Source organism: Orcinus orca, chromosome 2 (assembly GCF_937001465.1).
Source record: "Orcinus orca chromosome 2, mOrcOrc1.1, whole genome shotgun sequence".
NCBI lineage: Eukaryota > Metazoa > Chordata > Mammalia > Artiodactyla > Delphinidae > Orcinus > Orcinus orca.
Window position 1 is genome coordinate 7,075,725 of NC_064560.1, and position 144,179 is coordinate 7,219,903.

Here is a 144,179-nt window from a genome sequence, read left to right on the forward strand (position 1 = left end):
AACCAAGATCACATAAATAGTAGTGGCTCAGATGCAGCGCTATCCAGAGCCTGTATTTTTTATGAAAGAATAGCATAAGATACAGTAAATTTATAATGCAAGTTGTTTATATTGTCAACTGAAAAAAAGAAAGCACAACCTAAAAGTTGAGACTTATGTTTTATTTGGCAGACTGAGGACTTAAGCCTGGGATACAGCCTCTCAGATAGCTCTCAGGGTCTGTTTCAAAGAGGTAAGGGAGGAGCTAGGATATATAGGAGTTTCTGCAAAAAACAAAACAACAACAAATCAGGCAGTCAAACATCAAAAAATTATGGCTAATTAAAGAAAAACCAGACATCTCCTGAGTGCGTTTCTATGTATGGGAGGATGCAAGAGTCTGGGCTTACTGAAATTATTCCCTTGATCTGCACCTTAACTATCTAGGGCTGGTATCCTATTTTTCTCCATCCTGAATCCCCTCAGGGTGCATTGTTGGGGGGGGGGGGTAACTGCAGTGGCTGATTTCTCGATGGCTGAAACATCCTCTGCTGACTGATATGGCAAGTGACATTCTTCCTCCACACTATGGACAACGATTTATAAGTACATAAAATTAAGAAAAAGATATTCTGTACTGAGTTCCTAACAAAAACTTGTATCTACCTCAATAAGTAGTTTTTAGGTATTTAACATAAACTTAATAGCAGTTTTCTGTCCTTCTGGGACAGAATAAATTGAGGACTTGGAAGTCCAAAGAGCTTTGAGATTGCAGAAGGATAGAAATTCCCAGCTGGGGAAGGAGGACATAGCAATGACTAATCATGTTTCACTCTTTTCTTTACGAGCAACCACAAGAGGCATTTCTCCTGGGACTTAGTATCCAGGTAATTGGGCTTCTTCCGAAAGTCCATTTCATCTGTATTGTGAGGATGCCAAAGTCTAGTAAGTGACTGAATCTTCCTCTACAAGAGCCAATATTACATGTGCTTGGGCTATGCTTACCCATCTTTACTATTTTATACCCTATCTTTTAATCCTGACTCTCTGTTTGCCTTTATTCTCTTGTCCTGTATCCATTGTTTAGAGGAGGGAATCAACACGGGGACAAATAAATAAGAATACGAGCCTCATCTTGACCTGTATGGCCAGGAGCTTCATTGTCAGAGGTAGACACACTGGATTCTGCAAATACCAGGCTCAGTGCAAGATTTGGTTTTAGGTATAGACAGCCTAGTCACAGCGACAGCCTTCTTTTATCCTATGACAAACCATCTTATGCCAAATCAAAGGTGTTGGCAATGTACACTAGCAGGGTGTTTTACTCAGATTCGTGACAATGTGTCCACACCTCCTCCCTTTTCTTCCCCCCCATCCTCCTTAGCATTTCACCAGACTCTGTATTTGAATAGAACTGTCTGCCGTGGCTGCAGGGAACACGCTGATATTCTCTGAGGGTGGCATTCTGATTCTTGTTTTCCCTGGCTAGAACGCATTGTTACTGAATTTATTCCTACATTACCTTGTGTCTCTGTGGAAAGTTCTGCAAAGTTCTTGTCTCCAAATAGATTGAAAATGACTCGTAGGCGCATCTTAGTCGTCTCTGTCATCACGGCAGGGCTTGTTCGGTGCTGTGCACAAAGTAGGACTTCAAGTATTGGAGTTGTGATTAATAATACTGTGGTGTCTAAGGAGACTTGCTGCTAAGGGGCGCGGGTAATGCCATTGTGACTATTCGGTGAATGTTAATACTTTAGCAAACCTTTTCATAAAGTTGCTTTGGTGGTGAAAAAATTCCAGACCTTTCGCCCATTACCCTATCAATCTTTTTTCTTTTATACATCTAACTTCCAAAAGAAAAAAAAAGTTAGAAAAAAGAAAAAGGTCAAAAGGGGTGGAGGTAGGGGAGACTAGCAGCTCAGCTCTCCTTGGGATCTTTACTTATCTACCTTAAGATCATGCATCTGAGCTGTGATCATCAGGGATCGTGGATTTACTCCGTTTGTAGATTACGTATAAAGGGAAGCAGGGACTAAGAGTTTTCGAATCTACCACAAGCCTGATACCGTTTTCTCACACAATTCTGACATTTATCCTATAAGGTAGACATTGGGAAGGGACAAGAAAGAGGAAGAGAAGCAAAAGAAGGCTTGCAGGATCGCAGCTGACAAGCAGGAAGTGGAATGCATCCGATTTCAAAGCCAAGCGCCGCATCCCTGGGTGGAGCCGCCTGTTCTGGGTGTTGTCTCCCTTGGTGTTCTCGATCCTGCACAGACACGGGCAACTCTTCACCAGAGTGACACCGTGTTGTGTCAAGGTATCCGGGAGGAGCCTCACTTCTCGCGCTGCACCCTAGATTCCTCCACCCGGCCTCCCAGCTCTGAGCGCAGGGTAGCCCAATTAGTTGGTTTCACCCCGCAGGTCGCGGGCTGCGGGAACTGACTGGAAGCTCCTTGGCGCTGCCCCCCTCCCGCCCCCCGGGCCGAGGGGCTGCTATGATTGGACGTGGCTGCGCCCGGCCGGCCAATGGTGAGGCGGCGGCAGCTTCCCGGAAGTGGCGGCGCGGCCGGCGGCGGCTAGGGCTTCCGTTGCTTTCTAGGCTGGGGGCCAGTCGGGCCGGGTTGGCGGACGCAATGAGCTGCTTCGAGGGGCAGATGGCCGAGTATCCAACCATCTCCATAGACCGCTTCGACCGGGAGAACCTGAGGGCCCGCGCCTACTTCCTGTCCCACTGCCACAAAGGTGAGCGAGCGCAGCGCGCCGCCCAGTCCCGGGGAGCCGGGTTGCGCGGGTTCGGGCCCCGCAGCGAGGTCGCCCAGGGGCTGGAGGGAGGGAAGGCGGGGGTCGGGGTCCTTCAGGAGGGAGTTCAGGCTTTGGGAGGCCAGGGGAGAGACTAGCGACTCGCCTTGTCCCGGCGGGCTCTTCAGCCCGTCTGACGCTTTAATTCCTCATCGGTACCGCGGGACAGAACAGCGACTCCCAGTTGTCACTGACCCAAGCCACTTTGATCAGGCACAACTATTCGATTTTGGGGGAAGTTCTCCCAAGGCCCAATAGTCAGAGGTTGGCAAGGATTACTTAGTTCTTCCCCCATATCCTCGCGATCATGTTATAAAGACAAGTTTAGATGAAATTGTGCCATACCCGCAGACATTGATTAGCAAGCATGCACGCACTCAAATTAAACATCCTGTCTGTAAGCTCGGCGAAGTGCAAGCTCCGCCTCCTTATAGATGTTCTTTTCCCCTATGAAAGGTTCATTTTGGTCTAGAGGCAGGATGCGGTTTACTTTACAGACGGCCAGGTCAGGCAACCAGAATGCCAAGATTTCACAGCTGGAGGCGGTTAGGACTTAAGCTTGGAGCATCACCCCCTAATGATATGGTCCCGAGGCTAGATGCTCCAGGCAAGACTGGAGCGTCTCTAAAACATTTTAGCCGGTCTCCAGAGCTGGAGCAACACTAACTTCACAACCACTGTCCATTTTTAACGTCTGGTATGCTGACTGACACGTCACTAACTTTACCTATGAAAACAGGTTTAATATTCATTGTGCTAATTAGCATGGCCTTGGGCATTGACCAGAGATGAAGCTTAACTGAAGCGTTCTAGAAGCTTACTCTTGGAGTGTGGACTCCCAGAGTAGCTTAAGCAGGATGCCCCCAACCCCTCTTCTGAGGAGTGACTCAGATACATATTCACATATATATCACACGGTGTGATTTTAAAGTAAATTACAGATATCAAAACATGCCCTTCATCACACAGTTGGTGTGAAGATCAGCTGTTGTGTGTGGAATCACTCACTTTAACCTGGTGTAAATCATTGAAATTTCTGCTTTTGGGGAATGGCTCTGCTTTCTGGTTCTAAGTCCCTAATTCTCTCTCTTTAATGACGAAAATCTGGACCTCCTCTATCAATTTGCTAAAAAAGCACATGAGCCTCTGTGAGGGTCTTTCTGCTTCTTTTTGAGGACAATATTTTTGTTTTTGTCTTGTTTTTCATTGAGAAGCCACTGGTGGAGGAGGATATTTTTACCTTTTGTGTTGAGTCTGCCAGCATTTCTGAACTCACATGTGGTGGCCACAATTAAAGAATGGATTTGGGTTTGGCCTTCATGTTTTGGAGTAGTGAGTTTGGAGAATGAGTTCATCTAGAGGAATTTGTTCGTTTGTTTTTCTATTTGTGTATTTATATTATTTATTGATTTTACTTTTTAAATTGAAGCGTAGTTGTGAAGGCAGCATCATTAGTTTGTACATTAAGCAAGACTCTCTCCTGTCCAGCAGTGTATACTAACTTTTCCTGTGCTCTAATCCCACGTGGGTCTGTTTTCCCAATGAGGAGGTAAACTGATCAAGGGCAAGAACTCAACTTCTGCTTTCTGAGGTTTGCCACATTACCTACTGGTGGTTTTTAACCTTTTTGGGAAACAAGACTTCTTTGGATGTGCCATGGACTGAATTGTGTCCCCCCCCAATTCATATATTGAATCCCTAACCCCCAGTGTGACTGTATTTGGAGAAAGGGCTTTTAGGAGGTGATTAAGGTTAAATGAGGTCATAGGGGTGGGGTCCTAATTTGATAGGCTTGGTGGCCTTCGAAGAAAAGGAAGAGAGATCTCACACTGAGGAGAGGCCATGTGAGCACACAGCAAGAAGGGGGCTCTTTATAAGGCAGGAGAGGCCTTGCCAGAAACCAACCTTGGCACCTTGATCTTGGACTTTAGCTTCCAGAACTGTTAGAAATACATTCTGTTTAAGCTACCCTGCCTGAGCTGAGTAATATAGAATATCTGACAAGGTCCATGGACTCTTGTTAAAAAAAAATGCACATGAACATGTTAACATCACAGTTTGATAGAAGTTGAGGTGGGCCATGGACCCGCTTGATGCCTCTTTATGGCCCATCTGGAACCCAGCGCTGTGCTCAGGGCAGAATTGACTAAGCACCAGTGAGGCCTGGAGGACACGAGAGGACCCGTGGCCTGAGATAGTGGCCCAGCGTGGGGGAGGACCCCTTCCGGAGACCACTTAAGATGATTTATTCTGGTCGAGGAAAAGGAAAGAGGCCCTGGAAGGGAGATGCTGGGTGCAGTCCTAGCATCACAAAGTAAACTCCCCAGATTCCCTTGACTGGGGTGGTGGGCTGGGTTGTCTTGATAGGACGGGTTGCTGCGCACTGAGGTAGTTTGGAAGCCTGGAGCAGAGTCCTGAGTCAGCCTTGTGTTTGCCGTGACTCAGACTCTCTGGAAACCCCCATAAGGGAGAGTCCTGCCCTGGCATGCACTCATTGGCCCTAAAAGCATGGACCAGGAGTGACCTGAGGAGATGCACACTGTGAGGGGGCAGGTGGACTGTCCTGTGGCGGCACGTGTTTGGTCAACGTCGCCCACTTGAGGTGTGGTGACGGCCTTGTTTTCAAGAGTTAAGGATTGTCACATACAAATTTGAGGGCACATGTGTTGGTGGTAATTAGGATAATTAGATTTTTTTCTTGTGGTTTATCGTTAGGCTGTTTAACATTGTCTCCCCATCAACCCAGCTGGACTGCCTTTGCCGTTTGCCTTCATCAAGGGTGGTAACAGGCAGTGTTTACATAAATTAATCAAAATGCAGATGAAAGTCATTTTTGGTAAATGATTTGAGGAGGAAAAGACTTTCAAAATAATCTACTTGGTTATAGTTTTTTTTTTAAGTAAAATTAACTTTCCAGCAGCATTTATGTATTAATCTTAAAAGAGCTGGAAAAAAGTTATATAGAGAAAATAATTTTGTATAATTAGCTTTAAACTTATCAGTTTTTAGAAAACTTATAATGAAGATTGTTAATTCGTGGTGAGACAGCAGTTTTCATGGCTGAATAATATTTCATTGTGCATATATACCACATCTTCTTTATGCATTCATTCACTGATGGACACTTAGGTTGTTTCCATGTCTTGGCTATTGTAAATAATGCTTCAGTGAACCTGGGGCTGCAGATATCTTTTTGAGTTAGTGTTTTTGTTTTCTTTAGTTAAGTACCCAGACGTGGAATTGCTGGATCATATGATAGTTCTGTTTTTAATTTTTTGAGGAACCTCCATACTGTTTCCCATAGTGGCTGCACCAATTTACATTCCTACCAACAGTGCACAAGGGTTCCCATTTCTCCACATCCTTTTCAACATTTGTTATTTTTCTTTTTGATAATAGCCAGTCTAATGGGTGTGAGGTGGTATCTCATTGTGGTTTTGATTTGCATTTTCCTGATGATTAATGATGTGGAACATCTTTTCATGTGCCCGTTGGCCATCTGTATGTCTTGGGGAAAATGTCTATTCAGATCTGCCCATTAAAAAAATCAGATTGTTTTTTTGCTGTTGAGTTATGAGTTCTTCATATATTTTGGATATTAGTCCCTTATCAGATACATGATTTGCAAATGTTTTCTCCTATTCAGTAGGTTTTTTCATTGCGTTGATGCTTTCCTTTGCTGTGCAAAAACTTTTTAATTTGATGTCGTTTGCTTAGTTTTGCTTTTGGTGTCAGATTCAAAAGATCACCACCAAGACCTATGTCAAGGAGCTTACGGCCTATGTTTTCTTCTAGAAATTTTATGGTTTCAGATCTTCGATTCAAGTCTTTAATCTATTTTGAGTTAATTTTTGTGTGTGGTATATAAGATAATGGTTAGGTTTCATTCTTTTGCATGTGGCTGTCCAGTTTTCCTACCACCATTTATTGAAGAGACTGTCCTTTCCCCATCATATATTCTTGGTTTCTTTATCATATATTCTCAGTAATTGACACTATATGTGTGGCTTTATTTCTGGGCTTGCTATTCTGTTCTGTTGATCTATGTGTTTTTATGCCAGTACCATACTGTTTTAATTACTATACATTTGAAACAATACATTTTGTAACCAGGGAGCATGTCTCCAGTTTTGTTTTTTTTCAAGATTGCTTTGGCTATTTGGGGTTCTTTTGTGGTTCTATACAAATTTTATGATTATTTGTTCTGTTCCTATGAAAAATGCCATTGGAATTTTGATATGGGTTGCACTGAACCTGTTGATTGCTTTGGGTAGTATGGGCAATTTAACAGTATTGATTCTTTCAGTCTATGAGCATGGAATAGCTTTACATTTATTTGTGTCATCAATTTCTTTTATTAATGCATGTAGTTTTCAATATACTGGTCTTTACTTCCTTGGTTAAATTTATTCCTACATATTTTATTCTTTTTGATGTAGCTGTGAATGGGATCATTTTCTTAATTTCTCTTTCTGATGGTTATTTGTGTGTAGAAATGCAGCAGACTTCTGTATGTTGATATCCTGCAACTTTACTGAATTCCTTTATTCTAACAGTTTTTTGTTTTTAATAGATCTTTATTGGAGTATAATTGCTTCACAATATTGTGTTAGTTTCTGTTGCACAACAAAGCGAATCAGCCATATGCATACACATGTCCCCATATCTCCTCCCTCTTGCGTCTCCCTCCCACCCTCCCTATCCCACCCCTCTAGGTGGTCACAAAGCACCAAGCTGATCCCCCTGTGCTATGCTGCTGCTTCCCACTAGCTAACTATTTTACATTCGGTAGTGTATATATGTTTTTTTTTTAACTTTCGAATTTTATTTTTTTACACAGGTTCTTATTAGTTATCCATTTTATACATATTAGTGTATGTATGTCAATCCCAATCTCCCAATTCGGTAGTACATATATGTTGATGCTACTCTCACTTTGCCCCAGCTTCACCCTCCCACCCCATGTCCTCAAGTTCATTCTCTATGTCTACATCTTTATTGCTGCCCTGCCACTAGGTTCATCAGTACCGGTTTTTTAGATTCCACATATATGCGTTAGCATGTGGTATTTGTTTTTCTCTTTCTGACTTACTTCACTCTGTATGACAGACTTAGGTCCATCCACCTCACCACAAATAACTCAATTTCGTTTCTTTTTATGGCTGAGTGAGATTCCATTGTATATATGTACCACATCTTCTTTATCCATTCGTCTGTCAATGGACACCTAGGTTGCTTCCTAGTCCTGGCTATTGTAAATAGTGCTGCAGTGTGGTACATGACTGTTTTTGAATTATGGTTTTCTCAGGGTATATACCCAATAGTGGGATTGCTGGGTCATTTGGTAGTTCTATTTTTAGTTTTTTAAGGAACCTCCATACTGTTTTCCATAGTGGTTGTATCAATTTACATTCCCACCAACAGTGCAGGAGGGTTCCCTTTTCACCACACCCTCTCCAGCATTTATTGTTTCTAGATTTTTTGATAATGGCCATTCTGACCAGCATGAGGGGATACCTCACTGTAGTTTTGATTTACGTTTCTCTGATAATTAGAGATGCTGAACATCTTTTCACGTGCCTGTTGGCCATCTGTATGTCTTCTTTGCTGAAATGTCTATTTAGGTCTTCTGCCCATTTTTTAACTGGGTTGTTTTTTGTTTTGATATTGAGCTCCATGAGCTGTTTGTATATTCTGGAGATTAATCCTTTGTCTGTTGTTTTCATTTGCAAATATTTTCTCCCATTCTGAGGGTTGTCTTTATGTCTTGTTTATGGTTTTCTTTGCTGTGCAAAAGCTTTTAAGTTTAATTAAGTCCTATTTGTTTATTTCTGTTTTTATTTCCATTACTCAAGAGGTGGGTCAAAAAAGATCTGGCTGTGGTTTATGTCAAAGAGTGTTTTTCCTATGGCTTCCTCTAAGAGTTTTGTAGTGTCTGGTCTTACATTTAGGTCTTTAATCCATTTGGAATTTATTTTTGTCTATGGTGTTAGGTAGTGTTCTAATTTCACTCTTTTACATGTAGCTGTCCAGTTTTCCCAGCACCACTTATTGAAGAGGCTGTCTTTTCTCCATTGTATGTTCTTGCTTCCTTTGTCGTAAATTAGGTGACCATATGTGTGTGGGTTTATCTCTGTGCATTCTATCCTGTACCATTGATCTATATTTCTGTTTTTGTGCCAGTACCAAACTGTCTTGATTACTGTAGCTTTGTAGTATAGTTTGAAGTCGGGGAGCCTGATTCCTCCAACTCCATTTTTCTTTCTCAAGATTGCTTTGGCTATTTGGGGTCTTTTGTGTTTCCATACGAACTGTAAATTTTTTTTTTATAATTCTGTGAAGAATGCCATTGGTAGTTTGATGGGGATTGCATTGAATCTGTAGATTGCTTTGGGTCGTGTAGTCATTTTCACAACATTGATTCTTCCAATCCAAGAACATGGTATCTTTCTCCATCTGTTTTATGTCATCTTTGATTTCTTTCATCAGTGGTTTATAGTTTTCTGAGTACAAGTCTTTTGCCTCCTTAGGCAGGTTTATTCCTAAGTATTTTATTTTTTTGTTGCAATGGTAAATGGGAGTGTTTCCTTAATTTCTCTTTCTGATTTTTCATTGTTGATGTATAGGAATGCAAGAGATTTCTGTGCATTAATTTTGTATCCTGCAACCTTGCCAAATTCATTGATTAGTTCTAGTAGTTTTCTGGTGGCATCTTGAGGATTTTCTATGTATAGTATCATGTCATTGGCAAACAGTGACAGTTTTACTTCCTTTCCAATTTGTATTCCTTTTATTTCTTTTTCTTCTCTGATTGCTGTGGCTAGGAATTCCAATAGTATGTTGAATAAGAGTGGTGAGAGTGGACATCCTTGTCTTGTTCCTGATCTTAGTGGAAATGCTTTCAGTTTTTCACCATCGAGGATGATGTTGGCTGTGGGTTTGTCATATGTGGCGTTTATTATGTTGAGGTAGGTTCCCTCTATGCCCACTTTCTGGAGAGTTTTTATCATAAATTGGTGTTGAATTTTGTCAAAAACTTTTTCTGCATCTATTGAGATGATCATATGGTTTTTATTCCTTAATTTGTTAATGTGGTGTATCACATTGATTGATTTGCGTACATCGAAGAATTCTTGCATCCCTGGGATAAATCCCACTTGATCATGGTGTATGATCCTCTTAATGTGCTGTTGGATTCTCTTTGCTAGTATTTTGTTCAGGATTTTTGCATCTATGTTCATCAGGGATATTGGTCTATAATTTTCTTTTTTTGTGATATCTTCTTCTGGTTTTGGTATCAAGGTGATGGTGGCCTCGTACAATGTATGTGGGAGTGTCCCTCCCTCTGCAACTTTTTGGAAGAGTTTAAGAAGGATTGGTGTTAGCTCTTCACTAAATGTTTGATAGAATTCGCCTGTGAAGCCATCTGGTCCTGGACTTTTGTTTGTTAGAAGATTTTTAATTACAGTTTCAATTTCATTGCTTGTGATAGGTCTGTATATATTTTCTAATTCGTCCTTTTTCAGCCTTGGAAAGTTGTACCTTTCCAAGAATTTGTCCATTTCTTTGTGTTTGTCCATTTTATTGGCATATAGTTGTTTGTAGTAGTCTCTTATATTCCTTTGTATTTCTGCAGTGTCACTTGTGATTTCTCCTTTTTCATTTCTAATTTTATTGATTTGCGTCCTCTGCCTTTTTTTCCTTGATGAGTCCGGCCAAGGGTTTCTCAATTTTTTTTATCTTCTCAAAGAACCAGCTTTTAGTTTTATTGATCTTTGCTATTGTTTTCTTCGTTTCTATTTCATTATTTCTGCTCTGATCTTTATGATTTCTTTCCTTATACTGACTTTGAGTTTTCCTTGTTCTTCTTTCTCTAGTTGTTTTAAGTGTAGGGTTAGATTATTTATTTGAGAGTTTTCTTGTTTCTTGAGGTGAGATTGAACTGCTCTCAACTTCCCTCTTAGAACTTCTTTTGCTGCGTCCCATAGGTTTTGGGTCATTGTGTTTTCGCTGTCATTTGTTTCTATGTATTTTTAAATTTCTTCTTTGATTTCTTCTGTGATGTCTTAGTTATTTAGTAGTGCACTGTTTAGCCTCCATGTATTTGTGTTTTTTACAGTTTTTTTCCTGTAATTGATTTCCAATCTCATAGTGTTGTGGTCAGAAAAGATGCTTGAACTATTTCAATTTTCTTAAGTTTTCCGAGGCTTGATTTGTCACCCAAGATGTGATCCATCCTGGAGAATGTTCCATGTGCACTTGAGAAGAAAGTGTATTCTGCCACTTTTGGGTGGAATGTTCTATAAATATCAATTAGATCTATCTGATATATTGTGTCATTTAAAGCTTGTGTTTTCTTACTTATTTTCTGTTTGGATGATCTGTCCATTGGTGTAAGTGGGGTGTTAAAGTCCCCTACTGTTAACGTGTTACTGTCTATTTCTCCTTTCATGGTTGTTAGCATTTGCCTTATGTATTGAGGTGCTCCTGTGTTGTGTGCATATACATTTATAATTGTTATGTCTTCTTCTTGGATTGATCCTTTGATCAGTATGTAGTGTCCCTCCTTATCTCTTGTAACAGTCTTTATTTTAAAGTCTATCTTATCTGATATAAGTATTGCTACCCTAGCTTTCTTTTGATTTCCATTTGCATGCAATATCTTTTTCCATCCCTTCACTTTCAGTCCATATGTGTCCCTAGGTCTGAACTGGGTCTCTTGTAGACAGCATATATATGGATCTTGTTTTTGTATCCATTCAGCCAGTCTGTGTCTTTTGGTTGGGGCATTTAATCCATTTACATTCAAGGTTATTATCAATATGTATGTTCCTATTACCATTTTCTTAATTGTTTTGGATTTGTTTTTGTGGGTCTTTTTCTTCTTTTGTGTTTCCTGCTTAGAGAAGTTTCTTTAGCATTTATTGTAAAGCTGGTTTGGTGGTGCTGAATTCTCTTAGCTTTTGCCTGTCTGAAAACCTTTTCACTTCTCCATCGAATCTGAATGAGATCCTTGCTGGATAGAGTAATCTTGGTTGTAGGTTTTTCTCTTTCATCACTTTAAGTATATCCTGCCACTGCCTTCTGGCTGCAGAGTTTCTGCTGAAAAATCAGCTGATAACCTCATGGGGATTCCTTTGTATGTTATTTTTTGTTTTTCCATTGCTGCTTTTAATATTTTTTCTTTGAATTTAATTTTTGTTAGTTTGATTAATATGTGTCTTGGTGTGTTTCTCCTAGGGTTTATCCTGTATGGGACTCCCTGTGCTTCCTGGACTTGGGTGACTATTTCCTTTCCCTGTTAGAGAAGTTTTCAACTATAATCTGTTCAAATATTTTCTCAGACCCTTTCTTTTTCTCTTCTTCTTCTGGGACCCCTATAATTTGAATGTTGGTGCGTTTAGTGTTGTCCCAGAGGTCTCTGAGATTGTCCTCAATTCTTTTCATTCTTTTTTCTTTATTCTGCTCCTCAGCAGTTATTTCCACCATTTTGTCTTCCAGCTCACCTATTCGTTCTTCTGCCTCCGTTATTCTGTTATTGATTCCTTCTAGTGTATTTTTCATTTCAGTTATTGTGTTGTTCATCTCTGTTTGTTTGTTCCTTAGTTCTTCTAGATCTTTGTTAAACATTTCTTGTATTTTCTCGATCCGTGCCTCCATTCTATTTCTGAGATTCTGGATCATCTTTACTGTCATTACTCTGAATTCTTGTTCTGGTAGGTTGCCTATTTCCTCTTCATTTATTTGGTTTCGTAGGTTTTTACCTTTCTCCTTCATCTGTGACATATTTGTGTGCTGTCTCATTTTTTTTTTTTTTTTTTTTTTTTTTACGAGTGGGATTGTGTTCTTGTCTTACTGGTTGTTTGGCCTGCGGCTTCCAACACTGGAGTCTGTAGGCTATTGGGTGGAGCTGGATCTTGGTGCTGAGATGAGGAACGCCATGAGCCCTCACTCTGATGAATATTCCCTGGGGTCTGAGGTTCTCTGTTAGTCCAGTGGTTCAGACTTGAAGCTCCCACTGCAGGAGCTTCGGCCCGACCCTGGGCTTGTGATCCAAGATCCTGCAAGCTGCATGGGGCGGCAAAAAAAAAAAAAAAAAAAGAACAATAACAAAGTAAAAAATAAAATTAGACTAGGAAACTAACAGATATGTTAGAAAGAATATAAAAATAAAAATATAGATGAATCAACAACTGGAAGGTACATCAGTACCACAATAGTAAAAAAAGAGGAGGAGGGAAAAGAAGAAAAAGGGGGGAAGGCCTTGGCTGTGGAGGGCGGGGCCTAAGCAAGGGCAAGGTTTGGGTGGTGGGCGGGGCCTATGCTCAGGACCCACAGGGCTGGAAAAGGTCCTGGGGGCTCTGTGGGGTGGGGCTTAGGCTCAAGGAACAGAAGGGGCCCAGGCGTGCCCCCCACCCCTGGTCTCAGAGGGCAGGGGACCTCACCTGGGAGCCCATCAGGCTTCCTGGGCTCTAGTGGGTGGAGCAATCACCCTCCGCTCCTCTCCCGCTCCTCCTGGATGACCCCTCCCACCTGCCTCTCCTGATCTCCCCAGCCTCCCTCTTATGCCTCCAGGACCCATGTGGCCTGGATCAGGCTTTGGGGGGGTGGGTACTGGTTTGGGAGCTCAGCAGGCTCCCTGGCCCAAGTGGGCTGGGAGATTGCCCTCCACTCCTCTCCTGCTCTTCCCAGAGGGCCCCTCCCTCCTGCCTCTCCTGATCTCCCTGGCCTCAGGGGCACTGATCCTGTCTGGCACCCACTTCTCCTCCCCTCTCAGTCCCCCTACATCCTACCGGTTCACTTTGGAGTTCCTCCTGTCTCCTTGGGTGTCAGAGTTCCCCACCCGCGGCCTTCAGGCACCCTAGTTGTGGGGAGATGCTAACTCTGCGTCTTCCCACACTGCCATCTTGACCAATATTCCTCTAACAGTTTTTTGATGGAGTCTTTAGTATTTTCTATATATGTATCATGTTGTCTGTAAATAGTGCCAGTTTTACTTCTTCCTTTCAACTTTGCATGCTTTTTATTTCTTTTTCTTGCCTAATTCCTATGGCTGGAATTTATAATATTATGTTGAATAAAAGGGCAAGAATGGGTGTTCTTGTCTTATTTCTGATCTTAGAGAAATAGCTTTCAGCTTTTCACCACTGATTATGATGTTTGCTGAGAGCTTGTCACATATGGTCTTTATTATATTGAAGTTTGTTCCCTCTATACCTGATTTATTGAGAGTTTTTATCATAAATGGATGTCAAGTTTTGTCCAGTGCTTTTTGTGCATCTGTTGAGATGATTATATGGTTTTTTGTCCTTCATTTTGTTCATGTGATTATAACATTGACTGATTTGTGGATGTTGAACCAAATTTGCATCCCTGGAATAAATCCCACTAAATCATGGTGTATGATCCTTTTAATGTGTTGTTGAATTCTGTTTGCTAATATCTTGTTGAGGATTTTTTTCATCTATGTTCATCAGGGATATTGGTCTGTAATTTGTGTGATGTCCTTGTCTGGTTTTGGTATCAGGGTAATGCTAGCCTCATAAATTGAGTTCTTTGAATGTTTGTAGAATTCACTAGCAAAGCCATCTGGTCCGGGAATTTTGTTTGTTGGATTTTTAAAGTTGCTGATATTAGTAGAGATATTTAGTATCCTTACTAGTTATCAGTCTATTCCGATTTTCTGTTTCACCATGATTCAGTCTTGGTAGGTTGTATGTTTCTAAGAATTTATCCATTTCTTCTAGGTTGTCCACTTTGTTGGTGTATAATTGTTCATAGTAGTCTCTTACCCTTTCTTTTCCGTTTTAAGAGTTGTAATAGCTCCTGTTTCATTTCTGATTTTATTTATTTGAGTCCTATCTCTCCCTCCCTCCCTCCCTCCCTCCCTCCCTCTCTCTCTCTCTCTCTCTCTCTCTCTCTCTCTCTCTCGCTCTCTCTCCCCCCCCCCTTCTCCTTTGTTGCTTAGTCTAGCAAAGGCTTGTCAATTTTGTTTACCTTTTCAAAGAACCAGCTCTTAGTTTCACAACTTAGTTTCTCTGTTGCCTTTTTAGTCTGTTTTTTATTTATTTTTGTTCTAATCTTGGTTATTTCCTTCCTTCTGCTAATTTTGGGCTTTGTTTGTTCTTCTTTTTCTAGTTTCTTGGGTTGTAAAGTTAGGTTGGTTATTTGAGATTTTTCTTGTTTCTTGAGGTAGGCATTTGTCTCTTGACCTTCCCCCTTAGAACTGCTTTTGCTGCAACTCACAAATTTTGGTATGTTTTATTTCCATTCTCAGTCGTCTCAAGGTATTTTAAAATTTCTCTTTTGATTTATTCTTTGACCCATTGGTTGTTCAGTAGCATGTTGTTTAATCTCCACTTATTTGTGAATTTTCCAGTTTTCTTCTTGTAATTAATTTTAGTTTCATACCATTGTAGTTGGAAAAGATGCTTGATATGATTTTAATCATCTTAAATTTATTGAGACTCATTTTGTGGTCTAATATATGGTCTATCCTGGAAAATGTTCCATGTGCACTTGAGAAGATTGTGTGTTCTGTTGCCTTTGCATGAAGCGTTCTTTATATATTTGTGAAGTTCATCTGATCTTATGTGTTGTTTAGGTCCAATGTTTTGTTACTGATTTTCTGACTGAATGATCCATCCATTGACTTAAGTGCAGTATTAAAGTCCCCTGCTCTTACTGTATTGCTGTCTATTTCTCCTTTTAAGTCTGTTAATATTTGCTTTATGTATTTAGATGTTCCTCTGTTGGGTGCATAAATGTTTACAAACGTTATATCCTCTTGTTGGATGGACCCAACAAGAGGATATAACATTTGTAAATATTACATTATCATATGTAATATGATAATGTCTCTTATTAGAGTCTTTGTTTTAAAGTCTGTTTTGTCTAAGTATAGTTACTCCAGCTTTCTTTTGGTTTTTATTTGGAATTAGGATAATTAGAATTGGTTTGATTTAACTAAGCAATTTCAAAATGTTTGGTTCTTGTTATCTGGGCTTTTGCATGCTAAAGATTCAAAATGTAATATTATAATGCACTATATATTTAATGTACCATTTGGTTTAAATGTTACCTTTCTTTAAAGGTCACCTTTCTGTGTTTGTTAATTTGGCAAGCTGTGGAGCAAGCCTCTGTGGGTAGCAATAACCCACCTTTCAACACAGCAGTCACAGTAGGCTGAGAAGATAATGAAACTCTTCTTATTCTGGCCTAAGCCTGAATGGTTTTCTCAAGGATTCCATGGAAGCAAACTTGAATTTCTAGATGGACTAACTTTAGTGACTGGAATTGAAGAGGTCACAGAGAGCATGTGGTTGGATTGAAATGAAAGAAGAGAGTAAAGGAAAGTGATGGAAGCAGTTCTGAATGAGGTCATGCATTCTCCTGTGGCTACTCTGAGTGATTTAGACTCTGCCCTAAGATGCGGAGGATCATTCTCCTTTTAAATGGCTTCTGTTGGCTCAGAGATGGTCAACTTTTAGTGGTTCTTTTCCTATTTTCAGTGGATTCTTCATCTGCAGAAGCAAGAGCCAGTAGCTCATACAAATCAGTGCTCCTATCAAAGTGAACCTCTCATTTATTTTCTCTTAAAAGGAAGCCTAAAAAGAACAGACAGCTCAGTTTCCTTGGGCCAAGGAATCCTCTGAAAAAGATAATGTATTTATGATTTCTGATTCTTTTGTTTTCAGATCACATGAAAGGATTAAGAGCCCCTACCTTGAAAAGAAGGTTGGAGTGCAGGTAATTTCTTTTCTTTTCTTTTTTAAAATTATTTACTGGGCTGAGCTGGGGCTTAGTTGTGGCATGTGGGATCTTCGTTGTGGCATGTGGATCTTTAGTTGTGGCATGTGGGAACTTTAGTTGCAGCATACAGACTCTTAGTTGTGGCATGTGGGATCTAGTTCCCTGGCCAGGGATTGAACCCAGGTCCCCTGCATTGGGAGCGCGGAGCCTTAGCCACTGGACCACCAGGGAGGTCCCCAGGTAATTTCCTTTGCTATTTATTTGTGTGTTCTATTTTTTTAAGTAAAAATTTTAATTGAGCTGTAACATCTACATAGAAAAGTACTCACATCATATGGGAATAGTCTGATGAACTTTTACAAGTGAACACATGTGTAGTGTCTGCCCAGTCCAAGAAATAGAACAGCATCAATATCCTGGGACAGAACCCTGTCCCTCCCCCAGTCAGTCTTCCCCACCCACAGGTAACCTCTCTTCTGACTTTTGTCATCATCGTTTAGCTTTGGTTGTTTTTGAACTTTATTTAAATAGAATCATACTGAATAGACTCTTCTACTTGTTTTCTTTTACTTAACATTATATTTGAATGATTCATCCATGCTATTGGGTGCAGTAATAGTCTGTTCATTTTTATTTCTGTAAGAGTGTGTCTGTGTGTGTGCGTAAATGATTGTTCCTTTATAAAGAGTCATATAATATTGTTGGATCCTTTCTTAAAGCTGAGTCATTGCATTCTTTTCCTGCAGTCATTGCCTAAGTCAGATTCCAAATTCTCAAGATGTATGCAGTTGACCCTTGAACAACACAGTGGTTAGGGGCACCGACCTTCTATGAGGTCAAAAATCCACATATAACTTTATAGTTGGCCCTCCCTATCCTGGTTCCGCATCTATGGGTTCAACTAACTGCAGATTGTGTAGTACTATGGTACTTATTTAGTGAAGAAAAAAATTCCGTGCGTAAGTGGACCCTCCCAGTTGAAATCCATGTTGTTCAAGGGTCAACTGTATATAGAAAGGACCCTATTGACTTTTTGACTATTTGATCTTTGACTTAGCAGGCTTCTTTGCTAAGTGATATCAATAGTCTGTGTTTTTGATAATGGTAGCTAATATTTATTAAAAATATATATTCATGGGCTTCCCTGGTGGTGCAGTGGTTGAGAGTCCGCCTGCCGATGCAGGGGACACGGGTTTGTGCCCCAGTCCAGGAAGATCCCACATGCCGCAGGGTAGCTGGGCCCGTGAGCCATGGCCACTGAGCCTGCGCTCCACAACGAGAGAGGCCACAACAGTGAGAGGCCCGCGTATTGCAAAAAAAAAAAAAAAAAAAAAGAGGAAAAAATATATATATTCATACTAGATGTTGAAGATACAATAGTGAGGAAAATAGGCAAAAATCCCTCTCTTCTTGGAGCTGACATTCTCCTTAGAGCCTCTTGATAATATTTTGAATAGATACTATTATTATTTCTATCTTACAGATGAGGAAACTGAGGAACCAGAAGGGTTAAATTAGTTGCCCAAGGTCACGCAGCCAGTAAGTGGCAGGACCAGGATTCCCACCAGGTCTGTCTGATTTTAGAGCCTATGTATTAGTTATCTATTGCTGCGTAACAAACTACCCCCAAACTCAGTGACTTAAACAACACTAATCATGTATTCTCTCTGTCTGTTTCTATGGGTCAGGAGTTCTGACAGGGTACAGTGGGGATGGCTGGTTTCTGCCTGACTGGGTGTCGTATGGGTGCTGACATTACCTGAAGGCTCATTCATTCAATGTCTGACATCTGGGTTGGGGAGACTCAAACAGTTGGGGCACTTTGGGCATCTCTGTCTCTAAAAAATAGCTCTTCAGCATAGTGGTTTCAGAATAGCAGGACTTCTTAAATCGAAACTAAAAAAAAAAGTGTATGTCCCAAGAGAGGGCCAGCGGCAGCCACACTGCCTGAAGATCTAGCCTCGAAAGGCCTGCTGTATTATGTCCATCACGTTCTGTTGGCTAAGGCAGTTACAAAGCTCTGCCCAGGTTCAAGGGGAGGTTAACACAGACGCCTCCTGTCAGTGGGGGAATTTCCATGACCACTTTGTAAGAAGACGGTGTGTGGTTAGGGTGTATACGTCAGTGTGGGCATCTCTGGAAAGTATGATCCGCTGTAGACTGTATTCCTAACCTCTGAACTGGAGTGTTGAATTTTTAAAGTTTGTCATGAAGTTGATTTCTGCCCACTAAACATAAACACAATAGATTTATATGAAGTAAAAGGCAGCCGTCTCCTGTCCCACTTCCCGTTCTGCAGAGGTAGTTTACCATTGGGTGGTATCTCTCCAGACATACCTGATTGTCTAAAACCTGTGTCTTTAAGATGAGAATGGTGAGGACCAGCCTTTGAGGAGGTCAGAGGACACAGTATTTTCCCTCCTCTGCTTCTTGCCCGTCCCTTTATAGTCTCGATGGGACTGAGGTGAGCACTGGAGTATTGGCCTGCCAGCTCAGTTTCTGAATTATTCGAGGCAACTGACATACTTTGAAACATATTTCCTAGTCACCCAGATGTCTCATTCTCGACTTTTTTGGTCTCTTGTTTTCAGCTTGAAGGTGTACTTATACTGTTCGCCTGTTACTAAAGAGCTGTTGTTAACGAGCCCGAGGTACAGATTTTGGGAGAAACGAATTGTAAGTTTTATTTTTTGAATGACACTAATTCTTCTTTTCAAGTGGGAAATATGTTTCGAGGTGTATTGAGCAAAGCAGCGGCATTATTCACAGCCCGCTTCCGTCACACTGTATCTACCCACAGTGATTACAGTGTTGCTGGTTAGCCTTTGTAATTCATTAGTTTGGAAGAGGTTGGCATTTTATCGCTGCTGATTTTTCTTTCTTGTCCCTCAACATGTTGACCTAGATTCTTAGTTTTGTCTAATCTCACAGACTCTCTTGCTGAGTTACGTTTTATTACTTTAAAGTATAAAACATTCATTAACATAATTGATAAATCCTTTTATTTAGATCATGGGATAGATTAGGAAAAATAAAATTTATGGGTTATAATAAGAAAGGGATAACAATCAGAATAAAAATAGAATGGATAATTTTGAATGTGGCAGAATAAAATGGATCTATCCAACAGAAGGTAAAGGGGAGAAAAAAGCATGGCACGTTGAGAATGCGAAGATGGTGGCAAAAGTTCTATTATAACAGTAATTGCTATGAATATGAATGGATTTACTTCAACCCTGGATCAAAAGACAAATTCTTGGTTTGGGCTAAAAAAAAAAAAAAAAGATCCACCAGTCTTGGTCTACAAGAGACATAAATTGCTCTAAAGGAAAAATGCAGGTTAAAGGGGAAAAAATAAAAAGGAAAAAATATAATGAACAATTAGGAGCTAAACATGCCAGAGTGGCAACTTTTATATCATACAGAGATTGAAGGCAAAAAAAAATATCATAAGCGTCAAAGAAGATGTTATTTACTATTAAAAGGAGCAAACTTTTAATAGTATCAAGAAGATATGAACATAAATGCAATTGACAAAGTAGCCTCAACCTGGATACAGTAGTACCTGACCACCCAGTGCTTGAGCACAGGAAGAACCACGAGGAGTAGATAGCATCAGGGTTTGTGATATGGATTAAACCGTCAGTAACTGGGGGTGCTGGCAGAGAAGTCTGAACAAGCATCACCAAGAATGTTTGATGTCTGATTGCTGGCAGCTTTCAGCTCCCACCTCCACTTGCCCCACATCTGGCCAAACTGATTAAAAAAAAAAAAAGCCTGCCCCTTCCTTGGTGCCTACATGGATTTCAAACATGCAAGCCCAGGCCCACCCTGTAACCACGATAAAAACCAGGGCCACCTGCTCCCATTTTCTCAGGTCACACAAACCACTTCCTCCCAGCCTGCTCTCCCCAGAAAGTCCCACAGTGAACATACCGCAGTGTTTTCACACTCTCTTCATTCATGTGTGGCATCTTCAGTCTTAGCCTCTGATCTGTCAGCTGGGGGGGATCTGTCCCCCATCTGCAGAGGGACACAACAGCAAGGCTGTAACCTTGGCCTTGGTATTAGGCCTGAAGTTACTGTGGGTCCATCTGGCCAGCAGTCAGGAAGGAAAGCTGAAAAAGAAGGAGAGAAGAGCAGAGATAGGCTGGAGTCCACAGGGACAAATGGGGACCCATGTCTGCCTCCCACTCCTTGGTCACTGAGTTCCACACACGTGGCCCAGGGCTCCAAGAAGCTCGGGAGGATACCCAGCGGAAGACGGAGCTGCCGCCGTACTGCCCATGTCGGTGAGGTAAGCCAACAGGTCAACAGCGTACCTGGGCTGTTATAATTTCTGGTGCCTTTCAGAGCATTGAAAAATGGCTGCTGGTTCACGTCTGCCTTCCAAATCTCACACAGGTGTTTCTTGTGGCCACTGCTAACCTGGAAGTGTACGTGGAAGGGGCTTGTAGGATCATTCCAGGTCAGCTGAGTGGATGTAGTTCAAGGCCACCTCATAATCTAAGGGAGAAAGGGGTAGCTGGAGAGCTGCCCAGACCACTCTCAGAAGCTGAGAGATGAAGGAGACAGGAAGTAAGTGAATATACAGAAGATTTAAATGGCGTAATTAATACATGCGAACCAATCGAAACACAGAGCTTTAAATCGAACAGAGAAGAGATCTTTGGGTAAACTTGGAACGTTTATCAAAACTGAGCATGTACTACGTCACTAAAGAAGTTTCAAGAAATCCTAGTGATCTGTTCTTTTACCATAATACAATGGTAAAAGATGGTAATACAATGGTAATACAATGATGTTGGAAATCAGACATACAAGGAGAGTTAAAATCATCCCATACCTATGGGAGCTAAATGCATACCACAAGCAACTCTAGGTTAAAGAGAAAATTGTAAAGAAAAGCATACAATACTTAGGACTGATGGGCAATGAAAGTGTGACATGTCAAAGTGTGTGGAGCACAGCTAAGTTAGTACTTGAAGGGAAATTGAGAGCATTAAATGCATTTCTTAGAAGACAGACTGGAACTAAATGGAATAAGTCTTTGACTCAAGAAGAATGAAAAGCAGCAACAAAGCAAACCTAAGGATACGTGAAAGAAGGAAATAATAGAGAGAAAAGGACAGGTTAGTGATATAGAGACTAACTACCACAGAAAATAAAAGGGAAGATTAACAAAAGTAAAAGCTGGTTTCTAGAGAAATAGAGGTAAATTTAGGGACTTCCTGGTGGTCCAGCAGTTAAGACTCTGTGCTTCCAATGCAGGGGATGCGGGTTTGATTTCTGGTTGGGGAACTAAGATCCCACGTGCCGCACAGTGTGGCCAAAGCAAAGAAACACAACAAACAAAACAAAACGAAATAGAGATAAATCTTGCCAAGATCGATTAAAAGAACAAAGATGCATATAAAAATACAGAATGATAAAAAGGAAGATACCTATTAACAATAGCAGTGCCTTGTCTTGGAAATTAATATGATAGTATATTCAATAATTTAGACACAGTGGATAAATACTGGAAAAGTAGGAAAATACCAAATTGAGGGAAGAAAAGTAGACCACTTGAATAAAGAAGTAGGCGTCAAAGACATTAAAACAGTTTTCAAAGATCTCTTCTTCAAAAAAGCCCCACACCCAGATGGTTTTATAGGTGCGTTTTGCCAAATGTTCAAAGAACAAATGATCCCTGTTGTAGGAGAGACTAAAAAGATAAGCTGCTCAACCTCACTGGCGAATGGATAGTGATAGTAAGTGGGGGAAAAAGGGCCATTTCACGTGTGAATATCCTAATTAAGGTCATAGCTGACTGAATCCCGCAGTATTAAAAAATAGTGTATCATGAATACAGTGTGTTTATTCCAGAAATGCAAGGCTATTTTCACACCTGAATTTCAGTCACTGTAAATCTTATGACATCAGTGGGCTAAGAAGGTGGGAAATTCTGTTTATTCATCAGCTACTTACTGGATGCCTCTCTGTGCTCCTCGCTCTTCTAGTAAAATGTGCACGTACGCTCCGACCTTTTCATAGCAGCTCAAATCTGTGAATTAGGCCAACGCACCATGGACTGATGGCAGACTGTGTTCTGCAGCAGAAAACCTAAACACATAGATACATGGGGAGGTGAAGGGAGGAAAATTGAATCCATAGATGTAGGATTGCTGTGTCTGAGGATGTGTAAGTTTATAAGGCATTCAATCCGTATTGCCACATCAACTTCAGGAAAGGTACTATATTAGCTTTATCATGTTTTGGGGCTGTTAAACCATTATTATAGTGAAATCAGAAATTGTTCCACAGAGTGTCTATAACGTCTCTTAGTTCCCTTTCTGTGTTTGAGATGGCAAAGGCATATAAAGCCATGAAAACCCATGAAAATGTATAATGCAATGTATACATGACCTCTTATTTTATTTTAATAGATATCCATTGAAATTGAAACTCCTACCCAGATATCTTTAGTCGATGAAGCGTCAGGCGAGGTAACTAAATATTAAATACTGTGTGTTTAAAAATTATTATTATACTCAGCACTAAGTGATCGTTTATCTTTCTCCTTGATTTGATTGTTCATGTAACCAGAAATAACATTTATAGTAAATGAGTGAGTTTGTAGGGAAAAAACGTTTGTGATGTATTTATTTTCTACATCCGAAGGACTGGACCATGTGGGAACTGCTTCTGTTTAGTGTCACATGCTAACTATAGGAGCTCCATAGAAATGATGTTACCATACAGTGTGATTGTCACATTCATTAAGTTTATTATAATGTTCGGGATATAAAACCGTGCTTAATGTTTTTGCAGCAAATTTATGTATATTGTGATTTTTTTTTTCTGAATCATTTTCGTATTCAAGAAAAAGACATTGTCCAAGTGGATCCAATTTATTTTTTTGTCCTTAAATTTAGAGGCAGGTACTTTTGTGTTGTGCATTTATCTTTTTTAATAGTAAGTAGGAGTGCCAACCCACCTTTTCTGTATTTATTTATTTTTATCTCAAATTATACCTAAGGCTAGGTGGTGTTTTCCTATCTTATGGCAAATCTAGTTAATATTTGTTCCGTAGCCCGATTAGAACCTGCTCTGTGGACACGTTTAACTCTGAAGGGTGTCCTTGGTGGTGTGACTGTGATGGGACAGGGGCCGACATTTCACATGTCCTCCCTGGAGGAGATCAGGCATTGGAGTACTTCTAGACTTACTGTCCTGAGGGAGGGGAAGGGGATGGCCTGAACCTTCCTAAATGCCATCCTGAGCTCAGTTAGCTGACACTTTTGGGGATATGCTGTCAGTGCCCGGTGGCCTGTAATGTGTGTTGGTGAAAGGCTTTCTCAGAATCGGGCACCGGGCAGCAGGTGGCTCTTGGTGAGCTGAGTCCAGCCGCCCCGCTCTTGTCCTTTCCATTTCTCCTCTCCCACTGAGACTTGTGTGTCTCCAGCTCCAACCAGCGAGAAAGCCCCTTATAAAGGGCCTTTGGAACGAACGATGTCAGACATCCAGGGGGAGTTACCATGGTCGAGTGGAGAGCTGACGCATCCAGAGCTCTGCCCCACCACGTACTGAGCCCCGAGAGGCTGTAGTGCCCATGAGGCTCCGCCTAACAGGACAGTACAGCGTGCTGCCTGGTGACTTGGGACCAGGCTGCATCAGACTTTTTTTTTTTTAACTGTCCGTGCGGCTTGCAGGAACCTAGTTCCCTGACCAGGGATTGAACCCGTGCTCCTTGCAGTGGAAGCGTGGAGTTCTAACCACTTGACTGCCAGGGAATTCCTTTTTATTTTTATTTTTTTAAATAACAGCTTTATTGAGACATAATTCACATACCGTACCATTCACCCCAGTTAAAGTACACTATTCAATGGCTTTTAGTGTATTCACAGAGTTGTGTATCCATCACCACCATCAATTTCAGAATATTTTCATTGCCCAGAAAGAAGTACGGGACCCTGTTTCTCCCTCCCCCCAGCTCCTGGCCGCTGCTAGTCTAGTGTAAGTCTCTGTGGATTTGCCCATTCTGGACATCGTATTTAAATGGACTCATACAGTGTGCGGTCTTTCGTGACTTCTTTCACTTTGCATAATGCTTTCAGTGTTTATCCATGGTGTAGGATGTATCAGTTCTTCATTTCCTTTATTGGCCAAAGAATATTCCATCGTGTGGCTAGACCACATTTTGCCGGTTCAGTCGTCAGCCGATAGACATTTTGGCTGCTTCTCCTCTGGCTAGTGTGAATAACGCTGCGGTGAACATTCACGTTTTGTGTGGACCTGAGTTTTCGCGTCTCTCGCGTGTATACCCAAGAGTGGAATTGCTGTGTCACACTGTAACTCTCCGTTTAACCATTTGTTTGTGGGTGAGGATTCCACTTGTTTCCAGGGTTTGGAGAGTGGGGAAATGAGGAGAAAGGCACACCACGTTCTTGGGAAGTAGTTGTGTGTGTTGTATTCAGGAGGGCTTTGTTTAGCTGGGTCCTAATGATAACTTGTATGATTATTATTTTCTTCTTTTATTTTCTTTTTAGAAGGAAGAGATTGTTGTGACTCTCTTACCAGCTGGTCATTGCCCAGGATCAGTTATGTAAGGGGGCTCATCTATTTTGCCCATTTATTTTGTGTAGATTTGTATTATATTTGTAGAAATAAACTTGTAGGGTCTAGAAAATAACCTGTACAGGGAGGTTCGAGTCTTATGATGGCAATTCCTGTAATCTTTGCTTCCCAATTGAACTTGGGGGACTGAGGTGCAGGTCACGTTCGAAACGTGGCTTTCTTACAATGGAAGTCTTCAGTAGCAGTCTTTCCACTGGCTTTGCATTTTCCCATCACATGGATTTTTCTCTCCATGAGCAGGGATGATCTCAGTACACAGTGGAAGGTGCTGATGTATTTCAGAGGACATTTCTTGCAAACTCAGTGATATCTCCATCATGTTATTATTTTCCCCCTTTGGGAAGAGGTGCAGCTGAGTGCCTGGTGTGGTTTAGTGCTGTGGAAGTTCCATTATCATAGTGGCTGTGCTTGGCAGGCAACATGGGCTGTGGATTTAGTGTATATTTGCTTTATTAGGATTTTGTCTGAGACTTAGAAGTCACTGAGGTCTGTACCCTTTTCAGGTTTTTATTTCAGGGCAACAATGGGACCGTCTTGTACACGGGAGACTTCAGATTGGCAAAAGGAGAAGCTGCCCGAATGGAGCTCCTGCACTCCGGGGGCAGGTACTCTGGGCTTTACGTAATTCTTGAATGTTAAGGCTGCACTGTTTTAAAGGTTTTATCGTTCTCCCCCCCTCCACCCAAATATGAGCCTTTGTTTCTATTAGAAATCTAACTCGATTATAATAATATTTGTAACAGTAAAGCAAACTTTTCCTCTTGAAACGAGGTAATGGTAACATTCCGTGTGCTGACTGCGGTAGTAGTTACGTGAATTGGTCACAATTCACTGAACCACATATGCAAAATCTGTGTTATTTTGTTATATGGAAATCATTTCCTGACAAAGTTGTTAATAAAAAAAAAATCCAAATGGAACATCCATTTGGATATCTTAGATTTTCTCTCTCTAACAAAGAGTTTAGATTTTATCCATATTTTATTTCCCGTGAGGTGAGTCACACCCCTTGTTTCATTTTTGTTTTCAGAGTGAAAGACATCCAGAGTGTGTACTTAGACACGACTTTCTGCGATCCGAAATATTACCAAATTCCTAGTCGGGTACGTCTCCCTGGAGCACGGCCCGCATTTCTTAGAGGGAAGCTTGTGGGATTACAGATCGCATGGTGATTGTCTCCATTTGCGTGAATATCTGGGAATCCTGAGAATGGAACAGCGTTAACTGCCTTTGAACCTTCCTGCCCAGGAGGAGTGTCTGCACGGGATCCTGGAGCTGGTTCGCAGCTGGATCACGCGGAGTCCATACCACGTAGTGTGGCTGAGCTGCAAGGCCGCCTACGGGTACGAGTATCTCTTCACCAACCTCAGCGAGGAGTTCGGAGTCCAGGTGCCTGACGGCTCTTTCTTTCCTCTTGGTCCTGTCCATCCTCCCAACTCTGCCTTTCCCCTCCTTCCCCCTTTCCCCCCAAAGCCCCCCCGCCCCAGACTGGAAACCGTGACAGCCTTTGTCGTCTTTGTTTATTCGCTTCCTCTTGGGAGGAATTGACAGTGGGAAGAGCCCTTTGGTGAAAAGTCCCCTAAAGGAAGTAGTTTTTCAAAACTGTGGGTCATGAAATAAATTCAGTGTTTGTGACCAGCAATGAGAATAAAATTGAACTAGGAAATATCTGAGTGTATTGCTTACAGTCAGAATAAACATTGTCTTGTGAAAATTTATGTGGGGAATCAGACACGTACATATCTAGATCTTCCTCGACTTAACCACAGGGCTACGGCCCAATAAATGCATCGTAAGTTGAAAATCTCATTGAGTCAAAATGTATTTAAATACCCCTGACCCACTGAACACCATAGCTTAGCCTCAGCTACCTTAAACCTGCTCAGACTTGAGGACACGGGGAGGGGGAAGGGGAAGCTGGGACAAAGTGAGAGAGTGGCATGGACATATATACACTACCAAATGTAAAATAGATAGCTAGTGGGAAGCAGCCGCATAGCACAGGGAGATCAGCTCGGTGCTTTGTGACCACCTAGAGGGGTGGGATAGGGAGGGAGGGAGGGAGACGCAAGAGGGAGGGGATATGGGGATATATGTATACATAGAGCTGATTCACTTTGTTGTACAGCAGAAACTAACGTGACATTGTAACGTAATTACACTCCAATAAAGATGTAAAAAAAAAAAGCGCTCACAACACTTGGATTAGCCTACAGCTGGGCAAAATCACGTAACGCAAAGCCTATCTTACAATAAAGTGGGGAGTGTCTCGCGTAATTTATTGAGTGCTGTAGTGAAAGTGAAAACCAGAATGGTTGCCTGGGTCCAGAACGGTGGTCGGCGTGTGGACGGTGGCCGTTCACCCGCGGGATCGCGTGGCTCACTGGGGCGGCAGCTGGCTGCGGTGCTGACCAGCATCATGAGAGAGGATCGTACCGCCAGCTCAGGAAAAGATCGTAACTCAGAATCCGAAGTCCGTTTTCTACTGGATGCATATTGGTTTCTCACCATCGCAAAGCTGAATAATCCTGGGTCGAACATCCCAAGTTGGGACCGTCTGTACATACATGCTGCGTATGCATCCTCGGTTGCCGTGGAAACATATTTCTTACTGGGGGTCATGGTCAGAAGTGTGTGAAGAACGCTGTCCTGAGGCACTGAGCCCCCTCCCCATGGACGATTCACATCAGGTCAGGCTGGGAGCCAGTGTTCACCCGTCCCTTCCAGGTGGCTCGATGCTGGGCTCTCGGGATCCCGGGCAGCCGGGTGAGCATGCCAAGTGCTTCCTGCAGCGCCCACCTCCCATGAGAGGAGATGGCGTTTTGGTGGCGACTCTGGACAAAACGAAACGCTGGAACGAGTCGGACATTTAAATTCTTCATTCGTCAACTTTTACTATCTATCCCCCAGCTAACAGACTTGTGCTAAGAACTTAGCACTTATATACAACGTAATTTAGTAAAACTGAAAAGATTTAGTGCTTCTGCATTTGCAATTTAAAAAATTCCTCCCTCCCTCCCTAAGCCCTTACTTCCTAAGCCCTTTCCTTAATTTCTTCCTTCCTTAAGTTTTTGTGTCCAAATGTTTTTGGTGAAGAGCTGCCAATTCTCCATTTGGGGAAGGGCTTGCTTTCATTCTGAGATTGTCGTTCTTATGTTCTTTGGTGTTCAGATGGTCCTTTAAATTAAAATCGCAGGGGTAATAGGTTGTATGTTGCACACATTTTACTATTTGCTTTTTGATTTTTCTCTCACGTCCTCTCTTGGCAAAATATAAAGGTAGCAGCCACTTACCAGTCCCAAATTTGTCTTGTGAATCTTAGTGGTGTGTGAAATCGAAAAGACTGGAAGCTCCTCCAGCTCTGAGGCCTCATAGGGAGAAACCCTGGGCCGAGGAGGGGTCCAGGGATGGAGGTGGGGGAAGAGAAAGCAGGCCTTAGGAAGGTGACCCCGGAAGCACCCCAGAGTGAGCCCTCTTTCAAGTCTCTTAATCCCTCTGTAGGGGTTAGAAACAATTCTAGAGAAGGAATTTTAAAAGGGAGAACAGTGAGGTTTTTTAATTTAAAAATTTATTTATTTATTTATGTCCATGCTGGGCGGCATGCGGGATCTTTGTTCCCCGACCAGGGATCGAACCTGCGCCCCCTTGCAGTGGAAGCGTGGAGTCTTAACCACTGGACCACCAGGGAAGGCCCTGGTGAGGTCTTTTGATAGAGGGACCTAAGAGATGATTTATGGCAACCTTTTCAAGCATCTTCATTTTTGTGAGGATGAAAGTTTCTCCCTGTCTCTGTACATCTCAGAATTTGCCTCTTTTATATCCTTCTTAGGCCAGAAAAGTCAATTCCTTGTTACTTCTTGTTACTCATTAGTAAACAGGTAGTGAGAGGAATAAGGATAAGTTACAGGATTTCACAGGATAAGTAAGAAGTCATGCTCGGGTTCTTTTTTAATTTATTTATTTATTTTTGGATCTGTTGGGTCTTCGTTGCTGCGCGCGGGCTTCCTCTAGTTGCGGCGAGCGGGAGCTGCTCTTTGTTGCAGTGCACAGGCTTCTCATTGCGGTGGTTTCTCTTGTTGCAGAGCACAGGCTCTAGGTGCGTGGGCTTCAGTAGTTGCAGTACGCAGGCTCAGTAGTTGTGGCTCACGGGCTCTAGGTGCGCGGGCTTCAGTAGTTGTGGCGCATGGGCTTAGTTGCTCCGCGGCATGTGGCATCTTCCAGGACCAGGGCTCGAACCTGTGTCCCCTGCATTGGCAGGCGGATTCTTAACCACTGCACCACCAGGGAAGTCTCATGCTCGGGTTCTTGCTATAGCTGTCTTGGTATTAATTACCACAGCGATTTAGCATTATTCTAAAGTGTTTTGTTATTCAGACTTCAAAATGAGCATACTTTTTTGAGGAGTGCTATTTCATTATCCTTGTATTAATCTAAGTATTTGCTATTTACTCAAAACTACCCAGAAAACGATTCAAGTAAAACCGACATGTGGGTTTTAACAATTTAAAACATATTCGCTTTAAAATTCTAAAGGTGGCTGAGGTTTGTTTTGTTTTGTTTTGCTTTTTTGCATCTGCCCTCCTCCTTTTCATCCAATAAAAAGTGTGTGGAAAGGGAGGACCTGGGTCTCCACTTCCTCGTCCCACTGGCCTCCCTCTCCCCCAGCTGCCCGTATGCAGCGTGTTGTGTGTGTCTTCATGAGCAAGTGATTCATTTGTTTAGTATTTTATTTATTTTTTGGCTGTGCCTCATGGCTTGTGGGATCTTAGTTCCCTGACCAGGGATCAAACCCGGGCCCCGGCAGTGAAAGTGCCAAGTCCTAACCACTGGACCGCCAGGGAATTCCATGAGCAAGTGATTCTTGATTGTTCTCTGCAGTACACCCCATATTTAGAATAAAGCTTGACATAGAGCAGGTGCACAATAAATATGAATCGAATGACTCTTGATGGATCGATCCAATGAAATCCACCAGCCGAGTCGCCAGACATTTCATTACCACCCACAACGGGTGGTAACGCAGACTGCTGGAAATGGGATCTCAGCGTCCTGCGTTGAAATAACTGAAAACTAGGCTTCGAGGAAGAAGAAAGACTTAGTTTTAACTGGATGATTTGCCCTTGCCTAATTACCCTTGAACACTTTATTTACAGGAAATACAGTTCCAATAATGTGCTTTATTTGTGTTGTTTTCCTCAGGTTCACGTGAATAAACTAGACATGTTTCGAAACATGCCTGACATTCTTCATCATCTCACAACAGACCGTGACACTCAGATCCATGCGTGTCGGCATCCAAAGGTATGAGGTGAAGTGTTTCTCTTATTGTTTGTGTGATCCATGAAAAACAGAATTTTAGGTCCAGAAGGAATCTCAAATTCCATTTTGTTGGCTCTTCAATTTACAAACGTAAAAACTGAGGCTGAGATCTTGTTCGTAGATGAAGGTCATGCAACTACACATCACTGTATTCCATTACCGTAAACTTCCTAATTAGGAAACAGACACAGATATTCAGTACTTTTAATTTTTTTTTACATCTTTATTGGAGTATAATTGCTTTACAATGGTATGTTAGTTTCTGCTTTATAACGAAGTGAATCAGTTATACATATACATATGTTCCCATATCTCTTCCCTCTTGCGTCTCCCTCCCTCCCACCCTCCCTATCCCACCCCTCTAGGTGGTTACAAAGCACTGAGCTGATCTCCCTGTGCTAAGTACCTGCTTCCCACTAGCTATCTACCTTACGTTTGGTAGTGTATATATGTCCATGCCATTCTCTTGCTTTGTCACAGCTTACCCTCCCCCCTCCCCATATCCTCAAGTCCATTCTCTAGTAGGTCTGTGTCTTTATTCCTGTTTTACCCCTAGGTTCTTCATGACATTTTTTTTTCTTAAATTCCATATATATGTGTTAGCATACGGTATTTGTCTTTCTCTTTCTGACTTACTTCACTCTGTATGACAGACTCTAGGTCCATCCACCTCATTACAAATAGCTCAATTTCGTTTCTTTTTATGCCTGAGTAATATTCCATTGTATATATGTGCCACATCTTCTTTATCCATTCATCCGATAATGGACACTTAGGTTGTTTCCATCTCTGGGCTATTGTAAATAGAGCTGCAATGAACATTTTGGTACATGACTCTTTTTGAATTATGGTTTTCTCAGGGTATATGCCCAGTAGTGGGATTGCTGGGTCATATGGTAGTTCTATTTGTAGTTTTTTAAGGAACCTCCATACTGTTCTCCATAGTGGCTGTACCAATTCACATTCCCACCAGCAGTGCAAGAGTGTTCCCTTTTCTCCGCACCCTCTCCAGCATTTATTGTTTCTAGATTTTTTTGATGATGGCCATTCTGACTGGTGTGAGATGATATCTCATTGTACTTTTGATTTGCATTTCTCTAATTATTAATGATGTTGAGCATTCTTTCATGTGTTTGTTGGCAGTCTGTAAATCTTCTTTGGAGGAATGTCTATTTAGGTCTTCTGCCCATTTTTGGATTGGGTTGTTTGTTTTTTTGTTATTGAGCTGCATGAGCTGCTTATAAATTTTGGAGATTAATCCTTTGTCAGTTGCTTCATTTGCAAATATTTTCTCCCATTCTGAGGGTTGTCTTTTGGTCTTGTTTATGGTTTCCTTTGCTGTGCAAAAGCTTTGAAGTTTCATTAGGTCCCATTTGTTTATTTTTGTTTTTATTTCCATTACTCTAGGAGGTGGGTCAAAAAGGATCTTGCTGTGATATATGTCATAGAGTGTTCTGCCTATGTTTTCCTCTAAGAGTTTGATAGTTTCTAGCCTTACATTTAGGTCTTTTTTTTTGAGCTTATTTTTGTGTATGGTGTTAGGGAGTGATCTAATCTCATACTTTTACATGTACCTGTCCAGTTTTCCCAGCACCACTTATTCAAGAGGCTGTCCTTTCTCCACTGTACATTCCTGCCTCCTTTATCAAAGATAAGGTGACCATATGTGTGTGGGTTTATCTCTGGGCTTTCTATCCTGTTCCATTGATCTATATTTCTGTTATTGTGCCAGTACCATACTGTCTTGATTACTGTAGCTTTGTGGTATAGTCTGAAGTCAGGGAGCCTGATTCCTCCAGCTCCGTTTTTCTTTCTCAAGATTGCTTTGGCTATTCGGGGTCTTTTGTGTTTCCATACAAATTGTGAAATTTTTTGTTCTAGTTCTGTGAAAAATGCCAGTGGTAGTTTGATAGGGATTGCATTGAATCTGTAGATTGCTTTGGGTAGTAGAGTCATTTTCACAATGTTGATTCTTCCAATCCAAGAAAATGGTATATCTCTCCATCTATTTGTATCATCTTTAATTTCTTTCATCAGTGTCTTATAATTTTCTGCATACAGGTCTTTTGTCTCCTTAGGTAGGTTTATTCCTAGGTATTTTATTCTTTTTGTTGCAGTGGTAAATGGGAGTGTTTTCTTGATTTTACTTTCAGATTTTTCATCATTAGTGTATAGGAATGCCAGAGATTTCTGTGCATTAATTTTGTATCCTGCTACTTTACCAAATTCATTGATTAGCTCTAGTAGTTTTCTGGTAGCATCTTTAGGATTCTCTATGTATAGTATCATGTCATCTGTAAACAGTGACAGCTTTACTTCTTCTTTTCCAATTTGGATTCCTTTTATTTCCTTTTCTTCTCTGATTGCTGTGGCTAAAACTTCCAAAACTGTTGAATAAGAGTGGTGCGAGTGGGCAGCCTTGTCTTGTTCCTCATCTTAGTGGAAATGCTTTCAGTTTTTCACCATTGAGGATGATGTTGGCTGTGGGTTTGTCATATATGGCCTTTATTCTGTTGCGGTAAGTTCCCTCTATGCCTACTTTCTGGAGGGTTTTTATCATAAATGGGTGTTGAATTTTGTTGAAAGCTTTCTCTGCATCTATTGAGATGATCATATGGTTTTTCTCCTTCACTTTGTTAATATGGTGTATCACGTTGATTGATTTGCGTATATTGAAGAATCCTTGCATTCCTGGAATAAACCCCACTTGATCATGGTGTATGATCCATTTAATGTGCTGTTGGATTCTGTTTGCTAGTATTTTGTTGAGGATTTTTGCATCTATGTTCATCAGTGATATTGGCCTGTAGTTTTCTTTCTTTGTGACATCCTTGTCTGGTTTTGGTATCAGGGTGATGGTGGCATTGTAGAATGAGTTTGGGAGTGTTCCTCGCTCTGCTATATTTTGGAAGAGTTTGAGAAGGATAGGTGTTAGCTCTTCTCTAAATGTTTAATGGAATTCTCCTGTGAAGCCATCTGGTCCTGGGCTTTTGTTTGTTGGAAGATTTTTAATCACAGTTTCAATTTCCGTGCTTGTGATTGGTCTGTTCATATTTTCTATTTCTTCCTGATTCAGTCTTGGCAGGTTGTGCATTTCTAAGAATTTGTCCGTTTCTTCCATGTTGTCCATTTTATTGGCATAGAGTTGCTTGTAGTAATCTCTCATGATCTTTTGTATTTCTGCAATGTCAGTTGTTACTTCTCCTTTTTCATTTCTAATTCTATTGATTTGAGTCTTCTCCCTTTTTTTGTTGCTGAGTCTGGCTAATGGTTTATCAATTTTGTTTATCTTCTCAAAGAACCTGCTTTTAGTTTTATTGATCTTTGCTATTGTTTCCTTCATTTCTTTTCCATTTATTTCTGATCTGATTTTTATGATTTCTTTCCTTCTGCTAACTTTGGGGTTTTTTGTTCTTCTTTCTCTAATTGCTTTAGGTGCAAGGTTAGGTTGTTTATTCGAGATGTTTCCTGTTTCTTAAGGTAGGATTATATTGCTATAAACTTCCCTCTTAGAACTGCTTTTGCTGCCTCCCATAGATTTTGGGTCATCGTGTCTCCATTGTCATTTGTTTCTAGGTATTTTTTGATTTCCTCTTTGATTTCTTCAGTGATCACTTCGTTATTAAGGAGTGTATTGTTTAGCCTCCATGTGTTTGCATTTTTTACAGATCTTTTCCTGTAATTGATATCTAGTCTCATAGCGTTGTGGTCAGAAAAGATACTTGATACAATTTCAATTTTCTTAAATTTACCAAGGCTTGATTTGTGACCCAAGATATGATCTATTCTGGAGAATTTTCCATGAGCACTTGAGAAAAATGTGTATTCTGTTGTTTTTGGATGGAATGTCCTGTAAATATCAATTAAGTCCATCTTGTTTAATGTATCATTTAAAGCTTGTGTTTCCTTATTTATTTTCATTTTGGATGATCTGTCCATTGGTGAAAGTGGGGTGTTAAAGTCCCCTACTATGAATGTGTTACTGTCGATTTCCCCTTTTATGGCTGTTAGTATTTGCCTTATGTATTGAGGTGCTCCTATGTTGGGTGCATAAATATTTACAATTGTTATATCTTCTTCTTGGATTGATCCCTTGATCATTATGTAGTGTCCTTCTTTGTCTCTTCTAATAGTCTTTATTTTAAAGGCTATTTTGTCTGATATGAGAATTGCTACTCCAGCTTTCTTTTGGTTTCCATTTGCATGGAATATCTTTTTCCATCCCCTTACTTTCAGTCTGTATGTGTCTCTAGGTCTGAAGTGGGTCTCTTGTAGACAGCATATATATGGGTCTAGTTTTTGTATCCATTCAGCCAATCTGTGTCTTTTGGTGGGAGCATTTAGTCCATTTACATTTAAGGTAATTATCGATACGTATGTTCCTATTCCCATTTTCTTAATTGTTTTGGGATCGTTATTGTAGGTCTTTATTTTCTCTTGTGTTTCTTGCCTAGAGAAGTTCCTTTAGCATTTGTTGTAAAGCTGGTTTGGTGGTGCTGAACTCTCTCAGCTTTTGCTTGTCTGTAAAGGTTTTGATTTCTCCATCAAATCTGAATGAGATCCTTGCTGGGTAGGGTAATCTTGGTTGCAGGTTTTTCTCCTTCATTACTTTCAATATGTCCTGCCACTCCCTTCTGGCTTGCAGAGTTTCTGCTGAAAGATCAGCTGTTAACCTTATGGGGATTCCCTTGTGTGTTATTTGTTGTTTTTCCCTTGCTGCTTTTAACATGTTTTCTTTGTATTTAATTTTTGACAGTTTGATTAATATGTGTCTTGGCGTATTTCTCCTTGGATTTATCCTGTATGGGACTCTCTGTGCTTCCTGGACTTGATTAACTATTTCCTTTCCCATATTAGGGAAGTTTTCAAATATAGTCTCTTCAAATATTTTCTCAGTCCCTTTCTTTTTCTCTTCTTCTTCTGGAACCCCTATAATTCGAATGTTGGTGCATTTAATGTTGTTCCAGAGGCCTCTGAGACTGTCCTCAGTTCTTTTCATTGTTTTTTCTTTATTCTGCTCTGCAGTAGTTATTTCCACTATTTTATCTTCCAGGTCACTTATCCGTTCTTCTGCCTCAGTTATTCTGCTATCGATCCCATCTAGAGTATTTTAAATTTCATTTATTGTGTTGTTCATCATTGCTTGTTTCATCTTTAGTTTTTCTAGGTCCTTGTTAAATGTTTCTTGCATTTTGTCTATTCTGTTTCCAAGATTTCGGATCAACCTTACTATCATTATTCTGAACTCTTTTTCAGGTAGACTGCCTATTTCCTCTTCATTTGTTAGGTCTGGTGGGTTTTTATCTTGCTCCTTCATCTGCGGTGTGTTTTTCTGTCTTCTCATTTTGCTTATCTTACTGTGTTTGGGGTCTCCTTTTTTGCAGGCTGCAGCTTTGTAGTTCCTGTTGTTTTTGGTGTCTGTCCCCAGTAGCTAAAGTTGGTTCAGTGGGTTGTGTAGGCTTCCTGGTGGAGGGGACTAGTGCCTGTGTTTTGGTGGATGAGGCTGGATCTTGTCTTTCTGGTGGGCAGGTGCACACCTGGTGGTGTGTTTTGGGGTGTCTGTGGACTTATTATGATTTTAGGCAGCCTCTCTGCTAATGGGTGGGGTTGTGTTCCTGTCTTGCTAGTTGTTTGGCATAGCGTGTCCAGCACTGTAGCTTGCTGGTTGTTGAGTGAAGCTGGGTGCTGGTGTTGAGATGGAGATCTCTGGGAGATTTTTGCCATTTGATGTTATGTGGTGCTGGGAGGTCTCTTGTGGACCAGTATTCTGAAGTTGGCTCTCCCACCTCAGAGGCACAGCACTGACTCCTGGCTGCAGCACCAAGAGCCTTTCATCCACATGGCTCAGAATAAAAGGGGAAAGAAAGAAAGAGAGAGGGGGGGGGGGGAGGGAGGGAGGGAGGAAGGAAGGAGATAAAATAATATAATATAAAGATAAAATCAAATACAGTTATTAAAAAAAATAATTATTAAGAAAAAAAATTTTTTTAAAGAAAAAAAAAACATGGACGGATAGAACCCAAGGACAAATGTTGGAAGCAAAGCTATACAGACAAAGTCTCACACAGAAGCATACACATACACACTCACAAAAAGAGGAAAAGGGGAAGAAATCATAAATCTTGCTCTCAAAGCCCACCTCCTCAATTTGGGATGATTCGTTTTCTATTCAGGTATTCCACAGATGCAGGTACATCAAAGTGATTGTGGAGCTTTAATCCGCTGCTCCTGAGGCTGCTGGGAGAGATTTCCCTTTCTCTTCTTTGTTCTCACAGCTCCCGGGGTTCAGGTTTGGATTTGGCCCCACCTCTGCGTGTAGGTCGCAGGAGGGCGTCTGTTCTTTGCTCAGAAAGGACGGGGTTAAAGGAGCAGCTGCTTCGGGGGCTCTAGCTCACTCAGGCCGGGGGGTGGGGGGTGGGGGGGGAGGGAGGAGCACGGAGCGCGGGGCTGCGGCGGCAGAGGCCGGCGTGACGTTGCACCAGCCTGAGGCGTGCCGTGCGTTCTTCCGGGTGAGTTGTCCCTGGATCCCGGGAACCTGGCAGTGGCGGGATGCACAGGCTCCCCGGAAGAGGGGTGTGGAGAGTGACCTGTGCTCGCACACAGGCTTCTTGGTGGCGGCAGCAGCAGCCTTAGCATCTCAGGCCTGTCTCTGGGGTCCGTGCTTTTAGCCGCGGCTCGCGCCTGTCTCTGGAGCTCCTTTAAGCAGCGCTCTTAATCCCCTCTCCTCGCGCACCAGGAAACAAAGAGGGAAGAAAAAGTCTCTTGCCTCTTCGGCAGCTCCAGACTTTTCCCGGGCTCCCTCCCGGCTAGCCGTGGCGCACTAACCCCCTTCAGGCTGTGTTCACGCCGCCAACCCTAGTCCTCTCCCTGCGCTCGGACCGAAGCCCGAGCCTCAGCTCCCAGCCCCGCCCGCCCCAGCGGGGGAGCAGACAAGCCTTTCGGGCTGGTGAGTGCCGATTGGCACCGATCCTCTGTGCGGGAATCTCTCCGCTTTGCCCCCACACCCCCATTGCTGCGCTCTCCTCCGTGGCTCCGAAGCTTGTCCCCTCCGCCACCCGCAGTCTCCGCCCGCAAAGGGGCTCCTAGTGTGTGGAAACCTTTCCTCCTTCACGGCTCCCTCCCACTGGTGCAGGTCCCATCCCTATCCTTTTGTCTCTTTATTCTTTTGCCTTACCCAAGTACGTGGGGGGTTTCTTGCCTTTTGGGAGGTCTGAGGTCTCCTGCCAGCGTTCAGTAGGTGTTCTGTAGGAGTTGTTCCCGTGTAGATGTATTTCTGGTGTATCTCTATTACAAAGGGTAGGTTTTTTGGGTTTTTTTTCTGTTCCATTTCCTGAGACACAGTGGGTCTTCAGCTGTGGCATGAGGATCACAGGGTTTGGTGTCCTTTCTTTCTTGGCTTAAGGCTTTTGTTCCTGCTAGTGTTGGAGGGTCTCCTGCAGAGGTGGTGGGGGGTGGGGGCTGTGGCTCACCGTGGGGCAAGGACACTGGCAGCAGAAGTTGTGGGAAGTACCCCTTGGCATGAGCCCTCCCAGAGTCTCAGTACTTTTAATTATTAATGAAATATATTTACACAATTGATACGTGTTTATTTGTAATGACTTATGTAATGAACAGTTTATTTGTAAGGAAATTGGTAACATGTTAGAGCTTATAATTTAAGAAAACAATCACAACCCATTGTGATTTACTTTTTTAAAAAATAAATTTGTTTATTTATTTATGTTTGGCTGCCTTAGGTCTTTGTTGCTGCGCAGGCGTTCTCTAGTTGCGGCGAGTGGGGGGCTTCTCTTCCTTGCGAGGCGCAGGCTTCTCATTGCAGTGGCTTCTCTTGTTGTGGAGCACAGGCTCTAGGTGTGTGGGCTTCAGTAGTTGTGGCACATGGGCTCAGTAGTTGTGGCTCGCAGGCTCCAGAGCACAGGCTCAGTATTTGTGGCTCACAGGCTTAGTTGTTCCGCGGCATGTGGGATCTTCCCGGACCAGGGCTTGAACCTGTGTCCCCTGCATTGGCAGGCAGATTCTCAACCACTGCGCCACCAGGAAAGCCCATGATTTACTTCTGAGACTCATGACACGTGCGCATTTATAAACTTTATTTTCCTTCTCCTCATTTGAGATAAATATCTAGATATAACTTTGCTTTGAATTTTGAAATAGTTACATGTATTGCTGGTCCAATTTCAAATGAATGTTTTTAGTGTCTTTGAAACTCACTGGTAATTGGTTTTCTGATGCCACCATAGAACTCCCTTCTCTTATTACCTGCCAGGTGTTAAATTTTAAATTGGCCTTTAACATTTCCATTTTAATTTATATTGTCATTCAATGTCACTGCTACTAATTAGTCATCTTACATGTAGGGGTATGTGTGATCCTAATTGTTCTCTAAATCTTTAATCTTTGCATTCATATGCTGAGTAATTTTTATTTTAGTAAACAGTGCATTTATACATTTAGATAATCATTGTAACAGTAATATTAGGGCTTCCCTGGTGGCACAGTGGTTGGGAATCCGCCTGCCAATGCAGGGGACACGGGTTTGAGCCCTGGTCCAGGAAGATCTCACATGCCGTGGAGCACCTAAACCCGTGCGCCACTACTGAGCCCGTGCGCCCCAACTATTGAGGCTTGCATGCCTAGAGCCCATGCTCTGCAACAAGAGAGGCCGCCGCAATGAGAAGCCCGTGCACCGCAACGAAGAGTAGCCCCCGCTTGACACAACTGGAGAAAGCCCACGCACAGCAACAAAGACCCAACACTGCCAAAAATAAAAATAAATAAAATAAATAAATTAAAAAAAAACAGTGATATTAGCTCCATCAGCCAAAATCCTAAAGTAAACTTGCTCAGCACTAAAGTAAAGCAAAATTTAAAAACAACAACAACAAAAAACGATTCTTATCCATAGCATGGAAGATTGTATTTCAGACCACTGCAGGAGAGCTACTAGGTAAGAAATTACTTTTGATGATTGGTCAGCTGCATACTATAACTTGCATCATGAATTTATTTCATCATTCTGTTTGTATATGTACACACACACATACACATGCAATGAATTAATGGATGGATAAAAACAGTGTAGATACAAAGTAGAAACTGTTTTGTCCTTTTTCTTTTGGACTTGTAGTCTTTGCCCCTACCATGCCCCATAAATATTTTAATTGGCAGATTTCTTTTTGGTCTAAATTTTCTCACAAACCACAAAGTAGCTTAACTCACCCCCTGTAATTTCCCACATGGCTACTCGCCTTGAAACACTACTTCTAGCAGCTTAAGGTATGTGTCTCAGGTCACATAGCCTTAAAAATATTCAACAGAGCAGCCTGCACAGCCCTGGAGCACTCTCATCCACAGCCTCGTGAGAAACAGCACCAAAAGTGCTCCAGTGATGTTTGATTTGGATGGAGTGTTCATGGTTTCGAAGGATTCCTATCTAAATGTAATGTCTTTGGGAAAATAGTCGCATTGGTTTTCAACCTTTTAAAAACACATGTTACTTTCCTCTCCAACTTTATTTTGATAAATTTTAAAGCAGGGCTTCCCTGGTGGCGCAGTGGTTGAGAGTCCGCCTGCCGATGCAGGGGACACGGGTTCGTGCCCCGGTCTGGGAAGATCCCACATGCCGCGGAGCGGCTGGGGCCGTGAGCCATGGCCGCTGAGCCTGCGCGTCTGGAGCCTGTGCTTCGCAACGGGAGAGGCCACGACAGTGAGAGGTCCGCGTGCCGCAAAAAAAAAAAAATAATAAAATAAAATAAAAAATTAAAGCAGTAAATTTGTTAGACTAGTACAAAGAACACCATGTACTCTTTTATTTTAAATTGAAATGTAGTTGATGTACAATGTTATATGTTACAGTTGTACAATGTAGTGATTCAGTTTTTAAAGGTTGTGTTCCATTTATAGCTACTATAAAATATTGGCTCTATTCCGTGTGTTGTACCATATATCCTTGTAGCTCATTTTAAACCTAAGAGTTTGTACCTCTTAGTCCCATGCCCTTATTTGCCCCTCCCCCTTCCCTCTCCCCACTGATAACCACTAGTTTATTCTCTATATCTGTGAGTTTTGTTATATTCACTAGTTTGTTGTATTTTTTAGATTCTACATACATCACACAGTGTCTGTCTTTCTCTGTCTGACTTATTTCACTTAGCATAATACCCTACAAGTCCATCCATGTTGTTGCAGATGGCAAAATTTTATTCTTTTTTATGGCTGAGTAGTAGTTCATTGTATATATTTTTATACACCACATCTTCTTTATTCATTCATTTGTTGATGGACACTTAAGTTGATTCCATATCTTGGCAGTTGTAAATAATGCTGCTATGAACATTGGGGTGCATGTATCTTTTCAAATTAGTGTTTTTGGTTTTTTTTCTGGATATATACCTGGGTGTGGAATCACTGGGTCATACAAACACTGCGTCTTCTTCCTCTGGCTTCCCGTGTGTTAACACCATCACGTCTGCTCCCTGACGTACTCTGTGTCTGTCTCTGTGTAACTAGCACCCCCACCCCCAATCCACTTGAGAGTCAGTTGCAGATGCCGTGACACTTTGCCGTAAACAAGGACGTTCTCCTGCACGACCACAGTACAGTTCCCACACTCAGGAAGTTTAGCATTGATACGACCCTACTGGATGTGATGGAGTCCATATTCAAATTTCCCTAGTTGTCCCGATCATGTCCTTTATGGCTTGTGGAGGGAAGAGCAGGGCCTCCTGTTCTTAATACAGTCATCCAGGATTTTATTAAGAATCATCTTTTGCGTTTGCTCAGGCCTCTTCAGTTTCTTTTCATGTAGATCAAGTCTCAAACCTTTTGCTTTTCTTTCATCACACTGACATATTTGAAGAGTTCAGGTCAGTTGTTTTGTGGAACATTCCTCAATTTGGGCTTACCTGTTTCCTCATGTCTATATATATATATATATATTTTTTTTTCATGTCTGAAAACTCATCTACATTTGTTTTTGAGGCCCTGCCTACAAACAGATTTGTTGAAAATATTAAACTGCTTTACTATATTTTGAAAATCTTTTTTAGGCAGAGGAATATTTTCAGTGGAATAAGTTACCCTGTGGTGTTACCTCCAAAAATAGAATTCCACTCCACACAATCAGCATTAAGCCATCCACTATGTGGTTTGGAGAAAGAGCCAGAAAAACCAATGTCATTGTGAGGTAAGCAAGCAGTGTCTTTCGAGAGAAACCTTGCCTTGAGGTAAATCGATAGTTGAAATGCAATCTAGCCTAAGCCTAAGAAGAGGATATATTATAATTGTGGAAAATAACTTCTGAAATTTAAACTCTATTTAAACTAAAGAGATGCGGCTTTCAAAGCTGTCTATTGGCTAATACCATTAGCCAGTATTTCCTGGGGTCTACTTGAGTTAGACAGATGAGAGGGTTAGAGACAGGGCCTCTTGCCTGGCAGAGAGTTAGGAACTGACGTTGTATGAAGTAGAGCCTTTGGTGGAGTAGAGGAGTCCCATACTGATCACCACGTTTTAGCAAATTTCCTTAACGTTGGCCATTCAGAATGTCTACAAAAATTTACATTTCTGGAAAGAGTTCCCCCTTGTCCCAGGAAGAAATTCTTTTTGGTAAGGTGATTTCATACTGCAGGAGCCTGAATAAGAAGACTTGAAATTTAGAACTTAGCTTAGTTTTGATAAGTGACCTTTAATTTTGTGTTTTCATCTCACTTTAGGACTGGAGCGAGTTCGTACAGAGCCTGCTTTTCTTTTCACTCCTCCTACAGTGAGGTAAGAGGACCTCATATACTCCCCTTTGTGGCTTCTGCGGGCATCTCTTTTTCTACCGCTTAAGACAGGTTGTGGCTTTTCCTAAAGAAATTTAGGGAAGACATCTCAGTGGATGAGCTGTGTTACTAAGTTTAAAGGAAATTGCTATCATCACTTGTTTTCAGCCTAAACATTGAAGAAAACATATGATTAAGGTTTTCTTTCCAACTTGCTTTCTAAATGTATTTTAAATTCCCCACTTCAGTTCTGTTCATGTGTCATAAAAAATCGTAAATCTGACTGTTTAGCACTTGGAACTGTATTCAGTGTCTTGTGATGACCTATAATGGAAAAGAATCTGAAGCTGTACACCTGAAACTAACATAATATTGTAAATCAACTATAGTTTAATAAATAAAATTAAAAAGCAAACAAGCAAAACATAAAAAGCTTCCCCAAGGAAGTAATAGTTAAGAAGATAAAAGAAGATACTCCAACATTATACAAGCCAGGGAATATGGCCAGTATTCTATAATAACTATATGTGGAGTATAACCTTTCAAAGTTGTAAATCACTGCATTGTGTACCTGTAACTTACATATAATATTGTACATCAACTATACTTCAGTTAAGAAAAAAAGAAGGTTGAAAAAAAATAATCGTAAATCTTATTTGAAGGAGTACTACAGATAAAATCTCATTATTGGTAGCCTTAGGGTACTGTGCAGATTCTTGGCCTCTTCCAAAATTTGATTGTACTGAAAAGCCGTTTAAAAAATTGTCCTGAATATTCAGCAATGAGGAAGAACAAAGGTGACTGAGGTGTAGACCCTGTCCTTAGGACATAGTACAGTAGAATTATTCAGTTGAAGAGGGCTTAAAATGGTATTGTTATGGTACTTTTTTTTTGGCTGTGCCACACGAAATGCGGGATCTTAGTTCCCCGACCAGGGACCGAACCCGTGACCCCTGCAGTGGAAGCTGAGAGTCCTAACCACTGGACTGCCAGGAAAGTCCCCGTTATGGTACTTTTTATATAGGAAATTGACATACTAGAATGGGAACCTGACATATGTAATTTATTTGCAGAATCCTCATGCATTTCCAAAGTAAATGCTAGCATCTTACAAGTGCAGGGATTCAGTAATTTCATGTATTGGAGAAAAAGCAATATAAAAGCTGGCTTTTTATGACACTTTAAGTCATACATAATTTTAGTTTTGCCCTTTCTGCACTTAACGCATTTCCCTGATAGTGATTTTTTTTGTATTGGGGGTACATGGATATAGCTCTGCAGCAGTGAGCATGGGCATGGTGATGATTTGAACAGGTGGATTCTTGCAGAGCTCCAGGTAGCAGCATTTTTTTAAAATTTTTTATTGAAGTATGGTTGGTTTACAATGTTGTTAGTTTCTAGTGTACAGTAAAGTGACTCAGTTATTTATATATATAAATATATATATTTATCTACATTCTTTTTCAGATTCTTTTCTCTTATAGGTTATTACAAAATATTGAATATAGTTCCCTGTGCCATACAGTAGGTCCTTGTTGTTTATCTATTTTATATATAGTAGTGTGTGTATCTGTTAATCCCAAACTCCTAACTTATCCCTCCCCTGTCCCCTTTCCCCTTTGGTAACCATAAGTTTGTTTTCTATGTCTGTAAATAAGTTCATTTGTATCACTTTTTAGATTTCACATATAAGTGATATAATACTTGGCTTTTTCTGACTTTCTTCACTTAGTATGATAATCTCTGGGTCCGCCCATGTTGCTGCAAATGGCATTATTTCATTCTTTTTTATGGCTGAGTAATATCCCATTGTATATATGTACGACATCTTCTTTATCCATTCATCTGTCGATGGACACTTAGGTTGCTTCCATGTCTTGGCGATTGTAAATTGTGCTGCTATGAACATTGGGGTCAGGTAGCAGCATTCTTTTCAAGTCAGCCAGAAAACTGTAAACGATTATTTGGTATCAAAGTATCCCAGTGACATCTCTCTTCAATAGCTGGGCTTAGCTTCCAGGTACAAATGGATTATTTGAGAGTAGCCTGGAAGTAATTCATCTGGATGGTATAATTTAGTTAATGTTTTCTTTATCAGTTTATCCTGACTTTTAGGTTGTTGTCAAAGCCCCTTCCTGGTGATTCGTCCTGGGCTAGGCATCTGGCCCAGCATCACTGTTGCTCAACCTTCCTCTTACCCCTCAGCATCCTTTTCTGTCTCAGCCACAGGGAGGGCTTCTAATTGGGGAAAACTTTTCAGTCAAAACTGCTCTTATTTCTCTTCTTCAGTATAGTTAGCAGCCAAGTTGGGAAGCACAGCCTTCCTGGGATTCTATAAAGTTAGCTCCCAATGGGGAGGCATCTCCCTGCTGCTTGGGTAGAGGGGTGGAGCGGCTGACCTGCTTCCTCTCTTCCCTCTCTCCTCGGATGACAGCAGTTATCCTGCTTGTGGCGGGCTTACCCTGAGCTCTGGTTACTCATCTTCTCTGTGTCCAGTGAGAAGAGAGAGGCTTTCCGGAAAACTGCTTTAATTAATACGCCTATATCCTGTGTATAGAACACGCTGAACTATATTTAAAAATGTAAATAGTAGGGGGCATTCCCCAGCGGTCCAGTAGTTAGAACTCCGCGCATCCACTGCAGGGGGCACGGGTTCCATCCCTGGTCAGGGAAGGAAGATCCCGCATGCCGCGTGGCGAGACCCAAAAAAAAAAGGAAAACAAATGTGAATAGATTTAAAGATCATTTCCTTTTTTTTTTTTTTCCCCAAGTACGGTTGATCCTCATTATTTGCGGATTCCTCATTTACAAATCTGCCTGCTCACTGACATTTGTTTGAATCCCCACATCAGCGCGAGTGGCGCTCTGTGGTCATTTGCAGACGTGCACAGCAGGGCCGCAAAAGATTTGAGTTGCCCGACACGCACATTCCCGACTCAGGTCGCACATGGTGGCCTCCTGCCTTCTTGTTTCAGCTCCCGGGCTGTAAACGAGTGTCCTCTTTGCCGTCTCTTTACTGCTGCGTTTTCCATATTTGTGTGCTTTTTGGGGTGATTTTGCCGTTTGAAACAGCCTCCAAGTGTAGCGCTGAAGTGCTCTCAAGTGTTCCTAAGCTCCAGGAAGGCCGAGATGTGCCCTGCTGAGGCGGTGCCTGTGTCGGATAAGTTCTCTTCAGGCGTGAGCTGCAGCGCCACTGGCTATGAGCTCAGTGTTCATGGATCAACAGTGTATTCTACGGACGATATCTTTAAAGAGAAGCACACATAAAAGAAGGTTGTGTACTTGATCGGTTGACAAAGCGCTGTGACTGGAGGTTCAGGGATACACTGTATTTATTTCCCCCAGAACAGTGGTCTACTGTCTGCAGTGGCTTATGGAGTGGAACTACTGCACAGAACCAGAACGGACTGTGTTAATGGGTAGTTTTAAGGCAGGCATCTGAAGAAAGGGCATCGGTGTGGACCAGTGGGAGAGGATGCCCTCTCCTGGGTATCTATTGTCTCCTTGTGGCCACTTCATCTCTGAGTAGATAGGGGCCATTTCTGGTGTGGGTCTGACCAGACTCTCTTCATTCTTATTCCCTTCAAAAGCCTCAGATTTCTACCAGCCTCGACTCTGGATTGATTATGCAAATCATATAGGTTGTGGGCAAGGTAAATAATGGCTTCTTTTTGCATGCCTACTCTGAAAGTACAAAGGAAATTGTTTATGAGAAGTATCCAAAGAATGTATCTGTTCCTGTCTTTCCCCTTTGTCTTAAGGTTCCCATTTTATTTGAATATAGAGTTATTAATAATTCCTGGGTTCCCTACCTCTTTTGACTTGGTGCTTTATTTGAAAAAGTTGGGTGCTAATAACTACTTTGTGTCTCTGTCTCCCCATTTGCAGAAGGGAATAAAAATCTTTGTGTTGTCATTACCAACTTTGTAATAGACAGTTTTATTGAATGTTCAACTATGTGCCAGGTACCAGGGCTAAGCACTTTACCCACATTATCTCATTTATACTTTTAGATGAAGACTCTAAGACTCAGAGACGTTAGGTAACTTAACCAAGACCACAAGCTCACCAAGATCTAATAAGTGGCAAAGCAGAAGCTCTTCTGGGTTGTTAGAGGTGTTTTGAGGAATAGTGACAGAAGCCCTCCTGTTTAGCACTCTGAGCTTTGCAGAAAATCAAGGTATTCACGACATTTTGGCATGTCCTTGTTTAGATTAGAGTAAACCCTGAGAACAAATCAAGCAGTCTCAAAGATGTGGTTCCCCTTGGTACTGCTAACGATTATGTCGGAGGAAAGAAATGCAACTCTAAGACCTTGTTTCCTTGTGCGTCTTAAATACTCAGATGAATTCTCACTTCCTTGAAGGGGACTGGTTAACTACGGGTGAGTGACCCTAGATAAGGGAACTAATGTCATCTGAAGAAACGGAGCCTCTGCATCCCATTCATCAGTGATCCTCACTCCTTACTGGAGAACAGAATCACCTGAACAACGTCCAAACCTACTGACCTCCAGGCCCCATCATAGCTCAGTTAGGGGACTTTTGGGGTTGGGCCTGTCTTCTTCTAGGAGGTCCCCAGGTGCTCCCCACGTGCAGCTGGCATTGGGACCACAGTCTTGAGAGACTTCGACTTCTCTTTCCCCGCATCCCTTTATCTGCTGCTCTAACGCCGGGGCTCTTCACCGTGGAGATAACTGATGCATTTTATTTTCCTTCTTCCAGATTAAAGATTTCTTGAGCTACATCTATCCTGTGAATGTATATCCAAATGTCATTCCGTTAGGCACAACTATGGGTAAAGTTCAAGAAATGTGAGTAGTCACTACTTGTGGGACTTGTGTTTTTGGGCGGGATGGATCCAGAGAATAGTTTTGGGCCAGAAACCAGGGGCAAGGATGTAAAATGGGTGTGGCTGTAAATGTGGTACTGGTTGGGAGTATATGGGCTTTCCTCACGTGAGTGTGTTAACATAAAATCCTAAACGCTTCTGGGAATCTGGCATAAGGAAGCCGTTGCGATACTGAATTCCCTGAATGCCAGAACGTGTTCCTCTATTGCTTAATAGGTTATTAGAATAGGACCTGCTTTTCTGCAGCATAAGAACAAAGATAAAAGTTTTGCTTTCCCCCCAATCCTACAATTAGATGAATATCTACCAGGTTGTTTTAAGTGCTTGTATTTACCACTTTATTATACTGAATTTTTTTAAAAAATAAATTTATTTATTTATTTATTTTTGTGGTATGCGGGCCTCTCACTGTTGTGGCCTCTCCCGTCGCGGAGCACAGGCTCCGGACACGCAGGCTCAGCGGCCATGGCTCACGGGCCCAGCCGCTCCGCGGCATGTGGGATCTTCCCAGACCGGGGCACGAACCCATGTCCCCTGCATCGGCAGGCGGACTCTCAACCACTGCGCCACCAGGGAAGCCCCTAATTTTATTTTATTTATTTTTGGCTGCGTTGGGTGTTCGTTGCTGCACGCACGCAGGCTTTCTCTAGTTGCGGCAAGAGGGAGCTACTCTGTCGCTGGGTGTGGGCTTCTCATTGTGGTGGCTTCTTTTTTGCGGAGCACAGGCTGTAGGCACGCGGGCTTCAGTTGTGGCACGCGGGCTCAGTAGTTGTGGCTCACAGGCTGTAGAGCGCAGGCTCAGTAGTTGTGGCACACAGGCTTAGTTGCTCCGCGGCATGTGGGATCTTCCTGGACCAGGGCTCGTACCGTGCCCCCTGCATTGGCAGGCGGATTCTTAACCACTGTGCCACCAGGGAAGTCCCTGAAGTAATTTTTAATTATTAAACAATGCTTTTCAGTTTTGAAAAGTAGTGGTATGGTTTCCCCCATAGTTAGGTTTTTATAATCTCTAAAAGTGATGCTTACATTCCAGCAACTTCCCAACAGGAAAAATAAAATATTCGTATTCATTTCAGCTTAAAGCCTTTATGCCGATCTTCCCAAAGTACTGAGCCAAAGTATAAACCACTTGGAAAATTGAAGAGAGCAAGAACAATCCACCTAGACTCAGGTGAGAAGAATGACCTGGAGTCACAGGTGTGGGTTTCCCTGCAAGACCGCTTTTCAGGGTGCTCTGGTCTGTGAAAGCTGTCTTTTTTACTTTCTTCATGATGTCTTTGGAAGTGTAAAATTTTAAATTTTTGATGAAGTCCAATTTAATTTCTTTTATAGCTTGTGCTTTTTTTGCTTTTGGTGTCATATCTAAGAAACTCTTGCTTAACCCAAGGTAATGAAGATTTACTCTCATATTTTATCATTTCTGGGTAGTTTTGACTTTTTTCCTTATTATATAGGGTATTTTCCCACCTTTCTACACGTCTGTGGTAATTTTTTGAATGCCGTGACTATATAATGGTATATTTAATCTGTCGTACATGTTAGGTTATTTTGAACTTTTCACTTTTATAAATATTGTGATGAGCGACGTTATATGTAAGTCTGTTTCACAGCTCTCATTATTGGGTTAAATTGTAGATATTATGGTGCCTGACACATACATATTGCCCAATTGTTTTCCAGTAGATTATACCAGTTTATACAGACATCAGCAGTACACGATGGTGGAAAGTACCTATGAATTATGACATTTGTCTTTTTTTATTAGGTTTAGGTGTGTTATCAGTTTGTGTAAATGTTAAGGATCTCAACACTTTATTGTGTTTTCTGTTATATGCCTTCCCATTTTCATAGAGAGAAATTGCAAAATTTTATATTGTCATAACAGAAAGAATACATAATGTCAGAATAAACTTCTAATAGTATAGAAACTTTACTTTTTTTTTCCAGATACATACAGGTGAGTTAATGTGAAAATGTTTTGACAGATTATTTTTACAGTTGAAACATACCACGATACTGGTATAGTCACTGATCCAGAAGAACATGAAACTGTCCAACTTAGAGGTGATACAAAAAAGTTCCACAGAAAGGTAACTGGCACATTAGTGGAGGAGCTATAACAAATTAATCCGTGGCTCAAAATGAAGCCATAATTTGGAGACCAGGGTGACTCCGAGTATAGACCCTAGACATCTTAGTCACCTTAAGTCCTTTAGAAAAGAAGATAAATAGCTGTTTGTTTAAACAACTGTAGTTGTAATACAGAACACTGGACTTCGGTCTCCTGACTGCGCACTGTCACACATCTTCTCCGGGCCTCCTTCCTCACTGGTAAAATGGGAGCTGGATGACGGTTTCTATTCCCCCTCCGCCTCCCTTGAAAAGCAGCTTTTAAAAATGCAGTTTTAAGCTACATCCTTTATCAGTGGGAAAATAGTTAACTTATAATTACCTGCTTCTTAACAGGAGGTTCTGCACTAGAACATAAGCTGCCCTCTACAGTAAGTAGCCTCATGAGCATTTTATTTCCTTCTTCGAGGTTAGGTTAGGTGCCATTAGGGCGCAGGAAAGTATCTGTCTTCCCCCCAGTTCCGTGCCATGTCATTTTAATTTATGTAAATTTCATCCTCCACGTAAGGTCCTCATTTTCAGAATGTAAGTGGACGGGGCTCACTCCAGGCTAGTGCAGCATGCTTAAGACAGTAAAATGACACTAGATGTGGCTTATTCAGTGTCTTGGTTAAAGCTGACTCCATCTGTGTGTCCCCCAGTGTCTCTCATGGCCTGTGCTCTGGGCATAGGGCTGCATAACAATCACCAGAGACTGGGTGGCTACTTCTCACAGTTCTGGCGGCTGTTGGGATGTCCAAGCCCAAGGTGCTGGCAGATGTGGTTCCTGGTAGGGGCCCACTTCCTGGCTCTCAGCCACCTTCTCACTGTGCACTCACATGGCCTTTCCTCTGTGCATGGGCATGGAGAAGGTGAGAAATCTGCTTCCTCTTCTCACAGGGACACTAAAATCCCATCACACGGGTCCCCCCCTCATGAGCTAATTATCGTCTAAAGGCCCCACCTTCACATACCACCATCACACTGTAGTCAGAAATTCAAATTATGAATTTTGGGAGGACACAAGACATTCAGCCTATAACATGCATAAAGTAGGTATCAGAAAATGTTCACAGAAGGAAAATGTTAGGAAAAAATTGTCTCTGTTAGGTCAATCAGCCAACTCCTTGAGCATCTACTATCTGCAGAGCACAGCGAGTTTGCAAACGTCTCTCTTAGTCTGGGTGGTTCAAAAACCTAGCTGATGCACAGAATCGGCTGTAGAACTCAACTTGAAAAGTGAATTATTCGGTCCTACTTTCAGGGACTCAGTAGGTGTGAAATGAAATGTAGAAAGCTGTTTTATTTAAAAAGCTCTCCAGAGGAGAACCACTGATTAAGGCTCTGTGGCCTTATTTGGGGAGCACAGATCTTTAGTCTCAACGCACAGTCTGGCTTTATGACAAGTTGAAGGCTGGTAGATAAATTGTTCAGAATAGCCCAAGAATACAGGGCCTTTTAACTTCTCTTGGAAGAAGAGTGAACACCCACTAATTGCAATTCCATGAATTAAAAAATGTAGCTAAGAGCTACAAATTGGATTTTTAATTAGAAGCACAAATTGGTTCCTTTTGCATTGTGTTACCTACACACCTGTTCTGTTTATCCCACAGAGGAGGACGATGACAGTGACCTCTTTGATGATCCTCTGCCAGTACCTTTAAGGCACAAGATTCCAAACCAGCAAACTCTTCACCCTGAGGTATTTCCCACAACTGCGATATCACAAAACCAGCCTGAAAAACAGAGAGAAAGCACAGGATGCTTCAGAGCAGAGAGTATGCCAACTTTTCTTTGGGCAGACTTTATAGATTGTGAGGAATCCAACAGTGAAAGTGAAGAATCAGAAATCCCAGCTTCAGCTCAAGGAGACATGGGTCCTGTCCCACAGCTCCAGAAGAAGGCTGACGGGGAAGTACCACAGTGGGAAGTGTTCTTTAAAAGAAGTGCTGACCTCACTGATGACTGTTTGGAAAACCTCCCGTCCTCCACAGAGGCAGGGGGCTCTCAGTCTCCGAAGCTTTTCAGTGACTCCTCTGATGGGGACTCAACTCACATCTCTTCCCAGACGTCTTCCCAGTCAACACACATATCAGAACAAGGAAGTCAAGGCTGGGACAGCCAGTCTGACACTGTTCTGTTATCCTCCCAAGAGAGAAATGGGGGTATGACCTCCTCGAGCAGACGCGTCTATAGGCCAGGAATCAACGACAATACTCTTGCCCCTCAGAGCGAACAAAATGTACTTTGCCCAAAGGACACATATTCTGATTTGAAAAGCAGAGATCAAGATGTAAGTATAGCCTCTAGTGTTGGAGAAAGAACTACTCTAAGCAGTGGGAAGCACATGCCTCAGGAGAAAAGGCCACTAAATCTTAGCAGCAGCGCAGATTCACAAAGCTCCTCTGATTTTGAAATTCCCGCCACTCCAGAAGCCGAGCTACCTACACGAGAGCATTTACAATATTTCTATGAGAAGTTGGCAACAGGGGAGACGATAGTAGTTGAAAAAAGAAAACGCTCACTTCATTCTAGAGCAACCACTAAAAAACCTATACCAAGAGATAACAGTCAAAATCCTAACAGATAAATTAAAATGGAATACTTAAAAATGTTCCTGTAACCTAAAAGGTGGCAGTAAAGGGGAAACGGAGGACCAAAAAATAGAGGGAAAACACAGGAAACAAGATATGGGAGAACTAAATCCAAACCTATCAATAATTACATCAAAACAGGAAAAACCATAAACCAACTATATACTGTCTATAGGAAGCTGACTTCAAAAGACTTGGGTAGGTTTACCAGTGAAAGGATGGAAACCTTTACCATGTAAACATTACTTAAAAGAAAGATGGAGTGGCTATGTTACTAGTGATAAAGCATCCAGTTCACTGAGACAGAAGCCTAAAAGTACCGTACAACTTTGGAATATACAAAGCAAAAACAACTGAAAGGAGAAAGACACACTAATGCACAATTACAGCTGTAACAATTAGTCTACAGACTATCAGCAAGGATACAGAAGAACTGAACAGCACCGTCAACCAACTGGATTTAACTGACACTAAGAACACTTCACTTCATCCAACAGCAGAAGACACGCTTCTCAAGTTTACAAAGGACGACGTTCACCAAGACAGACCATATCCTGGGTTGTAAAAATACTTCAGATTTAAAGAATAAACTTGGATCTATTACCATAAACTGATGGCGATAGAAGAAAGCCAGCCCCTTACCTATCTCAGGTGTTCCATCACTTAAGAGTATTGATGTGAATACCGTGGTAAAATCAAAACCTAAAAGAAAATACTTACTTAAAAGGCATTCAGCTTCCTTAAAGTCCATCGATAGGTTATGTTTTTGCATAGTTATGTATGTGGATTTAATAAAGTTATTAGCAAATATTCATAAACCCTTTGGTTTGCTGATATTTCATAGATTAAGAAAGCAAAAGCAGAGATTTCACTTCAAACAAGTTTAAGCAGAGTCTCTAAAAAACAATTTTCAGATCAATTAAACAATGAAATGCAGTATCACCATGCTACATTGTAATTAAACCAAAAATCAGTACTGGAGCCACAAAACTAATTAAGGTTGCAAGACTTAGAGTCAGCGGGAAAGGAAGATAAACTGGGTGTTCAGGGGAACCAATGTCAAGTGGACCCAGGAAGCCAGCCCTCTCACTTGTCCAGAAGGGAATTTTCCATTCCCAAATATTGGCAGAAGGATAAATTAGCCCTTGTCCATTGACATGGGAGAAAAACTGGACAGTGGCGACTACACTTCAAATTTCGGCTAAGAAACTGGCACCAGAGAGGGGTGAGGGGAAGGAACCGACACGATTATTAAGGGTCAGGGCTGAGAGTAAGGGTGCAACTCCTTTCTGACTGTCCTCTGAGGAATATGTTGGATCACAATTTATAGCACGTGTCTCTGCCCTAAATTACTCAACAGTAAGTTTTATTAATATGTACACCAACACAGACTGGTCTGAGCATAGTAAGGTAGCTGAGGGCAGAGGTGTGTAAGCAAGCATGTGAAGTTTAAAGGGAACACTGACCCCTTTCTTTCTAGCTCAGATGCTACCCTGAGCTTCTGATGAAATACACTCTACAGACTCAGTATGATTGGGGCAGGATTATATATTACTCCATTTTGCCCAGCTCCCCGATGAGTACCATTACCTAAATTCAAGGTGATGAATATATAAGTCACTGGAGAGAACCGGTAGGGACTGCACAACGTTCAATACTCATAACTACAACAGGCCTATTACAGGAACCCAGAGACTTCATTTTTAATCTTAGGCTCTAAAAACTAGTTACACTTCATAATTACACATCACATAATCAAATGTTACTACTACATACATTTGTATATATTCACTGACATTTAAGACTTCATTTTAATAGTATAGCTTATGATCCAAGGTGGGTGTTTAAAACATGCCTGTAAACATTCTTCTGAATATATTCTTAGCATTTTATAATCTCACCATGAATTTAATATTCCATACTGCCACATTTTCATTGTTGCTTCATAGGCAAGCCTGGCATAATAAACGCTGGCTGAACGAATTTAAGCGCTAAGCACTAGAACAGACGTCGAACAAAAAACTTGTAGTGACCACCAAATATTTTAAAGTACAGGTTTATAGTACAGAGTAATTACAGCTAATTCTTATATATGGTACTTACTCTGTGACAATGCTCGATTCTCTTACACACTCTCTCCTCCTCACAACCGCCCTTTGAGGTAGGTACACTTACTATCCCCACTCACAGATGAGGAGGTGAAGGCACAGGGAGGTCAGTCCGTGTAGTTCGTAAGGGGTGAAGCCACGACTCAAACAAGGCACTTCAGGCCCCCAAGTCCATGCTCTTAACCACTCTGCACTAATGCCTCTCAAAAAGAGCATAGAAGTGGGCAGGGTTAATTACAGTGGCTACTTGATTTTTACTTCAAGAACTGTGACGTATGAAGAAGTGAAAAACAAGTTTCAAGATACCAAGATACGTCACAAAGGAAACCCAGTGGCTAGCTACATTTGCCTTAGAGAGGAATCCAGGACTTGGAAGTTTGTTTAAACTAACAAACAGTAGAAATGGATTTTTTAAAACAGTCTGCCTGAAGTTGGTCAAATATTTTAAAAGTAGTCAAGTTTAGTTTATGATCCTGGGGATGTTAACGTTCCCTAGCCGGTCTAAGCCTGTTTTTTCAGTATGCTGCTATAAGGAGGACGGCACCAACCTCACAGACTCATAAGAAGCACAGGAGTACGGATAAAGGGCTTAAGACTTGCTCAGAGATTATTAGCTCTAATTCTAAAATTCCTCTGTACTTCCAGGCAGTACTTAGCACAATATGTTTAAGTACCTGGTGACTAATAGTAATGCTCAAAACTTTTAAAAAGTATCCGTCTACCTTATGCTAAGTGTAAAATTCTACTTTGATATTCAAATGCATGAATCATGACAATAATAGACTTTCTTAAAAGTAACATTTAAAGGAATGGTATATAAACCTTTGGTTAATCTCAATAACAGGTAGTCATGAATACATCAATATTTTTCTGCCCTTTTTGTAGCCTTACTGGAAATGACAGTAAAATATTCAGAAATAAAGCTAAGCCATGATAAATAGAAAGTCAAATGCCAAACTAAAGTTATTTTGCTAAAGAGAAACTGTTGAACTATAAGAAAAATAAGTGCAGTCTAGATTTTGTGCATATGTGGGGAAAAAACCCTGAGATTACCAATTGTGTATCACAATCCTCTTCTGGAGATACCGAGAACAACGGTACCGATACAACTTGAACAGTGGATTAATTTACAGTTTAAACTTGATCTAAATATTGCCCTTGAATATTTGCTTTATATTGAGAGAACAAATTCTGACAACTTAGGGAACTAAAGAAGCTAAATGTTGACTTAAAACAGTTAAAGCTCCGAACAGCTTCGTTTAAATAGTTTCTATCATTTTACTGCTTAAGTTCAGCTTTTCAACAACTTAAGGGTAATGCAGGTTTTTAAAAATTTCAAAGGTTCATTACGTTTCTATTAATAAGGACAAGACAAAACGGGTTTACCGAAAACAGTCAACCTCCCTTTGTCCTCCAGCTTTACATTTCTTTAACAGAGAGTAGACAAGATCAAATAACTAGACAGTAAAACACTGACCTTTTAAAAAGAATGGTACAATTACATCTTTGAACCTGTGAGAATTATAATTCAAAGCAAGTTTGGCCTGTAAACCTGTGACGCTTTTTTACCACTGACGCCATGTGACTATTTTTTCATAAAGAAAAAAATGGCACTAAAAATATATATTTTTCCTTGACACCTTCGGCAAATTTTGGTGAGCAGACAGAATATACTCTGAGACTCCAAACATGTAAACAATTTACCCTATGTTATGAAAGAGCAAAATCCCGTGATAGCAATATAACAAAGTGTAGCTTCTCCCAAAAAAGAGGTTAAGGATGAAGATGTGAAGTGCTGCTTTCTTAAAGTCAGCTCAGCTTTACCCAAGCTTACTGTAGGTCATTAAAGCCTCAGGCAGGGACCTCTGGCAGAACTTAATTAAGAATACCAAGATTTAGACTTATCTGCTGCATTCGCCTTCATGTTGGACACCGTGATTAGAAGTCCCAGGATCAGAAAGAGATGAAAATATAGTTTTTCTGGACTGAGGTTTCACTACATAGGAAAAAACAAAAACAACAAAAAAACCCCAAACAATGAATAGATTCCATTTCAGTCTTCATAGTTCAAGTAATAAATGGTCATAATTCAGACACGCACTTTGGCCAAGCCAAGTTTAGCTTTATCACATTAAAAAAATTCATGTATAAAATAAGTATCAGTTCAAAATATAGATCACTTCTTAAAAAGGGCCTGCAGGCCCTTTATTTATTATAAAAATAATTAAATTTGGTGGAAAGGAAATGTTAAAATTACCTGAAAATTCAGAAAATGTAATGTTAATTATAGTGAGGAACATTATCGTTACATACAGCCGCTCTCAGGGGGCATCTCGTTTTACTGTGGAGGCCAGAGCTACTCAGCATGGACCGCCTACTTCATGTTATCAAGTGCTGCATCCCCCCTGCCTGGCACTCCAAAAAACCCCCCTGGTCCCAACCGCCCCATCCTTTCAAAGAAGCATAACAGCTAGCCATTCTAGAATTTTAGGGAGAACATTTTGGGTATTTTTCTTCTACAGGATTAAAAAATATTTTAGAATTACTGGTTCAGACATCCACCGCTCCTAGTGGTCTAGATTGCTTCAAAATATTAAATCAAGCTGTAATTAAACTTTTTTACATTTAATTTTAGACCTTAAATTTCTATATCATTAAGACCTCAATGTTTTAATGAAAGTAGAAAATAGAGTATAATTCAGTATCACCTATTTGTCTCAAATACAAGTACAATGAGTAGTAAGTAGGTAAACAGGAATGACAATAACAAAAATAGAACTTGTGTATTTGTCCAATAAGAATTAACTCTATTTCTCTAAATTCAAGGTGTATGGCAAGTCGAATATTTGATCTTAGTGACTATTACATCATTAGTTTAACACTTAAACACTGAAGGAGGCAGTTCTCTATTCACACAGACTTCTTTCTACACAGATCTGTAAACAGTCTGAATATGTATATTTCAAATTAGTCTATGTGACCCTGTGTTCCTCTCTTCAGAAGCATCAGTAATGCATTTGGCCAATAGTCTGAAACACGAATTGTAAATTAGCATAGTGTATAATCTTGATAATATGAAAAGAGTCCCAAATACTTATTTTTTAAAAATGGTAACATTAGGAAAAAAACTATAATCATCATCAGTTCTATTTCCTGAAAATTCAGTTGAGGTAACCTCTGCAAGTCACAGCTCCACATTTGCACACAGTTCTGGCCCTCTTTTTGGCTGGGCTGTGGTCAACAGAATCTGAAGATATATCTCCAGAACCTGAATACGTAGAAAAAGAAATACAGAAGAGTTAAGACAATTCATAATGAGTTTCAAATTTTCTTTCAGTTGTAAATTGACAGAATCTTTACAAACTGTCTTGAAAGGATGCTGTGGGCTAGTAAGAGGTAAAGTGTATGTTATTAGTCCATATTTATGAGAATGGATTTGTGAAATGATGAAACTTACTAGTAAAATCCAGTATACACGCATTCATTTCATAAATTGCTTAAGAGCCATAAAGCAAGGTCAAGTAGTAACAATACGTAAAGGGCATCATACTTAGAAAAACAAAGAAAAGAAAACACATGTTGTCACAGTAAAGCAAACAGAATTAAATGTTCTCTTTAAAAGCCAGATTCAGTTAGGAATGGAATAAGCTCATATGTGATTTAAATCATATTTTCAATCTTACGAATATACATCTTTCAGTAAATATTCAGAAATGTAGGCTTAAAATTTTTTAAATACAAGTAATATTGAGAAAAGATGTTATAATAAATAAGCTTCTGTATGGAAGTTCTGAAAAAAGCAGGCAGCAACATGCTGTAGAAGAAAGAGCATTACTCAGCCCAAGATCAGGCAGACCTGGATTCTAGTATTAGCTCTGTCAGATTAGCTTTGTGCCCTCAGCAAAAAGACAAACTCTTATAGCCTCATTTTTTAAAACCTTAACATGAGTTTGGTTCAGATACTCTAAGGTCTTCTCCTATTCTGATTAGATTCTTCACACTGAAACTCCACCAAAGAAACTGTATTTGAAAATCATACCTTTCATTTGATAATCAAAAGTGAGCTCTTCTCCAGCATTTATAGTTCTCGTGGAAAATAATGCTATTCGGGGAAGACGGGTGTCGAGGTTATCAATGAAAACGTTGAACACCTGAAGATTCGGGTCACACTAAAAAGGAACATGAGAACCCACTGAAGTAAAATTGACATGAACGAGCTCTTCTACATGCTATATAAAATCTTTAATTTCCCAAAGTATTAGTTTTAAGTTCTACTAGAAATTAACTTGCTTATTGTTTAGAGGTCTTTGAGGCATGCACATTTAAAAATACTGTGTTCCCTTACAGAAAATGTCAGACATACATAAAACTAGAGAAAATAATATAGTAAGTCCACATATATCCACTATGCAACTTCAAAGCTTATTAACATTTTTGTCAATCTTGTTTCATCTAGTCCCAACTTCTTAATTGTTTTTGGGGAATTTTAATGCAAATGTTAGGTAACATTATCAATTCACCTGTAAATATTTTAGTAAGGTATATATATATATTTTTTGTTGTTGTTGTTTTTTGCTTGTTTCTGAAATTTTTAATTTAATATTTTTGGAGCATGTTTCACAGCCGGTAACTAAAACCACAGAAGGTGCAACTGCAGATAAGGAGGGACTACTGTATCAAAAGTTTATTGAAGAGCCTAGAAAGATTCAAAAAATGCCCAAGTAGAACATCTAGACATAGAAATAGAACTATTGAAATTAAAAGTAAAACATGCTCTAGTAAGGCATATTTAAAGAACTTGAGTAACTTTTAAAAAAATCAAATCAGCACTGTAGAGCTCAAATTTCATGTTGCATGGGGTTTCATTTCTTAAACTTCTGTTTGGAATTGCTCAGCATTTCCAGAACTCGGCACTACATTCTAGCATATGCAAGAAAGATCTGGTGAATCATACTGAGAAATCAAAGTAACTATTTAATTGTCCTTGAATAGAATACATCTATTTGGAGAGTATCTCAATTTTATCGTTAAGAAAAAATTCAACATGTAAGTAAACCAGGAAACAAAGGAGTCAGAAGGTCCCTGACATTTCGTTACTAATCATAAACTAGTTTTTTGGTATAAAATCCATCAAAAGATTAACATGGTCTACCTCCTTATATGATCAGCTATAGAACTTATGCTCCAAGAAACATTTTCCTTGTAATCTATGAAATGGAGATAATGTCATCTAATCTATAGAATAGAGATAATGTCAGTCTCACAAGCCTAATACTATGTTATCCATCTAGCACTTAGGAGGTGTCCAGTAACTCCTAACCTCCCTTACTTTTGGAAATAGTTTTTATAGAGTATAAGATTCTGGAGTTAAGGGTCCAAGTGTATTCTAAGTTCTTTTCAAACAAGAATTAAGAATACTAATTCATAATTTAGAAAAGTAGCCCTAAATACTTCCTCTAGAAATTCTTAAATTTTATAAAAATGTTAACATGTTTACATTTTAAGAGAACACGGCAAATCTACCCTTCTTTAGTTGTGTATCCTAAATTTAGCTGTGTTTACTTCTGTAACCCATATAGTTATGTGTTAATTCTTAAACTTTTTACCTCTTAACTCCTCTGCTCATTAATTTCCTCCTCTATACGAGGACAATACCTATCTCATAAAGTTGTTGGAAAGTGTAAATGAAGTAACATATGTAAAGAGTCCTGCAAAATGGATGTTATTTGGTAGGCACCTCGATGAATTTTCCTAAAACAGTAATAATACCAGGAATTAACAGAAGACGCCCTTGTATTAAAATACTTTGGAGATAATAAAAGAGTATATAATTTAAAGACAATTATTCCTCAAGTATGGAAAATCTTTTAAAACAGTACTAATTAGTCCTGTCTATACTTTCTCTCTTACACTGTGATTCACAAAATGAGACACATTTCCATATCGAGCTGCATCCACTGTGAATTCATCAGATTCATAGTCCAGATCAAAGAGATATGTGATTCCTTTGTTGTCATATAACTGCCCCCGTCTTTCAGCTTCTTCACTTGTGATAACCTAAAAAGAAAAAACTATAGTATATTATATAGCTATTGCTGAAGAAACACCCATCCATAAATCTATTAGTTAACATATTAATGCCTTCAGGTGCATAAAAAGAAGTAAAAGTGCCATCAAAGTAAACATTCACATAAACTAAAAGAGCTAGATGAACAGAGGAGGGCAATCAGAGAGGAGAACGGGTGGCGCAAACGAAGTATGACTGTTCAAATGAGAGTGAGGACAACCTAACAATCAGCAAGCGGAAACAGTACCCACCTTCGATTCTCATTTATTTGATATGTTCAAAAAAGCTACACAACTACAGCTCTGTGTAAGACATAACAGAGTGTAAAGGACTAAATTTAGAAGTAGGTATGCTGTAAATAGGCTCTGAAGGCATATTTTTCCTATAACGAATCTGTGTACAGTTACAAATGGAAATTTGTTACAAATACAGGAGAGAAGGTACGTTAAATTTGCGGTCAACTGTTTGGAAAGTTTAGTTTTGTAGAATACGTGGTTTTCATGAAATTCTGTAGCTCACAACCATCATCTATACAGTTCTGCTCTGAAGAACACAGCCTGACCACACGCTCAGCTCAAGAAACCAAAAATGGCTCAAGTGATTCATGGTGTCAACCAAATTTAGCTGCCACATTCAGTAAACCAAAAGAAGAGAACAATTTGATTATACAAGGTCTAGTATTCTGAATAGTGATTTATAATAATCTGCCATTATCTAAAAATTTCAGGATCAAAATAGGGATGCAGTTTAACCTCAGAATTCTGGATGAATACAGATAATTAAAGGGGATCTAATTCCAAACAACTTTTAAAATACCTGGTTTGACAACCCCAGACATGCAGTCACACTCATTGTTCTAGCCACAGCTTAGCCCACCACTCAGTTTGAGGAAGTGTGGTGTACGGGTGAAGTGCAGCGATTCTGCAGCCTTGGTTTTGAACCTCGGCTCTTCTTTACTACTAACTAAGTGACCTTGGGCGAGCTGCTTAATTTCTCTGTGCCTCAGTTTCCTGCTGTACAATAATGGAGGAAATACTACCACCTCACAGAGTTGTTGAGAGAATTTAGTAAGAGTTGAAACACAAGGTGCTTAGAATAGTATGCCTAAAATAGTATGTGGTAAACACTATTTTTTGTATATAAGCATTATATGTATAAAAATAAATGTGCTCAGTAGTTGGTATTTTAGAGAATGGTCTTTGTAGCTGAGTTACAGATGCAAAGAGTTTGGATTTTTCTTATCGGTGGCTGCAATAAATGTTTTTTTTTTTTTGCGGTACGCGGGCCTCTCACTGCTGTGGCCTCTCCCGTTGCGGAGCACAGGCTCCGGACGCGCAGGCTCAGCGGCCATGGCTCACGGGCCCAGCCGCTCCGCGGCATGTGGGATTTTCCCGGACCGGGGCACGAACCCATGTCCCCTGCATCGGCAGGCGGACTCTCAACCACTGCGCCACCAGGGAAGCCCAATAAATGTTTTTATGTGTACTTTACAATACTTGCTCATAAAACATTCATGTACTCTACAGTATCATTCATGCTGATGCAAAATTGAGTTTTGCCAACTACACTTAACCATATTTGGTCAAATGGGTGAAGTAAATTACAATTTAAAAGTTTCTAAGTCAGGATGTATTTAGATCTGATATTCCTCTTAGGACTTTTGTGTAAAAATACTGGTCATATTTTCAAAGTTGCAAACGCCAGTTTCAATGACTATGAGTGGGTGTTTGTTGAAAGGCGACTCTACTTCATTTGTCACTGCGTATAATTTTTTTTGTTCACATTCAAGTTTGTATTTCTCATGATGCCAGTGAACCCTTCCCTCAAACCTGAAGTCTGTACATATCTGCAAACGGTAACAGCAAAACGTACCAAGCGTGTTTGTTACTGAGGTAAAAGGCGGCGCCTCAAGAGCACGAGCCTCCCGCACACTGTGCGCTATGAGAGAAGCGAGCGTACCTCTCCGACATACTCCATGACAAAGCTCCTTCTCCTAATCTTCACGAGGGTCTTTACGCCCCAGCCACAGCCATTGCTGGTCCGAAAGATGCAAAGTGAATACTGCGTGCCTTTTTGGACAATCCTGTTGGGACAATCGGGTCCACACTGACACCTTGAGTTGCATTCGTAAATGGGGGTGCCAGGTGGGATTTTAATTTGCTGATTTTTATTATAAGCCAAAAGAACTCCAGCTTCAGCAGGACAACATTTCTCAAAGAAGCAATCTGTGCATGAACAACCAAAGGTGGCTTCATTCACTAAGCTGATTCCAGGAGCTGGTTTGTATTCATTAATGTAGTAGAAGTCTGAAGGGGGGCCCTCTAAGTCCACAGTATTTTCAACAAAAATCATTCCTTTGTGATTCTTCCTTCTGTTGAGTTCATCCTGCCATCTCTGCAGAGCTATCCTTTGTTTAGCCTTCTTTACAATGTATTCAGCAATGGCAGGTTTCAAAGCTCTGTGATTTTCTTTTAGAGTTATTGCTTTGCCTTTCTTTACCTGAGATAAATAATTATGCTTGTCATTAGAGAACTGCTGAAGCAGTAATGGGCACTTGAGATTTTGCAAAGGTTCCCAAGTATTTGTAGAATCTGGCCATCCTTTCCATTTTACAAGATAATATTCCATATCCTTAAAATATAAAAGAAAATGCAAATCAGATTATGACAGGCCCAATTACTGAAAAGAATTTAATATCTTAAAGAGTAAGGTATTATCATTTTTCTTAATAAAGTTCAGAATACACAGTCACAAGTTACTAGCAGATGAAATACAAATCATAAAAATAAAACTATTTTTCTTTATATTACATAAACTATGCATAGAATTTAGATGTGGCATGACGTTTGACCAGAGACAAAAGAGTCGCACCTGGAGAAAGATAAAAGTACTGAAAGTCATGAATATGTTACCAAACAGTGATCAAGTGACACAAAATATATTGATCTTGATCATGGAAATAAGTTGTCCCAAAATAAATAATTTATGACCCAGCTCAGTGGCTAGCTTGGCCAGCACAGATGTAGGCATCCTCTAAGGTCCGTAATTTCATATTTTACACTGGCTGTGAGGGAAGTTCTTTTTCTCAATGTCCTGGGCACACATCCCCTAGATTTTCTAGAGTGAACTGTTCCATACAGTCATTCCTGGCTGCATGTGGCTATGGAGCACAGGAAATGTGGCTAGTCTGAATTGAGATGTGCTCTAAGTGTAATACACACTGCACTTCAACAACTCAGCACAAAAAAATAACGCACAATATTTGTTAATTTTTAAAAAATATTTCTTAATGTGTAAATATCGATTACACGTTGAAATAATATTTGGGGTTAAATTAAATGTATTACTCAAAGCAATTTCACCTGTTTCTTTCCATTTTGTTTAACACGGTTACAAGGAAATTTAAAATCATAGTCGTCCTTCGGTATTCACCAGAGGATTGGTTCCAGGACCCCTCTCGGAACCCAAAATCCACAGATGCTCAAGTCTCATATGTAAAATGGCACAGTATTTGCATATAACCTACTCATATACTTTAAATCATCTCTAGATTACTTACAATATCTAATATAATGTGAATGCTATATAAATCGTTGCCAACACATGGCAAATTCAAGTTCTGCTTTGGAACTTTCTGGAATGTTTTTCTTTTGCAAGTATTTTCGACCCGGGGTTAGTTGAATCCTGGGGTGCAGAACCGGAGGACACATAGGGCCGACTGTATACATATGTAGCTTGTACTATATTTCTATTGAACAGCACAATTCCAGAGAGTTCTTACCTTAGACTCACCCGCGGCTGGATTAGGTGGCAGGCCCTCAAGGCACCAAAGATCAAATACTTTGACTTATCCCTCAGACTGCTGCTGGCCACCATGGTACCTGAAATCTTGCCTTCCCACCCCAGTGACTAGCTACGGTTTCTTCCCTTAAAGCCAGGCAATGCTATGTTAAGTTTCTCTTAAAAAAGGTAGTCTAGTGTACGTAAGAAAAAAATTTTTCAAGTAAAGTCTCTCAATTTTGTCTTTGTTCTCTGGAATAGTGAACATATATCCACGAGTGCTAGGGTAAAAGGCCTTCTGAAATATGAAAGTGATTAAACTGCATTTTACGGTTTTTAGTTATTTTAATTCATAGATATTGATAAAAACTTGACTGGGATACATTTGCTTTTTCCTGAAATTTTTAATAAAGGTTTTATTATAAAGTAAGGATGTTTTACTAGTCATAGTTTATTAACGCCAAGTGGCCTGGCAGGTCTAGGCAATGTGGTATAAGCCGCACTGTGGAGGCACCACTGGGGGAGGGGCACTGAGGCAGCTTTGCAGGAGGTCACCTGACAAGTGAGAGGGCTTATCTTCATCTCGAGGTTTTATTATATTCTACCCAATAAGCAGTAATGCTTGTTAATTAAAAGACCTTTGCTTCTTTGTGAAAACGGTCAAAATATGTTTTGTTAAAAAAAGTGGCTCAATTATGGTGTGCGCATATGCACAAAAACTGTACTTCTATGAAAATATATACTATGATTCCAGGAAAAAAAAAAGCCTAGACATATACTGAAGTGTCAGTCATACTGGCTCACTAAAACGTAACATGGATTTCTCCCTCCTGAGGTGACTACTACAATTCGGGATTGCTGTTGGCAGATATATGCTCAATAATAATGAGATCCACTTGGCAGTATCTAACATTACCGATTCCCCTTAATGATGAAAGTTAAAAATGTTTCTGATTCCAAAATAAAGCAATGCAACCCTGGTCCTCTTTTTTTTTTTTTTCCTGCTGTAGTTTTTCCTACCATAGCCCTGGGTTATACCAAAGTTACCAGCAAACAATGAAAGAAACAGAAATGGTGGCTTCAAGTCAGATGATTAAGCTAAATTATCATTCAGCAAAACTAAAAACACTATGCCACTGTAGTCAACTTCCAAAATAATGTTTTATGATGAGTCGCTTGCAAGTTTGGTATGTTAATCACATTGTACCTACCTAATTTACGGATGGTAAAGATGCTTCAAAAACCTGAGTGCTACAGAAATATTAGTAACGTTTTATTTCTACTTTGTAGACTCCTTTTATTTTATAAGCCTTGTTTTACTTTTAAAATCAAAAAAAGATCTTTCCATTTTGAAAAATAAGATAATTTTATACAGAAAAATCAGTTTGACTTAACAAATTCAATTACTTCAATACCCTAAAATTTCAAATAAAAGTCAAAAATTTCTTAAGTCTCATAGGATATCAGTATCTTATTCAGATATGCAATCAACTCTTGATTACCTATAGAAATGGAGTGGAGTCATAAAAATGGTCTGCTAATCATTCCTGTATAATTTGGAATGCATCTTATTAATTTTTTTCTTCAAGACATTTTCCCCACTATGTTTAGCTTAGGTTAAATTCATTCAAATATTTTAGTATCTATTATGAGCATATGAAAGTTTGGTCACTAGAGGGTGTGATGAGATGCAAGGTAATACTAGCCTTTAGGAGCAAAATCTCGCTGGGAAAGGAAGGCAATAGTATGTAAAATAAGTAGCAGTGCAAGGTGGTACAATTTTAAATGCCAAAACAAATAAGACAATAGATACCACTAAAATACACAGAGGGAAATCAATATAGGTCAATGAGAAAAAGGTACAGAGGAAGTAGAACAAACTACACTGTGAAAGATTGATAGCATTTGTTGGGTAGGGCACAGGGCAGGCAGGATGAGAAACACAAGCAGAAGCCTGGAGCTAAGATTTGCGTGAAGTATCCAGAAAACAGTGAAGAGATGGACTTAGCCAGCTTTACAGTTTAGAACACTGAAGCGAGACAGAGAACGGTAACGGCAAGGCAAGAGCAAATTCCAGACAGCTCTGAACACCTGACTTTATCGTAGGCCAATGGTTTTTACAATTCTTAGAAACCATGGTGTTTCTGTGGGGAGCTTCATTCCATGTAAATACATTTAATTCCATCTTGTCTACTAGGAACTGCACTTACACAATGCAAACACTCAGGGCTCTGTCTTTGGCTCCTTTTCACACTAAACAAGGGTTCATCTCTTTTGAGAATCTGAAGAAAGCTACAGACCTTCCCCTATCAAAAGTCACATGTATGATACAATGGGTAAATTCAGGATATGTGGATTCCAGACTAAGAATTCTTGCTCCAAATGTTCTCTCTGGGCAACCTCTTCACTCCAATGGTTTTAACTGTATGCTGATTCTCCCAAAATTTTAGCTGCAACCCCATATAGTCAATAGCCTACTGGATGTCTGTCCCACAGGTTCTTAATCAATCTATCTACATGGAACTCGCCACTGTTGTTCCTGAATGGTTTCTCTCTGTATTCGCCATCAATGGCAGCCTTACCCCCATCTACCTAGTCACACAAGTCGCAAACCACGTCAATCTCACCTCTTCCTTCCTCTCAACCCAACCCATCACCAAGTTTCTCCACATGCTTCTTCTGGCCCACCTCTTTCGCCAGAATGCCCGTTCCTGCAAGCCTTCAGCTTTGCCTGGATTAGGACACTGATCTCCTACCGGTTTCCCTGCCACCAGACTGATAACACTCCACTCTGTCCTTCTCTACTAACGTGTAGTTTTCTTATAAAAACAAAACATCCACAGTGCCAGCCATTCTGTTATTTTCTTGCTTAAAAATTTTAATGGCTCGCCCACTGCCTAAAGAATTAAGCTCAAACTTCCTATTATAACAAAGATCATTCTTGACTGGGTCCCTGATGCCTCCCTGACTCAACGTTCCAATGTGGCCCCATTCACACACCACCCTCCAGCCACACTGAACTGCTGTTAGTAACTGAACATGCCAGGCCTTTTCATACTTTTCTGTTGCTTTGTTCACACAGTTATTTCTAATTAGAATGTCTTCTTCCATTTGCCTACTGAACACTTATTTCAGTCTCATCTTTTATATGCAGAAAAACCTACTCATCTTTAAAACTCAGCTCAAATGTCATCTCTCCCGTGAAGTCTTCCCTCCCTCTGATTACTGCCAACTCGTGTTCCCATTTCTAATCTAAACTATAAGCCATTTGTGGGGAAGGAAAGAATCTTATTCTTTGCAGCCCCAGAACCAAGCACAATTCCCTACTATATCCTAGGCTTTGACTAAATGTTTTTGAATGTATAACGAAAAATACAACTACCAACACGTATGCAATATAAAAATCACAACAGTAACGATATGAATCCTTAAAAGAAATACAGGCTGCTCAACTTAACCTGGAGATAGCAATTCATGGTTTTTCAATATTTGTTCTGTCATTTGCTGTCTGTAGCCAGTAAGTGGTAGCCAGCACAAACACTTTAAAATACATATATATATGGGGGCACAAAAAAGAACAACAACAAAAATCTGCCTTCCCATTAGCTATTTTTCCCCTGCAAGTTTTGAAGTAATCACAGTATTCACTATTAGTGGTAGAACAGCCTTAATCTGATTATGAAAATCCCAGTGTTCCATGAGAACACAGTTCGAGAACTATTACAGTCAATGGAAAGTCACTAGATTTCCATACCAGTAACCGACAGAGGGTAGGAGTTTGGGGGCCTGGGTTAGAGGCCCAAGGCTGACACAAATGAACAACATGACCTTGGAGAAGTCCCTCTTGGAGCTCTGCTTTCCTGGTCTCTAAAATTCAGGTTTTAGTCTAATGATTTCTGTTATTCCAGTTCTTAACAAATCACTCTTAAGTGGAATCAGTCTTTTAGGAGTATGACTCTATTGTTAAATGTGGCTATTTTGTTAGTATGTGGTAGTACGTGTTAGTATGTGGTAGTATGTGGCCGTGCAGTATAGTGGTAGTCCTAGAGACATAGAATGATCTGAATACGTTAAGAAATCAAAGCTTTGGGTAGTATTTCTTTAATATTTGATTCCTAAGGGAGAAGCCCCACTGATGTGCATGGGTGTTCTTCACTGATGAGATGAGGATGTTAATAAAGAGAACCCAGTTTTGTCAGAAATTTTTCTGTATGAAGGGGTGACATGGCAAGAACATGGCACAGGAAAATCACACAGCAGTGAGACTACCACAGTTTACATCCTTTGAGTTCCACTGGACCTGACATGAGCTCATCACGGTAACCACCTGCTTGTTCCCCCAGCTAGCATTCTTTCCACTTCCCGAGCTGGCTATTTCAGACCTCCTCCACTTCCCTCAGGAGTCCCTATCCCACCGCCTCCCCCGTTATTTTCAGTAGCACGTGACCCTAGCGTGGAGCTAGACAAGAAGGGGACCACAGACACAACAGGAGAGAGGCCCTTCCTCCGTCAACTACCCCCAACTCCTGTCCCTTCAGTCTCTTGCTCTCTCCTGATCCTCTCTAGCATCTGAATCTCCCTTATTATTATTTTTTTTTTTTTGCTGTACGCGGGCCTCTCACTGTTGTGGCCTCTCCCGTTGCGGAGCACAGGCTCCGGACGCGCAGGCTCAGCGGCCATGGCTCACGGGCCCAGCCGCTCCGCGGCATGTGGGATCTTCCTGGACCGGGGCACGAACCCATGTCCCCTGCATCGGCAGGCGGACTCTCAACCGCTGCGCCACCAGGGAAGCCCTCCCTTATTTTTTAAAGGCAAAATTAAACTAAACCTCCTTTGAGATATAAATGCTTGAATAAGTAAGGGATCTTGAAAAGATATGATAAATTACTAAAAGGTCAGAGATCGGAGACTAAGGTATAGTCTCAGTATAAGATGCTTTATAACATGCAATTTTTAAAATCATATTATCTACTCAGATTTTTTTTTAAATTAAAAATTATAAACACCCTTAGACCCTACATAGCCCTTCTTCAAAGCTAGAGTTCTGGAAAGAGTCGCCCATACCACTTGACCCTACTTTCTCACCTCCAACTAATTCTTTAATTCATTCTATTTCGGCTTCTTCTATCCATACCACAGAAATGCTCTAAGGGTGTCAATGACCCGTCCATTGCTCAATCCAGAGGGAGCTTTATACTTCTTTGACCCACTGGGTATGACTCTATTTTACTGACATTATCTCCTCCTCAGGCTGCCGTGTTTACTCTTCTGATTTTCTTCCTACCTTTCCTGCCAGTGTTTCTCCGTTGCTTTGACAGTTCTTCCTGGGAGTACCACTTACTGTTCCTCAGTCCTGGCTCTTCACCCGTTTTCTTTACTTGCATCACTGCAATGGCCTCTTACCCTTTCAATCCACTCATGGCACAACAGCCAGAGTGATATTTTCAACACTCCTCTCTCCCCAGGTCACTCCCCTGCTCAAAACTACAAAATATTTCCCTATTGCCCTTAAGATTAAGTCCAAAATTCCTTTCTTGGCCTACAAGAAAATGCACTTTCTGGGGCCTGCCCCGTCCTTCCAGCCTCATTTCAATCCCTCTATGTTCCACTCACACTGCAAATTCCTTGAAGGAGTCAGGCTCTCTTCTGACTCAATACCCTCCCCCATTATCTTTTCACCCTTTAGTACTAAGTTTAAACATCCGTCCTTACGGACACCTGCCTACTCTCTCCAGGATGAGCTAGAGCCTTCTGTTACATTAGCCTTACCTCAACTATAATTAAGTCCTTCGTACAATGATATTTAAGGTTTTTCTACTCTCACTGAAAGATAGACCCCATGGTATCAGGGACCACGCCTCTGTGTCCTTCTCTGCTGAGATTGCTAGTGCCCAGTGCGTGACGTGGTAGATGGTAGAAGACTGGAGAAATATCTGCAGAGTTAATGAAGGCGTAACTGTGCCAGTCCTGGGGCTCCAGCCCCGTCTTCTTGCCAATCGCTCCGAGGGCAATGCTTCCACTTAGTGCTCACTCTTGATTTGGAGCCACATTTCCAACTATCTACTGGTCGTCTTACACTTAAATGCTCTCAACCTTCTTCTCCAACTTCAATCTAGTCTTCCTATCCTAATCCTCCTTAAGCCTCATCTTCCTATATTCCTGGGTCTTGGTGAACAGTATTACTCTCCACGCCATGGCAAGCTTTCCTAGATGTGGATCCCTCACTGCTGGATCCCCAGCCAACCCCCTGACCACTAAACCACAGACTTAAATTTTACATCCGCTATAATTCAAAATATCACCAACTTATCTTCATCTTTATTGTTACTACTTTAGTTCAAGCACCATCTCTTCTTGCCCAGATTACTGCAACAGCCTTTCAGAATGTGTAAGTTATACATATGTCATTCCCCTTCCTGCCAATCCACGTTCCTCACTGCAGAGAGAAAACTCTCTGAATTGCACATCTGATAGTGTCACTCTTTTCAGAACCGTTCAGGTGACTCCCCACTGCTGCAGGACGGCTGGAGTTCCTCTACTCGTCTCTCACTGTCTCCCACTTCCAGATCCTACCACCCCATTCTCTATGTTAAAGCCTTAAGGAAAGACTCTACTCATCTTATCAGGCCCCAGCTGGATATTATCTTTTCTGGGAAGCCTTCTCTGACCAGCCCAGGCATACCTCTCACAGATCACATCATGATGTCTGCCCTAGCACTTATTATACTATTGCATTGGGTGATTTACTTGTCAATCTTTTTCACTGGGCTGTGAGTTCCTTAAGGTTAGGGACAGTTTCTCATGAACCTTTATTTTCCCACTGCCTAATGTAGTACCTGACACACAGAAGAAACTCAAATGTTTACTGAGTGAGACAACAGAAAGGTGAAACCAGAGATATCAGGCAATAAATTGCTGCTGTAATTTAAGCGTGACGCTATGGAGGTCTAGTCTAACAGTGACGGTGAGGACTGGAGAAATCACTGACGCAAAACCCAATTCAATTCATCAACCATGAACTAAATATCCATTACGTACTAGGGGCTATAGTAAGACACAGTCCTGGCCCTCAAATTGTTGCCAGTTCAGCAGGTATGAAACAAAGCTACAAAATGTGAACAGCTCTAGAATAATGACAAGAACAGTGCTTTATAAGTCCTGAATATAAAGCAATTAATTTTGCTAGAGGTGGGGAAGGGAAGAAGGCTCTATGGTTGGTGGTAACCTTTCAGTTGAACTTTGCAGGCCATGCAGATTTTGCAAGGAGAGAAGGGAAACAATATTTCAAAGAGGGAAGTGGATGAGAAAAGCAAAAGGGCACAAAGGTGCATGATGTGTTCAGATATTGGAATATAAGCTATGTTTGTTTTTTAGCTAGATTCTCAATGCTTAGAAGAGTGCTCAGCTCTTAGTAGATACTCAGTAAACCTTAGCTACATGGAAGAATTTACAAGTATATCAATGCGGTAAGGAAGTAGGAAATGTTACAAGAGAACATACAAGTAGGGTATGTTACAAGTAGGGTATGTTACAAGTAGGGTATGTTACAAGCTGGAAAGGGGGCTGGTGGCCAGATGATAACAGCCTTAGTCCAAAGGGTCTCAGCTTAGACTGGCAGACACCAGGGAGCCATTTAAAGGACTAAAGGAAGGTCCTAATGCAATCAGAGCTGTGTTTCAGAAACAACTGTAATGGCTTTGAAGAATATGGTACTGAGACAGTGTCTTTCATGAGCTAAATGGAGGGGAACACAGAAGAAAAGGATAGGGTGTTAAGATCTTTCACCTGCCCTGAACATGAGAGACAGACAGACAGAAAAGGTAGAGGTACGTTCAAGTAATACTGGCTTACAGATTCAGTTATCTGTGCTAGGCAGGATAAGAAGTGAGGAATAGGGATCCCCTGGTGGCACAGTGGTTGAGGGTCCGCCTGCCGATGCAGGGGACATGGGTTCGTGCCCCGGTCCGGGAAGATCCCACATGCCGCGGAGCAGCTGGGCCCGTGAGCCATGGCTGCTGAGCCTGTGCGTCCGGAGCCTGTGCTCCGCAGCAGGAGAGGCCACAACAGTGAGAGGCCCGTGTACCGCAAAAAAAAAAAAAAAAAGAAGTGAGGAATATAAGTGGGCTGTAGGAGGACATAAGTGTGCAAAGCGCAAAGCAAGGAACCAAAAGGAGAAGGATGAAGGAGAAACTAGCAGCAAAAGTTACCCAAACTGAACTATAATACTCAGAATTCTGTAGCATAAGAAAGAAAACTGGCAGCTCCTTCAATGTAAGCACAGACTCCTTGGTAACTTACTCTGTCTGTCAAAGTATAACAGGAATGAACAGGAAAAGACAGAGAGGTAGAGACTACACAATCTGATGACCTATTAGATTTAGAGGGTAGGGAGGAAGGAAGAATTAAAAAAGTATGAAATTACAAGGTTAGGTAACGGGGAGTATTATGATTCTATCAAACTAGGTAGGGAACACTAGATCAGGACACAGATTTGAGGGAGGAAAATGGGTACAGTTTTGAATACGCTGAATGTGGTACCTGTAGGGTGTCCAGCTTAAAATGAAGCTCAGAAAGAAGTCAATGCCTCACAAAGATCTGAGGGTCATGAGCCAAATAGACAGAAGTAGAAACCACTGGGAAAGAGGTCATCTGCAGAGCAGCTTCGAGGTGAGAAGGGGGCCAAGGACAGAGCCTTGGAGATTATGTATGAACACTTCAGAAGGACAGGTAAGAGCCTGTAAAGGAGATTCAGAAAGAACAGTAAGAAAAACTGGTGGCGAAAAGAAGTGGAGATAGAGGTGAGTAACAATGATGAGAGTACACCCCTCTACGGCATGACCGCCGCAGGTCAGTCTCCGCTCACAGTAACCCCACGAGCCGCTGCCGTAAAGATCCTCATCCCGTACGGGAAGCAGCGAAGGAGAGACCCTACGCAATGTGCTGAAGGTCACGCAGCTAGTACATGGTAGAAGCAGAATGTGAACCAGAACCTAGGCAGTCTCTCCAAGACACGAGTTTCAGAGAAGAAAAGAGTAGCCAACAGTGTTAGGTGTTGCAAAGTGGCACAGTAAGATCTGAGGTCCTCGAGTTTGGCCTTGAGGAGGCCACTGACAGCCGTCAATCAGACAGAGAGGGTTAAAAAGTCAGTAACAAGTGGAAAGGCAAGCTACAGCAGAAATTTTTTGCAAACTGTGTATCTGATAAGGGACTATCTAGAATACACAAAGAACTGTTACAACTCAATATAAAAAGACAAACAGCCCAATTTAAGAAAACAGGTAAAGGATCTGAATAGACAGTTCTCCGGAGAAGATACACAAATGGCTACAAGCAGCAGTCCCCAACCTTTTTGGCACCAGGGACCGGTTTCGTGCAAGACAATGTTTCCGTGGATCGGGGTGGGGGAGGCGGGGGGAGGATGGTTCAGGCGGTGACGTGAGCGACGGGGAGCGGCAGGTGAAGCCTTGCTCACTCCCCGGCTGCTCACCTCCTGCTGTGCGGCCTGGTTCCTAACAGGCTGCGGACCGAGAGCTATAAGCACTTGAGAAGATGCTCAGCATCATTAGCCATCAGAGAAATGCAGATCAAAACCATGAGACACTCCACACCCACAAGGACAACTATAATCCAAAAGTCAGATAATAGCAAGTATTGGTGAACATGTAGAAACTGAAACCCTCATACGCTGCTGGGGGGAATGTAAAATGGGGCGGTCACTTTGCAAAACAGTTTGACAGCTGCTCAAATGGTTAAACACAGAGGTACCATATAACCCAGCAATTCAACTCCTAGGTATATATCCAGGAGAAATGAAAACACGCCCACACAAAGGCTTGTACATGAATGTTCATAACAGCATTACTTATAATAGCCCCCAAACAGGAACAACCCAAATGTCCATCAAGCAATGAATGGATAAATTAAATGTGATATATCCATACAATGGAATATTTGGCAATAAAAAAAATGAAGTATTGATACGTGCTACAGCATGAATGAACCTTGAAAACATTACATTAAATGCAGGAAGCCAATCATAAAGGATCACATAAATATTGTACAATTCCATTTATATGAAATGTCCAAATAGGCAAATCTATTGAGACAGAAAGTAGATTAGTGGTCGCCTAGGGTTAGCGGGGCAAAGAGATGGGGAGGTTTGGGGGGTGATGGCTAAGCAGTATGGGGTTCTTTTTAGGGTAATGAAAATGTGCTACCATCTCCACAAAAAGTTTTAGAATAATTCTGAGAGGGTACAAAAACCTTTGAATTGTACAGTTTAAATTGGTGAATTGTAGGGTATGTGAATTATATGTCAATAAAGCCGTTTTTAAAAAGTTAATGGGAAATGAAGTAGAAGGAAAAGACAGGAAATGCTTGAGTGGGGATGGAAGACGTAAGAAAGATTTCGGAAGGTTAAGGAAGATCTGAATAGGTTTATTGATTAAGATAAAGCAGTGGAAAAACAGTGCTTGATACAAAAACGACATCAGAGAGCTTCCCTGGTGGCGCAGTGGTTGAGAGTCTGCCTGCCGATGCAGGGGACACAGGTTCGTGCCCCGGTCCGGGAAGATCCCACGTGCCACGGAGCGGCTGGGTCCGTGAGCCATGGCCACTGAGCCTGCGCGTCCGGAGCCTGTGTTCCGCAACGGGAGAGGCCACAACAGTGAGAGGCCCGCGTACCGCAAAAAAAAAAAGGACATCAGAGATTAAGCAAAGTCCTAAAGGGGTTGGGTAGGAAGAAAAAAGAAAAATGGTGACACTCTGAAAGAATGAACAAAGATACAGATAACTGGTGTGAAGGTAAGTTGAAAGTTCATCCTTGAAGGATCCAGTGAGGCAGAAGTCTGCAGCTGAATATGAGAGGGTGAGGGATACAGTCAGAAGTCCAGAAAAGTAATAAAATTTGGGGAGACTGATGACAAAAATGGAAGGAGCAAGCAAAAGATAAAAAGCTTGTCAAGTAGAACTGAGCAGTGCAAGAATAGAAATAATATGTAACGGAACCAAGAAGTGTGATTATATGACACCTGTGGCTAGACTGGTCAGGCCAGGGTTTATAAAGTGAATTGGCAGATGACAGGGTTGTTTTGGGGTTAAAGGCTGCTGAGAGTGTAGGTGAAATGCTTCATCATAAAATCCCACTGAGTGGGGAAGTCAGTGATACCAAAAAGAAGATGGATGTTTCAAAGGAAGAATGGGATTTAATGACTGAATCCATATGGAGGATGAAAAAGAAGGAAAACAAAGAATTAAACAGGATTCCTGATTCATTCATCTGCAAGAATGGACAGATTAATTAATTGAAACAGAGTTCTTGTAGAGGAAGTAGGCTACAGAAAGGTGAATTACTCAAAAATACATTGTAAGGTTTAGATTGAAAGAGCTTCTTGAAGAACAACCCTGTAGAGGAACAGAAACAAAGTGAGGCCCAGAGAAGTTAAATGACTTTACTGAAGTCATGAGGTTCTAGACGAAGCCTAGAAATGACTGTGAACTCCAGGCCATTTTATTGCACAACAGAACCTCACTGCTAGCAGGAGTTTGACAGGATGGCAGGAAATACAAACGGTGATGCTTCTTGAGGAGATTCAGTACCACTAAAATTGGCTTGAATTTCTAGGTTCATCTCAGGTGATAGTGGGGAAACATGATTCAGGAACAAAATGAATGACAGGAGAAGCCAATCTCAGATAAAACATTTGCTCTGGTAATCCACCTGGAGATAATCAAGAGTTGGATGTAGAATGATATTGATATAAGCACCTTGAAATATTCTAATATAAGAACATTTTATGCTTCAAAATCCTCTCAATGTTATTTGGCAAAACAGATGATAGGACACAACTTTATTATGGCCAAGAATTTTAACCATTAAGAAGAGTTCTGCTTACTTTTAAGGTTCTTTTTATGTCACAGAAATATGAAATACTGAATTGAAGTCTGATTAGGTCTCTTTTAAGGGTCTAGATATTTGCCTTACCTTTTCTACCTTGTAGTCACACAAGTATTCCACCTCATAATTGTTTAGATTCCTTTTGGTGATTCCAATCGATTTACATGTGAGCTTTTCTTTTCTACATAATTCCTGAAGAGTATCAAGTGAAACTAGGCAAGGCACACACCAAGCTACAATAAGAAAATAGAATTCTTTACTAGTGAAATAGCTACTCAATTAAAATAAAACAAAACAAAAAACCAAAAGAAAAAAAGGGGAAAACTCAAGACCTCTATATCCCCACCCTTCAAGTGGCAATTTTATAAGACTAAAAATTCATATGACAAGAAACCATATACACGTCTTTAAGAAAAAGTTAACCATTAAAGAACTCTCTTGGTAAATTGGTCTTCCTGGATTTTCTCATGGGTCTCTATCCTACATGTTTAACTGATGTCAATTTCTACTAGGCTCCCTGAACAAAATGTTTCATGTCTATAAGCTTGCATTAGATTACATATAGATGCAAAAGTCGAGATAATATTTTTCACTTTTTCATTGTATTCTACACAGAATTGCTCATTTAATAAAATGTAGATCTCAAGGACACGCTCATTATTGTTAGAAATACATCTTAAATATATTTTAAAATAATCTTACATTGTTAAAAAGTAACAATGTAAGATTCTTAGTTGAACAATAAGAACTGAAATCTAATTGAAATCTAATTCTATAGTTACATACTCATACATCACATGGCCTACTTTTCCCATTTTGGAAGGTTGCATAAAATTTTAACTCCGATTTTGCCCATGCTGCAATGTATTATTATCAAGGTCAATAAACCCAGGAGTTAAAATAAAACAACGGAGAGTATATTGAGTTTTGTTACTACTCATTTCCTATATTGCTTCCAAAGCCAAGAATGACAATACAGAGAGTATTCAATTTACATAATCCACACACCAAGGTTGAAGAAAGTCAGCCGTCCTCATGATCAACCTTGTAGAAGCCAATAACTAACTTAACTAACTCTCCTGTGGAAGATTTTACCCTCAAATTCCCGTAAACAGTATGCTACCATACTGCATTTAAAGTATGTTAACACAAACTGATATTTAGAAAACAGGTAATGAACCTGGCTTTATGGCTAGCGCTAGTAGAAGCACCAGGGAGGATCAAGAGGTCCTCTGCCCCAGCCTCCGCCAGGCCACCGAGCTGCATGATTTTAGGGAGGTTTCCATCTTTCTGGGTTTCAGCTTCGCTGAAAAAAATGGCAGGGTTGGAGTAAACTGGGATTACCGAACAAAATTTATCAGTAAACGCTGGCTTTACTTGGTAGCTCTCCAAGGTAGTGGTGATAACCTTTTGGGTTAGAGGTAATTTCCAGAGAGGAGAGAACAGCTGGTCTTTCTATAATCTCCCCTCGCCCTCCCCATCTCACACCGGGATTTCACGGTCAGAAACCCTCAAGTACGATTTCCACACGTGCCCCCAACCCCTTCCAAAAAAGGATGCATGATTCTAGACCAAGAAAGCGAAAAGGATTTTCCCCCAAAATATCTGGGGGGCGAGTCTGCTGGTTTTGGAGTGGTGGTTTGGGGGGAGGGGAGTGGCAGAATAGAAACGACCCCTTAAGACCCCTGTATTGACATAACCTCAGGATGTTTTGTGTAAAAGGTAACCTCATTATGCTGATCACATGCATAGGAGGTTCCTCTGGGCTATCTACCCAGCGTGGATTTGTCTGCCGTTCCTACCATTTTCACCCAGTCCGAGTTACACGAGGATTCAAGACGCGACCCTCCACGGAAATGCTGTTTTGGGGAATAAGAAAACTTGGAACATAAAAAAACTGCAAACCCCCTGCCCCCACGGCAGAAAAATAATTCGTTGGTAAGATTAAACATTTCATGACCACCACGAAAACTTGACACTAGTTCCACACTAACCCCTAGCGGAGGAAAAGTTGGGGGGTAATGAATCCATAATCCACGCAGAGAGGCGCAGCGCTGGAAAATACCTTTCAATTCTATAAGGCAGTGAAAGTTCCCGTCCTTCAGCGCGCGCACAAACACACGTTAGGCACCGAATTCTTCGGCGTCCACATAAATACCTCGCAAGTTACCGGGGTGGGTGGGGGGGGGGAACCGATTCCCGTAAGCCAGGGGCTGCCGCCGCCAGTACCCACTTACTGGGGTTCTCTGCAACGGGGAACCGCCCCTCCCGGTGCGTCCGCATCGGGGTGCATCCTCACTCAGCCTTCACACCTCTGCCCCGACCTCTCTCCGCTCCTCTGACACTGTGGTCACACTCACCCCACGGGGTCCTCCCGCTCCCCAGTTCCGAAGCCAGCCCGACCGCAAACGTCCCGCTCAAACCACCACAAAGGAGTCGCGCCCCCAGCGTGCCCACGGACCTCGAGCCGCGCCGGGCTCCGCCGGGGCCGCCCGGACGCCACCGCACGGCTGCCCCGCGGGGAGGGGGCTCGGGCGCGGCGGGCGGCGGGGGCCGGGCCGCCGGGTCGGCGGGCCGGCAGCGGTGCGCGCGGGCCGGGCCTCGCGGGGGTCGGGCGCGGGAGGGGACTGAGGGCAGCGCGCGGGCCGAGCCGCGAGGAGGGTCAGGGGCCGGGGGCAGGGAGGAGCCCGAGGCGCGCGTCTGGGGGCCGCGGTGTCAGTGGCGCGGGAGGCGGCGTCTCGCCGCGTCGCGCTCCGGCCGGCCCGCGCGTCCCGGGCCCGCTTCCCGGGCCTCGGGAGTTTGCCCGGCGGACGGGGGACAGTGCGGGGCGCCGCTCTCCAGCCCTCACCTCCTCGCGCCTCGGCCCCGGCCGCCGCCATCTTGAGGAGCTTTCATTCAAACTGGCGCGGTCTGACCGGATAGCTCAGCTGGCCTGACGCCCCGCCCCAGCCCGGCCCGCGCGGAACTCGGGGGCCGGGGCGGGGGACTAACCCGCGAGGCGTCCTGACGTCAGCGGAGGCCGACACAGCCGCGGCGGCGAGTGCGCCTGCGCCCCAAGTCTCCTCCGGGCGCTCGGAGGGGCGGGGCGCGGGGGTGGGGAGCGCTACCCTAGGTGAAGGGCCACCTGCCCTGGCCTGGCTGGCTTAGCGCCTGATTCAGGGTACCGACATTAGGCCTTCCCACGCTTGTTAGTTCTTCTACACGGGCGCTACGTGTACGTTGTGCAAAATTGCAAACGCAGAGCGGAGCTATGCGGTGCAGAGTACGTTTCGCTCTCACACCTGCTCCTCAGCCACCTGAGCCCAACTGGCCATTGTTAACGTTTCCGTCCACCCTACGCACCTAGATCACAGGTTCTCAAAATTGGCTGCACGTTGGGATCACTTACAGGTTTTGTATTTTGGTTTCACTCTCGGAGATTTGATAGGAATGGGGTGCAACCGGGACGTTGGAATTTTTTAAAGCTCCCCAGGTGATTCTAAGTGTGCAATTTGAAACCACTGTTCTAGATCAGTGCTTCTCACACTTGAATGGGCAGAGGAGTCTGGGCATCTGGTTAACATGCAGGTTCGAATTAGGTAGGTCTGGACTGGGACCTGAGGTTCTGCGTTTCTGACGAGCTCCCAGGCTACGTCCCACACCAGTAGCCGGGCTGAGGGATGCCCAGGTCCTCTCACCGGGCCCACACCGGTCTCCACCCCCCAGCCCGCCCCCATCCAGCCGTAGCACCGCATCCATGGTGATTGTTCTAAACAATCTGAGGCAGAAGCCTGCCAAGAGTAAATTGCGAGAAAGTTCGGTAGAAAGCCGTTTGACGTCTACCAAGGATTTTTAAAAGAAATTTGTGTAAAATAAAAAAATATTTTAAAGCATCCTGTGTAAGTTTGACATGTTGGAAATAAACACAGAACATTAAAGGAATTAATTTGTTTTGATTACGTTATGAAATAGTGTCTAGTCATTTAAACAGATATTTATGAAGCCTTTGGTGTCATGGAGAAGTGTTTAACAGAACTTCTTAAGGAAAACATAAAAACAAAAAGCTGTAAACATACAGAGTTTCAACTATGTAAGGAAATGTATAGGAAGATAGATAATAAGATCTCTGGGAAGTAGTTTCCTTTTTGACTTCTTGTTTTTACATATTTTCTATAATGAGCATCTTATTACCTTGATAATAAGGAATAAAAAGTCCTCCAACCTTATTACATGGAAGGCCCTTTGTGATATGGGGATTCCTGCCCACTTCTCAAGCCTCATTGCTCATCATCTCCTCCTGTTCTAATTCGTAACTTCCTCGAATATTCATTTCCCTGCTCCTTGTCTGCAGGACTGTTCTCTCTGCCTAGAAAATGCCTACTTTCCCCGTCTGTGCTAGGATTACTCCTACAGACCCTTTAAGACTTGGACAGAGGCTCACCTCCAGCCAAGCCTCTTTCTGGGGCTTCTCCCCCGCCCCCGAATGTACTCTCTGCTCTTCATATGTGTTCTTACACCTAGGAAGGAGGAGAGCATCCATCCTCACCAACTGCCCTCCTGGTTTCCCCCCCCCTCATTGGCCACTCTTCACTCCCCCTTCTGGCTCCCTTTCCTCTATCCAACCTAAATGCTGGGGTTCCTCAAGGCTTGGCCTTGAGACATTTCTCTTATGCTTTTTCCCTAAGTGACTGCCTCAATTCCCATGAACTTAAATATCTTTATGGTTAAGATTCCCAACTTTTTGTCTCCAGCCCTGACCTCTACTCCGAATTCCAGACTTGAATATCCACGGTGTCTAGCTGACACATCCACTTAGGTGTTAAACAAACATCTCAAATTGAACATACCCCTTATTTACCTGGGATAAGTTCCAAGACCCCCAGTGGATGCCTGAAACCACAGATAGTACTGAACCCTATATATACTATGGTTTTTCCTATACATACATGCCTATGATCAAGTTTATTTTACCAATTAAGGGATTAACAACAATAATAGAACAGTTATACTGTAATGAAAGTTATGTGAATGTGGTCTCTCTCAAAATATCTTGTATGACTACTCACTGTGTTCGTAACTATTGCAGTTTGAGGTGCGACAGCAAAACTAGCACAAATTTCTTTTTCCTATTTGTTTTTACTGAAGATGGTGGCAACCTCAGCATATGACTTTTTCCCCTTTCCTTGCTAAGTCGAGAACTTTCACCCTTTCACTTAAAGCAAGTACTTTATGGATTCTCTTTGGCATATATGAATTGCCAGCATCACTCCTCGTGTGCTCTGGGGTCATTGTTAAGTAAGATAAGGGTGACCTGAACACAAGCACTGTGATACTGTGACACTCAATCTGATAACCCTACGGCTACTAAATGACTAAGGGGCGAGATACGCTGGACAAAGGGATGATTCATGTCCCAGGTCGGCCAAGATGTCATCACGCTACTCAGAACAGTGTGCAATTGAAAACTTATTGATCATTTCTGGAATTTTCCATCTTGTATTTACAGACCAAGGTTGACTGTGGGTGACTGAAACCTCGGAAGCCTTGGGCGAGGGGACTAACTGTACTCATAAGAGTCCCCTTGGTTTTTGCCTCCTGACCTGGCCTTCTCCACGCTAGGCCCATGAACCATCTCATCTCCCTACACTGGTACCACCTGCTCAGGTGTTCAAGAAGTAAATCTAGTCGTCACTTCCTATCCTCATTCTCCAAATTAATTCCATTAGCGAGTCGTGTCAGTGCCAGGTCCAAAATACACCTTGATTCTGCCCCTTTTCTCTATCACTACTGCTCTTAGTACAGGCTGTCATTTCTCAACTGGAGTCCTGCAAAAGCCTACGTGGTGTCACTCCACTATTGCTCCCCTCCCGCCCATCTTCCATACAGCTGAAGAAGTAGCCTTAAACCAAAGTGGGACATGTCCTCCTTCTGCTCTAAATTCCCAGTGTGCCTGGAATACAACCCTAACCTCTGATGGCCTACACAGCCTCGTGGGACTGCTCCCTGAGCCTTACTTTGTGCCCCTCTCCCTCTGCTTGCTGCTCTCTAGGACTTGTTTCACTGATTCAGAAATCTGCACTGTGCATCTATGTGCCAGGTACTGTACGAGGTGCTGGGAATATAACAATGGACAACCAAGAAACAGACCCTCTCCTCAGAGAGCTTATATCCTTGTGGGAGGAGCAGATAATAAACAAGGAAATAAATAACTTAAGGCAGCTCTAAATTACTTCCTAGTTCAGAGGACTCTCTCTCCCCACGTGGCTGGGTCTCAGCTTAAGTGTCACTTCTTCAGAGGCCTCTCCTGGTCACCCTGTCTAAAGGAGATATCTTTGGTCTTCTATTCTTTCTCCTTTGCACTCTTAAGTGCACTTATTGAAACTTGCAGTTATCTTGTCTGTTTTTTGGGTCTTGATCAGTTTCACTACAAATTTATAGAATGAATGTATTAGACTCTTTTGTAAATCAGTTGTTTCCTTTGTTTTTCTGGTTTTGGATCCCATTAATTCCAGAGGACAGATTAGGCCTTGTGTCTTCAACACGCATCACTGTGCCTACTGTCTAGAGCAGCAACTCTCAATGTATGGTACAGGGACCCTAAGACCCTTCCAGGGGCTCTTAAGTTCAAAACTATTTCACAATAATACCAAAATGATGTTATCTGCCTTCTTCACTCTCCTCTCACGAGTATATGAAGTTTTCCAGAGGTTACACAACTTAGATATTGAAACAGATTGAATGAAGAAGCAGATAGCAGAAAAGAGCAATCTTCTTAAGCCAGACATTAGAGAGATTTGAAAAATGTAAAACAATACCACTCTTACCACTAAATTTTTTTGAAAAGTTTTTTCATAAAAATGTTACTTATATTAACATTTTTATTTAAAAAATGATTTTAAAAATATCTTGGTTTTAATTTCTACATGGTAAATAACAATGTATATAACAAATATACACAAAAGTTAGGTTCTCAATAATTTCTAAGAGTGTAAAGGAGTCATGAGACTAAAAAGTCTGGTAAATCCTGGCTATAAATGAAGAGGGAAATAAAAAGGCACTAAGAAGCATACACCAGTGTCCTCAAGAAAAAAATTAAAATACAGGATTATGCCTCCATATCCCAGTTTTTTTCATAAAGACCACTGAAAATATATTTCTGGAGGGATATGGAATGTCTCCTTTCCCATTTAAACAGAGTTTCTTCTTCGAGAGGCAGAGAAGAATAGTAGAACGGACACCAGAAAATGTGAATTTAAATTTAAAAAAAAGGGGGGGCACATAATGTGCTTAGGATAGTAAGCAATCAGAAAAAATTAAGTTTACCAAAAAAGCACCTGAATATTACTTCAAAATCCACCATTTATTTGCTGTGAGACCTTGGGAAGTTATTTAACTTCTCTGAATCTATTTCCATATCTACAACACAGAAATAGGGAACTCCCGGGCAGTCCAGTGGTTAGTACTCTGGGCTTTCACTGCCAAGGGCCTGGGGGTTCAGTCCCTGGTCAGGAACTAAGATCCTGCAAGCCACACAGTGCAGCCAAAAACAAACAAACAAACAAAGTAGAACACAGAAATCATACATGCCACAGTACTCTCTCTATTGCAACTACTCATGTGGTAAAACCACAATTTAAAAAGGAAAAATGAATTAAAGCAAATTAACAGCAGTATTATTATAAATGTTACATGGTCACTCACAGTTATTTTAGAAATCCTGGCATTTTCCCATAGGACTTGTTTTTGTGCTCTGATACTTTTTTCAATCTTTCTTTTTTTAATTTAAAAAAATTAATTAATTAATTTTTTGGGTTGCATTGGGTCTTTGCTGCTGCATGCGGGCTTTCTCTAGTTGCGGAGAGCGGAGGCTACTCTTTGTTGTGGTGTGCAGGCTTCTCGTTGCGGTGGCTTCTCTTGTTGCGGAGCACGGGCTCTAGGTGCACGGGCTTCAGTAGTTGTGGCACGTGGGCTCAGCAGTTGTGGCTCATGGGCTCTAGAGCGCAGCCTCAGTAGTTGTGGTGCACAGGCTTAGTTGCTCCGCGGCATGTGGGATCTTCCTGGACCAGGGCTCAAACCCGTGTCCCCTGCATTGGCAGGTGGATCCTTAACCACTGCGCCACCAGGGAAGTCCCTCAATCTTCAAAAACTCTTTGCGATGAAATATTTTGTGGCTTCCCAAGACTTTCATAGCATTACATATACTGTGAATATATTATGTATTATTATATATCATATTGTATACAGGCATTTCTTTCTGTATTTATGTTTGGCTCCGTCCTTTAGACAATGTCAGATATGTAAATAGGCAAAATTATAATTTGACATAACATTCTGCTGGTAAAAGCACTCAGGTGTTTAAACATATATGAGATACTGCAAAGATAATTAGAAAGTGATTGAAAAGATTATCAAGATGCTCACCAAAAATATCTTAACAGTTGTTACTCTGGGTGGTAGAATATAGGATGTTTTATATTATCTTCTTTTTAAATTTTAATTTTATAATGAACATGTATAATCAGAAAAATGTTAAAGGTATTCTCACCTTAAAAAAAAAAACTAGAAAATTTAATTGGCAAATCTTCCGTAAATATAGAAGAAAAAAAAGAAAACTTGTTATTTGTGGATACAAGAAAATTTGGGAGTACAGTTGACTCTTGAGCAACACAGGTTGGAACTGTGCAGGTCCACTAACAGGCGGATTTTTTTAAATAAATAGGTACTACAAGAGCTCCGCGGTTGGTTAAACCTATGGACGTGGAACCACAGATATGGAGGGCTGACTGTAAAGCTATGTGTGGACTTCAAACTGCGTGGTGGATCGGCACCCCAACCCCCAAGTTGTTCAAGGATCAACTTTATATTTCACTGAGCAACAGAGCACTTTTGATGACAATTTCAAATTTGGTATGTTTGGGGGAAAAAAAACGTGCAAAGATGACCAATAAAGAAGCAGTGGTATTCCTTTCTCTTTCTACTGTATTTCTAAACAAACCATAAAATATGCAAAAGTTGTATTTACTGGCCATTGTCCTGTAGGATACAAAGATGACATTGTTATTTTTTCTTCCATGTAATTCACTTATTCAATAGACATTTACTGAACACCGACGTTCAGGGATTATTCTAGGGGCTAGGACATGATGGTGCCTAAAACTTAAGAGTCTCTTGCTTTCACAATACTTAATAATCCAGTGGAGAAATAAGTAAATAAGCAGTCAAATAAGTAAATTATTACATGGATATGGAAGTAAAGAGAAATCTTGAATAAATCCTTATGATATTTTATTCTATAAGTTTCAATAATCTATTTCAGGGGTTGACAAACTTTTTCTGTAAAGGGCCAGACAGTAAATATTTAAAGCTCTGTGGGTCACACAGTCTGTTGCAACCATTCAACATTGCCCTTAGAGTGGCAAACAACCACAAACAACACATACACGATTGAGTGTGGCTATGTTCTGGTAAAATTTTATTTACAAAGATAGGTGTGGGGTAGGACAGACACATTGCCAATAGTTTGCCAACCCCTGGTCTAAAGAGCTAACAATAACTACAAAATAAAATCCTACAGCACTTTTCCAAAGCATAACTGAAAGCATTTAGATGTAGCAGTTCAACTAGTTCAGCTGGTATCTTCCTATTTTCTGAAAATATTTAATGGCTTATATATAATTATTTTATTTCAAAGTTTTTGTAGCTTGGGAAAAGATCATAAAAGATAACTAAGTACTCAGCCTTAGTCAAAAGGATATACCTTTGAGGCTCCCTCTTTGTGGACTTAGACTCATACCTGAATTTTCCTTGTGTTTCTGTCAATAATTTGATGCAGAATAATAATAAAAAATTTAAGTTTGGTTTCTGCATCTTTAGAAATAGAAGATTACTGCCATCTAACTCCATAAAAAGCAGCTATAATAATAAAGCACATCCCAAAGCTTGAACAGGTGGAAAATAGCACAGTTTTAAAATTTTACTGAGTAAAGATATTTCTTCTCAGTCTGCTGGGAAACAAGGAGAGAAATGAATGGAAATCCTCTCTTGGTAATAAAATCTAGAGTCTGATGTACACAGCTCACCTTCAAGCTCTCCCCTCAATACAGGCAGATTACTTGTCTTGTTTTACTAAGAGAATAATCTTTTTCCTTAGTAACCCACTGAGTATTCTCAATGCACTAGTCAGCATTTTCTGGTGAACAGAATGTGGCTAGCCCTCTCTTCAAAATAAAAAAATCTTTCAATTTCAAATGAGAAACATATCTGTTAGAGGGAAAAATCAAACAACATAATTGTAAAAAGAAAAAGTGCCTCTCCCCTATTTCCCTCCACCAAAGAAGCCACTGTTAAAAGAGTCTGGTGTTTAGTCTTCTATACTTTTCTCTACATATGTCACATGCATATTTATAAACAATTATTGAGTTTATGAGTTTAGTTTTTTCTTTTAAGCAAAAATGGTACCTTACTTTGCATATGGCTCTGCAATTTTGTTTCATTTAATATCAAAGACTTTTAAATTGTTCTTAGTTACCTAATAAGAATTAACAAACGACTTCTTAAAATCAGAAGTTCTAAAGACAGAAACAATTTTAAAATGCAATGTTAAATTTCTGGTAAAGTTTCCTTTAATCCACTCAAACAATTTAATTCTAAATAGCTCCATGGTAGAAAAAGTTCCTTGTATTTCTCACTAATAAAGGAAATCTTTAATGGAAAACAAAAAAAAAGGTTGCAACACTTAGCAATATACTGTAGTTAAAATAGAAACATAAATCATACAGTTCATTCAAAAAGTATTTTAATATAAACATCATTTATAAACAAAACAAATAATGTTGATATTTTAGTTCTAAAAACTTCGTGGTTTCTCTCAAACACTAAGATGCCACCTCAATAGTGATTGCCTCACATTTTCCGGTCTCTTGATCGGTGCATGTCACGTGTAAAGATCCATCCCTAAGCAAACAAAAAATAAATAACAATTCATAAGCTCAATATATAAAAACAGATAGTCCTTAAGAAATTACTTGAGGACTTTGAGTAAACAAGAGATCATTTTACTTTTTGAAAGAAGAGCATTAAGAGATAAAGAAGAGACACAACTTTATGTCTTTACATTTAGAACCATATGCCATAATTAGGTAGTTGTTCTTAAAAATTTCCTCCTAGATCACTGTGATTAAAAGTTGTATTCCTTGAGAACCCATGATGATAAATACCTTAAGTTGAAAACTTTATGCAAGTTCAAGAAGTATCAAGCTGTTTTCAAGCCCAGGCCATGGCAGACCTACCCTAATGAATTCTACATTTTGGCTAATTATGGTTTATGGAATGAATTGTCCTTAATGTTAATTTGGAACTGATTTACTTGTAACACATAATATTACGGATGAACTGTTGTTAAGGAAATGATAATAGCTGGATTTAATTAGTAATTTATTTTCTACAGATTTCCTGTTGCAATATTGAAATAAACTTACCCTTTCATAGGACAAAAAATCAATTATGTAATCTCAGAAAATTATATTTAAAGTTGATGAAAATTATATCTCAAACTTGCATGGACCAGTTTTTTAGGTTGACTACACCCATAACAATCAAAGAGTTCATAAAAAATTCAGAGTGCAAATGACCTGAGATATACTTTTCTTTGTAAATATAGTAATTTTACAGGGCAAAAATTTAAGTTACTGATAAGATCTTTATAAGTTTTTAATAAATGATTTTCCCAGAATGACAACAGGTTAAGAATCAATAAACTAATAAAAAAGGTCAAGTCTCAAAGCAAATTTTCTTAACATCAGAAGTAGTTTAATTTTTTACCTTTTCATAGTAAGAACAGCTAATATGTCACGTAATCCATTTTCTTTTTTATCTAAATCCTGGAGTACAACCTGTTTAGGCAAAAATAATACAACGATGATTTAGTACTTTGACATATTAATAAACTGATGCATCAATTATTCCAATGGACTAAATCTTACTCATTACTGAAATGAACCTTTTAAAACAGGGCCGTTTTCAATTCTCCTACCATTTATCATAATTTGGAAAATAGAATTAAGCTTTCTTAACTGACAACATGTCTCCTCTAAAAAGAGGGCATGTAAGATAACTAATATATTTAATATATTTGTCCCTCTTAAATGTCATGTCCTAGATTACGATGATTATTTATATGAAGTACTGTTTGTCTCAGAAAATAAAGACTAAAAAAAAAAAAGAAAAAATAAAGACTGCTTTTCTTTTTGGTAATTGCAGCATTACAGTAACATGTAAATTACATTTTGGTAAGCCTTTTATATATACTTTAAAAAATTCAAATATTTTAAATGCACTTGGAAAACCTATTTAAAAGAAATACATGTCAAATTCTTTTGTACAGCTAAGATTACACTTGTAAGTAAGATATACTAATGAATTTACTATAAAATTCCTTGGTTTCCTAAAGGAAGGTATACCAATAGACCAAGTTTGAAAGTGACTTTTCAGATTTTGCCAAAATCAAGTTTTATGACCTTAGGTAAGTACTAAGTCTACTCATTTGTAGAATGAGGAGGTTAGAAGAGATGGAATCTCTAGAAGATTCTCTTCCAAATAAAGTATTATGTGACTAATTTTTCTCTTTCCAGCATCTGTAAGTTAGGATGTAGTGACAGTAGCTGTAGTGTCTCAAGAGTAGTATGTGGAGAGAAAATGTAAGAAGTGTACCAGAGAGGAATACTAAGACTTCCACCTGAGTTTAGAAATCTGGTGCACAGGAGAATGCTTTTATAGTGATATACCACAGAAACATCTAGCAGAGCTTTGAAACCTTTACTAGTTGAAAGAGCCCTTCTCCAGTAGATCCTAAGATGTTAATTCTGAGGTGGAGCCCAGACATTATGTGTGTGTGTTTTCATTATCCTTTTGTTGAAATTAGAAAACAGATATAAAGCTAAAGATACTATACATTCTCTTTTGTTACCTACATTTGTTTTATTTTTACTTTAAAAGTAATTAATCTTCATGTTCTGTTCTGTCTGTAAAAAATTCAGTATGAAGTGTTAAAAAGTAAAAAAAAAACCTTCTTGGTACCTTCAAATCTACCCACTGTTAAGTTTCCTCAGTACAGTTCAAATACCTATAGTTACTTTCTGTATCCACGCGTGGGTATCTAAATACACACACCTATCCAAACACCACTCCTTCACACACACCCACACTCTCAATCGTTTTACTTAAACACAATGGTACCATGCTGTAAATACAGTTCTGCAGTCCTTGTGTGTGTGCTTTAATGAAACTGTATTTCTTGGGCATGTTTCTAAGCAAATAACATGGCTCCACCTCATTCCTTTTAAAGGATGTGGAGGACCATATCCTATGATATATGCATGCAGTATTTGAAAAAACAAACTTACCTATGTCAGAGGCAGCATGGTATAATGGCAAGAGCATGGGCCCAGGAGTAAAACCAACCTGAGGCTAAATCTCAGCTCAGTCAAGAAAATAACAAGGTATTTACTACCATGAGCCTGTTTCTTAATCATCTATAAAATGCACATAAAAATGTCTATCTCACAGCATTTTGAGATTATGTTTGTAAATTGCCTAGTACAGCACACCTGGCATTTAGCAAACAAAGAAATGTCATTTCCCCTGCCACTGACCTTATTACCAAGGAGGGTTAAGAGCACAAAGACAAGCAGTAGAAATACAATTGTACTTTATTTTCCTCTAACTCTTTCAAATGCAATTGCCTATTTCTTCTCTCTTTCAAAAATAAATAAGTACAAGTAATCCATTCATAAAAATGTGTTAAATGTCCTATATGCATATTATATTGATATTAAACTGAGTCTAATCCAGAAGGAAAAACTAAACAGTTTCAAGTGATTAATTCATAGTCCAATCTGATGTAGTCACCTGTGCAAACTTGTTTTCCTCTTTTGCAGAGTTTTTCCCCTCAGACTCATAGAGTTCAAGACATACTGAGGATATACTTCCAGGAGCCTGTAACGTGTGTTGTCTTCGAGCTGGCAAAGGCGTCCCTGACGGAAACAGTACTTTGAAACTGTTGGCTCCTGATTCATCGACTCCCTAATAAGCAGGAAAATAATATGCACATCCTTTGATATCATTACAATGATAAAAAATCACTCCTATTATAAATTAATATATATTCCTTGTTGATAATCTGGAAACTACACAGCGGCAAAGAGAAGACAATAGAAACGATCCTTAATCCCGACCCACTTTATTTAAAAATAAATTGAAACATACACCTCTCTACTTGTATTAGAATCTTAAGCTTAAAAACACAGTTAATTAAGAAATTAACATATTAGATTAATACTAACTAAAAGAATATCAGAAACTCATTAAAAGTAAATTTATAACTCGAAATTTAAAATTTTTACCAGTACACAAGGTTTTATTTTAAAAACAGTACGTACGTAAACCTGTGGCAATAAATTTATACTACTATGGAAAAGTGAAGAGAAGCTCAACATACCTTAACTAAAATATCTTTGGCTGAACACTCTATCTTAAGAGTGTCCTCCACTAAAAGGTTTTCTTTCCCAATAAGGATTCCTGCTTCCATAGCTGCACCAATAGGGATAACTTCATCAGGAGGGACAGAATTGAGAAGCTCAACAGCTGGGAAAAGATCTTTAATCATTTGCTGTAGCCTTGGGATTCGAGAAGACCCTCCACAAAGGACAACCTAGAAAATAAAAATAATTTTGTTTTTTATTTTTAGAACAATGATTGTTTCTCAAAATTAAGTGTAACAGGACAAGTCATCTTCATCACATGAAAAGGTAAAATATAAGAAGCCCTATTTTAACATATTATTTTATGTTATACTTACCATATATACATATAAATATGTATTTAATACATTATAAATATTTAACGTACTGTTTACCCATAGCAACAAAATTTAAAATGAGGAGATCTCACCACATATTAGAAAATATAATATAATAAGATATATATGGCTCATGATGAACACTGGGCATATGAGGCTTAACCATAAATACACATTTGTATAGGAAATACTGTACTTAATATTTCGTACTGTTCAAGCATTATCTAAAAGAAGTGTTTACATAAATCACAGCATTTCTGTGGCAAAATAAACAGTGGCAATCTTCTCTATGTGAAAACTATGCCATAGATTTTGTCTTCACTGTGGAATAATAATTTTCTTGAAGAAAAAGATGTTTTTTATACAACTACGTTTTAAGCTCTAGGTACCACTTGATTAAATATGCACAAAAACTCCATATAAAATTGTCCCTTTATGAGCCTGCCCACACATCTAGTGCCCCAACTTTTATAGCTGCCACCCAAAGGATGGGCCCCCAGATCTCCAGCTCTGAGAGCCAACAGGGCTTGCATTCATGAGTCCCATAGGATGAGAGCAAACAAAGAAGCAGTTTTTAAATGGGCAAAGGAGCAACTCTTGCCCTGTGGCTATACACCAGGGTTCAGCACAGAGGGAGAAGGCAAGCATGCCCATCTCCCAGCTTCTCCCTGGAAGGGTGTGACTGCATGCTTTCCCAGCTGCTGCTGCCTGAGGGTCCAGTTTCTAATCAGCCTATATCTAGGTGCTGCCTTTGATCTTCCTCTTTTTTTGATCATCATCACTCATGATGGTCTTGGCACACCCTCAAATACTGAGAGCCACCAAGAACACAAATGGCAGCTTAGACGGGCACAAAGTTTTGAGAAGCTACCAGGAACTCAGGTAGGGCTGACTAACAAGGTTCATCTCCTATACAGGACCAGTCTGTCAAAACTGGAAGAGGTAGCAGTTTTTTGTTTTTTGTTTTTTTTGAGGTAGCAGTTTTATGTAAAGCCCAGAAACCAATACAGAGAGTCTAGGAAAATGCAGATACAGAAAAATATGTTCCAAACAAAATAACAAGATAAATTTCCAGAAACTGATCTTAATGAAACAAAGATAAGTGATTTACGTGATAGAGTTAAAAACAACTAATAAAGATGTTCAATGAAGTCAGGAGAGTAATGCAGGAACAAAGTATGAATTTCAACAGAGATAGAAAATATAAAGTACCAAAGAGAAATCACAGAGCTGATGAATACAATAACTGAACTTAAAAACTCAATAGAGGGTTTCAACAGCACACTAAATAAAGTGAAAGAAAGGGTCAGTGAATTTGAAGACAGGGCAGAGGAATTTATTCAGAGGAGCAAAAAGGAAGAAGAATGAAGATGCATTCAGGGACTTACAGAACACCAGTAAATGGACCAATATATGCAAATATAAGGGTCTCAGAAGGAGAAGTGGGGGGAGAGAGGGGCAGAAAACTTACTCAAAGAAATTACGGCTGAAAACTTCCCTAATCTGGGGAAAGAAACAGCCAGATCCAGTAAGCCCAAAAAGTACCAAATAAGATGAATCTAAAGTGACCCACACTGAGACACATCATAATCAAATTGCCAAAAGTTAAAGACAGAAAGACTTAAAAGCAGCAAGAGAAAAGCAACTTGGTTAGATACAAGGGAACACCCTTAAAACTATAAGTGGGTCTTGCAACAGAAATCTTGCAAGCCAGAAGGGAGATATTCAAAGTGTCATAAGAAAAAAACCGTCAGCCAAGAACACCCAATTCAGCAAAGGTGCTCTCCAAAACTGAAGGAGAGATGAGTGTTTTCACACAAACAAAAGCTGAAGGAGTTCACCACTACTAGACTGGCCTTACAAAAGATGTCAAATGGAGTTGTTCGAGTTTAAACAAAATGCTAATTAATAAACACGAAAACATATAAAAGTATAAAACTCACTGGTAAAGATAAATATAGATTCAGAATACTCCAATATTGTAATGGTAGTGGGTAAATCACTTATAACCTTAGTACAAAGGTTAAAAGACAAAGGCATTAAAAATAACTGTAATTACAATAACTTGTTAATGGATACACAAAAGATGTAAACTGTGACATCAAAAACATAAAATGTGGGGAGAAGGAGTGTAAAAATGTAGAGCTTTTGTATGCGTTTGAAGTTAAGTTGTTGTCAGCTTAAAATAGGCTATTTTAACTGTATAAGATGTTTTATATAAGCTTCATGGTAACCACAAAAGAAAAATCTGTAGTAGACACACAAAAGGTAAAGAGAAAAGAATTAAAGCAAACCACTACAGAAAGTCATCAAATCATGAAAGAAGAGGACAGGAAAGAAAGAAATGAACTACAAAACAGACAGAAAATGATTAACAAAATGGCAATAGTAAGGTCATACCTATCAAAAATTACTTTAAATTACTTTCTACACACTACAAATTACTAGATGAAGAAATTAAGAAGACAATCTCATTTACAGGACTATCAAAAAGAATAAAATACTTAAATAAATTTAACTAAGAAGGTGAAATATCTGTACCCTGAAAACTGCAAGACTTTGATGAAAGAAACTGAAGACACAAATACATGGAAAGATATTCCGGGTTTATGGATTGGAAGAATTAATATTGTCAAAATGTCCTTACTACCCCAAATATTCAATGTAATCCCTATCAAAATTCCAATGGCATTTTTCATAGAAATAGAAAAAACAATCCTGAAATTTGTGTGGAACCACAAGAGACCCCAAATAGCCAAAACAATCTTGAGAAAGAAGAGCAAAGCTGGAGGCATCACACTTCCTGATTTCAAACTATATTACAAGCTGTAGTAATCAAAACAGTAAGGTATTTGCATAAAACAAGTCAAATAGATCAATGGAACAGAACAGAGAGCCCAGAAATAAACCCACATATATAGGGTCAATTAATTTTCAATAAAGGAGCCAAGAATATACAACAAAGAAAGAAGAGTCTCCTTAATAAATGGGGTGGGGAAAACTGGATATCTACATGCAAAAGAATGAAACTGGACCACTATCTTACACCACACATAAAAATCAACTCAAAATGGATTAAAGACTTGGAGTAAAACCTAAAACGATAAAACTCCTAGAAGAAAACATAAGGGGTAAGCTCCTTGACAATGGTCTTGGCAATGCTTTTTGGATTTGACACCCAAAGCAAAGGAAAGCAAAAACAAACAAGTGGGACTTATCAAACTAAAAAGCATGCACAGCAAAGGAAACCATCAACAAAATGAAATGGCAGGGCTTCCCTGGTGGCGCAGTGGTTGAGAGTCCACCTGCCGATGCAGGGGACGCGGGTTCGTGCCCCGGTCCGGGAAGATCCCACATGCCATGGAGCGGCTGGGCCCGTGAGCCATGGCCACTGAGCCTGCGCGTCCGGAGCCTGTGCTCCGCAACGGGAGAGGCCACAACAGTGAGAGGCCCGCGTACCGCAAAAAAAAAAAAAAAAAAAAAAATGAAATGGCAACCTATTGAATGAGAGAAAATATTTGTAAATCATATATCTAAAAAGGGGTGAATATCCAAAATACACAAGAATCTCATTAACTCAATAGCAAAAAACCAAATAGCACAATTTAAAAACGAGCAAGGGACCTGAATAGACATTTTTCCAAAGAAGACTTACAAGTAGCCGAAGGTACCTGAAAGGGTGCTCAACATCACTAATCATTAGGGAAATGGAAATAAAGATCACAATGAGACATCACTTCATACCTGTTAGGACGTCTATTACTAAAAAGACAAGAGATAACAAATATTGGTGAAGATGGAGAGAAAGGAGAACACTTATACACTGTTGGGAATGTAAACTGGTATAGCCACTATGGAAAACAGTATGGAAACTCTTCATGAAATTAAAAGTAGAATTACCTTATGATCCAGCAATTCCACTTCTGAGTATATACACAAAGGAAACAATCACTATCTCATAGAGATATCTGTACTCTCATGTTCACTGCAGCGTTATTCACAATAGCCAAGGTATTTGGAAACATACTATGGAAAGATCATAAGTGTGTGTCAGTGGATGAATGGATAAAGAAGATGTGGTACAGATATACAATGCAATATTATTCAGTTTAAAGAAGGAAGTCCTGCCATTTATAACAACCTGAAAGAACCTGGAGGGCATTACACTAAGTGAAATGAGCCAGACAGAGAGACAAAAACTGCACGGTATCACTTATACGTGGAGTCTAAATTAAAACAAAACAAACAAAACAACTCATAGAAACATAAAGCAGAAAAATGGTTGGGGTTGAGGGGGTAGGGAAAATAGGGAGGGGATGGTAAAAGGGTACATACAAACTTTTAGTTATAAGATGAATAAGGTCTGAGGATCTAATGTATAACATGGTGATTACAGTTGATAATATTGTGTAGTATATTTGAGATTTGCTAAGAGAGTAAAACTTAAGTGTTTTCACCTCCTGAAGAAAAGGTTAATATATAAGGTGATAGATGTATTAATTAACTCGATGGTAATAATAATCCCTGCACAATACATATACTAAATCTCATGTTGTCTACTTTAAATACCTTACAATTTTATTTGTTAATTATACCTCAATAAAGCTGAATAAAATAAAATTGCTCCTTTATAAATATTTTAATTTCCTCCTTAATTAATACGTTTAACACTTGTAAGTCCATGGGTATGCAGAATATTGAATATGTTCTCTCAAGGAGGGAAATCATCAATAATCACTACTAATTTCAGTCTATATATGGATGTTCTCAAAGCTCCATGTGGTGGAGAAGATGAGCAACTGATGAAAATGAGGCCCCGCTCACATCAGCCGTGAAACGAGGAGGGAGACCACGTTCCTCTGCAGGTAAGGGCATGAGGAACATCAACTCAGGGTTACAAAGAAAAAAGAAAAGCAGGTTTGCCTCGGCAGAGTTCTCCCAAAAGTCTGCTTTGGAGGTAAGTTAAAAGGAAAGTCTTCTCTAAAATGTCTGATACCAGGTAAATACCATGAGAATAAAAATGGAGGTTATGCCTTTTCATGAACTTCTTATAGTCAACATCGAAATGCTTTATAAATAAGCAGTAAGTGGCGCTGTGTTAAAACAAAAAACAAAAAAACCCCTGGAAAATCTTGTTTTTTGGTATTCTCATTTAAAGGGTAAAAAGTACTAATAGTGTGTCATTATTAATGCTGGCAGTAACCGGAAAATTTTAATTTAAATAAATTGTTTAAACATTTACTCTGTAGTCTGAGATTTCTTTTGCAAACTTAGAGGAAAATGGAAAATATTATAGATTATTCTGAAAATAAAGAAAATAGTAAAATCTATCAGAGCCTGTGGAATAAAACCAAGCTGCTAATGAGTAAAATGGTAGTTAATTTTTTTTTTTTTGCGGTACGCGGGCCCCTCACTGTTGTGGCCTCTCCCGTTGCAGAGCACAGGCTCCGGACGTGCAGGCTCAGCGGTCATGGCTCACGGGCCCAGCCGCTCCGCGGCATGTGGGATCTTCCTGGACCGGGGCACGAACCCGTGTCCCCTGCATCGGCAGGCGGACTTTCAACCACTGCGCCACCAGGAAAACCCGGTAGTTAATTTTTTAGTTAGGGAAAAAATGAAATAAATTAATTAATGTTCAAAATAACCATTTATAAAAATAATAAAAGTATCCTGGAAAGACTGGAAGAAATAAAGTGCAAACCAGAAATAAAACAATTAGAAAAGAGAAATATATCACCTGGAAAAAAAAATCTAAGAAAGTTTTTTTTGGGTTGTAGTGCCAGGAGTTGGGAGCAAAAAAAAGAATAAAACAAATATCTACAAAACCTAGGGAAGGAAAAAAAACAGATAAACTCAAAAAGAAAAAGATAAATAAATAGAGAAAAATCGGCCAGTTTTAATTTAAATAACTTCCTTATACTTTAAAAATTTAATATAAAAGCTACGTAAAATTAAAAATTACAAGAACATTATGCAAAGTTGTATGTTAAAAGTTTAAATCACTGCGAAATAGGTCTATAAAATACTTTAATTCAAAATTGAAGCAGGGGCTTCCCTGGTGGCGCAGTGGTTGAGAGTCCGCCTGCCGATGCAGGGGACATGGGTTCGTGCCCCGGTCTGGGAAGATCCCATGTGCCACGGAGCGGCTGGGCCTGTGAGCCATGGCTGCTGGGCCTGCACGTTCGGAGCCCGTGCTCCGCAATGGGAGAGGCCGAAACAGTGAGAGGCCCACGTACCACAAAAAAAAAAGAACAAAAAACAAAAAAACAAAATTGAAGCAATAAAAAGAAATTATGAAAGTTATAAATATACTTCAAAAATTAGTTTCAGACAAAATGTGTTTATAGGCAAATTCTTTAGAATTCTTGCGGAACAGAGAATTTATGTATTATGCACTAACCTGGAATACTTAAAAAGATGAAAACGTATTAAATTCCATTTTATAAGCACCTGATAGCCTAGAAACAAAACAGTAAAAACAAACAGCAATAAAACAACACGTTCTGGAGTAGAGGTTGCCAAGTAGCAACTTGCAAATTCTATCAGGCAAGCTATATTTTCTCTCTTCACATAGTGTTTTCAAAGGTTCTGCATTAGCTACTAACATTGAAACATTAAAAAGTCTGATGGTAAGCCCTAGTTTTGAGAGTCTGTTAAAACGCCCCAGGTTCCAACAGCACTGGCCTGCATCGCTGGATGGCAGTGACTGGTGGGGAGCAGCAGCTGCCCCTTCTGGGCTAGAACAGCTCCTGGTGTGTGTGGCCAGCCCACCACTACCACCCGTGGACCTCCCACCAGCTACTGGTCCTTGCCAATTACAATCCTATTTGTGCTCTTACTTTTCTTACAGCAAAGAGTTCAACGTGAAACTCTTTACTCTCTAAACCCAGTTCTCAAACTAGTAGGAGAATGAAAGGAAGATCGCCAGGACTGTGTGTCTCAGGAACAATGGTTGGGGGACATACTTCTCTTTGGGAGAATGGTATGGTACAGGGAGTCTACTGTACTACATGGCATCTGGGCAGCTTAACTGTGGTGTAGGGCCTAAGATACACATACTGTTATTTTTATGTGCGGAAAGAAACTGACCTTCCTTCATATCATCTTTGGGAAAAATCCCAGCATCAGTGTGTTGGATAAGATTGGGGCCAACGACATGCTTATGACTGACACTGAATTCCATATAAACACTACCGATACTTTGTCCCCGTAAAGGATTTGATTTGCTTATTCCTAGAGAAATGAGTATTTTGGGAAACTCACAAGGCAAGGGATTTGGCACACTTTCTTATGTTGAACTTAATTTACAGCTATGAAAGTGATAACTTAAAATCATATTCCCACAATGTGGAACTGAAGGCTGACTTGAGAATTGTACAGCTATCTTTGGAGTAGTCATGCGAACCTATTTTGTGAGTTGATATTTTTCATGATGAAATGAAATGAGCTTGGACCCTCTCTCACACTCTGCCTTGGGTTATGAAGAAAAGGAAGGTACTATCAGCCTACTTCCTGAAGAACATCGTGCATGATTATGTTACCTTGGAATAAAGGGCAATTAAAGCACCGGATGTCTTGGTTTAGAAGGTACTGTTCTGAGTAAACGAATTAGATATATTGTGATATTTTGTCATTCTAGGTAAGTTCAAGCACTTTAAAATCCCCTGTTTCTTGAGTATGTCTCAGGAGCTTTTAAAAGAGAAAAGCAGCCTTTGTTTACAAAGTTATACAACCTTAAAGAGCAGGTCATGCTGTGTGGACAGAAAAAAAAAGGGAGGTGGGGAGAGGAAGGGTTAGCAAAGGTCTGAGCATTGGCTCCAGCTTCTCACTCGCTCATTGCTTGAGACTCAACCATGTGCCTCTGGCTCTCCCTAAACAGAAGCCTTGGGGACATACCGATAAGCCATGGTCCATCTCATCATCCAGGAAGAAGAGAACGAGCTGGAGGCAAGAAGCTAAGGCACTTCTTTAGACCAATGCAACCCAAAGCACAGGACCATTCCCCTTTTCAGTGTCTGATGTTAAAAGGGGTTACGTTATTCAGACAATATGCATAAGGCAGGAAAGTTCGAAATAGCCCATCTCATTTCTGCTAACTTAGCATGAACAGCATGAAAATGATACATGAATTATCACAGAAAATTAAGTAATATATCAAAAGAATATTCCTCATAACCAAATAAGATCTATCCCAGGAATACAATGATAGTTCCATATTAGGAAATTATCAATAATTCATCAAATAATTTGAAGACAAATATAAAGAAAACCATAAGGCTGTCTTGCAGGTGTCCGAAAGCAATTGTAATGACTCAACACCTATTTCATATTAAAACACCTTTAAAAAGAAAAAAAGAGAAATGCTCAATATGATAAAGAGAATCTATTTCAAACCGGTTACCAGTAATTAAATCTGTTGGTAAACAACTAACACTATTCCCCTAATAAAGAGAACAAAAGAAAGAGGTCCAGTGTCAACTAAAATATTCAAGGCCTGACCAAGGCAATCAAATATAAACAAGAAGCGAGAACAGGGAACTCTACTCAATACTCTGTAATGGCCTGTGTGGGAAAAGAATCTAAAGAAGAGTGGATATATGTATATGTATAGCTGAGTCACTTTGCTGTATACCGGAAACTAACACAACATTGTAAGTCAACTAAACCCCAATAAAAATTTAAAAAAGGGCTTCCCTGGTGGCGCAGTGGTTGAGAGTCCGCCTGCCGATGCAGGGGACACGGGTTCGTGCCCCGGTCCGGGAAGATCCCACATGCCGCAGAGCGGCTGGGCCTGTGAGCCATGGCCGCTGAGCCTGCGCGTCAAAAAAAAAAAAAAAGCAGCAGCAGCGAGGGGTACAGAGATGCAAGATAAAAGTATCACCAAACACGGATAAAACCCTCTCCCAACGCCCACAGCCCACTCCAGCTACCACCCCATTTCCCTTCTGCCCTTTTAGCAGAACTTCTCAAAAGTTATTTATATTTATCGTGTCCATGGACTCACCTTCTTTTCTCTTTAAACTCACTCCAGTAAGGTGTCTCCCTCCGTAACTCCACTGCAACTGCTTTTCCCAGTGATCTGGTCCCTTGCTCCCTCCTCCCACCCCCTCTGGCTCACTCAGTCCCATCCCCACTGCTGCCCCTTAAACATACCAAGCTTGCTCCCCTCTGGCTGTTCCCTCTGCCTGGAAAGGCGGCAGAAATTCACCCAGTCTGTTCCTTCATTTCAGTCCCTGCAGGGCTCTGATCAAAAGCCATCTCCTTAGATGGGATTCTGATCTGCAAAATCACCCTCTGTCACTAGCTATGCCCTTATCCTGCTTTATTTTTCTTCATAACAGTTACCACAACTGGGCATTATTTTAACTGTTTCTTGACGGCAAAGACTTTATGTTTACTGCTGTGTCCCAAGTGCCTAGAACCCGCTTGGAACGGAGCAGGTGTGCTCAATAATTAGTTGTGTGTTAACTAGTAAATGGATTTGAATGCATGCCTAGGAAATTCAGAAGACTCCTTGAAAAATTATTAATACCAAGAATTCGTGAAGTGGCCGAGTATCAGATAAAGAGGCAAAACCAGTAAGTATTCTATCAGCAAAACCAAATTAGTATTGATAAATAAAAGCATAAAAATATCTCATTCACAACAGCCAGAGATCCCACAATTAAGAAAACACATAACTCAATAAAGTATTAAAGAAGATTTGAACACAGAGAGATACCAACTTTGTGGTTAGGAAAACTAAATACTGTAAAGATAATATATCACTCCCCAAAATTTTATTGGCTTAATACAACTGCATCAAAATCACAATGGGATTTTTATCTAAGAAGTTGAAAAAATAATTCTAAAGCACCCTGAAAAAAACCAATATGAATAAAAAGAATTTTAAAAAATTGCAACGTTAATAATGAGGGTTTACACCTACTCAGAAAGTAAATTGCTTTTGCTGAGCAATCTGATAAATACTAAAAGCCTTAAAATTTGGGATTCTACTCACAAATCTTATTCCAAGGAAATTAAGGATGTTAACAAAGCCACAAAGACTGCTATTTATAAAACCAAAATAACGTACACACTCAACACAAATAATTGGCTGTGTAAATTATGATACATCAATGCAACAAAATACTATGCAGGTATTAAAATTGCAGCTGAAGAGTCTGGATGCTTGGTAAAAATGGCGAGAATTAACTGCATCGGTATATCTACGTACCCTTCTACAAGCCCACTTGTAGACAATAAGGGAATTTAAGAAGATATAAATGGCAGAATAAATGCAGGAGAGAACTTGAGCTTGAGATTTCAGCAAATTTTGGAAGCTGAAAGGGAGAGAAGTAACTGTCTTAAAGCTGACGTGGCCTGAGATAACCAAAGGGTAAGCAAGATGGTTTGCGTCACAGAACCCAGAGCGGCTTGGGACTGCAAAGCACCAAAGGCCACAGGAAGCAAGGGCCAAGCCGAGGGGTGAAAGCGGGACACCGGGTGGACAGCAGCCCCGCCAGCACGCGCACGGGGCCAGCAGACCCCCAGACCTCGGCCCTGACCCATCAGCGCCTCCTGCCCCCTCAGACACGGGGCTTCGGCCCAGCTTGGGGACAGCAGGGCAGAGAGGGGAGCACGGTGCTGAACACACGGAGATAAAGGAAGTCTACCGTAACGAAGAGTAGGAACCCTGACGCTCCCTGTCCTCAGAGATCAGCCGTGTCCTTCTCAAGCACTCGATGAGAGGATTCCTTCGGGAAAAACCAAATACTCCTAAGACTAGACTGCCCGATACTAGAGTGGGAAAGGCGATGGGCGTAAGAGTAAAGAGCGAGCACGAACTGCGGGGGCCGACTGTGAGCTCCAATCCCAGCGCCTGCACGTGCGTGCCAGCGTTACTTTAAGCAAAGCACTTAACCTCTTTGGAACCTTTTTAGTTTCCTCCTCTGGCAATGGAGATAGCGGTGCCTATCTCCTGATGCCTTTGTGAGGATTAAATGTGTGAATGACTGTAAAGCCCTCCCTCCATCCCCATAAGAGGATTATACTTACCCGCCCATTGCCACTGCCCGGAATTTGCAACCCCTCCGTGCAGGTGGAGATTTCCCTGCCCACACTCAGGCCTGGCCATGTCTAGCTTTGGCCAAATGAATGTGACTACACTGAAGTACAACGTATCTAAGCAGAAGCTTTAAAAGCCCTGCACGTTCCGCCAGCTCTCTTCCTCTTTCCCCTCCACAGTGAGAACCGCACGTCCCAGAGAGAGCTGCTCCTTTAGCCTGGATCGTAGAAGGAGAAGCACAGAAAAGAGCCATAGCAGTAGACCTACGGCCACCTTCAGCCGCCCACGTGAAACACTAGCAAGAAAAAATTGTCTACAGTAGAAAACCAGTGAGACTCGGGGGTTGTTTGTTACTGCTGCAAGGTCAACAAACTACAGAGACAACTCTATATTTTTAAGTTCTCAAAAGCTTGTATTTTAGAAGTATCTGGAGAGTGAATCTTTAACAATATTCTTAATCCTAAGAATGTACTTGACCTCTAGTCAAGCAATTGAGGATCGTACCATTTGTGGTATCTAATGTGAGGGCTGTATGACCAGTTAATGAAGGAAGAGAACTCACATTAACTGATCATCTACAATACAGCACACCCTGTGCCATACATGATATTTCATTTAATCCTCATAACAACCTTATAGAGTAAGTTATACTTATATACTTATAAGTTAAGTATTATCACCCTCCTTAATAAGAAGAGACAAGTAAGGCTCATGAAATTAAGTGATTTGTCTGTTCTGGAACAATCAGCAGTGTGAGCCTTCCAGTTCAGGTGGGTCTGTCTCCAAGCTCATTCCCTTCCACCCCTGCCTTGTACCACTCTTCCATGTGCCTTAATCTTTGTAAGCCACCTTCACCCCCCCCCCACACACCCCCAATCACCTAGCACAACGCATGGCATGTTATAAGTGTTCAAAAAAAATACTTACTGAACTAGACTGAAGGGAAAACCTCCACCAAAAGACAAAAAAATGCAATTTCCATCTTACAGCATACAGCAAAATAGTGAAAATATAAAAACTTTCAAACTATAGCAAAAAGAAAATAGTATTAAATACACCTGAACAAAGATGGAATTTATAAACTTAGAAGCAGCTGAAGAAATCAGAGTAACAGACCAACAGATTTAAATAGATAAATAAATGAAACCTCAGTGTATCAAATACCCTCCTCCATAACAGGACCAAAGTTAAACAGTAAACTGCATGCCTCAAAAGAAGACTATAGTAAACAGCAGTTAATTTTCTGATTATATAAAGCATTTACACAAATACATTTTAAAAAATACTAAGATTTAATTGATCAAACAGGCAAAGAATATGAAATATTTACACATAAGGAAACACAAGATTAAACATTATTTAATAATATTAATAATAAATATTTTTAAAGAATCCTATAGTACCCAATAAAATATAAAGTAAAAAATATCTTTTTTTCAACTACCTAATGGAAAATTTATCTTTAAATGATAAAACTCAGTGTCAGCAAGGTTACAGTAAAATGTCTGTTCTCATATATTGCTGATGAAAGTATAAGTTAATTGAACTCTCTTGGAAGGTAACTGAAGGTAAAAATAGGTTTAAGCTATTTATACTCTTTGACCCAATGATTTTACTATGGGAATCTATCCCAAGGAGTAACCTTAAATATGGGAAAAGATGGGTATCACTGTTCTGGGGAGGGGAAGATTCGACCTAGGAGTCCAAACAGAACAATGAAATAATCTACGGTGCTCTTCCTTTTCTAGGATATTGAGCCTATTTAAAATTGTGTTGATGAAGACTACACAGTAATATGGGCAAAGAAATTGATTATATTATTATTTAAGGAACATAGAATTCAAAATTGTGCATACAAATTAGACTAGTTTATTATAAAATAAAACACTACCTATTTTCTGAGTTTTCTTATATGAAAATTCCTTTATTAACAAAAATGAAAAAATGTATATGTATTTTAAATTAGTAGAAATAATCTTGGGAGAAAAGAGAACAGTGAACAGTTGGAATATTTTTGAAAGTCTCAAAATCTTTTCTTATGCAAGCAAATATGCAATATTTCTCAGCAAGCAGAGAGAAGCAGTTTGGTGTTCTGGTTAAGAGCAGACTTGGGAACCACACTGAGTTAAATCCTAGCTCTACCACTAAACACACAATTACCATGAAGTTACTTATACCTTTGAACCTCTGTGCCTCCAATTCTAAAATGGGGATAAATAATAACACCTACTTCATGGAGCTGTTGGTGAGCAATCAGCAAGTTAATACATGTAAAACGTTTAGAAACAGTGCTTGACACATGGCAAATGTTCTAATATCTGTCAGTTTTTGCTTACATATAAAAAAATATACTGAAAAGGAATTAGTCTTTTTTGCTAAGAAAATGAACATACAGAACTATGAGTTCATCAGAGCCATTAATCAAAATTTAATCAATGTCCTTCCTAATATAAGCTAAGAAAATATTTAAATGTATAAAAATATTCTTTCAATACCAAGGGGCTGCTTCCTAAATTCCAAATTGAAAATTACTCCCAACATAAATAAGAAAATACAAAAGTATTACCTTGTTGATATCATCTGCTGTAAATCCACTTTGTTCTAAGAGTTCTCTGATTGCTTCTATACATTTATTAAAAAGTGGAGAACAGAGAAGTTCAAATCTTGCTCTGTACACACACACATACACAAATACACATACACACAGAGAAGACACAGAAAAAAGTCAAACAAGACATCTTTTTCTTGTGAAGGTTAATGACAAAACCTACTGTGATGAATCTCTTTAGAATAGGTTTATGATCAGAACAGGATGTTAAACACCCAGCAGTGCAATATCATGGGGTGAAAAGGTCTAGGTTATCCATCTACAAATGTATGAAGATGTTTAGTTATTAAATTCAGATGGAAGATTATCTTACCCATAGCCTGCTTGTAAGCTTTCAAAACACCTAAAAATAAATACTCAGTGTATGGCATTTCTGACAATAAATCTATCGATCCAAATCAAACCATCATTTGGAAATTTTTGCTATTTTTATGTGTTAAAATTTTAAAAATCGTTTCTCACTACTTTTCTTTATAGTCTGAGCCTATGCTGCACATAGGTTTAGTTCTTTTGCACCGAGAAGCTTAAATGCTAGCAAATAAAATTACGAATTCTATTTCCTTCTTAATAAATTCTATTTCCTTCTATTTCCTTATTAATAAGCAAACATATACTGAGTACTTGGACAAACTTAGCACTAAGTTAATAGAAAGACTCTGTTGCCACAAAAGAGATTTAAATTCAATTTAACAACTTTCTTTTAGATTGTAGCTTGAAATCTCTCTTAAAAGATCTAGAGAACTTTCTGGAGCCACTGGCTACATGAGACTACCGAGCACTTGAACTGTGGCTAATGCTACTGAGGAACCGAATTTTTAATGTTATTTACCTGTAATTAATTAAAAAGTTTAAACAGCCACAGGTGGCAGTGCTGACCTGGAGTCTTCGAGAAAGCCCAGGGAGATGAGGAAGCTAAACTACAAGGGCCAGATGAAGAGAGAATTTAACCACACAGACTCAGTAAAAGCCTAAAAATAATATAATACTGTAATTCTGGACAACTTCACTATGCTTCCAAGTCATCCATTATCTTGTTGGGAGGTTTAAATTGTGCTAACGGTAGCTATTATTATTCTGAGTAATATGCAATGCAAAATGATAGGATGATAGGACAACGGCCTCCCTTGGACTTCCTGGGTGAAGGTGCAATCATTTGTAAGAAATGTTTTGGATTAAGTAAAAGATATGAGCATTAAAAACAATTTTATGCACATTAAACCTGTGTTTACTAAATGTCATAAAAGCTATTAAAATTTACAATGCTGCCAATGGATGACAGATCAAATAAAACCAAGAAAGGGATCAATCCTCAAAGTACTGTGATAGGTAACAGAACTCTGGAGTCAAAACTAGCTGGGTTTGAGTCCAAGGTCTGTCACTTACTAGCTGGATAACCTCGGACAAGAAATGAAACCTGTGTTTCAGCTTCCTCCTGTGTAAAGTAAGGAAAATAACAGTACTTACCTCATCAGGTTGTTAGGAGAATTTGAGAGTTAATACATAGAAAGTACTTAGAATACAGCCTGCCACACAGGGGTAACGATCAAGTTATAGTAACAACCACTGATACATGTGCAAGCCCCAGAGAGAACTAGGGACTATACAGGTGGGACTGCTATTCAGTAAGAGAAACTCGCAAATCTCAAACTTCAAGTCTTCTCTCATCTTTCTTTCAAAGATCTAGGAATTGTAAAACAATTATACCCCAATAAAGATGTTAAAAAAAAAAAAAAGATCTAGGAAGCCCTTTTCACACACTGCTCTTTGTAGCTGTAAAATAACAGGGCAATCACAGCTGACATGATTACTTTGAGAACAGTTATTTAGTCTGACAAGAGTTGGACCCCAGAAGTAAAGACAGGAAAACTCCCCTTTTATAGAGGGCTAATAAACCTCAAATGAGCAAACGAAAAACCCAAAGTGAGAAAATTACACCTAAATGTGAATACACTTGAAAGTTTTTTAAGTTTTTTGAACTGCAGTTTTACCTGGACACATTGCAGTCAAAATCTTGACCTTTATACAATGAGTCAAGGAAACAATTGGCACTTCCCAAGGTTGACAAAGAATGTTTTGCAGTGTCAGCACTGTTCATCAGTTTCACCATGGCACGGGCATTTCCTCTCACGTCATGTTTGAAGGATCTAAATTAAAAATACAATCTTTGAAGTTTAAAAATTACTAGGTCATTTAGAATTTATTGTAACTAAAATCTGGATAATCCTTATTAGGATAACTGTAAGCTCATGAATCAATATTAATACCAGATTTTAGTATCTCCAAAATATCCGAAGAAAATTCTCTGCATTTAAAGAAGTGTCTCAAGAAAAATGAATAATCAATATACTTAACACTTTGAATTGCTGGATTCTGTAATCACAATAATGGACTGTGCTTTGAAGAAGTACAGGAACCATCATCTTTTTGCAGATGAGACAAAAGGAGGTTAAAGGAGATTCATGCAACTGGGTCAAGTCTCACACCTCACCCCTTACAACCACAGCATGATTATTGTTTGAAGGCACAAAAGTATCTGTCCAGCAAAAAAAAAAAAAAGAACTAAAAGTGCTTCTTCAGAGAAATTTGAAACATAACGAAATACGTAAAATTTTAGTTCCGCTACCTCCAAGGGGAGTTAATTGTTAAAACTGCTTGCTAAGTGGTGATGTTGATGGCCCTGTTTTTAAACATGTTGAAAAACTGAAATCCATGTTTTTAAACATGTTGAAAAACTGAAAAACTGAAGGCTGAAAACAGCCCTTCCTTGAGTTGGAACTCCTTTACAACAAAAAGCAGTATAGGTCTTTATTAAAGAAATGAGAAATTATCACTTTTTCAAGACTTTTTTTTACCCAGTTTAGTCAAACTGATGAAAATGCTATTTCAGCTTCTTTTTACAGCAGGAATGTCCCAAATATAACCTTTATATATTTGACTCATGATGTGCCAAACAGGATTAGAATTTTGAATGGAATAATTATATCCAGCAACAAAACTAAAATATTCCTTGTGGTAGTAGATTAGTAATAAAATAAACACTCTGCAAGACATTCACTTACTGGAATGTAACTATAACATAATCTTCTACACCTGTAAAAACTGTTCAGAAGGTAGTGAGGCCTCAGTGCTTTTACCCTCCTTCATCCAGACATAAAAGCAACCACTGAAGAATTGAGGGAAAAATCCAAGTACACTGCACTGGGCAGCTTGGCCTCTGCTTCCCCCTGTTTACCAGAACAGACCTTAGAACTTTAGACACAAAAATATCCAGCGCACTGGAAAAAACATGTCCTCCTTTGAAGGGCAATTTCAAATAAATTAGGAAAAAATTAAACCTGAAGTGAAACTTCAATCGAAATATATCATCAAGTCCCTTTATACTCACCTCTGAAACTCAGAAGCTAGGTACTGTGCTAAGGTTTCTGTAAAATGTGTACCTCCAATGTTATTATCAGTGTTTGTTGAAAGAACACGATATATTCCACTGTTAACTTCCATGACACTGATAGATAAGGATGTTCCTCCAAGTTTGAATACCAAAATGTTGCTTAAAAAAAAAGATAACATGAGTAAGTTATGAGAGAATCACAGCATTGTAAAGCCAGGTTCGACTTCTTAAACTAACAAGTCACTATAAATCACATATGAGGAAACTGAAAATCTCACATGAGTAACTAAGTTGTCCATGGTCATCACTCAGTGATGACTTAAGCCTAGAAAACAGATCTTCTGATTTTAAGTCAAAGCTCTTTTTCATTTAGTTGTACTGGTAAAACTGTATTCTTCTGACTAACTGGAGTTCAAAACACTAACTTTTCAAAGTAAATAAAGAAGAGATTTGTAATTAAAGTGAATTTTAAGAGAATTAAACATAGAAATTTTATGTTAATATTGTCCTTGTTACTACTGCAATAACATGTTCTACAAAAGTAAAACATAGGCAAAACTAGGAGCTAATTTCCTATATATCAAAATCCAAAATTTCTGATATTGTAATTTATATTCTATATTTTAGTTTACCTAAAAAAAAAAATCTGCTAGTAATTTATACATATTAGGTTAATTGTGAGATATGAATGAAATGACACAATTAGGGGAAATTAACACATCTGAATTGATTTCCCTAAAATTACACGATGTGTCAGATCTATTAAGACAAGTTTTATAATTAAATTAGGAGTATGTCTTACTATTTCATTATCAAATGAAGTCTTAAATCCCCGTACTGGCTTTTCCCCCATCTCCTGCCAAGACAAATGTACATAAAAGACCTCACTGTTTCTAAGCATGTTTAATAATTAGAATTGGTAGTAAAATTAACGGTGCCCTAGAGCTTCAGCTGGAACTTGGCTGGGCTTATAAATTTCAAATCTTCCTCCACTAAGGGGACAAAGTGTAGGTGATAAGAGAAGGGCGGAAAAGCTCAACCTTCCCTCCTGCCTGTTATACTCTTTCTCTGCTTTCCTAGGACATCTTTCTCATCTATTTGAAAAACTCCAGGTGAGAGTTTCGATGTCTTTCCATCCATAAAGGCTTGGAACCACTGTGCTATGTAACAATCTCTACTGAAATAATTGCTATAATCTAAAATGTTTTCTGCAGTGAAAAACTTAAAGCTGCAAATATGGTTTTTACCTTTTTCCAGTGGGGGAGTCTTGTCCAATTCCATAAGCCAAAAGAGCTGCAGAAGGTTCGTGGATTAACCGCAAAACATTGAACCCAGCAGCTCTGGCTGCTTCCCTGTGGACAATTTACTTTTAATACATTTAGTATCACAACATGTTGAAGTCTACATTTTTAGAAATGCTCTGCTGAAGATTTTATGCAATAGCATATAAGACTTTGTAAGTAGAACATGAAGGGTAATGATCTTTAGAAGATAACAGAACATAAGAAACAGACCTAAGTCTTTAAGCGTAGATCACTTCCTGGTTAAAATAATAATGTTCAGAGTCTATTTCCCTGACAAAGAAAATAACGTGCTTATACTGAGTAAGGAAGAGAAAGCTCTCCAAGTGCTCAAGCTTACAAACTTTAGAAAGAGATTAGGACATATTTATAATACATTTTAGCATTTTCCAACTTCTTTAATTTAGGGTCACAGTTTTAACACCTCACAAGTGCAAGTAAATAAAGCAATTCTCTGCCCCAGAAGCAACTCAGGTGTTCAGCAAAGCCCCATAGGGAACTCTATCCACAGATCAAAAGACTGGGTGCTTGCCAATTACATTTGCATAACAACCTATAAAAACTAAATATAACTTTTTGTTTAGATGTTAACCTAAGGTGAAAAAATAATCGCAAATATTTTCTAAAATTGCTTATTTTTATATAATTCCCACGTAAGCCTTAATTACATGACACTAAGGCAAAGTGATTCATAAACATCAACTTAACCTGGTAATCAAAAACATTTCCAATCAAAATAGCTAAGAAAGTACATTTAATTTTATGTTCTTTTGACATTTCATAAAATAAAGGAACTATTAATGATCACTACCATAACTTTTTACCACACGATTTACATATGTAAATATACATGTATTTACAAATACAACTTTATTGTGTAAGTTATTTTCGAATGCAATTTTACCTTTCACTATATAGTGATACTGTGAAATCTGTTATTTCCTTTAACTAAGCAAGTAAAAGAAACCCCATATTATACTTACCCAAGAGCATTTTTTTGTTTTTCTCCAAAATCAAATGGAACAGTAATAACTACATCATTTGCATCTGAGCCCAAGACAGAATGTGCTGTTTCTGTACGTGAAAAAAATATTTTAAAAGTTCACGAAACGTACTGTGGTAATCATGTCATGACATGATATACATAAGTCAAATCATTACGCTGTACACCTTATACAGTGCTGTATGTCAATGATATCTCAATAAAATGGGAAGAAAAAATTATATAAAAATAAATTCTGATGATACACAAAAATGTCAAGCGATACTCTGAGGTTTGTTAACTTGAGCCAAAGACATTCTCACTATAAGGATTTGCCAGTTCACTTGACTGCTCCACCCCAATGATCTTCTCTTGCTCTCTTAAATTGTGCACTACTTTTTTGTGGTTTTGGTATAGTTTGTGGACATGGAACTAAGTACTTTCCAAAGTGCCTTGCTCTTAGGCTTCCAAGTTTCAACCACCTCCCAAATTAGACGGGTTCTTAGACAATGAGCTTCCAATGCACTAATGTGCAGACCAACGACCATGGTGAAAGGCTGCCTTCCATCCCACAAATCCATTACACATTCCAGAGCTGAAGTAAGCCTTGTCAGTAATCTACTCCAGAACCCCTCAAGTTGCTCCACAGATGGCTGCTCAGCTAGCTCCAAGCCTTCACCTGAAGTGGAGATAAAACCAGACCTACTTAATCTGCCTAAATTACCGTGGAGAGTGCACTGTCAATCTTGAAAGAGATACAACATTCACTATTCGCGAAGCTTATTGGCCACTTCATCTTTTTTAAAAAAATATTTATTTATTTGGCTGCACTGGGTCTTAGTTGCCGCATGTGGGATCTTTAGTTGCGGCATGCGAACTCTTAGTTGCAGCATGCGTGTGGGATCTAGTTCCCTGAGCAGGGATTGTACTCGGTCCCCTGCGTTGGGAGCGCAGAGTCTTAGCCACTGGACCACCTGGTCACTTCATCTTAAGAAGTTTTGAAAATGCTAATTTGGCCCCATCCATTTACATTACTTCTAGGGAAACCAAGGTCAGGGAAAATAAGTCATTTAACCACGGTCACATAGCCAGTTAGTGGCCCGGGCAGGTCTAGCATAATTTAGGTCTCCTCACTGCTCATTCGCTCAATCACCCTGCTTATTAGCCCCAGATCAAAAACCATCTCTAGATTTTTTTAAAGGTCAGTTTTTAAAAAGATCTTTTCTTTTGCTCAATACCTTTCATTTTACTAAATATCAGTCTGGCAACATCTTCTGGGCTGACAAATTTCTTTTCTTCTCCAGTATCTATTTCATAGCGTAATTTCCCATTTTTTTCAATGACCTATGAAGGAAATTATGAGTGTGTTAAATAAGGAATGATTTTAATAAAAATACAGTTTCAAATCAATATAACTGGCAATTACTTTGTGTAACAGGGAAATAATAATAGAAGCATACTCACTAAACACTTACTATCCCTGATGTATTTCTGAGCCTGTGGATCATCAGAGCTGTCCATAGAGATAAACATAGTTAAATATTTATATCACTATTGTTGACATATAAGTTTTAAAGAAGACTATATTCTTCAATACCACTTGACAAATATAAAAATATAAACAAAATTAAGTTGCTTAATATTAAAAGAAATCTTGCAATATTAGGGTAGGTTTAGACGGTAGGAATGAATGGCTGCGGAATTTACAAGGTTGAGTAATTCTATTAAAGTGCTAACTTCACATTTGAAAGTGAATAGCTCTTCCTTGTTCTGATCTTACTATCAACAGGTGTTAAACATTTGGGGATGATTTTCATAATATCAATGATTTTATGTCATATATACTCGTATCTTTGATCCTGAAGACCCAACCACTGAGATAAAAAGGACAAAAGGACCACAAACTAATGGCAAACCAGAATACCTAACACCATCTTTGCTGCTTGGTTTCTGAATATGAATCAATGCCTGAAACCTGAAAGGACTAAGCAAAAGTATGAATATTATATATGTAAAAGTGCAGACTACTGCAGGTAGATAGATATATAACATCCTATACAAAGTAGGCACTAAACAATTGTGTATGGCAATGGAAAAATTAAAACAATGGGTGTTACGTTGCTCAAAATAGTAATACGAATTAATGCAGACTGCAAAATGTTTTCACATGTATTACCTTACCTGATCTTCCCAACACTATAAGGGGCAGAGTCAGTACTTGATCCCAGGCCTTCTCTACCAGGCTAGGGTTTAGACTGCCTCGCGGTGAGATGCTAAATGACTAAGGTACTTTTGCCGTGAGCAGGGACAGGAGTCTGATCTTTGGCTTAATTTCAACGAGAAACGAAGATGAGGTAGACCCTTTCACTAAATCCTTCTTGCAAGGGGCAGTGGCTATTCTGTCCAGAGACCAGTCTTAACTGTTTAGTAACAGCAGGTGAAATTTAACACTGGCTAATTGCTGAAGGGTAACTGAACATCTGAGGACCCTAATCTTGTAAAGGGGAAAATGCCCAAAGTCACATGACTAATTAATAGAACAACTGGCTGGAATCCAGATCTTTAACGCAAGGTTTAATATTCTTTCCACTAGCCTTCCCCCACCCCTGCCCCTTTTCTAAACCCAGTATTTATACTAGCTCCTGGACAAATATTTTAAGGGTAAGAAAAAAAAGATTAAGTGTGCCCACAGTAATTTTTTTTTTCCTACCAATACTGTAATTTTGGCATGACACTTAGTGGTTCTGTTTCCTTTAGGACAGAATTTAAGTCAACCAGGATAATTTCACCAAACAGCTATCACTCAGACAAGATAACTTGCCAGAAAAGGATATTTTAATGGAATTTATAGAACTCTGAGAAACGGAAAATTCTTTCTCAATTGCCATGCAGAGAGGGCCTCGCTCAGGTGAGGCCAGAAGCACACGTAGCTCTGAGGGCCACAGAGAGGCCAGACCCTGGAGGTTAGCCAGCGGAGGAGCAGAAAGCAGAGAATGGAGGTGACGACAAACGATCACGGTAGCGCCAGAAAGTAGTGGACTGACCACAGCCAGGTACAGATGACAACTTTATTTGTCCACACCAGGATTGAGTTACTGAACAGAGACAGAGGGTGGTGGCAGGCTGGCATACACAGCGCCATTTACGTGGAGGGCTTCAGGAGGCAGGCAGAGCATCACTCCTAGCAGGGTACCAGGGCCTTCATCCTGCCCCTCCCCCTCCCTCCTGAAGGGCCCTGCCCCGCACTCACCAGCGCTCACGTACTGCCGGGCTTCTTCCCCCCCACTCTCCCAGTACAGAGCCCACCCGGTCTGGAAACGTCTGTCTTTACATTCATCTGCCCACTGGGCCCTCACACAGCTCCTGCGAGGTAGCAGGGATAGCCTCCCACTGGATAGCGGAGGGGCCTGAGGTACAGAATGGTAAAGTGACCTGCCTGCAGACTGACAGGGAGTCACGGCTGGGCCTACAGCTCAGACAGGATTTCTGGGCCTGTTTCTCTACAGCCTCCCCTTATTACGTCTTCTCTCGTCTTCACAAGATTTGGCCTGTTTTTTCTGTTTTTAAAGATTTTTCCCTTGTTTTATTCCTAACCTTACTCTGCCCATTAGACCTGCACACTACTTCCTCCCAAGTTCACCTTGACTTCTGCTCTTCAGCACTTCTCTTATCTCAAATAAATCCCTGCCTGTGTACTTTGCTACCATTAATAGATTAATATAGTACAGGCCTAACTCTTTCAAGTACTTCCCTGTTTTTCCAGAAAGTCTACCTATCTACAGTAGTGTTATCCAGTTGTAACTGACATGGACCCCTCCACGTAAGGGCCTAAAACTGAGAAAAAAAATTATATATCTCCATTTCCGTGCCTTAAACATACGCTCTTTTAAAGCACGGAATCTGTGTCTGGGTGTGGTGCTTACAGAAGTTCACAAGTACATTCATAAATATTAATGCCATAGAATGCTTCCTTACAACACAATTGTTACCAGGATTTCACATACGTTAATACGCTGCTGTGTCTGAAAATATCGCAATCAGAATTTCACTTTGCCTTTTGTTATGCTATTCATCTAATTTTTTAGAACTGGAAGGTACAAGAAATGTCACCTAGTACAAACCTCTCATTTTAGAGACAAACCGAGGCACAAAAAGGGCAAGTGATCTGCTCAGTGTAACGAAGTGTGGCAGCATTAGAATTTGGGGGTTCTGGCTAGATTCCAGTGTGTTCTACCTCGCGCTGCTTCCTACAGAATGGCCCATTCCCCAGAGGAACCTGCCATCTATTCCTGCTCCCCATATGTTCCCGCTGTGGTCTGGACCATTTCTCCACCTATTGCTATTTCCAGCATTTAGGTAAGCAACCAATCTGGCAAAATAGAAAATAAAACCTCTCCCAACATGCCTGCACTTTTTTTCCAGCCTCTTGATTACAGGAAAGCTCTTTACGTTCTAAGTCTCCTTTTTGTACTTTCTGAAAGTACTAAATAACCGCTAAGAGCTTTAAGTTAGGTTAACGATGGTAATGGCTTCCTTTCTAAATTGGAAGCATGGCTCAACACCATCATATCTCCTCTAGGATGTGTATGTGTTTTGGAGGGAAAAGGGGATGGATTTGTGGAGGGTTGGTGCTTAAAGAGAGCTAGCTATTGCAGGCCGTCCTTATCCACACCACCCAACTGTTCCCAAAGCTGTTCTATTCCATCATATGCCATTAATGAGGTGAACTTTTGTCTATAACGTGTGAGAAAAAGTGACTTTGGAAAGTTCCCTAAAAGAAAAGTTTTCTAGGGCTTGCCTTCTGTAACATACTAGACAGAAAAAAGCCTAACAGAGAAGAACAAAATTAGCTAAAAGCATTTGGGAAACTGATATCATCTGAATTGTTTCCACGAGGTCCAAATGGCAAACCAATGCTCAAGATATATAATTATGCATAATCATGGAACCTAAAAAATATGGAATGCAAAGAATTTACTTACATGTAATATTTTATAAGACAGCCAATTTCTCATTATATCAAAGATTATCAATATGAACCAAAAAGCACGATTGTGGCTCCCTGTCAGTTGTGAATTATATCCATAGTGTTAAGAGACTGAGGACTAGTAAAATGGAGGGAAAGATGGTTTGACTATTGAGTGTGTGCTAGTCGGTATGTCACAGACACAGCAGTGAAAATATGAGATAAAGGTACCAATACGTGTTGTGTCTATATTAGCCTCACGAGCTATAGAGAGATTTAAAGAAGTGAAGCTTGTAAACTCCAGGAAGCAGTCAAGTTAAACTAGTAGATTCAGGCAATGAGGTCTTGGTATACAGCCCTAATTCTACATCTTGTCAGCTACTGTGCTTCATCCTAGCCTGACCTCAGCCAAGGTCATATGCTTTAATAACTTACATGTGTATAGTGCTTTTAAACTTTTAAACCCTTTCACATCTATTTAAGACATCTGATCCTCACAACAACCCTGTGAGGTAGGCAGGCTGCCCCCTTTTAACAGCTGAGGAAACTGGTGTTGAGAGGTAAACTAAGTTGTCCCGCATCAGTGGTGAAGCCAGGGCTAACTAGTTCTCTGGACTTGCCTGCTTCCGTTGTCTACTAGGCCACCTCTCACGTTTCTGAAACGTCTTTCAACTAGTGGAGACGCTTGGGAGAAGCAAGTATTCTACCCTTGAATATTCTAGTATTACTACCCTTCTGCACGTTAATGGTCCATCCACTCTTTTTTTTTCCTGAGGACACGGAAAAGGAGGCAGGGTACCAGAAGGCAGCCGTTGGACCCGGGCCTCTGCCAGAGTAGGAAATACACCCTTGTGTGATCAGCTCCTAACTTTTGGTGTTTGAAATTAACCTCTGAAGCAACTTTTCAAGCCCTAGCTGGAAAGCACCGGTTGCCTCTTCCACCGCTGTGGCCAAGCGTCTGACGGCGACCACCGCATCCCTGCGCAGCTCGTTGGCTGTGTCCTGCTGAGCACTGGCCTCCTCGCCAATGGCAATCAGCCGGTCCAATTTTTCCTCCTCCCGCTTTGAAAGTTCTCGCGCCAATCTCCTGTTTTCTGCCAACTCGGCTGCGATAGTCCTGGCCACAGACCGCCTTCTTCGCCTTGCCCACCTGGGAGGGGGCTCACTGGTCAAAGGCCCATCCCCACCAGAAACAAAAGGAACTCTGGAGGAGGAGCCCGGAGGCCGCTGTGCCGAGGCCACCCCGGGAGTGTTTCGGCTGGAGCTGGTGCAGGGGCTGGGCTCACCGGACACCCCCAGTCTGGTCACGGGGCTGCTCTGACAGGGAGCAGCTGCACCTCTGAAAAGGTGGTGGGAGCTGCTGTAGCTGGGGGTCCCTTGAGAGCACCCTGAAAAACAAAGCAACAATGTTGCAGAGATTACATTCCTGCTACGGGAATGCTTGGAGCCAGCAGCAGAGCTGAGGGACAGTGACAAAGCTATGGTATTCCCAGCAAGGCCTCTTTCCACAAGGGATGGGGAAGAATTCACTTCCTTATCTGGACATTTTGTTCTGTTGCAATCACACATCCAAAACCTCTCCCCTCGCCTTCCTGAGCCCCCTTCCACACAGCCACCCAACCTACTCTACAGCCACAAATTCCTAAGTCTCCATTATTAACAATGCCCAAACTAGTCTGGTTCTAAGGAGTGCTTCCAGGTTTAAAGGAGCTCTAATATCTTACATACCTAGGGTCACGCCTCTTAAAAACCTGAAGCCCTTTATCTTACCATTAGATTTAAAAAAGAGGGCAGGGGGCAGAAATAGGGACTATGCTGACAAGGTCACCATCCAAACATGTAACGATTAGAAACAAGTGACTCTGGGACCTTGATCCTTCACATGCTGGGGAGTTACCTGCACCCGAAGATTCATCCCAGGAGTCCTCAAGGTCACTGGTTTCTCGCATCTGGTCACTGATCCTCAGTTGACAATCCTCATCTGATTCCTTAACTGTTTTCAAGACAGGCTGATGATCTGCTGCCTGAGTCCTCTTTGCTCCCAGAATGCTGGCTCCTTCTTCTCCTGGGGCGTCAGGGGCCGCTAAGTTCCGATCACAGTGCTTGGCCCAAGCAGCATCCTCCATTACGTTGTCTGCGTCAGTCACTATCTGATTTCGGAGAAGCTGATCCAACGTATCATAAAAGGGACAGTGTGGTGGATCACCCATACTTGTGGCGTGGGCCACATAGGCCTTTAAATATAATGCCTTCAGGACTTTGAACTTGGAGCGGCACTGACGCTCGGTGCGGCGGAAGCCTTCCTGCTGCATCCGCTTAGACACAGCCTGGTAGACGTCTGCATTGTGATGCACGGTCTGGAGGCGCTGAATATACTCTGCCTCACCTAGTATGGAGAGAAGCGTGCGTGTCTCCTGTCTGGACCACCGGATGCCTGCGCTGCTATTGGAAGTGGCCATAGCGGACTGGGAAGGAAGGCTAGCTGGAGGAGGCTCCTGGGCAGCAAGGTGCCGATCTGAAGGTGTGGGGAGGCTCTGTGTGCTCAGGTCTATCTCCAGGAGCCAGCCGATTCTTCCCTCTCAGGGCTAATTGCTGAGAAGCCAGGTCCAAGGACCGCATTTCTGGCTGGAAGGCCACAGGGGAATGAAAGTTACAGGGATGGGTAAGGATAATTGTGGCAGCAAGTTAAGCGGTGCTACCTGTAAGTAGGCTGCAAAGAGGCAGGATGCCAGCACTGAGAAAGCCCAACTTTGGGAGTTCGCTCAGGATGGGTACTGGATCAAGGGCTAAAAAGGGCCTTACTGGCTTGGTAACAAGGGGACTGGCTCCTCCACAAAGGGCAGAATGCTTCCAAGGCTGAGACCTGGTACAACTGTGTATCTATAAAAATCACCATTAACTTCTAAGCAGACAGACCGAGGCGGAGAAATGCCTGGACCATGAGGCAGCTCATTCTGGAGAAGTCCTAGCAGGACCATGGCATAGCAATACATGTCTAAAGGGGCTCATTCCTTACTAACCTTGGTCTAAGTAGCATACTGTGCCTATGTATTACCCAGCTGACTGTCACCATTGCACTCTTTTGTTAAAAGGTAACTTCCAGGGCCAGAAAAGTGAGCTGAAGTTGTTCTTGCTAATACAAAGCTTTTTGCATAATATGGCAGAAGACCTCCACGTCTTTACTTCCACCACCTGCCCCAAAATAGCAGCAAAAAAACAAACAGGGCTACCAAGGGGATGGATCTGTGGAACTGTTCTGTATCTTGATTATATCAATGCCAGTACCTTGGTTGTGATACTGTAGTATAGTTTTGCAAGATGTTACCACTGGGAGAACATGGTAAATCCAATAATACATTCCATCTCTCTGTATCATTTCTTGTAACAGTATGTAAATCTACCATTATCTCAAAAAAAAAAAAGTTTACTTAAAAAATACATTGTTGGCTGCTTACAATGAGTGAATTTAGCTTCCACAACTCCCTGATTTCTTTTTCAGTCTATAATTTGAAAATTTTTGACACCAACTCAAATTATTTCCAATATGCTCAGTACTAAATTTTGTCAACAGATAAATGGATATGGGAATATATGTATCATCAGAGAATATTTGAATTCTCTCTGAAATACTACAAGTTTTGATGTAATGCATAAAGATCCTAAGGGGAAAAAAATGAGTATCAAATTCAGTTTAACTAAACACAGGTAAGGGATAGTACAAAATATCTGTATGTATAAAAGAAATAAATTTTAAATTTAATCCATGATCCCCCCAATCCTAAAGTCAACACAAGGAAATTTCTACCTAAATTCTTAACTGACGAAGTAGAAAGGAAAGAACCTGGGGCTAACGGTTAGGCACCCTGGACTGCAGTCCTTTCTAGTTTACCCCCTAACTAATTTAGGGATATCTAACTTCTGTGTGCCTTGATTTTCTCATCTAGAAATGGGAAGGGATAAAACCTGCCTGACAATCTTACAGGGATTTGAGAGGATTAAATAAAATAATAGATGTGAAAGCACTTTGAAAATTTAAAAACACTATAGCAAGTATTACAACTCCAGTGAAAATGAAAACCCCTAATTATCATGGTAATCTATAATTTGAGGAGACAGAAGTCTGGGGAAGCGAGCCTCTTTAATCTTTTAATTAAAGTTACAACAGCTGATTAACCTGATTCTTAAGACATTAATTAAGCTGTTTCCCTAATGCTTAAATTTGAAAGCCAACTGTTAAACTTAGTTCCCATAAAGTGTCACAAAAAGATCTGAGGAAGAAAATCAATAGCTTCTACATAAATATTTCACCAATTATAATAGATTCCACGAAATTCAACTACAGTGCAAAGAAATCTTCAAATTCGCACACAATCTTTCAAGTTCCCTCAGTTAAAAAAGTACTGTACAAATGTGATAAGTCCAAATTCCCACCTCTGGATGACACAAATTATCAAAACTAAATGTATGTTGGCATCTATCAATACTAACAGATCTGAAAGCAAGAAACAATTGTCTGAGTGAATCCCATCCTTGAGAAGACTCAGCAGAAGATAATATCAGAAGATAACAGCCTCCTAGAGTATTCTGTGAAATGACCCAGTCATAAAAAACAGTGAAAAAACACACTGGCGTTTCTAGTTTCATTTCACATTACACTTAGAATGTACAAACACGTTTTTATTACCATGGGTAAAAGTATTATTTTATTCCATACCTTCTGCCAAGGATCTGCTTTACTTTCATTACTGTATTTGAAATATTCCTCATTCTACTTTGTTTTGCTGCCAATCCAACAACCTGAAAAAGAGCAATATATTACAACGCACATAATTTTTTCCTTATTTCAAAGTTCAAAAATGAGGGGAACAGTACCTCTTCATTTTCTGAGTAAGCAACAACAGCTGGAGTAACTCTGTCACCTGCATCATTGGCGACCACATCAGCCCGGCCATCCTGGAGAAAAATACGCAACTGTATTAGTTCTTTTGTGATGAAATATACAGTCTCTTTAGATATATTCAGACATGGGTGGGCCAGTGTTACTCTGACATATATGTGGAGAGAAAAACTGCTTTATCATTATTTTAAACAAGTAGATTTAATTGTCCTTATCAATTTCCTAGATTTTAATTAAGATCAGAATTCCATGAAGAACTACCTCATTTTTTTCAGTCTGCTCTGCATAGTGGATAACAGAACAGACATAATAACAACCTATCTATGTACAATAACAAGCCTTATTGCGTTAAACTTCCTACTTCTCTTCCTTTCCCTATAAATGCATCTTTCTTCACTCTCTACATGTGATGAAGTAGCATTAAACCCTTTGGCTTTTCCTTACAAATCATTTGACATTTAAACGTGAGACTAGGATCAGGGCTGTCCCTCATTATTGCTCCTTCCACCTGCCCACTGATGACAGGAAGCCCCGAACTCCTAGTCAGGCTCTCTCATTTCCAGAAAGGACAACTGAATAGAGCACACACCATCATCTGGCTTCACACGCTTCGCGGGATCAACACCTCCAGTTCCAGAATGCGGCCACCCCGCGTTCTGGCCAACGTCCAGAAACCTTTCTTGGCCAACATCCAGAAACCTCCGGGTACCACACTTTCAGGTCCCCCTCGGGGCCTCCAGCGCCCGCGATGTCCCGGGTCCGCCCTCCCCTCGGGGCCTCCTGCGCCCGCGATGTCCCGGGTCCGCCCCCCCTCGGGGCCTCCTGCGCCCGCGAGGTCCCGGGTCCGCCCCCGCTCGGGGGGCTCCTGCGCCCGCGAGGTCCCGGGTCCGCCCCCTCTCTGGGCCTCCTGCGCCCGCGAGGTCCCGGGTCCGCCCCCCCTCGGGGCCTCCTGCGCCCGCGAGGTCCCGGGTCCGCAGCGGCCTTCCTTGAGGAGCCGCGGGGGACGAGGCCAGGTCCGTCCAGCTCTCAGCCCGAAACTTCCCCACAGAATCACCTCTCCGCGCGACGTCCCCAGAACGGCGACACGCCGTTCACAGCCCCGCAGGAGACCAAAGGACTTGGCCTCGCATCCAGAGAACTGGGTACGCGCAGCCCAAGTCCCCGAGTCCCTCACCTTATAGACGGCCACACAGGCTGATGTGCAGCCTAGGTGAACCCCGATGGCCGCCATGAGGCGGCAGAGACGGCAGTAGCAGTAACGAGCGGTGCCCCCGGCCGCAAGAGCGCCAGGCCGCGGAACAGCCCCATCAGGCACCGCGGAGACTTCACGTTCCCGCCCGCCCACAGCGTCCGGTCCCTCCGCCGCGGCCTCCCGCGTCCCCGCCAATCAGCGTGAAGGTCCCGCCTTTCCCCTCGAGCAGTCAGCGAATAGCTTTACTGCGTCTCTCCCCGCCCCGCTGGGGAGGCACCGCGTGAGCGAGAGTGCGCACGCGCAGATCGGGGAGGGAAAGGAAGCGGCTGCTCCGCTCCGCCCGCTTCCATGCCCTTTTTTTGAGAGCCAATGGAAACTCACGGTTGAGTTGCATCATGTGTCCCAGCAACTCCAGGCAGATTATTTTCCAACCCCGGGTCTGCGCTCCTGCGTCCTGGAGCTGCCCCGGGCGATAGCAGCGCGGCGGTTGATTTCACAGGTGGCGGCGAGGCGTTTGGAGTTGGCTCAGCATGTGGTGCGGGAGCCCAGCCGCAGTGGTGGCCTTTTGCGCCGGGCTTTGGGTCTCTAACCCGGGGCGGGCGCAGGGCCAGGAGGCCGGGGGGCGGCTGGGCGCCGACTGTGAAGGTGAGCGGTGTGAGACCTGCTTGCATGGCGGTGACACCGCGTCGCAGTGCAGCTGTTGTCGGCTTTGGCTTCTCTCGGGCCTGTCTATAAATAGCGTTTCACTTAGGAAATACGGGCCCTGGCCGTGGCTTCCGATCGCCTTCGCCCAAGCCTAGGCAAAAGTTCGAGCCGGGCCCAGTGACACCTTAAGGCCGCGTTCTTGGTCTTGCTCGATTTAACTGCCTCAGAGCTGGTGGGTTTGGATTTGGATTCGATTTCGTGCAAACGCACGTAGAGGCAGAGGACCCTGGCTCCAAAATGATTCTGCTGCGCTAACCGGCGAGACTTGCCTTTCCTTGCACAGAAGCCTTTCAAGTTCAAATTAGTTAATAACTCCCCAAAGGAGAAAACATGACAAATTGTAATTGAGTTGAAATGGCTTAAATCAGAGTACATAACTAACATTTGTTAGGACTTTACAGGGAAAAGTTTCTTAACAAAGGAGTACCTTAACTCCTTAGAAAGAGGAGGAATACAAAAAAAGATTCCTTTTCTGTTCACAGAATCTCAGCTGTGGACTTGCACTCAGAACAGGTGGGTCTACGTCCCACCCAGCCTTCTGGCTCTGAGGCCACTGTACCCGGTTCTGGCAAAATCAACGTGATAATACCTACAGCAGAGGGCTGGTAACGAGGTCAAAGGAGATAATTAGCTGTGCTACCTCCTTCCTCCTGGACTACTGTAGCACTTACCTCCGTGTTTCATTCATTAAAATAATTAGCTTAGATGTATATCCGCTTCACCCTTCTCTGAGCTTTCGAATCTATTCTTACATAACAGGAAATGGTAGGTTCACAATATATGTTTAATGAATGGGTGAGTATAGACTGTAATATAACTGAATAAAGTCTTAACAATTGGAGTCCAGTTTTCTATCAGCCCTGCAATAATTAAACTTTTCTCCAGAAATTTAAAATACCTACATGATGTTATTGTCAAACTTTAGATATAGATATTTGTTCAGCCAAGTTATAATTTTCAGTTAAAGATCCCTTATAACTGGGTACTATACGTTTAAAGCAGAATTTGTGAGGCATAAACAGTTGACTGGCTTAATCATCAGTAATTTAATTGCCGGAGCTTCTACTTAAAAACATTTCAGAAGAGCCAGATCATCTGGATTAATTGTGAAGCTTCTAACATCTTTCTTGAATTTATTACAGCATATTGTGATTATTAACTTGCATGTCCCAGTAACCTGGGTGTATATTTCCTTTTGTTAACACTGTAGAATCACAACGAAGGAAATACTGGTTTTAGAACAAAAAGATCTAGATCTGGCTCTGTTTCAGCTTATGAGTCTTTATCATTAGCCAATTAATTTTCCCTCAGTGTATAAGATTAAAATTCTATACATACTGTAGGGCAAATTTCCATTCTTATCTTGACTACTCTGTGGCATGGGACACCAATGACTTCTTTTATCAGTAAAAAACTGATAGTTGGGCTTCCCTGGTGGCACAGTGGTTGAGAGTCCACCTGCTGATGCAGGGGACATGGGTTCGTGCCCTGGTCCGGGAAGATCCCACATGCTGCAGAGCGGCTGGGCCCGTGAGCCATGGCCGCTGAGCCTGCACGTCCGGAGCCTGTGCTCCGCAACGGGAGAGGCCGCAACAGTGAGAGGCCCGCGTACCAAAAAAAAAAGCTAGAAGCTATAAAATACCTTAAGTCCATGAACCACCTGGGACCTATTAATGTATTTTATTAAGTTCACAAAGTATTTTGAAAAAAAAATCTAAATTAATTGGCTATATTTTAAACTTGGGAGATGTCATTTTAAAAAGTTCAGATTTCCGGCTTATCTTGAAAACCAGGTGACCAGTCAAGACTAGCCCATATGTCCATATAGTGGGAACTGATGGTGGCTGCTCTTTTTAGAAAGGACATGTGTTCTTTAGGTTTTTGTTTTTGTTTTTCCTAAACTTGGATTGCTTTACCCATTCATTTTACTTGCCTGGGCCCTGTGAATATTCAAGTTTATGACTGCTTTAGGTCATGTGAAGCTTACTGAAAAAAAAATGTAAACGTTTCTGAATTTATTTAAAAGGATTGTATTATGGGGCTATTAATTTTTTTTTTACTTTGAAATAATTATACATTCACTTATGGGACTAATTTTTATAAACAAAACCCTATGACATAAATAAAAAGACTATGGTTATCTGGTTATAGCAATAAATGCATGCCAGGATCCTTAACTTACTAATTTGTTAGGTGATTTATAGTGAGATTAATCTCACAAGCTTCTTAGATAGCCTCATCCACCAGAGGGCAGACAGCAAAAGCAAGAACTACAATCCTACAGCCTGTGGAATGAAAACCACATTCACAGAAAGATAGACAAGATGAAAAGGCAGAGGGCTATGTACTAGATGAAGGAACAAGATAAAACACCAGAAAAACAACTAAATGAAGTGGAGATAGGCAGCCTTCCAGAAAAAGAATTCAGAATAATGATAGTGAAGATGATCCAGCACCTCAGAAAACGAATGGAGGCAAAGATCGAGAAGATGCAAGAAATGTTTAACAAAGACCTAGAAGAATTAAAGAACAAACAAACAGAGATGAACAATACAATAACTGAAATGAAAACTACACGAGAAGCAATCAATAGCAGAATAACTGAGGCAGAAGAACGGATAAGTGACCTGGAACAAAATAAAGAATAAAGAATGAAAAGAAATGAAGACAGCCTAAGAGACCTCTGGGACAACATTAAACAACATTCACGTTATAGGAGTCCCAGAAGGAGAAGAGAGAGAGAAAGGACCTGAGAAAATATTTGAAGAGATTATAGTGAGATTAGTCTCTTCATGTAAGCCCACAACAGCATCCTTCCCATGACAGGGTGGTCATGTTATTTCCTCACTAAATATCTTTCAGTGATCTCCCAATTTCCTTCAGAGAGGTGCTTCTCCTTTGTTCTCCCACACTATCTAGTACATGTCTCATAGTGGGGAAATCGTTTTGGTCTCCTCCATGTGTGCATTCCTTGACAGTAAGACCGTTTCTCTCACCACATCATCTCCAGTGGCTACCATGGTGCGGGGCATAAGGTAGGCACTCAATTCTGTTGAAAACATGTACGCACATATGCTGCAATAAAATATTATATAGCTTTTAGTGAGTCAAAAGTGTATCTTTCAAAGTACAAGTTAGAATTCCCAACACCCACCCTCTAGGTAATACATTGACAACAGAGCAACAGTTAAGGTGTAGAAATCATCTGAAGGTATATTGTGGGAGTAGAGAAAGAGCTTTGAGGCATCAGGACACAGGGTTTCTTTTTCAGGAAGAGGAGAATTACAGGTCACCAGGAGGCTTTAACGATGGTTTATGCGAGGATCATTACAGTAGGTGTCTCCCTTGCATACTTGGTCTTTTGCTAATTAAACTTAGCAAAATACGTGTTGGCAAATGTCTCGTTTTCCTCATTCTATCAATAGCATTTCACACAGCTGATCAGTCAGTCCCTCCTTTTTAACACTTTCTTTGCTTGTCTTCTGGGACACACTCACTCTTTGTTCTCATCCTCCCTTACTGGCTGCTCCTTTCGGTCTTTTTCTGGTTCTTTCCATCTTTCCGATTTCTAAACAATGGAGTTTCACAAGACTGAGACCCAGGATCTCTCCCTTTTGTGTGGTCTCATCCCACAAAGATCATTTTAATGTTGGTGACTTACAAATTTAGTATTTGTCCTAGAATTCACCCCTGAACTCCAGATTTATATCCCCAGCAGCTCTTTACTGTTTGCAGTGTCAGACATTATATTAGGGGTCTCCAGAGGAACAGACCAATAGGATACATACATACATACATACATCCAGATAGATTTATTATAAGGAATTGGCTCTCCTGATTATGGAGGCTGAGATGTCTAAAATTTGCAGTGTGGGCCAACAGGCTGGGGGCCCAGGAGAGCCAATGGTGCAGAAAGCAGTCTGCTGGAGCATTCCCTCATGCTTTTTTGTTCTATTCATGCCAGTCCTTTGTGTTCTATTCAGGCCTTCAACTGATTGGATGAGGCTTGTCCACATTATGGAGGGCAATCTGTTTTAGCCAGAGTTCACTGATTTAAATGTTAATCTCATTCAAAAACACCCTCCAAGTGGACACATAAAATTAATCGTCACATTTGTCTAGAAGTATCGCAAAGTTCACATGTCAAGACTGAATTCCTGCTGGTCTCCACAAACTTGCTTCTCCTGCAGTCTTACCAGTTCAGCAAATGGCAACTCCCCTCTTGCAGTTTCTCAGGCCCAAATCCTTGCGGTCATTCTTGACTTCTGTCTCCGCCCACCGCCCCCGCCCCCGCCCCCACCCCATGCCACATCCAATCCATTAGTAAATTCTTTTGGCTCTGCCTTCAAAATACATCCAGAATCCAACCATTCTCATCACCTCCAATGCTCCCACCCTGGTCCAAGATATGCAGCTATTCTAAGAAACTCCAAATGGTTATGCCTGCTTTCATTCTGCCTACCCTGCAGTCTATTCTCCAAAGAACCTCCAGAGGCATAATTTAAAAGTAATGTCAGATCACTGCACCCTTTTGCTCAAAACCTTTAATGGCGTGCCTTCTCAGAGTAGGACCCAGAGCCCTTACCATGACCTCAAAGCCCTAGATGACCTGGCATGCTGCTGTTCATTTGACCTCATTTTCTACCATCCTCCCTCTTGGTGGGAGGGAGGCTCCCTTATGGTTCTTGGACCTGCCAAGAACATGCCTACGTTGTTCTTCCCTCTGCCTGGAGGGGTCTTCCCTAGCACTCCACTTAAGGTGTTCTCCCACTTCCTTAAGCTTTATGCTCAAACACGACTTTATCTGAAAGACCTTCCCTGACCACCCCATTTAGAATAATACTATTACCTTATACTATTACTCTATCCTCCTTACCAAATTTATGTTTCTTCACAGCCACAAGATACTTTTATTTATTCACCAGAATGTAATCCCTGAGAGTAAGAGCTTTGTTTTTCCAACAACCTGTAGAATACTGTCTGGCGCTTAACTGATTGCTCAATAAATATTTGTTAAAACCACGACACGGCTATATTATATTTAGCGTTCTGTTCCTATTAAATAGCATTAGGAATGAATATGACTTCATGTTCTAAAAACTGACATTTCTGGTCGTCTAGCTGAAAACAACTGAAAACACTGGATAAAATAAAAATGTGAAAATGTTAAGTGTGAGTTAGTAAGGCATACCCAGAGGCCAAAAACAATGTGAAAGTGGAAACCAAAAGAGGTAAAGGGACCCCTGAAGCTGGGATTTTTCTTGAGGGTATTTGCCACCCAGGCAATTTAAACTTAGATTTTCATGGATGTAAAATAAAGAGAATGAATAAAATAAAAAGAATAATGACATAGCCCAGAACCTTCCCAAGTTAGGTGTGTCATACTGGATCCTCCCCCAATTAGTTTGGAACCCCAGAGAGCTAGACTTTCATTATAAAAGGTGACCTGGAAATAACCACAATTCTACCACCATTCTTTAGAGACTAAAAGAAATTGCAGTACTTGAACTTTTTACTGAATAAAAGGTAAAACAAAAATGCCTCTTGATCACTCATACTCACAAGCTACCACACATATGCATTGAAGCCCAAATGGACACAGCCAACCCGGGTGATCCAAAACGTCTCAAACTGAGAATTTAGTTTACAGGGATTTCAAGTAGGCATCAGCAAATGTTAATCTCACATAGGAATCCACCTTCAATCCAGTCCCACAAAATTCTAATAATTCCCACAAAGTTCTAAGAAAGAAAGCTCACATTCAGAAAAATCACAAACCCATGGGAAGAAGAGCACTGTAAGTAACAGCCAGTTGAGACAAGAGACAGAAGAAGCATACCTGGACAGGCTTCAGGTTTTACAATTATCAGGCACTGAATATAAAATATTTTTATTATATTTAAAGAAATAAAGGAAGGGATTGAAAATATGAATAAAGGGCAGGAGGCTATTAAAAATGTCCAGACAGGGCTTCCCTGGTGGTGCAGTGGTTGAGAGTCCACCTGCCGATGCAGGGGACGCGGGTTCGTGCCCCAGTCTGGGAAGATCCCACATGCCGCGGAGCGGCTGGGCCTGTGAGCTATGGCCGCTGAGCCTGCGTGTCCGGAGCCCGTGCTCCGCAATGGGAGAGGCCACAACAGTGAGAGGCCCGCGTACCAAAAAAAAAAACCAAAACAAAAAATGTCCAAACATATTTGGAAAAGAACCAAATAAACATGTACAAATAGAAAGTAGTGAGATTAACCGCAGACTAGACACAGCTGAGAAAAGAATTAGTGAGTTAGAAGACTGAAGAAATTGTCAAGAAGGAATCACTGAGCAATTAAGAGAATAAAAATATGAAACAGAGATAAAGGTACAATGCAGATCAAGAGAAAAATTCCCACATATGTTAACTGGACTTCCAGAAGGAGAAGAGAGAGTGTACGGGTGGAGCAAAAGAGTTGATAGCTCATTTTTCCAAACGGATGAAAGTCATCAATCCACAGGTTTGGAAGTCCAGTATATTCCAAACAGTATAAATAAAAATACTTCCACATCTAACCATATCAGAAGGAAATTGCAAAACACAAAAGGAGAAAAGAGAAAATCTTAAACACAGAGAAAGAAGACTGATGAACTTAAAGGGAATGGCAATTAGACTGTCGGGTGATTCAACGTTGAAAGGCCCAAAGCCACAGCTAGTAAATATTAACTAGTAAAGCCAGGATTTGGACCCAGAGAGTCTGGCTTCAGAGCCAAAGCACTGAATCCCTGCCTATACTGCTTTCTGAGTGTGGAGTTGGGAACTAATTTATTTAAGGCAATATTAAAAATAAAATTAGAACAATGAAGTAATATACAAATTATTCAAGAGCTTCTGGTTATTCTTAAGTCTTAACTCATGACAACATGTATTTTATTCCTAGGTAGCAATTCTCCCCTAGTACCGGTACCAGCAAGACTAATCTGGTGTCTTTTTTTCCTTCCAAAATCAAGCGGGAGCAGATAATGTAGGACTGCCTTCAGTTCTAGAAGGTGTGGATGGAGCTGCTGAAAATAATGTTCCTAGCCCGCTGATAATTTAATAATTCCACTAACTTGATTTTAAACTTTATTATTATCTTTTCTAAAACGTTGTAGCTCTTTTCCTGCAGGTGACATTATTATATTTTTCAAGTACTAAGTTAAGGAGTAAATACTCAAGTTAAAAGACAAAGATTGTAAGCCTACATAAAAACATCCAACCAAATGCTTTTTACAAGAGATGGGTCTGGGCAAAAGAGTTCAATCTTTCTCTTCCATGGGAAAAAACTATAATAAATATCTAAGACTAAAAATAAAATTAGGAATTAGCCACACAAACACGTTATTTAAATTTTGTAAATTCCAAAAGAATCAGCTACAAGAGTTGAAAACGAAAGCTTTGAGTTTGGGGGAAATGGGGAAGGGGAGACAAGGGACACTATTTTTCAAACTGAACATTTTATAACTCACTGGCTTTAAACTTGGTGTGTGGGGGGGAGGGACAGAGAGGGAGAGAGAAGAGACCCGGAAACTACAAGTATAAAAATTATTTTAGAGTGTTTTTCTTAAACAGGAGTGGAGAAATGGGATGTGATGTTGAGAGAGGTTTTGTTGCTTTTAAGATATAAGAATTAACAGCATGTTAATGGAAACAAGACAGGAGAGAGAGGGCAGAGGTGCAGGAGCAGGGAGTTGATGGGATCTACTTTAGCAGGTGGAAGGGTTGTCACAGTTCATTCATAGAATTAAGGTAGACTGTGCTGATACACGTGTTGTAGATGTGGTGGCAGAGCAAGCAAGAGTTCTTTCCTGTTGCTTTTTTTTTCCCTCAGAGAGATAGGAAGCACCACCATCGCTGAGGATGAGGTGGAGGTGTGACACAAGGTTTGAGAGAGCAGCTGCGCAATTGTCCTCTTGGGAGTGGGAGAGAGTGAGAATGAGGTCAATGTAGTAGGATTGTTGGGAGCACTGATGGCTCACTGAAATGAGCGGTCATGAATTTACAGTGAGACCAGTGAGTACGGCTGTGCTATTTCCTCCAGCCATGTTCAGTGAGTATAGGTGCAAAGTTTTAACCAGGGTTAGGATTTTGCTGGGTGAGTCCAACAAGGGAGAGAGATGCAAGGGAGTTCAGTTTGTGTGCAAAGGAGTTATTATAATGTGGAACCACGGAATCTAAGCTGGGTGGGGAAGCAGGGTGAAGTGGTGGCAGAATCAATGAATAGTATGACCTGGCGGGGTCAGGGAATTGTTTACCTTGGGGTGTTAGAGGATGTGAGCTGGAAAGATGGGAGATGATGATCAGACAATGGGATGTTTCCACTGAGATTATAGAGGTTATAGTGATTGGTAATGACTGGACCTAAGGGTATGACCATGGTGATTTTTCATGTATTTTGGATATTAATCCTTCATCAGTTTATAAGTTGTAAATATCTTCCTCCAGTTTGTGGCTTGTCTTATCATTTGCTTATGATTTCTTTTGCATTAAAAAACTGGTTAATTTTGATGTAATCAAATGTATGATCCGTGTTTTGGTCTCTTCTTTAAGAAAGCCTTCTCTATCCTGATGCCATAAAGATGTTTTCCAAAGGTTTCTTCTAAAACTTTTGTAGTGTTGCTCTTCCCATATGTCTTTATTCACCTGGGATTCACGTCTGTGTGTAGTTTTGGATAGGTGTCTAAGTTTAACTTTTTCCATGGCAGGTGGTCCTAGTACCATTTATTGACTAGCCCATTTTTCCCCCACTGATTTTCAGCATCACTTCTGTACTTTACCAAGCTCCTCTAGATTTGTGGATTTGTTTCTAGACTCACTAGTTTGTTCCACTGGTCTATTTCTGTGCCAGTCCCACAGTGTTTCAAATGCTATAGCTTTAGAATTAGATCTTGATATCTGATAAGGTCAACTCCCCAACCTCCTTCTTCTTCAAGTACTTCTTGATTTTCATTTGCTCTTGTTTTTTCATCTGTATTTTTGGATCAGTTTATCAAATCTATAAAAAAGCCTATTGAGATTTTCATTAGAAGAGCATTGAGTTTATTGATCTACTTAAAAATAATTATCATCCATAATATTGAATCTTCCCATCCATGAACATGGCTATTCTTCCCATTTCTTAGGTCTACTTTTAGGTCTTTTGATAAAGTTTTCTAATTTCTTTCCTTCAGAGTCTTGCTATACTATTAAATTTATTCCAGGTTACCCTAGAATTCGCCACTCTTCCTCATGCTATTTCCCTAAAATTCTTTCTAATGTGAGGGCTGCTGTTTTCCGGCATATGCTCTGGCCTCCATGTCCTTCTCTGATTGCTTGGACACTTCCCCTTTGGGACAACAACGTGGGAAAGCAGCCTCCTTCTAATTCATAGTACCCTAGTGGATAAGCATGTGGGCCCAGAGGGAGACCATCTGGGGTCAAACTCCCTCTACCACTTACTGGGCAAGCTTGCTGGCCTCTCTCTGACACAGGTTCTTCATGTGTAAAATGAGGATAGTAACGTATCTACATCCGAGTTTTGTTCTGAGACTTGAATAAGTTGATCCACGTAAAGTACTCAGAACCGTGCTAACCAATGGTAACTGTGGTTGTTCTTATTGCCTGTGCCTCTTCTGAGGGTCATCTCTTCACTGACTCTGGACCGTGGGATTGAATTTGATTGTTCCGACTGGGGTTCAAACTGGAACATACAGGCAGATGCAGACTACCAAGGGGCTTCATTCCAGACACATGTTCTGTTTTTTCTCTGTGCTTTAAACAAAGCTGTCCCAAGCATCATATCCCAGAGGAGGCAATATTTTCTTTTAGGGTGAGTGACATTTTGTGGGAAAGTTCTCCTATTAAGTGGAACTTGGTTCCACAGATTGACGGATTGATTCAATAAGCTCATGTTATTCAAGGCCCAACACTAAGCTAAAAGCTACAGGCCTGAAACCATTCTTAAGATATGAATTTAATTTGTCACAATGCGTTGAATCATACTTACTTTTTTATTTGGTGGGAGAAACATATACATAGGTGTGGTAGTGGTGATATTGTACACAAATACATAATTTATTTGTTCCTTCTAGTGTGTCAAGAATTCTTGAACCGATTCTACAACTCCCTGATAGCCAGAGGAGTCAACTTTTCTCTGGACACCATAGAAAAAGAATTGATCAGCTTTTGCTTGGATGTCAAAGGAAAAGAAAACCGCCTGGTATGGTAAATCTTCACCTTTCATTTTCTCCCTGTGCTCGGAGAAAACTGCTAATCGTTTCATTTCTCATCTTGAATTTAATGTTCTCCTTCTTCGATGCTTGCCTCAAGCCTGCTCACTGCAGAAAGCAAGCAGAAATTGATCTTTCAGGGAAATGGAGTCAATGTATTTTCATCTAGAATATGTCTCATTTCATTTGGCTTTTTGAAAAAACCATAGGCAACCAATCCCACGATTTCTTAAAGGAAATTATACAACTGAATTCCTAATGAGAATTTACTGTCCTGAGTTGAGTAGGTAGACTTTCCACTTCTTATCAAGACAATTAGTGAAACCTATCAAAATATTTTTACATCATTATTTATGCATAATTAATGAAGTACTTTTATTATCTTGTAATGGTGTTTCCTGGGTATACACAAATGACCTGTTTCAATATACTGTTTTTACAGCACTAAAGACAAGCTTGGGCCAATTCATTTTGCCTAAAATCGTCATGTTGAATCTGTCAGTTAAATTTTCCTCGTTGACTGCTCACCACTGACACACTATAAAAGTCTCAGCATTTGTCTGCACCATTAAGCTTTATATTTTGAAATGTCAAACGCTTGTCAGGGAGCTTGAAAGGCAGTAGAACATGATGGAACAGGGCATGGACTCCAGAGCCAAAAGGCTAGATTTTTAAATTAATTCGGTCTTTTCTTCTCGCTAGTTGGGTGACCTCCAGTTGGCTTGGGTGTAAAATACTAGTACCTACGTCACAGGATTGTTATGAGAATTAAATACATCAATACCTTTAAAGCCCTGAGAGCAGTGTGTCGGCGCAGATAAAACATTTAGCAAGTGTTAGCTCTTATCAGTAGTCTTTAAGCATCATGTGAATTGCAGGGCGCTTCTAATTAGGCTGATCCTGGGAACGGAGCCATTGGTTTTCTGGTGTCTTAGCAGGGGTTAAATTTAAAAGCTGGGCCACAAAAACTAGGTTAACCTCTTTCTCACTTCTTGAAACTATACTACTTGCTTTTTTTCAGTGTCTGGGCCCCTAAAGTCTCTTCATTCCCCTTCAGTGCTACTATCTAGGAGCAACAAAAGATGCGGCCACAAAGATCCTAAGTGAGGTCACTCGCCCAATGAGTGTGCACATGCCTGCGGTGAAGATTTGCGAGAAGCTGAAGAAGATGGACAGTCAGATCTGTGAGCTGAAATATGGTATAACGGAGTCAAATGTTTTTTTCCCCAAAGGTCCAGCATATTGCCAATTCTGTAAACATAGGGCCAGTTTCTAAAAAGTCAGTGTTAGAAAGAAAGAAGCTCTACACTTGCTAATAGGGTGCTGGACTGCTGTGTGGTGCCTAGTGCCATCTGAACTTCTTGGGGGAAGAGAAATGAAATCTGGTACAGTCAGCATTAGGTAAAACTGCCCACCCAAATGGCAAAGTTTAACCTCTTAAATCACCAAGGCGTTGTCAACTACGTATGGCAAGGAAGAGTTCAGAATTTGAAGGGAGCAGCTACTCATGGTGAATTAGCTCTTGGTAACCTATTAAGACAAAAGCTGCATCTATTCAAAGGGGTTGTAAGGACTCTGAAGTTTTAAATGGGACTCTAACGTTCTTCCTAGAGCTATCATTCTGCCAGCTTCAACTTTTAGGAAATAGGTTATTCACATCAAAGCAGGTTTTACCTGACGAAATAGCCTTATCAAGGGTGCCTAAAATAAACAGCCAGAAAAGGAAGATGTCCTATTTAAAACATTATCCTTGGCCTTATAAATTTTACATACATAGATCTATTCTTATACAGAGGATTTGTATCTGGGCCAGTCTTTCGGGTAGATTGATTAGGTATCATAAAAGGCTGGAGGGGGACTTCCCTGGTGGCCCAGTGGTTAAGACTCTGTGCTCCCAATGCAGGGGGCCAGGGTTCAATCCCTGGTCAGGGAACTGGATCCCGCATGCCACAACTAAAGATCCCGCATGCTACAAGGAAGATCCTGAGTGCGCAACTAAGACCCGGTGCAGCCAAAGAAATAAATAAAATAAAAGGCTGGGGGATTCCCCACTTAGCCTATCCTAACACCTGTAATTCCACCAGTAGAAATCCATTTCCTTTGCTTATGTCATTGTTTGATGTTACATACCTGGCATAGTCTTGTAAACTACCTAAGTAATTAGCACCCAACTCTGAATTACTTTAGTCTTATTTTCCAGCATAGCTGTGTAATATAAGCCTATGCACCATAGCTACACAGATGTCTTTAAATAGGTTTAAGGTCAGAAGATAGCAAAGACAAACTGTTTCTCAAATGGCCAAGGGCAGGCCCTAACTTCCAGGGTGGTTGATGAGGCAGATTTTTTTTTTATTGGCTTTCAAGTAATGAAGTAGAGGCAGGAAGCACTGAGTCCATATAAACGATAGCCCCCAAAGGGACAAAACTGTCCTGATTCTTCCATTCAACAAATTTCTTTTGAATAGCTTTTACTAAGGGATCTTACTGGGATCCTTGAATAATAGAAAAATTAATCAGATATTATTGAGGAGAGTACTTATTAATGTTTTGGCAATGCTGGCCACTAGAGGCCCTTGGGGAGCCATGGACTAGATTTACTGTTGGTATTGACCTTTTCCCTGTAGTTTTAGGGAGTCATAGAGGATTTCCCCCTTTTAAAGTTAATGCCAAATGCCAAATCCTCTAGAATAACCTGAAGAAACTACCAACACTTGCAAGAAAGTATTTTCTTCCTTCAACCATTTATCTTGAATAGACCACTAGTTCTAAATTCTTCCCAGCTTATATTTGGCAGGAAAGTTGAGACTGAACAGGGGCCTTTGAGCTGTGTAGTATTAATAATTTGGGCTATAAAAGTTTCTACTCCTAAAGGTATTTTGTCATGTCAGGCAGGAAATTAACAGACAAGGTAAGTGTAGACTTGGATTATGTTTTCAATTAGGAAGGTGTTATTTGGTTTTTGACCTGAAAGAATGTTTTCTCTTGCTCTGTTATTTTTATAAATTTATTTTATTTATTTATTTTTGGCCGTGTTGGGTCTTTGTTGTTGCACGTGGGCTTTCTCTAGTTGCGGCGAGCAGGGGCTACTCTTCGTTGCAGTGCACGGGCTTCTCATTGCGGTGGCTTCTCTTGTTGTGGAGCACGGGCTCTACGTGCGTGGGCTTCAGTAGTTGTGGCACACAGGCTCAGTAGCTGTGGCTCGCGGGTTCCAGAGCACAGGCTAAGTAGTTGTGGTGCGTGGGCTTAGTTGCTCTGCGGGATCTTCCTGGACCAGGGCTCAAACCTGTGTCCCCTGCATTGGCAGGTGGATTCTTAACCACTGCGCCACAGGGAAGCCCTTTGCTCTGATTTTTAAAAGAATGGGAATCACTATTAAAAAATGTAAGGATTCTCTGGAGCAGAGTGTAGCTGACCCTCCAAATAAAAAAGCCTTTAAAATCCAACTTTTATTTATTTATTTCCAGCTTTACTGAGATGTAATTGACATATAACAGTGTGTGAGTTTAAGGTGTACAATGCATTGATTTGATATACCTCTATCTTGCAATATGATTACCATGTTAGCTAACAGCTCCATCATATCACATAATTACCGTTTCTTTTTTTGTGATGAGAACATTTAAGATCTACTCCTTAGCAACTTTCAAATATGTAATACAGTATTCTTAACTATAATCACCATTTTGCTGTTCTTTTTCAGGATTGCTTGGGCAATTCAGGGTCCTTTGTCATTCCATACAGATTTTAGGATTTTGTTTTTCTATCTCTGTAAGAAGTACCACTGGCATTCCGGTAGGGATTGCACTGGTTCTGTACATTGCTTTGGATGGTACGGACATTTTAACAATACGAATTCTTCCAAACCACAAACACAGGATCTCTTTCCATTTGTTTGTGTCTTCTTCAATTTCTTTCATCAAAGTCTTGTAGTGTTCTGTGTATAGATCTTTTACCTCCTGATTACATTTATTCCTAAGTCTAAAATCCAACTTCTAACTTAGGGTACACTGACTGGAAGTTCTGATAAATCACTTGACAACTATGTTAGGTTATTAAAAGGCTTTTAAATGCCATGCTCTACTATGTAGGGAAAAAAAAGGAGTGCTTCAAGAGGTCAAGCTGAAAAAGTCCTAGGCTGCCACTAATTGTAAAATAAGTCAACTTAAACGCTGTATCTATGTTCAAGCACAGGAGGAAGGGGGAAGGAGACTTTCCTTCGAAAGAGAAAAATTGCCCCTTTCTCACGGGGAAATCAGAATCACAAGTATATTATAGATGAGCTTAATTATTTTTCTATTTTTGGGCTTGGCAATAGAGAAGTAGCTGAGTTCTTGACAGCCTTTGCAGATAATCTGTAAACAGGGAAACAATGGTCTCTCTAGAGCAGTTAGATGTTGGTGACAGGTATTACTGGCAAGAATGTTAGGAGCCAAATTGGCTGGTACCGAGGCACCAGCATTAGAGAGGTGGCTGTACCCGCAAAGGTCTGTCAATAAACCCTGTGATGATTTTGGGAATCCCAGTGGAGGGGTGGAGGGGTCAGGTGAGTTTAAGCAGAGATCCAAAACAATTAAGGATCAGTGATAACGCTCCTAATTTTCTTCATGTGTTTGGGTTTCTTTAAATTTGTATTTAAAAACTAGTTTCAGTTCTTTAGATTGTATTTAAATTCTTTAAATTTAATTTAAAAACTAATTTGTATTAGTGCTTTGTAATATGTGTGCTCATCTGTTTTACCACAGACATATCTCATATAAAAGTGAATCGTAACTTTCTAGCTAGTTACAATCTATGGCTTTCAGTTGGCCGCACACACAGGGCCATCCCAAGGTACCGCCTTTTATTGATTCCGTTTTTCTCACCTTAGGAGCAGCAATTAGGATGCGGTGCTATTTGTTTTATGAACATTGATCTTGAGAAGCCATGGAGTGGTAGCAAAGACTGCAAAGCTACACAGGCCCTGTTTTGAAGCGAGTATAATTCCATGGAAAGAAAGTCCAACAGATCATGAGTTATCCCAATAGCTTTGCATATGATACATTTTTCTTAGGTATGTCTTGTTTTCCATAGACACGGGAACTGTTCCCCACTTTGAATCACAGGGCAGTCAGCACCAAGATAAGTAACACTATTTGCTTTTCTAAGTGTTTCATAGTTGGTTTTGTTTTTTAAAAATTGTGCTTTTCCTTTTTGTCATGAAGAAAAAAAATTGGATTTGGCATCAGTGGACCTGTCCAAGATGAGAGTAGCAGAGCTGAAACAGATACTGTACAGCTGGGGAGAAGAGTGCAGGGCCTGTGCGGAAAAAACCGACTATGTGAATCTCATCAAAGAACTGGCACCCAAGTACACAGCGACGTACCCCAAAACAGAACTCTGACCCACGGAAGCTGGTGCACCACTGATTGTGATTAGAGACAAAATGCCTCTCTAGGATACGGACGCGTTTGTTGAGAGGAACCAGGAATTGCAGTGTGTGTGGTCTCAGACTTCTTGTTTTGATATTACACCTCAGAATTGGTTACCTGGGTTTATAAGTAGAACTGCTAGTATTAGTGGTTTCTTAAATCTGCAGTGTACCAAAACCTACAAGTGCCTTTCTCATGATTTTCTTGTATGTGAGTTACCATTGCCTATCTCCTAAAACGGGGAAAAGTGAACCACTGAAAAATCGGTGTAGTAAATTGATTCTAAGCAGGAAGAGAGTGCTCAGAGGTTCCTATCTATGCACTAATTTTTTTTTTTTTTTTTTTGCGGTACGCGGGCCTCTCACTGTTGTGGCCTTTCCCGTTGCAGAGCACAGGCTCCGGAAGTGCAGGCTCAGCGGCCATGGCTCACGGGCCCAGGCGCTCCGTGGCATGCGGGATCTTCCTGGACCGGGGCACGAACCCGTGTCCCCTGCATCGGCAGGCGGACTCTCAACCACTGCGCCACCAGGGAAGCCCCTGTGCACTAATTTTTAATTAAATATGTTGGATTAGAGAAAGACAAATATCATATACTATCACTTATATGTGGAACCTAAGAAAAGGGTACAAATGAACTTATCCACAAAACAGAAATAGAGTCAAAGACATAGAAAACAAACTTATGGTTACCAGGGGGTAAGTGGGGGGAGGGATAAATTGGGAGATTGGGATTGACATAAACACACTACTATATATAAAATAGATAACTAATAAGGACCTACTGTATAGCACAGGGAACTCTACTCAGCCATAAAAAGGAATGAAATTACATCACAGTACTCTGTAATGACCTATATGGGAAAAGAATCTAAAAGAATGGATATATGTATATGTATAACAGATTCACTTTGCTGTACACCTGAAAGTAACACAACATTGTAAATCAACTGTACTCCAATAAAAGAAAATGTTGGATTATGACAAAAGAAATGATGTTTAGCTTATCTAACTCCCAACTTCAACCCAAATGATAACCTGGCATAATCAAAAGTCTTTTAAAAAGTAAACTTTGTGTTTTTAACTGTAAATCACTCTACCTTCTAGCTCTCTCTGGTATCAGAAATAGGAGGGCAGGAAGCACTACTTGAAATTAGTGTTTCCCAGGTGAAGAAAACCTTTTTAAAACCTATTTAAACCTACTTAGAATAGATCAAGAATCCACTTGAGTACAGCCAACATTTTAGGGAATTGTATCCACACTCACACTGTTAACTGAACCAAGCTCAAAGTCATTTGCCTGTCTTCCTATCACACATTAGACAAGCTTTTGATAGAGGATTAAAGAATATGAAGAGCACCTGTGGACAACATGGAGCTTTATGGTTCTTAATGCTACTTTATCAGCTTTAAATTGTAAAATCATTTTTGGTTCCATTTTCTGGCCACACAAGAATAAGAACCCCACTGTAGACATGACTGCCTCTCTGTGGCAGGTGGAGGTGGGGAATGACTGCAGGGCGGCTGGAGGGGACGTTCTGGGGTGATGGGAATGTCCTGAATCTTGATTGGGGTGATGGTTACATGGGTGAATATGACTGTCCAGTTCATCCAGCAGTACAATTAAGATATGGGCATTTTATTGTATGTAAATTATACCTAAAATACTGCTGTAGAAAAATTATTTGAAAATTAAGTAAAATCAATTGATTCAAAACATCTTGTTTCTTTAAGAATTGCATTTTCTTAGAGTCGCCATATGACCCAGCAATCCCACTCCTGGGTATATCTCCCTCCTGGGCATTTATCCAGACAAAACTATAATTTGAAAAGATACATGCATCCCTATGTTCATAGCAGCACTATTTACAATAGCCAAGATGTGGAAACAACCTAAATGTCCATTGACAGATGAATGAACAAAGAAGATGTGGTATATATATATATATATATATATATATATACATACACATACATATACACACACACACACTGGAATACTATTCAGCCATTAAAAAGGACATTTTTGCCATTAGCAACCACATGGATGGACCTAGAGGGTGTTATGCTCAGTGAAATAAGTCAGACAGAGAAAGACAGATACTGTGTGCTGTCACTTACATGCGGAATCTAAGACATACAACAAACTAGTGAATATAACAAAAAAGAAACAGACTCACAGATACAGAGAACAAACTAGTGGTTATCATTATCAGCATAAAAAGAATGAAATAATGCTATTTGCAGCAACATGGATGGACCTAGAAATGATCATACTAAGCAAAATAAGTCAAAAAGAGAAAGACAAATACCAGATGATATCACTTATATGTGGAATCTAAAATATGGCACAAATGAACATATCTATGAAACAGAAACAGACTCACAGACATAGAGAACAGACGTGTGGTCGCTAAGGGGAAGTGGGGTGGGGAAGCGATGGAGTGGCAGTTTGGGATTAGCAGATGCCAACGAGTATATAAAGGATGGATAAACAACAAGGTCCTACTGTATAGCACAGGGAACTATATTCAATATCCTGTGATAAACCATAAGGGAAAAGAATATTTTTTAAAAAAGAATGTATATATATGTATAATTGAATCACTGCTGTACAGGAGTAATTAACACAACATTGTAAATCAACGATATTTCAATAAAATAAAAAAAAGTTCATTTACTTACTAGGAGTTCTTTTGGGGAGTGGAGGAGAAAATTTCCAGACTGAAAGTATACAATGAAAGTATAATTTTCACTTTTAAATGCCGCATAGGTAAAAGCATTTCCAGCTGGGCAGCTGGGATACAACTGAACTTGTCAGAGAATTAGTGGTTAGTAACTTAAAAATGAGAATAAAAAAGCTTTGGTGTAATAAATAGCCCAAAGGGTTACTGTTTCTGGATTTTGGCAGCTTGGGCATTTTGTGTAAAGCACCTACTTTATTATGAATTATATTTTTTAAAAGTCCAAATTTAGGCTATTTACAACCTTTATGTTTGTTTTTCTTCAGTGCATTTTGAACCTATCGAGAAACTTGTCATTTGAAAATAATATGTGTGATGTCTGCTCTCAAAATCAGGTCATATTTCTGTGTCATGTTTTCAGGATATAAATCTAGGTAATGAGAACACTGCCCAGCAAGTCATTCAAATCCATGACGTTTAGTCTGGTTTTGATCTTGTTACAATGTGGCTTCTGACTCAGTAGGGCTGGGTGGGACCTGAGACTCCGCATTTTTGGGGTGTGTTTTTAACCCCAAATCTACAAGCACACAAGTTAGAAATCAGACATTCTGACTTCAAAGAGTGACAAAACTCTGGGCTAAAAATTCTCATCTAAACAGTGGTGGTCTGGGGCAGACATTATTCCTAATCTACTCTAGATCTCAAAAACTCCAAGCAGATGACCCTTTAATTTGGTTCCCAAATACACACGAGAGGCTAGATAGAGCACGACTTAAAAGTTGTAGTTATTCACTTGAGTATAGATACTTGTAATCTACATTCCACTAAAGAGTGTTAGCTTTAGAACTAGTTACCTTGCCATATAGGACAAGAAAATATTTGATTATCAGATCCTTAAAAAAAGCAGAGCATTTTGTGATCCAGAGGCCCCGTCTGTGGGTTTGAGCAGCTCTTCTTAAGAGTCTTTTTCTAAGCAGATATCTGAGTTTTTATCCTGAGTGTCATCCAGAAGAAATTATTGTCAGGTGTCCATTCGTTCACAGTGTGTTTGAAAGAAAAACAATTGCATCAAAAGAGAAGTAGGAAAGGGAATGAGTAGTATGTATGATTAAGTTTGTTTGTTTGTGTTTGGTATGCTTTTCACTGGCAAAAAGTTTTGAGAATTTGGGATTGTGTGGGCATATCCGGTGCTGAATTTCTAAAGCTCACCAGGATTTAAATTAAATTTTTAATGCGTGGGACCAACAAATTAAAAATTTAAATGTGGTTGTTGAGAGAGGAAAGGTCGTTGGTTGTCCATGAAGTGGATCAACTTTAAGGCAGTATTTTTTAAGCTTCTTGGGTGATTTCCCCGTGAGGCTGTCCTAGGTTCTCTGCGCATAATTCTGACATCTGCCTCCCCACGGTGATAGTTCCTTGCTGTGGGAAGCTCAGCCTGTGCATTCAGCTCTTCCAGAGTTTGCTGGCAGACTCTGCGAGCCAGCATACATAATACGGCACGTTGTGCATTTTCTGTGAATGTATCCCTACTTCTGAAGACACCTAGTCGATTATACTGTGTAAGAGATGGATCAACCCACATTTAGAACAAGAGAAGACAGCAAAAAGGACTCCTAAAAATATATAATACAGGCCCATGACCCATCACCAAAAATACCTGGAGCTAGGTATTCTTGGAATTCATAATTTTTCAGATGCTGGAAAGATAATATGATGCATATACTAAATATTTCATAATCTCCTCTGGGCTTGTGGCTGTGCCCTTCCATAAACCCAGGTCAGGTTTTGTCATTAGGAGAAATCAGGCCAGGTTTTGCTTGTCAAAGGAGTTGCAAAAAAGAACTTGGTATTTTCAGAGCTTTTCGGATTTCTGAGTCTTAGATGAGAGAGCGTGGCACTGTAGTTCTGTGGTGACTCCAATCTAGGGTTTATCAATCATGAATTAAGACTTCAGCCCTTCTTTGATAAAACCTCTACCGCCCATAGACTAGTCTCCCATAGACAGAACTTCTTTCTTCTAGAAAGGAGTTGAAAAGCACCTGGGGGTGTCAGAAAATTAGGACTCCTAGTGCCTTCTTTCTTTCTTTTTTGGTCACACGCCTTCCAGGAGCATGGTGTGTGGTAAGCATGAAACACCCACCTAGGAACCAGTGCTCACCGGGCTGTCTTCCTTCCAAACGAGGTGGGTCAGCAGTGGTTTCTCCTCTTCGGGTCATGGTAGCCAAGAAGCTGAAAGGAGCAGCTGGGCTCCTTTCTGCAGCCCCCCACTGCCTTAAGAGCCCTTCTCTTTCCTCAGACTGAAAGTCTGCTCACACTTTGCAACCCACTGTCCTGTCTTACAATCAGCTGCAGAAGACATTGTTTACAGGCTCTTGCCTTTTTCCTTTTGAATTTTTTAAAACCTATTTTGGAAAGAACAGATCAGATGTTGGCGCCTTCGTGACAGAGCAGCTATAAATACATTCTGAGGGATCTTGGACCGTGCAATTTCTAGCAGGTGGTAAACTTGCTCACCTGCTTGATATTATCTAAGAATGTGTGTGTCTGGCCCAGGAATTCATTTCTCCCTATTTCTGAGTCTTCCACTGACAGCCAGATATTCACTTCTCATATACCTCTGTTCTTCTTGAATCCTAAATGAATAAGTTCTTTGTTTCTTTCAAAAGAGAAATCCAGAAAGAAATTATGTTTGGGCCTCCCTGGAAAGTTCAGTGTCATAGCACCTTGACCTTGGGCTGTAAGTGCTCAAAAGTTTAGTTCAGACCCAGACTTTGCAAATGATCTTTGCAGTTTCTTTTACTTTCTCTAATATAGTTTATTGGTGGTTCCCCCAAATTTCATTCTATTGGAAAATCTTATTACTGTAATTAATAGCATCTTGACTATACAAAGATAGAAATAATAAGATGGAAAGAGTATTGAATCGGAATTTGAAGTCTAGGTTTGCCTATGGCTGGTTGTGCTACCTGAGAAGAGTCATTTAACTTTTCTGGCCCTCTGTTTTTCATCTTAGGATTCAGCTATCTACTTAATTGCATTATTGTGAGGATTAAATGGAAAAAAATATAGGTAAAAGATGTAACAGAGTGCCTAGCTCAGGGTGGACACCTCAGTAGATATTAGTTGAATCTGAATTGCACTTTTAAAGGTTTCATTTAGTGTCACAGCATTGTACGTAAAGACATTTTAGAGATGAGGAAGTGAGAAGACATTTAGCAACTTGTTTACTGAGGCCAGGAAATGAATTCAGGTCACCTGGCTTCTGGACTGGATGTAACTTTTAGGCTGAGAAACTCAGGGGTGAGAGAGTTTGATGATTTGGAAACTTGCACTTCAATCGTGCGGAATAAGGAATATTCACACCTCATGCCTTAGAGTTCTTAAAGGGATGGCAAATAAAGTGGTTGGAATTCGATAAATGATGAATATAATGTAGTCTAGGATGTCACCTGTGATCAGTAGTGGGCTCTCTCTTTTATTTGGGGTAACTCGATATTTCTGGAGCATCCTTTAATTCTACACCCCTCCATGACGCTGTTGCATTTTGTAGGACGCAGGAAAATATAGGTCAACTGTCTTGTCCAAAAAAAAAAAACCAGTCTGAGTATGTTCATGGGTATTTTTATTGCAGCCACATCTACCAGTTCTCTGGAAACACCTGGAAAATTTATTCATCAGCATGTCTCTAGAAAGCCTATACAAACTTTTGAAACTCAGCAATCTCAAATGAAGCACTTTGTGAGTTGTGCTTGATTTGAACGAGTTTGACTCTTAGTAAATTTCCCATCTGCCTTCCTTTTCCTATTAGACAAAAAAGATAATATACCAGAATGTGATAGCCTATTGTTCTGTTTTGAAGAGTTGCTTTTCACTTGTTTAAATTGTTAGAAATGTAAGGGTTGATATCCTTTTCCTATTTTCACAGTAATATCAACTATTTTCATCTGACCTACACCTATTGGAACACACTCTAAATTATATATCTCTCTGCTGGAGAGAGGAGAAAATGTGTAATATAGTGCTCAAGAAAATAAATGATTATTTATGAATATGCTTTGGTTATAAGCCTACTTACACCTTAATTTTAAACTTAGGCCTTCTATGAGTAAATTATTATAAGTTAAATAATTATAAAATTATATATATTTAATTTAAATAATTATATATATATAATTATATATATATAATTAAAATACATAATTTTATATATATATAAAAGGCCACATAATGCTTCCACTAATCATTGCAATTTACTCAGATGGAATTTTTCCCCAGCTGTAAGAATGATGATGAATTGATGATTTAATATTTTTAGAGT

General features: G+C 40.4%; 4 protein-coding genes across 21 annotated transcripts; 2 read left to right on the forward strand and 2 right to left on the reverse strand.

Moving 5' to 3' along the window:
* The first annotated feature begins 2,284 nt into the window (after nucleotides 1-2,284).
* DCLRE1C (DNA cross-link repair 1C) lies at nucleotides 2,285-52,605 on the forward strand. 4 transcript variants are annotated; one of them, XM_004278594.4, is made up of 14 exons: nucleotides 2,285-2,721; nucleotides 16,476-16,527; nucleotides 19,122-19,206; nucleotides 22,959-23,018; nucleotides 25,062-25,117; nucleotides 25,653-25,754; nucleotides 26,180-26,252; nucleotides 26,398-26,538; nucleotides 30,349-30,450; nucleotides 41,517-41,653; nucleotides 42,183-42,237; nucleotides 46,958-47,046; nucleotides 48,161-48,255; nucleotides 50,807-52,605. In XM_004278594.4, the coding sequence occupies exons 1-14, from the start codon at nucleotides 2,475-2,477 to the stop codon at nucleotides 51,781-51,783; spliced, it is 2,271 nt and encodes a 756-aa protein (XP_004278642.2). In that variant the 5' UTR covers nucleotides 2,285-2,474; the 3' UTR covers nucleotides 51,784-52,605. The 4 variants fall into 4 exon arrangements, with proteins under 4 accessions (XP_004278642.2, XP_033259341.2, XP_033259343.1 ...); XM_033403452.2 differs by lacking the exon at nucleotides 25,062-25,117 and adding an exon at nucleotides 18,014-18,098 and having other exon boundaries at nucleotides 2,635-2,721; XM_049706536.1 differs by lacking the exons at nucleotides 2,285-2,721; nucleotides 16,476-16,527 and adding an exon at nucleotides 18,056-18,098.
* On the reverse strand, nucleotides 51,613-78,595 carry SUV39H2 (SUV39H2 histone lysine methyltransferase). 2 transcript variants are annotated; one of them, XM_004278591.3, is made up of 6 exons: nucleotides 78,487-78,595; nucleotides 75,726-75,871; nucleotides 61,922-62,593; nucleotides 59,806-59,952; nucleotides 57,935-58,064; nucleotides 51,613-57,163 (listed from the first exon to the last, which is right to left on the reverse strand). In XM_004278591.3, exons 1-6 carry the CDS (start codon nucleotides 78,515-78,517, stop codon nucleotides 57,057-57,059), a joined length of 1,233 nt encoding a protein of 410 aa, XP_004278639.1. In that variant the 5' UTR covers nucleotides 78,518-78,595; the 3' UTR covers nucleotides 51,613-57,056. The 2 variants fall into 2 exon arrangements, with proteins under 2 accessions (XP_004278639.1, XP_004278640.1); XM_004278592.3 differs by lacking the exon at nucleotides 75,726-75,871 and having other exon boundaries at nucleotides 78,487-78,587.
* Nucleotides 78,596-86,395: 7,800 nt separating this feature from the next.
* HSPA14 (heat shock protein family A (Hsp70) member 14) lies at nucleotides 86,396-120,994 on the reverse strand. Of its 14 annotated transcripts, none has more exons than XM_033403446.2 (15): nucleotides 120,835-120,994; nucleotides 119,636-119,716; nucleotides 119,478-119,560; nucleotides 111,262-111,310; nucleotides 111,036-111,141; nucleotides 109,799-109,889; nucleotides 108,762-108,866; nucleotides 107,512-107,673; nucleotides 106,115-106,270; nucleotides 104,085-104,187; nucleotides 102,446-102,544; nucleotides 90,112-90,324; nucleotides 89,523-89,696; nucleotides 87,438-87,508; nucleotides 86,396-86,570 (listed from the first exon to the last, which is right to left on the reverse strand). In XM_033403446.2, exons 1-15 carry the CDS (start codon nucleotides 120,889-120,891, stop codon nucleotides 86,492-86,494), a joined length of 1,629 nt encoding a protein of 542 aa, XP_033259337.1. In that variant the 5' UTR covers nucleotides 120,892-120,994; the 3' UTR covers nucleotides 86,396-86,491. The 14 variants fall into 14 exon arrangements, 11 of the variants coding, with proteins under 11 accessions (XP_033259337.1, XP_033259329.1, XP_004278637.1 ...); XM_033403438.2 differs by lacking the exons at nucleotides 119,636-119,716; nucleotides 120,835-120,994 and adding exons at nucleotides 115,653-116,151; nucleotides 116,661-117,149 and having other exon boundaries at nucleotides 119,478-119,558; XM_004278589.4 differs by lacking the exon at nucleotides 102,446-102,544.
* Nucleotides 120,995-121,165: 171 nt separating this feature from the next.
* On the forward strand, nucleotides 121,166-139,800 carry CDNF (cerebral dopamine neurotrophic factor). The gene is made up of 4 exons (XM_004278588.3): nucleotides 121,166-121,497; nucleotides 131,635-131,762; nucleotides 132,830-132,971; nucleotides 136,974-139,800. The coding sequence occupies exons 1-4, from the start codon at nucleotides 121,383-121,385 to the stop codon at nucleotides 137,150-137,152; spliced, it is 564 nt and encodes a 187-aa protein (XP_004278636.1). The 5' UTR covers nucleotides 121,166-121,382; the 3' UTR covers nucleotides 137,153-139,800.
* Nucleotides 139,801-144,179: the final 4,379 nt, after the last annotated feature.

Coding starts and splice junctions, on each gene's coding strand:
- SUV39H2 (XM_004278591.3), bottom strand. CDS start 78,517: ATGGCGGCGGCCGGGGCCGAGGCGCGAGGAG. Junction 75,872..78,486: donor CGGGGCCGAGGCGCGAGGAG/GTGAGGGCTGGA, acceptor TTCTTATTGTAG/CTTGGTGTGTGCCTTGCCTA. Junction 58,065..59,805: donor CTCATTTTGTGAATCACAGT/GTAAGAGAGAAA, acceptor GTTCCTTTTTAG/TGTGACCCGAATCTTCAGGT.
- HSPA14 (XM_033403438.2), bottom strand. CDS start 117,075: ATGCAGCAGGAAGGCTTCCGCCGCACCGAGCGTCAGTGCCGCTCCAAG. Junction 111,142..111,261: donor TCAGGGATAGTAAGTGTTTA/GTGAGTATGCTT, acceptor TTTCCTTCATAG/GTCATTGAAAAAAATGGGAA. Junction 106,271..107,511: donor CTAGCTTCTGAGTTTCAGAG/GTGAGTATAAAG, acceptor TTTTTAATTTAG/ATCCTTCAAACATGACGTGA.
- DCLRE1C (XM_004278594.4), top strand. CDS start 2,475: ATGATTGGACGTGGCTGCGCCCGGCCGGCCAATGGTGAGGCGGCGGCA. Junction 2,722..16,475: donor CCTGTCCCACTGCCACAAAG/GTGAGCGAGCGC, acceptor TTTTGTTTTCAG/ATCACATGAAAGGATTAAGA. Junction 47,047..48,160: donor ATGGGTAAAGTTCAAGAAAT/GTGAGTAGTCAC, acceptor TATTCATTTCAG/CTTAAAGCCTTTATGCCGAT.
- CDNF (XM_004278588.3), top strand. CDS start 121,383: ATGTGGTGCGGGAGCCCAGCCGCAGTGGTGGCCTTTTGCGCCGGGCTT. Junction 121,498..131,634: donor GCTGGGCGCCGACTGTGAAG/GTGAGCGGTGTG, acceptor TGTTCCTTCTAG/TGTGTCAAGAATTCTTGAAC. Junction 132,972..136,973: donor GATCTGTGAGCTGAAATATG/GTATAACGGAGT, acceptor TTTGTCATGAAG/AAAAAAAATTGGATTTGGCA.